This window comes from Trichomycterus rosablanca, chromosome 22 (genome assembly GCF_030014385.1).
Source record: "Trichomycterus rosablanca isolate fTriRos1 chromosome 22, fTriRos1.hap1, whole genome shotgun sequence".
Classification (NCBI taxonomy): Eukaryota; Metazoa; Chordata; class Actinopteri; order Siluriformes; family Trichomycteridae; genus Trichomycterus; species Trichomycterus rosablanca.
Genome location: NC_086009.1, coordinates 17,074,189 through 17,218,367, shown reverse-complemented (window position 1 = coordinate 17,218,367; position 144,179 = coordinate 17,074,189). Strand labels below are relative to the sequence as shown.

The 144,179-nt window shown below is 39.3% G+C and overlaps 5 protein-coding genes and 2 long non-coding RNA genes across 7 annotated transcripts; 5 read left to right on the top strand and 2 right to left on the bottom strand.

The window, feature by feature from the left end:
• Nucleotides 1-27,260: 27,260 nt before the first annotated feature.
• On the bottom strand, nucleotides 27,261-78,296 carry ntn1b (netrin 1b). Its single transcript, XM_063018584.1, has 6 exons — nucleotides 76,841-78,296; nucleotides 49,318-49,506; nucleotides 43,366-43,515; nucleotides 41,566-41,619; nucleotides 39,274-39,348; nucleotides 27,261-27,879 (listed from the first exon to the last, which is right to left on the bottom strand). The coding sequence occupies exons 1-6, from the start codon at nucleotides 77,856-77,858 to the stop codon at nucleotides 27,557-27,559; spliced, it is 1,809 nt and encodes a 602-aa protein (XP_062874654.1). The 5' UTR covers nucleotides 77,859-78,296; the 3' UTR covers nucleotides 27,261-27,556.
• Nucleotides 78,297-83,478: 5,182 nt separating this feature from the next.
• pik3r6b (phosphoinositide-3-kinase, regulatory subunit 6b) lies at nucleotides 83,479-95,990 on the top strand. Its single transcript, XM_062985060.1, has 19 exons — nucleotides 83,479-83,491; nucleotides 83,596-83,691; nucleotides 83,907-83,998; nucleotides 85,649-85,717; nucleotides 85,896-86,028; nucleotides 86,161-86,230; nucleotides 86,668-86,851; nucleotides 88,245-88,389; nucleotides 89,935-90,015; nucleotides 90,106-90,520; nucleotides 91,232-91,331; nucleotides 91,412-91,528; nucleotides 91,673-91,783; nucleotides 92,634-92,748; nucleotides 92,848-92,915; nucleotides 93,694-93,784; nucleotides 94,693-94,748; nucleotides 94,874-94,977; nucleotides 95,248-95,990. Exons 1-19 carry the CDS (start codon nucleotides 83,479-83,481, stop codon nucleotides 95,393-95,395), a joined length of 2,208 nt encoding a protein of 735 aa, XP_062841130.1. The 3' UTR covers nucleotides 95,396-95,990.
• Nucleotides 95,991-98,634: 2,644 nt separating this feature from the next.
• On the top strand, nucleotides 98,635-100,621 carry mfsd6l (major facilitator superfamily domain containing 6-like). Its single transcript, XM_062984819.1, has one exon. The coding sequence runs from the start codon at nucleotides 98,635-98,637 to the stop codon at nucleotides 100,384-100,386; it is 1,752 nt and encodes a 583-aa protein (XP_062840889.1). The 3' UTR covers nucleotides 100,387-100,621.
• Nucleotides 100,622-103,518: 2,897 nt separating this feature from the next.
• zgc:171844 (uncharacterized protein LOC100151763 homolog) lies at nucleotides 103,519-113,992 on the top strand. Its single transcript, XM_062985059.1, has 6 exons — nucleotides 103,519-103,579; nucleotides 111,184-111,307; nucleotides 111,760-111,833; nucleotides 112,678-112,792; nucleotides 113,391-113,461; nucleotides 113,830-113,992. The coding sequence occupies exons 1-6, from the start codon at nucleotides 103,519-103,521 to the stop codon at nucleotides 113,946-113,948; spliced, it is 564 nt and encodes a 187-aa protein (XP_062841129.1). The 3' UTR covers nucleotides 113,949-113,992.
• Nucleotides 113,993-119,069: 5,077 nt separating this feature from the next.
• On the bottom strand, nucleotides 119,070-119,995 carry LOC134300042 (uncharacterized). The gene is made up of 2 exons (XR_010007296.1): nucleotides 119,755-119,995; nucleotides 119,070-119,468 (listed from the first exon to the last, which is right to left on the bottom strand). It is a non-coding gene; the product is annotated as an uncharacterized LOC134300042 (long non-coding RNA).
• Nucleotides 119,996-125,753: 5,758 nt separating this feature from the next.
• On the top strand, nucleotides 125,754-138,175 carry tom1 (target of myb1 membrane trafficking protein). The gene is made up of 15 exons (XM_063018618.1): nucleotides 125,754-125,841; nucleotides 128,589-128,673; nucleotides 128,900-128,978; nucleotides 130,716-130,865; nucleotides 131,028-131,156; nucleotides 131,560-131,676; nucleotides 131,902-132,018; nucleotides 132,235-132,368; nucleotides 132,746-132,785; nucleotides 132,879-132,996; nucleotides 133,089-133,149; nucleotides 133,575-133,635; nucleotides 135,051-135,107; nucleotides 136,614-136,656; nucleotides 136,770-138,175. Exons 1-15 carry the CDS (start codon nucleotides 125,790-125,792, stop codon nucleotides 136,859-136,861), a joined length of 1,335 nt encoding a protein of 444 aa, XP_062874688.1. The 5' UTR covers nucleotides 125,754-125,789; the 3' UTR covers nucleotides 136,862-138,175.
• Nucleotides 138,176-140,342: 2,167 nt separating this feature from the next.
• On the top strand, nucleotides 140,343-141,355 carry LOC134335964 (uncharacterized). Its single transcript, XR_010015675.1, has 3 exons — nucleotides 140,343-140,371; nucleotides 140,502-140,598; nucleotides 141,084-141,355. It is a non-coding gene; the product is annotated as an uncharacterized LOC134335964 (long non-coding RNA).
• The last annotated feature ends 2,824 nt before the right edge of the window (nucleotides 141,356-144,179 follow it).

Genomic DNA, 144,179 nt, shown 5'->3' with positions numbered 1-144,179 from the left:
GTTACAAAATTGTCCATGAGTGTGTTTGACATTAAACTTGTGAACTGATGAATCTTGTGTAACCAGTAACTACCTGTTCTGTTATGAATGTAACCAAAGTGTGTAAAACATAACGTTAAAATCCTCATAAATAAATAAATAAATAAATAAATAAACATTCATAAAAAGTTAGGACAGAGAAAAAAAATCTTTGTTCTGCTGTCCTTTACATGATGCTTAGAAAACTCTAAGCGAGCTGTCATATGCATGTTACTCAACGGTGGAACAAGGTCAAGAGCTCAGAATACTTACTGAATTCACTGTATATGTAGTTGACAACCAACAGCATCACTATGGCCAGAATATTAGTACTTGGTATGAAGCATGGTAGATAGCACACCTGTCAGGAAGCACCTCACCTTCATGTATGTTTTGGGCTGACCTGTTGGTGTCAGTGTTTAAACAGAAATGGTATCATGTGTCTCCAATACTTCTGCTTAAGTTGATGCTTGAGGGCTTGTAGTCCGTTACAGTTGCATACAGAAACTACAGACCGATTATAACTATTCATAAACACCTGACTTTAAATAATTGTCAGTACAGCAGTTGAAAAATGTGTCCACTATTGGCCATTGCTACAGCCCATGTGATCCAAAGATTCTGAGAGACAGGTGCTTACAGATATACCGGCAGGATCTGTAGAGCAAAAAGAAGAAATGGCAGATTAAAGTTATCACACAGCTTCCAATTTCTACTTTTGATCACCTTGTTCTTATACAGTTCATTACATAAACAAAATGCTCATAACCGAGCATCATCATTTTCCTCTTATGAGGCAGTGGATCTGGTTGTTGTTTTAATTTCTGTGACTATTTAAGATCTGAAGAAAAATCCTAGAGCAAACAAAACACACATATTGCATATCACATCCAATCATAAAGAAAAACAAACAGAATAAAACACTGGCCCGAATGTACTGAGTGAGCAAACAATTAAACTTATCTGGAATCAACTAGCACACAGATGAAATGAGTAAGCAAGAGAAATCACACTCCCATTCGACCCTAGATGTAGCACATGGTTACTATCGTCGTTTTTTAAGGTCATCAAGTCCATAAATCCATAATTAGGCATCAACTTTATGTCAAGAAGCTATTTGAAAAGTGTATAAAAGGAAATTCTTTACAAAAAAACAAACAAACATAAATGCTCGGAGTTCATTAAATACAGGAGACAGGTGAGAAAACCTGAGACAACAGGTGAGAGAAAGATACTAACACGAAGGTGTGTTTATTGTAAAAAGAATAACAGTTAAATAAAAAAAAACCTATTCTCCACTGAGAAATACAGTAAATGATTTATTTACATGTTTTATACTAAACCTTTTATTAATGTTATAGTCTGTAGATGGTAAAATGATGAAAACACCCAAACAGTTTGTCAAGGCTTCTTTTATTCAGTCATGGTCAATAATTCTGGCAGGGAATTGTTGCAATTTCAAATGCTCTGGTATTCACATACACATTTCTTATATGGTGCATTTTCTGGAAAAAAGGGGGCGCAGGGGTGCCCATATTTTTGGCCATGACTGCACTTAATCAAGATAACATCACTTGTCACCTGTTTACCCGTGGAAAGTTCCAAAAAGGACATTTCTATTCCTACAATGTCTCTCCTATTACAACCTCAAATCAAAAAAAGTTGGGACAGTATGAAAAATGCAAATCAAATAAAAATGCAGTGTTCCTTACATTTACTTGGACTTTATTTGACATATTTGATTGCAGACAGTTTGAACCCAAGATATTTCATATTTTATCTGCTCAACTTCATTTCATTTATTAATAAACATCCACTCCTGCATTTCAGGCCTGCAACACATTCCAAAAAAAGTTGGGACGGAGGCAATTTAGGGCTAGTAATGAGGTGAACAAACTAAATAATTATGTGATTCCAAACAGCTGATGTCAACAGGTGATTGTAATCATGATTTGGTACAAAAGCAGCATCCAGGAAAGGCTGAGTCTCTGATGAGCAAAGATGATCAGAGGATCTCCAGTTTGTCAACAAATGTGTGAGAAAATTATTGAAATGTTTAAAAACAATGAAACTCAAAGAAAGATTGGAAGAGATTTGCATATTTCTCCCTCTACAGTGCAGAATATCATTAAACAATTCAAGAAATCGGGAGGAATTTCAGTGCGTAAAGGCCAAGGCTTCAGCTGATAATGAATTATTAATAATTAATAATCAGGCATCTGCACAGACATGTTTGGCTGTCTAAGGGGTAGGGATGGCAGAACCCAGGCTGTCCAGGGCACGAGCCGAGCTGCATGATTTTGATTGTGTGTTTGTAAAGCATTGATAAACACGAACAAAATGCTGAGATTTTTAAATACATGTTTAAAATTTCTTCCTAGGTGCGTGTTTGCATGTGCAAAACTGTTGATTAGGGAAAAACTGAAGTTTGAGGGGTTAGCCACAAAAATGTGTTTAAAAAACAGCTGCCATTTGCCAGTGTGAACAGAGAACAAAAATTTCCATGAAAGTCAGATCTGTCACAACGCTATCAATATGTTAAGCCAAATAGTTCAGACCACAAGCGTGAATGGTTAGCTCAGAGCTACAGCTTAGCCAAAGAATAACAAAAGACATTCTGAACACCATAAACGGAGCCTGATTAGCTTTGAGAACAAAGTTAAAAAAAAAAACTAAACAAAAACAAACCTCATCAACATCAAATCAGCATGATCCTGATCCAGTCAAGATAACCTTTAGCTGGGTGACCAGCATGGTCAGGCTGGTCTGAGTTAGTAAAAAGCGGTGCTTGGGTGGCACAGAGATCTATTACGATAGTCCTACCCTGCCAAGGCTGAAGTTCTCCTCCGCCAGAAAGGGTGGTGTGACAGGCAGAGGTCAATCTGTAGCTGGTCCAGTTAATGCTGGTAGCTGATCAGAAGAGCAAATGCTTGTAGATGGTAATGCATGTAGCCTAATTCTTGTTATGCCAGCTGCCAGAACACATGCCAAGCTACTCAAGCTAAATATTCTAGCAGTAATATGTAATTTACATAAAAGTAAAGCAATTAAATGATCAGAAAGAATTTTTCAGGGGTTTCTTAAAAATACAGTTCTAGTATGAACCTTAATTGTTTGTAACTTCTTGAAGAGTTGAGTCACGCTAACTGTTACGCATTTGCAGTTGTGAGATCCTGTTGCTCAGAACCAAATCTACAATGTATTAAATCTCAGAAGGGATTTAATTGGATTAGACTTCCTTCTTTATAATCCTAAACAGAAAAGACAGTGAGGTCAGAAAACGCTTTATCAAAGAGATTTGTAAGCAGACTGTTTTAACACAAAAGTTTTAAGCCAATACAAGAACCACATTTAATGCAGTGAAAAACACAATATAGGACAGAAAAATGTGTGGAAACACAAAACAATGTTTTTAAAATTAACACTGTATTATGATATACAGGTTATGAGATTTTTTTTATTAACATTATTGTTATACAGGCTGTACAGGTTATTAGGTTATTTTTTAATTAACATTGTAGTATGTTATACAGGTTATTAGGTTATTTTTTAATTAACATTGTATTATCACATACAGGTTACACAGGTTATTGTTGTTATACAGGTTATATGGTTACTTTTTTAATTATCACTATTGTTATACAGGTTATAAGGTTGTATTTAATTAACACTATTGGTATAGAAGTTATACAGTTTATTAACTGTATTGTTAACAGGTATACACTGTATTGTTATACAGGCTGTACAGGTTATTAGGTTATTTTTTAATTAACACTGTATTATGTTATACAGAATATTAGGTTATTTAAAATGAACATTACTGTTATACAGGTTATTAGGTTATACAACACCTATATCACCCATGTGATCAATTAATCAGCCAGTAATTAACTTATTACAGTAGTGTGTCATAGGAATTTTGAGATTTCAGTGATTCTAACTGTTTAAAACAAATAATCATTCAAATAAGGTTATGTAGGTTGTCTAAAATATATTCAGTGAGATAATTCATTTTGAGGTGTACAAAGGTCTGTCACAACTTAGTGGCATGGCCAGGGTGGCAACCATTTGCAGGACATCACAGTTCTATCTGCTCACTCACTCATTCTCTTAGACTGAGGACAATTTAGAAAAGCCAAACCATTTACTGCCATATTTTTAGAAGCTAAAGTTTTAGGAACCATGGGCATACATGGAAAGAACATGGGAAGGATGTATGTAAGTAAAGAAATGGGTGAGTGATGCTCTTTGTGTGACTTGTGCTCAGTATTTTTAGGAGTATAAAGTGACTTATAAAAATGATCAAGCTGTGGTCATGATTATACCTGCTGTGGTCACAGCTTTTTCTGACAGCTGATGTAGACGGATAGATCCAAGGCTCACATGACTGTCCTCTTGGCTCGCAAATGCCAGGCAGTGTTGTATGAAGCTCTGGGCAGCGTGAGCACAGATACATGTTATCCAGGCCACAATAAGGCAGCAACACCAACCAGAACAAACAGAAAGTGGCAGCACCAGAACAGAGCCACCACTTTTCTGTACCAGCAATGGGGCATACAGTCTGAATAAAAAAAACAACACACACACCGCTTAACACACATTTTGCACAAACACTAGGTCGACCTTTCAAAGTGAAATGAGGCAAATGCTAATGGGGGCAACCAGAGTAAGGTTATATAGAGGAAGTCACGGTACTTATGTTTCAACCCACAAGAATGTTTCTAATTGATATCAGCAAAAATTAGCACTGTAGTTTCAGTGTGTTTATCTTAAATGTTCTGCAAGTCCCTGCATTTCCCAGAAACACACACTTTATATGCCTGCTCATGATTCCACACATTTTTTGGGAACGAACATGCACACAGTCCATAAACGTATTTCTTCCATAGGCCGTTTTTACAACATGATTAGTTATGTTGAGTTACAATTCTATGTGCTGAACCTCTGGGAGGCAGAGCTGTGGATTTGTCGGGAATCTGATCACCGTTCCTTAATGAGTTGGGTGGTAGGAGGTCTGGAGAATAAGTTTAAGATTTGCTGACAGGAACATGGCACAGACTACAACACGCTTCGTTCTGAAATACGCTGCGTTTCTGTTCACAACTTGACCATGACTTGTCACACATGATTTTGGGTTATTCACTAGCTGGACGTGCACATGTTAGACAGGATTGTGAGGTTTAATATGGAAATGACAGAATGAAATGAGTGTGTTAGAATTAGCAACCGTTGTTTTTTCTTGCCACTATGGATGCTTGATTTGTCACTCATTGTTTCCACTGCTCCTGAGTCTAGTGATGGTGTGCTTTACACCTGGAATAGAGTATAGTAAATTCAGGCTCACATCCAGCTGCACATCCATGCAATGCTCACCCAATCCACAAAGCTTCTAGTTTACCCCTCTTCCCCAGAGGCTGCTTGGAAATCAGTAGTAAGCGCTACAACTGTTCTATGACGGGTGTCACCAGTCCCTACTCAGTGTTTTATAGTGTGATAAACTTTGTACAGATGTTATTCTGAGATAACTTCTATAACTTCTGTACGTGTTGAAAGCTGAGATGGAAAGGTTGGAAGTAGTGCAGGGAAAAGAACAGGCAGAACAGACAAGCTTCATGTAATAACTACACAATACCTCAGCTTTTGGCTGGAGCAGCACGCAGGCCTAGCTGTCAGCTCCAAGAGCATTGTGTCTCCCAGCGATCATACTCATTCCAGTTATATAATATACATTCTGGTTTCCTCACACTCCTTCTTTCGGGTAAGAAGGAAGGTGGGGGAGGGGGTGTATCTGCCATGCATCTCGAGCATGTAATCTGCTGCTGTTATTTTTACACCTAGGAGCTGCACACGTCTGTGAATCAGCAGACATTAGTCTCCGAAGCCTACTCTGGATTTGATCCTTCATCTGACTGGATTTACTGTCCATATGGATCGGGATTGGTGTGTTCACACATACTGGGAAGGTGATGGAAGAGGAGCAGATATGTGGATAAATAAATGGCCTGGCTCCACACAATCTGAGTGAACATACTGAGCACAATGGATTCAGTGGATTTTTCCATTAATTTTCCTCCCAATCTAGTCGTATCCAATTAACTGATTGGATTACGCTTCCTCTTTACTGATGTTGACCTCCAATCCCAACTGAGAAGAGTCGTGACTAACACACGCCCCCTTTGACATGTGTGCATCTTTTCACCTGCATGAGGCGAGTTCATATGTGGATCAGCACTGATCCCATTATCCCCTGTCTCTATGCAGGCGGCACCAAGTTATGAGGAATCAGCCTGCAAGATTTGAACTGACCAGTTTGAGACATCAGCTCTGGTGTGCCCTACCTCAGGTATTTGGTAGAACCAGGGATGCACAGCTGTGGTCAGATGCAGTCTGTTGAAGCAGCTGGCCCAGTATTAAAGTGATGTGTTGTGTCATTGAACTGTGCTGAGTTTTGACTCTCTGGGGGCAAATCTGTAACTTAAGCTATTGTGCATCAGATTATTATTTGCCCCTCCATCTTGATAACAACTGGCACTTTCAGAATGGCCTAATCACACTGTTACTGTTACATAACGTGACTGCATTGATCCCAACAAGTCCTGAACAAATCACACATTCTTATTCTCATTACATTTTCCAAAACGTTCAAACGTTTCCACACTCTTTTTGTTATAATGTGTCCTGCACAGCATCATGGTTCCTGATGTTCTGGGTTCCAGTCTTTATCCTGATCACTGTCAAAAAGCAGTTTTTGCATGTTTGCTTAATGTCTGCATGATTTTCCTGCAGGTTTTTTGGTTTTCTTCCACCTCCCAAAAGATAAATTGATTGCAGAAGATGAATTGGCTACACTAAATGAACCATAGGTATGAAAGAGAAAGTACATGCGAGCGCGAGTGTGTCACCTGGTGATGAATCGGCTCTCTGTTGAGGGTCTGTTCGTGCCCTGAGCAAAACGTTTCTGGGTGGCGTAGGTCCCAGCACAACCCTGACCAGAATGAAGCGGTTAGAAAAATAATAATAATAAAATAAATATTTGACAGTAAAAAAATATATAACATTTAAATTATATATATATTTATTTGTTAAAAAAATACAACCCTAACCAGAATGAAGCAGTTAAAAATAATAATAAATAAATAATAATAAAAAAGAGAAATATTTGACGGTAAAATATTTTTAATGCCAAATATTTATTTTTTATTATTATTTTTATATTATTTGTATATATAAAATACATTTATATACAGTATATACTTTAATATCAAATATTTATTTATTATTTTTTTTATAATTTGTTTACTTAAAATTTTTTTTTTAATGTTAAGAACAATACCTTATTTAATTATGTAAATTATCTACTTATTTTTATTAAGCTTTGGTTTATATCATGGTTATAGCAAATCTGTTTTAAATTTAATTTTGATAGTAGGGCACCCCATGTGATCCCCCCCCCCCCCCCCCTTCCCCAAAGCGGCTGCCTATATCACATACTGTATGCCAAGAACCAGGCCCCATACTGAGCTACACTGTGCTTTAGTATGTGAGAAATACATAATCAACTTTGCCACCTGTAGCCGGGTGATGAATGATGGAATTCTGGTCCATTAGCATAGAATTACAGTAACACTAAAGAGAATTAAAACAGAGTTTTACTCAGCTTACTGCTGCCACATCAGGCCAATGTTTAACTGAACAGGCAGTGCTACCATTACATTTGGGGGTACGAGGGTACCTGCACTTTTTCCTAAAGTAAATCAAAGTTTTCTGGAATGCTTTAGCCTAAATTTACTTGCATCACTTGCCAACCAAGAAGAGGAGACGCTGAAGTCAGGAATGCTGTCCGCTAGACCTAGCATTTATGTTTGTGTACATGCGTTTGTGTGAGAGATCACAGCAAATGTGATGAATGGCCGAGTTTGTAAACAGTCTGGCAGGAATTCTGCTCGTAAAAGAAAAGGCTAAAAGGAAAGACGGGTCCATTTATCATTACACTAGTCGCCTGAAAGAAAGGAGATGAACAGAGCCTGATACCCTCGTCACTCAACGGGTTGCTTGTGTTTCTGACCTGAACAATGCCTCAGGTTGGTGGCAGAACCCTGTTGAAACATCCTACGTGTCAGATTGTATGAGTGGATCGTTCCATGTCAAAAGGTCTGAAGAAATGAGGTTTCAACAGCACCTGACACAATGTGAACCACACTGATTTGTCATGAAAGACTCCCAAAACATCTGGCTCAAAAATGAACACAGTCCAAAATCTTATAGAAAGCACTTCCATAGTACAGTAACAAGCTCACGTTTAGGTATCCACATATTTTTGCTCATTAGTGTATTTGTAACATGACTTGAGGTATTCATTTACGACAAGCAGACATGAGCATAAGCATCCACTATTTGCTCTACACATATTTATTGTAAGACAGGAAGAGTGATTATATGTGCAGGTCAAACCCCAATTTCCCTCGTTGACTGAGGGTTTTATTGCAGGGGCATCGTACCCAAACATTTTCTTTGGCCTCAGATTTGAGATTCACCACAAACAAGCCATTGCTGCCAGGCTCAGTGTTTCCTCAGCTGGAGGATAACCTCTGCTACCTCACATTCCCCCCCTCGCTTCCCAGAACTCTTTCTGTCTGCCTGTGCTTACAACTCTTTCTATTTCTACTACGTTCCTCCTTTATCGTGATTTTTTCCTACAGAGTCGTTTCTGATGCGAAGCTTTACTCCTCTATTAACTCCTATCCTCCTGATATTTTTTGTTTTATTTATCTTTCAGGTCCTCTGATGTCTTTTCATTGCTTATCTTGGTGAAGTTCATGCTGAATTGCAAATTGAACTAGATATATTAATCAGCTAGTTTAATCAGAGTAATCAAGCGACCAAAGGAAGTGCGCTTAGCCGTGATCTTTGTTCTTTTATTAAAGCTGTGTTAGAACATCAGTGTTCTGTGTGGAAAGTCATTAAAAGCAACAAAACAAGCTTTCGCAAAACATAACATAACTGAAATGCTTTTATAGCCGAACAGCAAATGAAGTGAAAAATAGAAGGATCCAGACGAAACACGAGAGGAACATAGTAAGGCTGGGCAGGAACTGAGAGCTTCTGGCTTTTAGGTCTGGATAGTTTCACAAAAGCTTCGAATGTGTGCCAAAGACAAATCTACTCACACAGAAATATGGCCACACGATCAACTCATGGCTGTCTACGTCCTCTAGTAAAAGCATGGAAAATTTCTGAACTACGTATGCTTGCGAATGGCAGCTCGCCTTGAATTCTGGTTGGACTGGCTGCGTTTCAGAAGTAGGCTAAGCTCGGGGAAGGTTAAAGGTCAGGGGCGCTTAACCTTGACAAGTAGGCTAGAGCACATCTGTACTGCAGCTTCCACCATATACACTTCTTGCCAGCGGTCTGTCTTACTTTACAAGCATAAAGTCAGTCTTTATTAGTGGTGTATAGTAAGTAGAAATTATTTGTTTGATACTGTACAGTTGTATGTAAATGTTTGGGAAATGACTTTCTTATTTCATTTAGTTCTGGTTTCAGTGGGAATCACTGCTGAAGTGAAGGAATACCCTGGGCAGGGCTCCAATCCATCAAAGGCTTCAGCCATCCCACCCATCACGACTGCATTGAACAAGACAGAAAATCCTGAAGAAGGACGTCCTGTCATCAGTTCATGACCTCAATTCATGACCTATTTCGACCCTATTTATCCTTTTTTAGATTAAAATAATGACTGCAAGTTCTACGATACCATTACCTGACCCAAAAAGTGAAGGAATACCCTGAACAACCAATCATAGCCATTAAAATCAATAATAATAATGCGAGCTGTGAAGCGGTCGGTCCTTGTGCTTATTCTTGAATTTAGCAGCACCATCTGACCCTTGTAACAACTCGTGTCCTTTTGAAAGAAAACCGTGCTCCAGTGTGAATGCTTTTACCGTGAAACCTACAGCGATGAAGGGTTTACGGTAAATCCAGCACCTTGGCATTGCATCGCCTCCAACTTTCCCCCTCTAGTTTCCTGTTCTAACACCTCACCAAGTCCTTCTTCAAAGCCATCATTACTGCTCACTCGGTCATTCTTTCTCTCTCTCTCTCTCGACCTCTGTTATGACTAAGGGAGTGCTACGTGGCTAAGCGGGAAAGTAACAGCAATAGCGTCAAGGGCGACAGGCGGTGCGCCGCTTTGAAGTGCTTTCTAAAGATTGAGTAGGGGGATGCAGGGGGGAAAATGACTTGCCATAAAAAACGGCCGAGCCTTGAGTAAGAAACGAGCTATTCGTTCAAGTTCTGGTGCTGGTGTGGTTATAGGTCTCCGGGGAGACTCCAAGGACCCCAACAGACCCCTGAGAGGGAACAGATCAGCGAGATCAGGGCCCAACCTGGCTGGAGGTGGAACTAATGGGCCCACATGTGTGCAGACTTCTGAAGACCAGATGCAGGATAGTGAATGGTGCTGGATTTTTTTTTTTACACTGGTGCTTCCTTAGATAGACTGATCTCTCATTCAGGGAGCATCAGACATTACAGACTGTGTTATGTGGTACATATATAGTACTCGGTCTTTCTGCTCTCATTAACAAACTCCTTCACTGAAGCAATAAGGACGTTCCAGCCTAACGTTCATTTATGTAGCAGATGTGAGGTGAGCTATTTCAATAAATCCATTTCGGTCCAGAATTTATCTGTTCCATATGAAGTGCCCACACCTGTAGAAGTCACGTACAGACCCCGACATCTGGCTACACCGCATTACTGATGCTACTCTGACCCTACGAAACTAACATCTTATTCAGACGGCTTAATAACTGCCATGTTTTTCTGTAGTTATGCCAACATATGGATCCATAAATCGTAGAACGGATCGAGACGGGCTTTATGTAGAGAACGCTCAAATATAAAGTTCACATTCACGAATAAATCAACTCTAAACCAGTCAGATCAAAGAAATGTGTCATTTGTCTGTAACTATTGTGTGTAATAACAGTGACGTGGAGCGTTTTTGCCACCATGAAGGACGTTACTGTAATAACAACGTGTGCCTTTCCTTATTTTCATGTAAAAATAAGGATCACTTGATATCAGTGTTTTCACAATCAATCCAGATGTCGCAACCCTTGGTTGGCGCGAGCCAAAAAAAATGGGTTACACAGAAAAATAACAATGAATTTTAACAGGCACATAAACACAAAACGCCCCCTTGTGAAGGCTTTACATTCCACCTTGTAAACCGCAGTGGGACCAGATTGCCACCATTTTTATTAATTAAAAATATTTTATTTTGTGTTTAGTTTTGAAGCATTGTATTGCCTGGGTTTCCATGGACAAAATGTAAGTTGCTGGAATTGTTGATTAGAAAAACACTGATCTAGAGTATGAAAAGCCACACTGTGAAAAAAAGAGTACTTTCTTTTATATCCCCAGCAGCAGATTGGCTAAATTGGGAGAAAAGAGGGGTGAAATGCATATATAATTAAATTTGATGACTAATTCCCTTAATTGGCTACATTGGTTTCACATTATGACCCTACATCAGTTCACAACATCCAGTGTCCTCCTTAGGGCTGCTCACCCATGGGCTGCCCACTGGTGGCCAGCTCAACATGATTTCCTTTCCTGAATCACTACAACACAAAGCCAATCTATAACAGCGTCCAAATCATCCACCGATTTCACATGAAAGACCCGTCGTTTAAAAGTGATGCCAATTACTGTATATAAAAGTAAAGTATAAAAGTCCTGGGTCGATCTCGAGCAATGTAAATTTGCTTTTGGCTCTCATGCAGGACTCCACATGTGAACTACTTCTGTAATCACATTCTCATTCTTTCCATCAGTTCTGTTCCAGTCTGTCCTGCCTGTACTAATATTTTTTGGACTTGCTATTATTTTTTATTTATAGTTTTGCTTTTGTATTTTCTGGCTAAAGAAAACAGACTTTGTATTAACTCCATAAACAACTGCTTCAATTTAAAAAAGGTAAGATGGTAAATACTAGAGAGTAGATTCTGTAACTAGACTTGCTGTAACTACCAAATTTACGTACTTTTGTTTCCTCTTTATAGACGGGATTTATGAGGCTTTGGGAAGTGCAGACCACACCTTAAATTAATGACTTTGGTTTGAAAAGCAATTGCAAAAGATTAGATGGCGGAAAGACCTTCTAGAACTCTGGCTGGAGCTTTGGAACAGCTTCTGCTCTGTAATATAATGCCAGACACATTTTTCTAAGGATCCGAGAGAGTATATTTTCACACTCATATTCTGCAAACAGAAACGAGCCCTAAAAGAAACAGTGGAATTTGGGGTTCTAGCTCAGAAGTGGAGGTAATTTTTTTTTACCATTTTAAAGTGAATGCCAGGTTGGTTTTGAAGAAGCCACCTGTTGTTAGATGAAGCTAACAGTACTGAAATTTTAATACAGTTTTGCCTCATCTCAGACACCTTAGGTACTAAATTTAAAACTGGAACAAGTAGTATGAAAGAGGCCAGTAAAGACAATGAAGTTCAATTTTGCTTGTACCAGAAGTGTAAAATCCGGGAGAACCTTGAACATTTCTTGAGACACCATTGCGAGTACTGTCCGCAAGTTCCAAAAACACCGGGGTTTTTCTTTGTTGTCCTGATGAGATTGCTAAAACGTCTGGACCAAGGCTTGGGTTTCTTCCTGCAAACCTGCCTGGCAATAGAATGAAGCCCAGACCTTGGTCCAGATGCCTTAGCAATCTCATCAAGCCAACAAAGAAAAACCCCTGTGTTACTACAAAACGACTTGGCTGAGGCTGGACAACCAAGAACTTACTCCCCGAGACATGCTACTCTTGACCAAGAAGAATACAATCGGTCTACTATGGTCAAGCATTGAGGTGGGTCAATGATGATGCTTGATTGTAGAACTACTGAAAACTAGCAATCGTGACTGTTTGACTGGCATCATGGATTTACAGAAAAACAAAAGCATTATCAAGAGGAACGTAGCACCTTCTGTGGTAATAATTGAACTTTCCAGCAAGACAATGATCTCAAGCAGACTTCCAAGTCCTGGAATACCCTGGAAGTCCTAGAGTGGCCTTCTATGTCTCCAGATGTAAATCCCATAAAAAATATTTGGTGGGATTTAAAGAACGCAGCTGCAACACAAAAGCCATCAAACCTCAACAAGCTGGAGGGCATCGGTGGTACAGCTGGAGGAGTAAGTGCCACACAGCATGTTTTATAAGATCGTTGGTTCGAAACATGTGACTTATGTGGTTACCTCCAGGTACCCAAAAAACAGTGTGAACATAGCTTACTTCATTACTCCTCTTCACAGTCTTCAGTTTAAATCAGATTAAGCATCTGGGATTGCACACATTCAGGGCTGATAGTTAGTTTATAATCTGTGGTTGAAGCGTTTAGTGCTTAACATTAAAACACTTTGACTTTAAACAAGTAAAAATAGGAGAAAATGAGTAAAAGGAAAACCTTCACATAATGAATCAAGTAGCAGCTATAACTGACTTATAAATGGATCCTTGGAGATCTTTTGGTTGAGCAGGAGAAGAGAAGAAGTAAAATGTGTGTTTACTCAATGAAACATTTCCTGCTGGGAGCTTCCTGGAACGAGCCAGGAAGAAATATTCTCGATGGCACCTATGAAGTGGAACTGGAATATTCCAAGATTTTCAAGCCTGGCCTAGCCTGGTCCCATGGCGCAGGCATGGAGATGGTGACGCCATCATTTTCCCATCTGCCAGCATTCGTCAGGATCACTTCCTCCAGGTCACAACTGGATTAAAGTGGAAGAATCTTTTCACTCTCTTCCTCCTGAAGCTCTGGGGAACCACGGCTCGTTGGTGATTGATTTCTCACCGCTCCTCTGCTTCACCTTGTCAGTCCAGTCTCCACTTTCTCAGGGAAGAAAGACATGCACAGTTTCAGAAGCAAGCGTCTGATTCACCTCTAAGTTCTGGGTCGTTTGGATTAGGGTACAAGGGAGTGTGAGAGAGTGAGATAATGTGCACGCCTACACAGAAAGAGCCGATTCGTGAAATTGTAATTAATAGCATGAAGACACTCCTAAATGATTCCAGGGCCAGACAAGCTTTTGATGACTCGTATCCTGAAATACACATTTTCAATGGGAGTATCTTGTCCAAGACATAATGCAATTTATGCAGAATGAAATATATATACCAGTATAGTACCGTATATGTCAAAGGGTTTGCAAGGTAATTCCAAGCAGTTCAAAACACAAATCAATGTTTACACAAAGTGTATTTCTGACCATGCAGGCCAATACATTCCATATAACAGTCATATAAAGGTGAAACTGTCTAATGGAACATCTTAATTTACCCCAGTTCCAAAAAAGTCTGGACAAATACAAAAATAGAAACAGACCGTGGTGATATTTTACCTGTATCAAATGTAAGTAATTGGTATTTTTTGTATATTTATACTCATTCTTAATTTGATTGGCTAAACAAATTCCAAATAAGTTGCCACAGGGACACATTTACCATTTATAATTTTTAAAACAATGTTAATGTTTAATTCTAGTTCTAATGTTCTATTAGCTCTACTGTTGTATATAATTAATCCTAATGCTGAATAATGCGGCGCCCAATCCTTGGGCAATGATGTAAACTTTTGACAGATTACCATGACAGATTATGACTTTGGTACCTTTCACTAATAACAGTCTGGATGGTCATTTTCATCTTTGACACAAAGAATCCAAGGTCCATCTTTCTTCAAAACAAGCTGAAATATGGACTTTACTTTGGGGCAACTGTCAATCATGGACAAACACAATGCAAACGAATAAGGACTTGTCAGTGGTGGGGCTTGTACCAACAGCCTTCTGATCACTTGTCCAGTATCTTAACCAGTAAGCTACCACAGTAGTAGTAAAGCATGTGCCACTTTAATTAATAGTGCAGTATTCAATTACCGATTGAGGTAGTGGACTAATAATTGGAAGTTCACTGGGACCCTTGAGCAAGGCCATTAAATTGTGTCACAACTGTGAAGTTGCTTTGACTAAAGAATCTGCTAAATGTCTTAATAGTGCCTTGGTATTTAGGACTGAAAGCAAATGCATATTTTTGTACGCATGGATCTGGTATGTATGTTTCCGTCACACTTGTTGGATTGACAAGACAGGGCTGGCATTCCTTCATCAGCAATCTCTGCTAACCATTCACTGACAGCGCTGCTCAGCACCTAAACGTCTACGTGTTTACCCGAGCATGTCGCCGACCACAGCGAGACAAAACTAGGCCATCAACAACTAGAGACTACTATTAAACCTCTTACAGGGTTGCTTTTCTTTAACTCTCTCTCTCTCTCTGAGCGCTTGTGTTGCTGGTCCTTCTGTTCTTGTTCTTCCTTTTCAATGTAGTCATGCATAAAGGTAGTGTAATTATCGGCATGTAGATGGGCTGCATGTCAGCTCACCCGTCATGCAGTAAATGCAGAAGCTTCCTGCCAAGTTCAGAGATGGAATCCATACGGGTTGGAGGTCTGGGTTGGGTTAAACAATAAAATCACACTTACTGTGGTAGCCAGAGGGAATGGGAATCAACGTTGAAGAGCTTTCCATGGATGGTCTGTTTGGAAAACAGAAACCAGATGATTGAGCCATCAAGAAACGTTTGCTTAACGTTCTGTCAGCGGGCAGTGCTGATTAGAATTATGAATAATATCTGTTACACTGCATTAGTATGTCGGTGCAGAGAGATGGTTGCCGGAGCCTCGGGGAGATTTTAAGAATGCATAAAGATGTAGTGTGCCTACTTATTCCGGGAAGCTTTTCACATGCACGTTGTCCCTCGAGCACCTCTAATTACAGATGTTTTGATTGCATTAACTTTCCAAATCGTTTGTCATTTCCCAGACTGTGGGAAGTATCTCTGTTAGTCTGTAATGCTTTCTTGTGTGATTATATTTGAGTGTCAGTGACCCAAACTTTTAGATATTCAGGGAATATTCTGTTTTCCTGTTATTTGGCAAGATAATTATTTGGCCCCAACACATACTTTATAATGCATTTATACACTGATATGCACATGCTGGCTCAAAGCAATGTCCTAAGAAAATCAGTTTAATTCTGTATTTTGTCAACAGTACAAAGACTTTTAAAGTTATTTATTGTTTCAATTAATTCAACTTACTATGTTTGCATATATGCTTATTCTATATTCAATCTGCAACACAGTCCAAAAAAGTTGGGATGTGGGTCTGTTTTTCACTGTACTAAAGATGCTTCACAGTCTGGGGTCTTTGTTTTAGCAAACTGCACTTCATTATGCTACACACATGTTCAAGAGGAGACAGGATTTGACTGCAAGCGGGTGGTGGGTAGCACTTTCCTCAAACATTCAAGTACCACCTTGTCCTAAGAAAAATGAGCACCACACCTACACTTGACTTGTCTATTTGTGCTGTCAGCCATCCCTACTTCAGTAAGAAGGGTGAGTCTGTTTAACTTGACAGATTTAGTTCTTTCCATGTTCCAAAATAAATGTTAAATTCAGATAAACTGCGTTAGATAAATCGTCTCTTGTGGGTGTTTTTTTGGCGCGTCCTCTTTCTCAGTAGACCTGTCTTATCCATATGAAGGATGTATTTTCCTGTAATCGTGGTAGGTCTTAGACAAGTCTCAGAATCTACACTGGAAAAAACGTGTGCATGACATACACCATGCACTGACATTTATAAACACTCTAAAATGTACTGAATTAGATTGATTTTATAAATAATGTGCAAATGACATAGGTGTACACATTTTTATATTATTTCTTTTTTATTTTAGTGGATGCATGAACTTTCCAAGACCACTGGGAGGACCACCTGAGGCTACAATGGTTTAAAAACCAGTGGTCTAGACTACAACACTAAATTGCCCTAATTGTTGGTGCATTGCTGTGAAATTTAATTTACAATTTTAACTCTGGCTTGTGTTTACATTTGTGCATGGGTTAAATAGGCTATGATTGCTGATCATGGATTGCTAATCTTGTTTAAAGGCCCAACGGTGGCAACCTGGCAGTGGTGAGGCTTGAAAAGACAACCTTTTGATTACTAGTCCAGTACCTTAACCACTAAGCTACAACTGCCCTATAACTAATGCTTTTAACTTTACTTCACATCATTAACCATACAGGCATGGGTAGCTCAATGGTTAAGGTACTGGACTAGTAATCATAAGGTTGCCGGTACAAGCTTTACCTTCGCCAATTTTTCACCGTTGGGCCCCTGAGCAAGGCCCATAAAACTTAATTGGATGAATTGTATTCAGTGATATTAGTTAGTCGCTTTGGATAAAAGCATCTGCTTAATGCCGCAAATGTAAATGCAATAATTCAGTAGGTCGTCAAACCTTTCCACTAATGAGGTGTGTTCAGTTCAAAGTTTCTGACTTTTAATCCAGGGCCTCCTTAGCTTCTCCAACAATGATGCAATCCGGCTTTGCTTCCAAATCATCCACAAGTAAACACATGACTACCAAACGAGGCCACTCGCTTGGTCCCAGTCCTGTACCGTCAGAAGCAGAGGTGAAGAAAGCAGGACGAGAGCAAAGGATAAAGCGACCAAGTAATGTTGGAATGTGGGAATGAGCAAAGCCCCTTTTGGCAGAATCAGGTCTTGTTTGCTCAACAAACGCGGTCGTCCAGTGCACAGTTGCTGGGAGGGAAATGCCCACATTGTTAAGACGGGGGACCCTGGTTACAGGGGAGAGAAGGCCCCTCGGTAGGCAGGTTTGGAGAAACAACAGGATGAAGGTCGACTAATATTGTGGTTAATTCCTCTTCCTGGTCGCCATGACTCCCAGCAGGGGTTTATTTGAAGATCCCAGACGTCAAAGTCACCGAACACTGTGTTGGACTGATGGGCACTACAAGTCGGTGCCAATTTGCAAGGAAATTAATGTATTGTTTTGAAATGAGGCTGACAGACATCGCTAGAGAAAGGCCTCTCACCACACTGTTGTGTTTCTCACTACTGTTTTTATCTGGCCTTGGTTTTCTTTCACAATACTGGTAGGAAGAAAAACCCAGAGCATTTAAATGTTCGGTGTAAAATACAGATAGAAAAGGTTCCACAAAGCCACACTGAGGTGCAAACATAGCCGAATTCTTCAGCACATAAGTGGCTACCTAGGGTCCAAACATTGTAAGGGTATAATGATGCTGGATGATGGTGGTGAAGCGGGTAGTGTGGGTGCTGCACAGTTTCAGGGTCCTGCAAACTTGGGACTCTAGTCCTCTGGGATGAACTGGAATAGAGTCAACATCAGTGCTTAACATTACAAATGTCTATTACAAATGTCTATTTTGTCTGAATGGCTACAAATCTCTACATACACACTCCAAAATCTTGTAAAAAGCTTTCCCAGGAGAGTGTAGGCTGTTATAGCTGTAAAGAATGGGCACCTTGAAAATAATCCCTATGATTTTGGATTGGAATGTCAAATAACCTAATGGTCAGATGTCCACATATTTCAGCCCTATAGTATAGGGAGTGTTTCACAGATGCTACTTACTACAAGACATTCCAGAATGTTCTATATTCCTCTTAAATAAGATTATTCTCCTTTATTGTCTTTAAAATAAACTATATATTTTTCTCCCCCCCACCTACTGTTTAACACTGTGGAATTGTCTTTTCGAGTGGACTGCTGATTGCTAATGAGAAGACCAGTTCCATTCACACCCATAGAAATGAAGACAAATTAACAAATTCTCTTAGTCATTGTTTATTTTTAGCCTTGGAATATGAATAGTAGAGAAATGACCCACACATATGACCCACAAATCCCCTCCGGTGAAGTGGATTAACCCTTTATGGAGATGTTAATGAGAGCAAAAAAAAAAACCCACCCAAAAGCTCACTTTGCTTTTGTAGAGCTGATCAGTCTCGGCCACTCTTACACACATAAGAGACGTCTTTGTCACCCTGTCTTGAGAGCAAGAAATTAGTGCTAAAGGAGAGAAAGAAACTCGGGGAATGAAGGAAAAGATAAAAGAAACCAGGACGCTGAGATGATGAAGGTGTTAAATGGTGAGTATGCACCACTCCAAATCCTAGTGTGATTTGGACTCCATTAAATCAAGGGGCATTTATCTTTCAGAGAGGGAACTTCAGGAGGTTTGGGGTGCTGTAAGACTTGTGAGAGAAAAGAAAGAGTGTCTCACCAGGAAATGGGAAGGCTCTGAGGCCTGGAAGGAGGAGATCATCTAGATCAGGGTTTTCCAAAGCCAGAAAAATGAATCGCAGAGAAAAATAATTAATTTAATAAACTTGTACATGAATGCCCCTTATGGAGGCTTTATGTTACATCTTGTAAACCATAGTGGGACCAGATTATACAGAGCAGAGTAGAGAAAGTAGGATGCATTATTTGCGTTGCCTGGGTCGTTTGAAAAACCCTGATCTAGATGCATTCAAGCAAATTCCATACTAATAAATAAGGCCCTACCTATTTGGTCATTGGGCATTTTCCCAAACTGATTAGTGTTATATAATTACTTTTATACAAATTATGAAAGGTTGGGACTGAAACACCCAAACTTGACTGTAAAGATGACTGTCTACATACTTTTGGTCATACTATATGGCACTATATGTAATTTACAAAGGGAGCAAAAGAACCAGACTTACATTTCACCACTTTGCTCATGTGAAAATGTCAGACTGATCCTTTTGCTTTAGCCCTCGATGAGGGCCTTTTGACAAACACTCGGGTGAGAAAACAGCAAGCATGGCCGTTCTCATGAAAATCAGAAGCTCGAAGGCAAACAAAACAACATCCGAGATGGCAGGAGTTTGATTTACAGAGGGTTAATACTGCAGATGAGGGGCCCAAAAGCCAACTGAAAGGACCTTAATGCCCCATTGCAAAGAGAAAGAGAGACCATCACCCCTTCGAAATAAAACACATAAAACCTAACGCTGGCTCTCTTCTGTCTTAACAGAAAGAAAGTCATCAAATTAGCGTTGGATTCTCGGCTATGAGAAGTTAAATGAAGTCTCTCATGGAGTCACTTCCCACAAGGCACTGGGTGAGAAAGCCAGAGAGAAACCCTCAGGGTAAATTAACAGTCCTCTTGTGTAGCTGAGGAGGGGGAAAGAGCGGAGGAGATTTGAAAGGTTCTCAGTGAAGGACTCAAACAGAGTCGCCAAGGTTCTTCTCATCAGAATCTCATCTTGGCTGCAAGCTGCAGACGAGCCACAGAACTCATCACGGGTCCCCATGGTGGTGTGAAGCTCAAGTGGCGCTGTGCTTTGTTCTTTAGGTGATATACAGAGCTGAGAATGATCCAGTCTCTTCTCAAAGAGAACGACGCTTTGAAAAGCAAATTAGTAGATAGATTTAAGATAGCCATTGTTTAACATTACACAAATTCAGTTAACTGGATATGGCACAGTGTTATAGATACTATATGGCTAAAAGTGTGTGGACACACTTTGAGTCACACTCATTGCTAACAGGTGTATAAAATAAATTATATAAATAGATAATCTTTCATAGCAACAGCTTGGTGACAGCAGAATTGTGCCACTGTGCACAAAGCAAAGTCCATAAAGACATATATTAAAAGAACTCCAGTGACCGGCAAAGGGCACTGACCTCAACCCATAAATGCTTTATTTTGATTAATGGGTACAAATGATTACTGTTCCACACAAGAGTGGGAAAGAAACTAGGATCTTGTGATCAGATGTTCACTTACTTCAATTCAAGCAACTGAAAATTGAGGGCCTTGATCAGGAGTCCAACAGTGGTATCCTGGCCGTGTTGGGGTTTGGATCAAAGATCTTACAAGTGCTAGTCCAGTACTTTAATTATTAATCTTCCACTGCCCATTGTTTTTGTTTTGTGGAATATAGTGTATGTTGATTGTCTATTGTGTGTGGTTCTTGGGTGCTGCTGACTTGTACATAGTTCAAACTCTTACACACAGAAACAATCAAACAAATCTTATACACACACGGAAACTATATAAAAACAGGTGATTACAATTAATGTTTGAAGTGACTAAAGTACTTACAGCTATACAGAGTTCTGACGATGAACACCTTGATACAATAGTATTTAATGCTAAAATGATCAAATAATGGGTGTCTAAAAATGCAGGTGTAGCCATCACAAATACTGGAAGGTTTCAGAAGTCATAGCAGCATGTTGTAAACACAGACACGTGGTATCAGCAAGTTAAAGCTTGCTGATTATTTCAAGATAATAATAAATGCACACCAGTACAAAGCCAAGTTCCTACCACACTCTTCTCAATCATCACAAACATCACCGAACAGACTGGACAGAAAAGCTAAAGTTTCTTATCTGTTCATCAAAAACTGAAACATGTTTCTCTTGAAAAATGTACCAGCAGCCTATCGCTAAACTGTCTGGAACTTGTATGGAAGCATTCCAAGAAGGAAAAAAACTTGTAATATATTTTCAGCCTCTGAAAGAAGATGATAAGATAATTTACTGCCTAAATGTCAAGTTGGTGAATCACACTTTAATTAGATATGTCAGATTTAAACATTATTTAGAGGTGAAAACATGTTTGGTCTTTTATTTATTTTTTTTTTTTATTTTTTTTTTTTTTTACTAAAATCATGTTACCTTTTTAAATGTGTTAATTTAATTTAAAAAATAACTAACCAAATGTGCTTATACTCTTCTATATACTGCTATACTCATTTTTAAACTAAATCATTAAAAGCAGTAATAAAAATTAACGTTGTAATTACTTTTTAAGCATTGCAGGTTACTGTCCTGATTTTAAATGAGATGTAATATTGCAAGGATCTTTGTTACATTTTGTTAGTTAATTCATGCGTAAATTTTTACTTATTATAAATCCTTATTTTATTTTATAAGTTTTAAGTGAAAAATGTTAAAATTAGATTTTTAATAACACCAAAAACTCTGAGTTGTGGATTCAACGCTTACATATTTGGCAACCTCCTGGTTTTGGTAAACGTTATCCTTGTTTGACTAATTTTACTGTGTAAATAATATGCTTTCTCAACAAATAAACAATCGATACGTAATACAAAATGAACACGATAATAAAAAGCGAAAAATATTATAACAAATTAAGCAAATAATAGAAGTCCAAGAGTGAGATGAAGCAAAATACATACACAGGCTGTTTATTACTGCGCATGAGCAGAGCTGCAATTTCAAGATGCGAGTCAACAAACTCTTAAAAATAAATAAAATCACATCCTTAAAGAATGCAAAGTGCCTAAAGTACAACTCAGCATAAAATATTTGGTTAAATAATCCAAAACTCACTGTTTTTGGTTTTCACGGAGCTGACAGGTGGAGGGCTGTGTTTCAATCCACACACAATGTCCTTGTATACAGTGTGCTCGAAATTGTCTTCGGCTTTGTTCAAAAATTTGATTTAGCACACTTTTTGTATATCAGATAGTATTAGTAAAATTTTTTGGTAAGGGTTACTATATAATCTTGAACTTTGCCTGTGTGTTTCTGAGTACAATAAGTGAAACAGCATTTGTGAGGTCAGTCAGTGATGCTGGATGAGAAGGCCGCATCTTTATGGACCTTATTTTGAACCCAAGGGCACTATCATTAAAAAGGAAAAAACCTTTCCCAAATTTTTTACCACAAAGTTGAAAGCATATAATGCATTTTATCGAACTGACTTTATACACGTTAGCAATAACAGTAATTAGAAGGGGCGTCCAGATATATTTGCCACTTGGTTTATGAAACGTTGTACAAAAATGTATTTTTACAGTGAAAAATGTTTAATCTTTGTGTGTGTGTGTGTGTGTGTGTGTGTGTGTGTGTATTTATGTGTGTGAGTTCCAGCAGAACTCCACCTGTAGACGAGAGCAGTCCTTATCAGAGTTACAAATCCTCCTAAATGCAAAGCAAGCCTGGTAACTGATGCTCAAAGCTCTGAGACATGTAAGGGCTTCAACTTAATCCCAACAGTCAGATGTTGTTCCAAAAGTCTTGTGGCTCGCATAAAGATTTACCTGGTTTGATAACAGCACCTATTTTCCTACAGTTACAACGTTACACAATAACACCATTCAGAGCCACACAGCTCAGGTTCCAGAGGTGCTGGTCACTGAGATCTTAGCAATAACACTGGCATCCACAACCTGCCCGAATCAACATGAAGTGTCCACAGTTAAAAAGGCAGCATATATATAAGCACGGTGAGCAAAATTTGAAAAGAGCTGGGTTGGAGATTGTGTGAGATTATTTGTTATTTGTCCTCAGGGCTACTGTGTGTGTGTTGCTATCAGCTATGTGGCTGACCTTAACAGTGCTCTGATGTATCACTGACGGAGCTAAACCACATCTCTGCACAAAAACACTTAATACTCTATCCTGGATGCTCTCACGTTTTATAGAGTTGACTGGAGCCAAAGCAAATGATCCAGCAAAGTCATGGATCAGAAAGGCATGCTATAAAATTTATGGTTCACACAAATTCTTTGCCACGTCTTTAACACGTCTCTGACTTGGCACTTGTTGTAAAGTTTGACTTGGCCAAATTAATGAATCATTTAAATCATTTCTTTTTCTTTATTTCATAGAAATCAGTTGGGTGTTATTGTTTAAGATTAAAATGCAGATGTATTTAAGCAGAAATTCTCATAGACGCTAAAATCTTGTGAAAAGCTTTTCTAAATGAGTATAGGCAGTTATAGCTGCAAAATGAGAACAAAAATGTCCTAGGTATTGTCCTAGGTGGGAACTGATGCACCCTTGAATCAGGACAGATGTTTGTTGTCTACTAATGTTATATTCAGAAAACAAATGTTATTATGTATTATTTTACAAATGTCACTCATTTTCAGTTACTACTGGTTTATTAGTAGTTAACAATTTGCTAGTTGGCCTTTGCTTTTTTTTTTGCCAATTGTTCTTTTTATTTTCTTTGTGATTTACTACAGATCCCAAATTTCTGTGATATGTTTAGTTACACTTTTCAGTATGGCAAAATATGCTATAATTAAACAGATACATTCATTCATTCATTCATTTATTCAATTTATACAAATAAAGAACAAAGATTACTTAGGATTTTTTTAAATATTGGATTCTACTGGGTGTGTATTAGCAAGACAATAATCCAAAACACATCAATTAAATGAAACGCCAAGTGTGTTTGAGAAGCTTGTTAATGTTTATGAGAATGTGGTGTCCTACAGTACCCATCCCTTAGTGTGTGTAAAGTTTTACCTGCAACTGTATTAATCCTGGTTTTTATTCTGAGATCAATGACACTTCTTGATATTTACCTGTATACAAAAACTGGACACACTAAGTACACAATTTATGAAATTCAAAAAGTATGTTTGTCTGTGTTTATTGAAAATAATCTCACATTTCTTACTATCTGTACTTTCATTTGTTACAAACGGTTCTAAACACATCGTTCTCACAATAATCCAGACACAACAATAATAAAAACACAAACAAAAGGAAACAAAGGCATGTAAATTCAGGTATCATTAAATATATTCATTTTATGAGAACTGTTATATATTAGTACGCATTACAAGACAAAACACATCTTAATTGCAAAAAATACAACTAAATGCCATTTACAAGTGGACCATGAACATGGGCAGGGTCTTTATTCGAAACCTGTTCGGCAGAATGTTTCTCCATATAGCTGAAGAATTAGGCGAAAATGTCCATGAGCATCCAGGCTTGAAGTGTTTCTAAACGTAACATTGTTGTATTTCTGTTCATCCATTAGTGACTGTTTTAACAGACCAAAGTTAAGGTTCAGTTCAGAGCAGGAAGAGTTCGGACTGTATGAAAACATATGCAATTGTGTGTAGTAGAGAAAGAAACCATGAATCCAAAGAGCTCAGATACTGTACAAATTCTCTTCTATTTGATTTTTTTTATTAAACTCAACAAACCAAACATTTTGTTATGTTTTTCGTTCTAAAACTCTGGTTAATAACACAAATATAGATAAAGTTATACATACATAACTATACAACTATACAAATAACATCAGTACAATACCTTCCACAAAGTACCAAGAAATAACACGTCTGTTCATTATAACACAAGGCTGCAGCCTCCTCTTTTACCTGATTCATAGGTAATAAAAACATGTGGAATGACATGATTTGGGGTGAAACATGTAGATTGGGGAATACCAAATAACTGCCATGGCCATTTAAAAAATGGATCACCCGTCTCCTCTTTAAATGGCCTGTTACATGTATTAACTGTAATATTTGAATAAACAAGTTTGAACATGTTGATGGAGTTTAAACAGTCAAAAGTAGGTATGTGCAATCAAGGATCTTAAAGTGTTAAATGGTATGTGGCCTTCTTACACACAAACTGGTAATCATAGGCCATGTAAAAAAAATAAAGAGAATAAATCGAGTAGTGGTTCATATTCATCTTATAAAGTCCTGTATTGTTAGGTAGATAACACATAATTTAAGCCAATACATATGGTTGTTGGTCGGGCTCTTAAAACTGCAAAATGTAACTTTTGTGTTAAAAAATGAAAAAACCTAATCACTGAATTACTGTATTACATAGTGGAGAAAACAAACAAACAAACAAACAAAAAGAGGTTTTGTGCGCTTCTGAATCACGTGAAAAGCCAAAAGTGATAGCTTAGAATAAAATGTAATGCTAACATTTTATACTTTTTTCATCTTGTCATCTTGGAGTATAAATGTTTCTGTAACATCATAGCTTTCCATTTTATCTGCAATGCTACTACTACCACTACAAATACTAATATTACTACTAATATTAATAATCACAGTAAATTATAATGTGCAACCCTTTTAGTTACAAGGGCAGATTTCCTTTTATATCTGCAAGAATGAGCAACAAGGCTGCATGTATGTATGTAATGTATTTATACATTTTTGTTATGTAGAGTTAATGGTGAAAAAAGGCCAGGAACAGTAGTCTCTTGCTCAGAGGTTTAGACATAATTTAAGAACAACCAAAAACAGGTCTACCATAAGTTAGAAGCTGCTGGAATACAAGTGTTACTGGTTGCAGTCAAGCAAGCTTTACATTATCATTGAGAATAGTAGCCTAAAAACCCCTTAAGTGCGGTCTTTCCCACCCAGCAGACTGGAGGCCAGTTTTGTCTGCTACAGGCACTAGCCAATTGTGCCTGCTAGAGGGCGCCCAGCCGACCGGTAGCAGAGCCGAAAGTTCCGGTACTCATGCAGTCCCATACTGGTCACTCACAAGGTTATAAAACTTTTGCCCTTATCTGTAATGTAGTGAACTGTACTGTTTATTAAGGCTGTACTGTAACAAAGCTATCCTGTACAGCAGTGGTCCCCAACCACCGGGCCAAGGACCGGTACCAGTCATTTATTACCGGGCTGCACAAAAAGAATAAATAATTAATTTCTTCTGTTTTATTGACAATTACACTCTGAAAGATGTTTTATTTGGGAAAAACTGGACTCACATCCTCACATCAAACATCTGTCTGTTCCTCTTGCAGTCACGTGACACCAAAAAATTAAGCCCACAAGGTGGGAGAGCCTCGTTGCAGCGAAAAAAGCTCAGGGTTCACTGATTTTTCATTATTGGTAAGTAGTAATGTTATGCACTTTGTATTTTTTTATGCTCGTTGTATACATTTATATTAAATCCTCCCGCCACTGTTGGTTTGTGAAGTTATATTCTATATGAAACGGGTCCGTGGTGCAAAATAGGTTGGGGATCGCTGCTGCACAGGGTCTGGCTTTGAAGAACATGTCCACAAAGTTTTAATTTGTAGACTGGAGCTTATTAGCTGACTGTTAGTTGACTCTGAACTTTCAATCAAGTTAATAATCAATAAAAAATGTAGACTAGGCTAAACTGATGTGGCCTTCATGAACAGACTTGATGCTAACCTTAGACCGAGCATGTGTTACTGTACTTTGCAGATATGTGCACCAATCAGCAGTGGTTCATGTTGATTTTGAAAAGTCCTCTAAGGATACACAATATTACTATCCATGGTACATTTAAATACCTCCAAATCCTCAACAACAATGAGGCATTGTCCACGACGGTTTCCTCCAGAGTCGTTTTACTTGAGAGTGGGTTTTTTTAGAGCTTGTTAGTTCACTCTGTTAGTTCATTCTTCGTACTTATTTTGACAGGATCGCTCTTGCCATCATTTAACCGGTAAACACATGCAGCTCGAATAAAAAGAGCACCCTCTACTACACATACTATGAGCTGGCCAATAAAAAAGAGAATCTCGACCTGAAACGTGAGACAATAACTAGCTGGCTACAAAAAAAAAAAAAGTAATGGACACTTTACATACTGTTTACGTGACATCAGGTGCAAACTCTGCAAAATCCACAAGTTAAAAAAGATCTGAAAGAAAATGAGGACAGACAGCTGAAGACTGTGAAACTGGAATTCCTTCACGACCAGTTCCTACCGAAGGCTAGCGATATCAGTCTGCTTAGCAGCGCTCGTTTCTCCGTCTCCTTCCTCTTCTGCTCCTCTTCCGCCTCTGTAGCGCCGGATGGTCTAGCACTTGCCCCTCTTGTCACGCTGTTGGAACTTGCGCAGACGCCGAGCCCACAGGTCCTTCCAGGGAACCAGCAGGCTGGCCTTGTCGGCCACGACGCCGCTCTGGCCGCGCGAGTCCTCGTCGTTCGAACCCAGCAACAGGTACTTCTTGCCCGGCTTGATCTTGGGACACTTGCAGGCCACGTCCTTGGCGCGCACCCACAGCAGCTGGTCGCCGCGGCGGATGCGGTGTCCGCCTTGCTTGTACACCGAGATGATGTTAATGGTGAACTTCCACCACTCGCCTGCCTTGTCACCCTTCAACACGTGTACCTGAACCGCTGGAGAAAGACACAGATAAGAAGAGTCACATTTTTGTCTGTTTAATTCATATTAGTATAAAATAATAACAGTTGGGAAATCACTATATAATGACTTTTATTTATACCCCCCCCCCCCCCAATTTTCCTCCCAATCTAGTCGTATCCAATTACCTGATTGCATTACGCTTTCTCTCTACTGATGTTGATCTCCACTCTGACTGAGAAGAGACGTGATTAACACACGCCCCCTCCGACACGTGTGCAGTACCGACTGCATCTTTTCACCTGCATAAGGTGAGTTCATATGTGAATCAGCTTTGTGTATATAGAGTCATGCACTGATCCCTATTATCCCCTGTCTCTGTGCAGGTGCCATCAATCTGCCAGCAGAAGTTGTAATTGCATCAACTATAAGGAGTCCGAGGCGGCACCCCCCTTGAACAACAGCCAATCGTTGTTGGCAGAGCTGAGTTTCAAATCGACGAGTTCGAAATGTCAGCTCTGGTGTGCTAGCGTGTTTTATCACTGTGCCACCTGAGCATTATGATTTTTTTTCAATTAAAGTAAATTAATACAAATTCTTCATCCTAATAAGGGCCACGGTGGTTCCAACACGGCCTAGAAACACCGAGTGCGGGGCAGAAATGTGCCAGATGTGGTGCTAATTCATGGCAGAGTACCACACACTACACTCACAACACACATTTACTCAGTCAGTCCCTCAGGTCCCAAAATCATCTAATAAAAACAATTGTTTGAGTAGTACAAAAATACACTGCAGTTACCAAGTATGACATCAGGGACCAGGGTTCTTTTTGCCAAGGTTAAAAGGAAACCCAAACCTGTCACCTTATGTTGTAATCCAAGGAGGTTCTGGAACTGTCTAGGGTCAAGAAAGTCAACTGTGTTTCAATATCAGCACCTCAAAGCTAGAGTTTGATGACCAGAGGTATGTTCGAGGGAGAAAAAGTAAGACATTTATACCCAATACTGTACCTACTGTTAAGCACACTGGTGGTAATTTTATGCTATGGTGCTGTTTTACTCCCAGTGGAGCTGCTGCTTTGCAGAAAGTGGACGGAATAACAAAGAAGAACGATTACCTTAAAATTCAACCCTCAGCCAGAAGGTTGGATCTTGGATCCAGTTTGGTGTTTGACCAGGACAATGACCCAAACACATCAAAACAGCTGTATAATGGCTGCAATGTCTAAAACCCTGACGCCAACCCTATTGAAAATCTGTGGACTGTACTGAAAAATCAAGTCCGTGCCAGAAAACCATCAGATTTGATGGAACACCACAATTTCTGCCAAGTAGAGTGGTCAAAAATCCAAGGTAACAAAACCATGGGACATAAAACCAAATATTAAACGTGCTGTTTACATAATTCTGACAGCAGATTTATTTTAATATTTAAATAAATCCTCAATAAAAATTGTTGCAGAAATTGTTAAGTCTTAATGTTGATGTATGTTAAGTGCATGTACATGTTAACTGTATGTTAGCATTTAATTAATCATGCACTAATGATGGATCAGAGCTTAATGATCCTGTAATTTTTAGCCCTTGGTAAAACAACTATTTTTTTAAATCAATTCTTCATTGTTTCCCCCTTTTTACCCAAAATCCAATGGTCAGTTGGAGCCTATCTCTCTTGTTGCTGTTGCCATTTCCACCCCCGGTGGAGGATGGCTGAGCCTGCCAGGCCCTGCCCCGAGCACTTCTTTTCACCTGTCTCACAAAGTGCAGTATTGTGTGTGCCCTCCCAGCGATAAGGAATCCTGTTTCAGCCATTTTCCCTCCCCTTACAGACACAAAGCCAATTTCGTGTCTGTGCAGGCACCCGGGCAGCTGGTAGCACAGCAGAGATTGTTTTACTGCTGTGCCACCAACACTATTATCAGAAGTGACTTACAGTACTGTGACAGTATATTATCTAAACAATTAAGAATTAAGGGTCTTGCTCGAGGGCCCAACAGTGGCAACTTGACAGTAGTGGAGCTTGAACCAGCGACAACTGGGCTTGAATGTGATTTTAAACAGTCAATACATCCTTCTCATTTGAATAACTATTTGGCTGTTTTTTTCTTAAAGAGGTTAAACAAATCAATAGAAACCTAATTTTTTTGTACCAGACTAGGCTAAATACAGGTCTTTGCAGCTAGCTTTAAAAAAGGACCAAGTAATCAGAGTGCATTACATCTGTGCAATGTAATGTAATCCACATAAACACTTAACAAACACAAAGTAAAAGCAGAGATGATTTTATAATAACACATTTTATTATAACTCATCGCATAGTCTTTCAGTTTTTAAAAACCTCAAATGATTTTCCCCCCTGATTTGCGAGTTGCTTTTTCGGAACCTCTCCCCGCCTTCTTTCTTCGCACCCTGACCCATGACCCTCCCTTATTTTCCTGAGCCGCATGCTCCGTATTGCAGCAACAGTTGCCATAGCACTTACAGCCGGAGACAATGTGTGCCCGCGGAGAGCGTGCTGACGCCCCTCCTTCCCACCGGGACCTGCTGCAGCGCCGCACTACAGTGGACAAACTGCTGGAAAAGTATAGAAATGAAAATGTGGGGACATAAAATATCTGCTACGGGTTTATTTTATATTTATTTGCTGGCGATGATAAAATATACAGAAATTTCAAAACTATAAGATGTAAGGTCGGGAACCACAAGAATTGAGGTTTTACTTTAACTGTCCTGGAGACCTCAAGGTAACACTAGTTTCAGACCATGGCAGTAAGTGTATATCTTACATACTTGTAGAGGTCAAGCATTCAGACCTGTACTGTTCTTTTGGTGTATGCCATACATCAGGGTTTTCAATGCGACCCACAATTTGTCCATGATTTTTATCATGGCAGCACAAACGACACATCAAAACGAAACATAAAACAAAAATATAATTAATTACTAAAAATACTTTTCAGTCTTTGAGCAAGGCCCTTAACTTTCTGTGCTCCAGGAGTGCCGTACAATGGCTGACCCTGCACTCTGACCCCAGCTTCCAAACAAGCTGGAATATGAGAAGAAAGAATTTCGTTGTACTGTACACGTGTTTATGTATATATAACAAATAAAGGCTTTCTATTCTACTTTAAAGTCTTTAATGTCTTTTACTCTTCCCATCTTAATCCAAAATCAAGACATGGCATGATCAGCATCTTTATACATGCTTTGTTTTTTTCTTTTTAATTTCACCCCTTCTGTATGCAGCCAGCTGTCTGAAAGGGCCGCCATAATATTTTCCACAGGTCCCATAGATATGTAAAATACAAAGTGGGTAAACACACACACACACACACACACACACACACACACACACACACACACACTTTCCAGCCACTGTATAAACGTGTGGTGGTAAGAAAATAAAAAAAAGGGTCAGGATGTAAAAAAATATTTTAATATTGCAGATTTCTGTGTGAAAGAAGTGTTGCCTGACGGCGTGGAGCTCGCCAGCATCACATCATTCCTCACACACTTTGAGTTTGTGAGCTAATCTGTGCTCATGATGAAGTGGTTATGTGGGAAATGGTTCAGAGAAGCCCACAGGGCTCAGAAGGGGCCACGCTAAGAGTCCTTATTTAAAAATTAGAGAAAATTGAGTTAAAATTGATAGCATGTTTTCGTGTGTGAAAGATACAGATACGTTAGGTTGCCAGGGCTGACCGTGACCCACCTGTTAAGCAAAGGTGAGCCGTGTTTAAGGAAATACACCATCAGTGGTATTATGTAAAAGTGACAGGGGAAGTGCTCTATTTCAATTCTCTTTTCTCCCTCTCTTACACTCTTTATTTACGGGGGCACGGATCGGCCCTTTAGCGCGGCGGAATGTCCCGGCTCGGCAGCGGGGGGCCTGCTGTGAGCAAATTGCACCCAATTTGAGAGAAGAAAAGAGAAGTGTCAGTGTGAGGAGGGCGCACTCCCACGGGCTCGCCATTCATCCCCGCTGCCTCTCTGGGCTCGAACCCACTTTTTTTTTGGTTAAAGACACAGAAAGATAAAAAAAAAAAAAACACAGCAGAGTGCGGAGGGGTTCGGGGAGGGCGCTTCTTTAGTGGAGGCCACTATTTATCTTCCCAGCCGCAGAAGAATTGTGGAAGTGTTCCGACCTCATCGGCTCGCCCAGCCCGCGGTCTCCCAGCGCCCGCTTCAAGAGTGGTGTGAGAATCCAAACCGGGAGTCTCGTTTTCGTTTTGTCTGGTTGCTTTTGCACCGCAGGATGCATTCATGAGCCAATTATGAGCTCAAAAAGGGAGCAGCATTTAGAATCTGTAATTAGTATCCAAAAAATTATGTGTGTACCTTATGTATACGAACACCCGTTCTGTTTTGACCAATATTTTGGCTGCTAATGATTTCTGCAACTGTTCTTTCTCTGTGACTGAATGTTCGGACCATGTATTTGGTCAGGTGTTTAATCCAAAAACCAAAAATTATTATTTAGAAGTTGCTGGAACACAAATGGCAATGTTTACTGCCAAGTGAGCTTTACATTGCCACAGGCTCGGGGTCTTACAAACTGAATATGACGTAGTTTAACTGCTTTGGATTTATTTTTGTATAGATAGATAGACAGACAGATTGATATATAGACAGACAGACAGACAGATGAAATTACAGACAGACAGATAGATAATTAAATTACAGATAGATAGACATACAGATTGACAGACAGATTGACAGACAGATAGAAAGATAGATAGATAGACAGACAAATAGACAGACAGACAGATACACAGACAGATAAAATTACAGATAGATAGACAGACAGGTAGATAGGTAGAAAAAATTACAGATAGACAGACAGATAGACAGACAGACAGGCAGATTGATATACAGACAGACAGACAAATAAAATTACAGATAGATAAATATATAGGCAGATAAATATACAGACAGACATATAGATAGAGAGATAGATGAACAGACAGACAGGCAGACTGATATACAGACAGACCGATAAAATGGAGATAAAGATGGATAGATAGACAGACAGATAGACAGACAGATAGATAAACAGACAGATAGATAGATAGATAGATAGATAGATAGATAGATAGATAGATAGATAGATAGATAGATAGATAGATAGATACAGTGTATCACAAAAGTGAGTACACCCCTCACATTTCTGCAAATATTTCATTATATCTTTTCATGGGACAACACTATAGAAATAAAACTTGGATATAACTTAGAGTAGTCAGTGTACAGCTTGTATAGCAGTGTAGATTTACTGTCTTCTGAAAATAACTTAACACACAGCCATTAATGTCTAAATAGCTGGCAACATAAGTGAGTACACCCCACAGTGAACATGTCCAAATTGTGCCCAAAGTGTCAATATTTTGTGTGGCCACCATTATTATCCAGCACTGCCTTAACCCTCCTGGGCATGGAATTCACCAGAGCTGCACAGGTTGCTACTGGAATCCTCTTCCACTCCTCCATGATGACGGAGCTGGTGGATGTTAGACACCTTGAACTCCTCCACCTTCCACTTGAGGATGCGCCACAGGTGCTCAATTGGGTTTAGTCCATCACCTTTACCTTCAGCTTCCTCAGCAAGGCAGTTGTCATCTTGGAGGTTGTGTTTGGGGTCGTTATCCTGATGGAAAACTGCCATGAGGCCCAGTTTTCGAAGGGAGGGGATCATGCTCTGTTTCAGAATGTCACAGTACATGTTGGAATTCATGTTTCCCTCAATGAACTGCAGCTCCCCAGTGCCAGCAACACTCATGCAGCCCAAGACCATGATGCTACCACCACCATGCTTGACTGTAGGCAAGATACAGTTGTCTTGGTACTTCTCACCAGGGCGCCGCCACACATGCTGGACACCATCTGAGCCAAACAAGTTCATCTTGGTCTCGTCAGACCACAGGGCATTCCAATAATCCATGTTCTTGGACTGCTTGTTTTCAGCAAACTGTTTGCGGGCTTTCTTGTGCGTCAGCTTCCTTCTGGGATGACGACCATGCAGACCGAGTTGATGCAGTGTGCGGCGTATGGTCTGAGCACTGACAGGCTGACCTCCCACGTCTTCAACCTCTGCAGCAATGCTGGCAGCACTCATGTGTCTATTTTTTAAAGCCAACCTCTGGATATGACGCCGAACACGTGGACTCAACTTCTTTGGTCGACCCTGGCGAAGCCTGTTCCGAGTGGAACCTGTCCTGGAAAACCGCTGTATGACCTTGGCCACCATGCTGTAGCTCAGTTTCAGGGTGTTAGCAATCTTCTTATAGCCCAGGCCATCTTTGTGGAGAGCAACAATTCTATTTCTCACATCCTCAGAGAGTTCTTTGCCATGAGGTGCCATGTTGAATATCCAGTGGCCAGTATGAGAGAATTGTACCCAAAACACCAAATTTAACAGCCCTGCTCCCCATTTACACCTGGGACCTTGACACATGACACCAGGGAGGGACAACGACACATTTGTGCACAATTTAGACATGTTCACTGTGGGGTGTACTCACTTATGTTGCCAGCTATTTAGACATTAATGGCTGTGTGTTGAGTTATTTTCAGAAGACAGTAAATCTACACTGCTATACAAGCTGTACACTGACTACTCTAAGTTATATCCAAGTTTCATGTCTATAGTGTCGTCCCATGAAAAGATATAATGAAATATTTGCAGAAATGTGAGGGGTGTACTCACTTTTGTGATACACTGTAGATAGATAGATAGACAGACACACATACAGACAGATAAATTTACAGAGACATATAGATAGCCAGATGTAAAGCTCACTTGGCAGTAAACATTGCCATTTGTGTTCCAGCAACGTCTAAATAATTTAAGGAAGTGTTTTTTTATGCTTATGAATTTAACATCTGACCAAATACATGGTCTACACATTCAGACACAGAAACAGAACGGTTGCAGAAATCACTATAATCCTGAAGGATGCCAAGAAAGACACGTCTCTTACGAGTGTATGTAAACTTTTGACTGGCGCTGTATAATAGCATGTGAAGAAGAGGCGTGAGGGACCCCCCTGGGTCTGGCAGTTCCTCTCACTAAATGCCGGTGTGTGTTTTTGGGCAGTGTGCTGTGCCATGACCCGCTGGCTCTACACAAGTCAGACTAATCTAATTAGTGCGCCTGATTAGCAGCGTGAAGCTCCCGTGTACGCCCCCCGCCGGGCCACCCTACGCCCAGACGCTTAATGCCAAACTGACAAGTGTGTGTGGCACAGTTCAGGGCCCACATGCACGCTGACACGCACACATGGCGCTTTGATTTATTGTGCTTCTCTCCCGGTCCTCGACTCGGGGTGGCGGGTAAGAATGCAGCTCTTTATGTTTGCTGTCTCCGTAGAGACAGACGACAAAGAGGATGAGCGGCGGATATTTCTTTCTATCTGTGTCTCATTGTGAGCGGAGGGCAGATTTAGCACCTGATGTCGGCCGACGACGGAACTCTGAGGCAGAGACGGCTCTGTTTAAACTAGGACCGGGACACCCAGAGCGCAAACAGGCGCAGGGTGATTCGGGGTATGCAAACACACGGGCGCACAAAGGGGTGTGAGAGAAAATCTGAGGCTGAGATTTAATCGTACAGAGCTGAGAAAAGACATCAAAGACATCAAAGAAAAACATTTTAATAATTTTACATCCATTCAGAAAGAAAAGGAAAGAATTTGTCCGGTTAAAGGTGCTTTATATGGCCAAAAATATGTGGACACCCTATCATGAGCTGGTGAGCATGCCATTCTAAAAGCATGGGCATTTACTGTGGTATGTTGAAACTCAACGTCAGTTGGTTCTGGGAGTGGCGTCGAGTTTTAAAGACGTTGAGTTTCAAGGTCTTTTTTCCATAAGGATGTATGGGAAACCTGTTAATGCGTTTCATGGTCCCGTGGAACTGCATATACGAGGGATCTTCAAAAAGTTTCCACACTATTATATTTTGGTTGGAGACGTTGAGGGTGGGAGGAGTCGTAACTGGTCGTGACTGAGAGACGCTTATAGTCCGGATTTGGTGCCATCTTATTTCTACCTTTTTGGATGCTCAAAGAAGCTTTAAGGGGAGGAAGATTTTCATGTGATGATGATGTGAAAAATGCTGGGAAAAAGCATCAGAAGATGATTATGTAGAAAAGTGATGTCATTTATTTTTGAAATTCTTAATAAATAGAGTTAAAAAAGTGTGGAAACTTTTTGAAGAACATTTGTAACATCAGTGTTCTAATTCATCCCAGAGAAGTTAATTGGGGTTGAACTCAGGGCTCTCTGCAGGTCACTGGGGTTCCATAACACCAAACTCATCAAAGCATGTCTTTACGAACCTATAGGGCATGTGGGAAACCTAAATACTGTTGGAAGCATATCACTGGTTTTATGTATTTTTTTACATACCTGTTATCATTGATGTAGCTATTTATTTATTTATTTATTAGGATTTTAACGTCATGTTTTACACACTTTGGTTACATTCATGACAGGACAGGTAGATTCATCAGTCCAAGTTTCATTTCAAACACAGTCATGGGCAATTTTGTATCCTTAATTCTTTGGAAACTGGAGCTCCCAGAGGAAACCCACACAGACACGGGGAGAGCATGCAAACTCCACCCGGGCTGCTCCATCTGGGAATCGATCGTGTCAGTGTTACCCAGTGTGCCGCCCTTGATGTGGCTAAAACCACAGGCAATACTTTAGGCTATATAGGGTACAGGTTCATTATCAGTATTCAAAATGAATTCTGGATTTATTTTTGAATGTGTTTATATTTAATGTATTATAAAGTAAAATGATTCTGAATTCATTTATATTCATTATTCAGCCACAAGTCCTTTTTTATTAGAATTCTGCCGAAACCCAGTTTATAAAGCCCTGAATGACAAATATCTGTGAACCCATTCAACAAGAATTCTGTCAGATTGTTTCAGACGGATCACTTTTTTTTCTGTCGCCTCATGGATGAGGAAACCAAAAGATCTGTTTCCACGCTCATTTGGCCGCATTTAAAAGCGCTCTGGACTGTTTGTCCTCACCGGCTTTGATTGATGGATTGTGAAGCTTTGTGGGTGGCTGACAGCCCTGTATAGGGACCAGCACGGCTCATTGGCTGCATGTGATGCATCTCAAAAGTCACCCAGCTGGCCAGAACGCATGCCGTGGACATGGAATAAACCACTGATGCTGCTTAAGGTCTTGTTTCTTTGTGTTGGGTCTGAAACAGCTTCTGGGGGAATGCCAGGACTTTTATTCATGCGTGCTAATTGCTGATGGTAGAGGGATGATAATAAGTGGGATGTTAATGAGAGCAATAGGAAAGAATAGGATCTTTTAGTGTTAGTGCAGAGCTTTGATCTGTTTCGAATAACGCAGCGAGGAAATTAATAACAGCCGTCCGTCCATCCGAAGCCTCCCTCTGGAAGACTGGCATGGCATCATGGACACTTATCAGATGATGGATTGGTACGTTGACTCTGGCCAGAACTTGACTCTGAGCTTTTATTGCCTACTGTGAGAAACTTTCATGCACACTCACAGAAGAATCTGTAACCAGAGCCATACTGAGATACGAATCATAGTGAAGACGCCACACTGCTCTACTTATTCTTATGTTTGGTCTTTGTTTACATGCATCTTACTGTACAACAAAGTCTATATTTGTTTGTTTTTGTTTTTATTAGGATTTTAATAGTCATGGTCACTTTGGTTACATTCATGACAGAAACGGTAGTTGCACAAGGTTCATCAGTTCACAAGTTTATATCAAACACTGTCATGGACAATTTTGTATCTCCAATTCACCTCACTTGCATGTTTTTGGACTGTGGGAGAAAACCGGAGCACCCGGAGGAAACCCACGTGGACAAGGGGAGAACATGCAAACTCCACACAGAAAGGACCCGGACCGCCCCACCTGGGGATCGAACCCAGGACCTTCTTGCTGTGAGGCGACAGTGCTACTCACCGAGCCACCGTGCCGCCCACAAAGTCTATATAACAGAGGTCCTACAGCCATAAAGTTAGGAATAACCCAAACTGTACCTCATACAGAGGGAAAAAGTTCATCTGAATGGTCAGACATAATTGAAGAACCAATAAAAATATGTGAATGTGTCACTGTCCACAGACAAACAAGCCTTACACTAGCCTAAGTGCAAGAAAAAAAGTGCTCTGCTCCAAAGTTGTCATCTCAAAACTCAACTTAAGTTTGTTGCTGGTCAAATAAACAAAAAAGAGCTTTCTAAACGAAGGTTAGATAAAATAAATATTGAGATATGTCACTTTAACAGACATGAGTATGTACAATGAAGAAAATGTGGCACATTTAGACCCAACAACACTGTACCTACTGTACTGTACCTGCAGTATTATATGTGTTGTATTATTTTCTGGCAGCAAAACTGGGGCATTGTAGAAAGCAGATAAAATAATAAGAAGGATTACCTAAAATTTGTTGTTTCAGCCACGCATTGAGCCCAAATACCTTAAAGCTGCTTTCAGAATGGCTAAATTATTCTAAAGTCCAATCTTCAGTACTATAACGAATATGTCGAGTGCATTGAAATATATTTTATACATTTATAGTGTATATAAACATATTCATGTCCAAAGATAATGTAAATTCGTTTCTGCAGTCCTGGTTTTACAGACAAGGCTCACACAATAATATAACAACCCTTTATAGCGCTTATCAATTCATATACACGCATTTGTACTCGTAAGTCTGGGATTCCAACAGGATCCAGCTGTCCCCTTTGTCCTCTACAGACTGTCAGACGGTCCGAGCACGTCCAAAAGAAGAGCCGTGCTGGGCCGTACGCTTTGATGCTATAACTTAAACTCAAAGCCAATGAATAAACCATGAGACAAGAGGAGGAATAACTGACTGAATTAGATTAATATGCCTTGGGGAGGGGGGGGGGGGGCTGTTTTACCCGCCTGTTATCACTGATAGCTAGCTGATTAGCTGAACGACGTTTTCTGGAACAAACCTACATTTTTATATTAGGATTTTCTAAGAATTTAATCTAATTAATGATGGAATGATACGACTCATTAAGTCTCAGTTTCAATTTATTTGTACTGATTTTAAAAGGGTTTTTTGTCTTATGACTGTCTTTGTCTTATTGTGGTGCTCAGGCACCGCCAATTGTGCTATTGGCCTGACCAGGCGTCCAAACAGGCACAATTGACGGTGCCTGAGGAAGGAGGCTCAACAGGGTTTCATTGCCGCTGTACAGTTGTGACCTCTGCAGTCTGGTTAAGATGTCTGCACTCGCGATGGCTCTCTGTATAAGTGAATTGCACACAAATCAGATGCCAATGCAAGCAGCAGACGATGCTATCGACCTGACCGGGCATCCAAACATTCCCAATGGGGGAATTTTTCACCCTAATCCCAATACAAACAATACTCACCAAAATCTTTCTTGCAGTACTTCTTCATAGTGACCTTCATTTTGCCCTTTGAGGCCTTGCAGTGTGAATCACAGTCTGAGGAATCAAATAGAAAGAAACAACAAAACAACAAATTAAATCTTAATAGAGCTTAATAATGAACAGAAATCAAATTCTACTGTTTTAATACATCAGTCACCAAATAAGGAGGGTTAAATAAAAGACTGACATAAACAGATGCACATAAGGTCACACCAAGGGGCCAAATTTTATTATCCATCAAGACTCTCCAGAACTTTGCTCGGTTCCAGACAACCATTAGCCATGTCAGTGCTGTGGGCTACAGAGGTCATTTAACCTGAATGGTGGGCCACTGAGAGGGCTGGGAAACACTGCGAGAGTTCCCTCCAGGGCCCTTAATTGAATTTGAATCAGGCGAATTAAATGACGCCATGCGGCATGCACTCGGTCTGGTGGTTTGAGTAGAATGTTCTGTTAGGTGCTCTGATGAATATGTTGTGTATTTAAGACATCCTGTCAAAAGCAGCTTGTCGATGGGCGTTGCATCATTAAGCCGCTGCGAGACGTCAGAGGGACGAAACCATTTTCATGCTCTGCCTGGCTTAAAATGATTTCGTCCCACTGACGTCTCGCCCCCGACTGACACAAATTGGAAGCAGAAAGTCTCCCGGTGTGGCTACCTCACATCGACAGAATAACCCGGAGGTTTTACGTTTTCGGCGGGGGGTCGTGCGAGGTGCGGCGAATACTGGTGGAAATGGGAGAAAGGAGACCTTTGAGTTTTCTCCTGAATATGGACAAACTTCATTATTTTCTCCGGGCCTGTGTTTAGCCCTCCCTTTTCACGGCCCTTTCTGTTCGGTGTGAATGGGGTTGCCTGGGTAATGGCGGAGCAGGAAAAAAAAGCCACTTGGAAAAGAAGTTTGAAGGCTAGCGAGAGGGGGTTGGGGCTGGAGGAGCAGTCAAGAAGCAAGATGTTGGTTCTTAGAGAGGAACATGGAAAAAGTGAGTCAGTACGGTGTATACGGTATATACAAATGCACAAATCGAAAAGTACATTTGATTTGATGAGTCCACGTCGCTTCATTTCCATAGAATTGTACTGCAGAGAATCGAAAAAGGCTTTTGTGCACCAGCAAGCCTCGTCCGCCCCATCCTGCCCTTCTTTGATACACCCAGCCTGCCATTAAACGGGCAACACAAAGCCCAGTGCCGGCCATCACACCCACAGTCCTCATTAACACCCGTCCCCTGCTGCTAGACCAACTTTGTCTTTGTTAAGACCCTCAAATGAAGCCATGCTTCAGTCCGCTGCTCCACCAGGGGACCACACGGGAGGTTTCTACACCCCGTACTGCTGCTGCCATACCAGCCGAATGATCTAAGATCCACTGGAGACCATCCCCGGCACTCTAGGAATCCAGGATTTTAGTTTTAGTCCTGTTTAGTCCATAATTGCATAATCGCTGATCCTTTAATGCATCGCACTACTGAACAGCTCAGAAATAGGATTAGAGATTCAATCCCTGATCATTTTAAATATGAACAGAATTACTTTTCCAAGAGCTGGTTGAACGTCTGAACGCTGCGGGTGCATTTATGTGCGCAAACTGATCACATTTTGTCATTCTGAAGATGATTTAATGCATGAAAGCAGGGTTGGGCGGTATGATGGTCATCGATTCCTCATACCGTATGGATTTTTCAAATACTGCCACCGCCTGTGTGCAGTCAGGCCAACTGGAGCTATTCAAATGGCATCAGTGTGTGCCATGTGATGGACTGGTGACCTGTCTGGGGTGTTTCCTGCCTTTTGCCCAATGTATCAGACCCACCGTGACCCTGACCGGGATAAAGTCAGTAAATGTGTCTTTTATGTGAATACATTCTAAATAAGGTAGCTGAATTTTTTGCTTGAAATAGCAATTAAGTTCAATTTAAGTTTACTTTATTTGTTTTAGCACTTTTGATTTGTGATTTTATTCCAAATGTAGCAGAAATCTAATCTGAGGAACATTTATTCTGCTCCACCCAACTCTGTATAGTAAGAAAATTGCCATAATTTTTCCAGACAGGGGAACAGAGAGTATAAAAAATGACAGAGCTGATGTATTCAGACGGGACTAAAATTACAGAGATATTTTCCAGTTATAATTACATGACCCCACCTTCTTACATAGTACTAATCCCATCTGAATAATGCTTTAATATTTTTGGATGAAGTAATTCGTCCTCTACGGCAAAACCTAATCATTTAGTCAGGTCTAGTTTGAAAACTTGTAGTGCACGTACCTGTTGGCTCTTCTGGACTGCTGTCTGTCGTGGTGGGGGAGGCGACTGGAATCTCTGTTAGCAGAAAAACGAAGATAATCAGCAACAAGAGAAGTTTAAGGCTACATCTCACATTTTCCTATTATTTTTCTGCCCATACAAAAAGCAATAAATAACTGGTACCATTTCTGGTACAGTAATTAGCTAATTTGTCCTCCACTGCTGGGGGATCCATGATTGCAGTCGAGGTGGGTATATTGCTGCTCACGCCTCCCACGACCTGCGCGCAGCCCTTAGTGGAAACCTTTTTCACCTATGCATACTACACAGGCGCCTCTCTATCTGCTTATCAGGGTCCTTACACAGCATTTAAAGACCCCACCCACATAGTCCGTTCATCCCGCCCTAGCAGAAGCGTGTCTGCTGCAGGCACTGCCAATTATGCCCGCTAGATGGCGCCCAGCCGACCGTTTGGAATGAAGGAGTTCAGAATCTCGGCTCTGGTGTGCTAGCGGAATATGCCGCTGCGCCGCCTGGGCACCATTCCTTTATGTATTTTGTTTCTTTGATGTATTGCGCAATCGTATCAGCTGATTTATTTAAAGTGTTTTAGCTTTAATTTACTTGCTTCTAGTCTTCTAGGGCTTGCTGAGCTATTTTGACAGAATGTAGTACCATCACGGTGTTCACAAGAGCCTCTGTGTTAACATTTTTGCACTGTTTTAAAATCAGGAAAAGACTTTTTAACAAGACAGACGTGCAGTCCATTGATCTGTAGCTTTTGTGGTGCTTCATGGTGTGAAATGCTGAAAAAACTCCTAAAAAGACCTAAAACAAAGGTGAAATCTAGACTAGAAAAGCCGAACCCCATGTATTTTTGGTGAGAAATCCCAAAACGCATTTTTTAAGTCTGAAAAAGTGGACATGTCCTCAAAAAAGAGGATGTATGGTCACTCTAGTTTAATAGAAACGTTTCTTGCTCGCAGCACATTACGTTCAGCTCATTGTTCATTATTGTAAGATATGCACCACAAGGGACTCAAGTTGGCAAAACGTTTAATAGCACAAAACGTTATTATTAATATATTAAAAATAAAACACATTATCTCAGAGAAAGTATAAGAAAGCAGATCTTTGCAGCTCCAGCACTGGGGCTTGCTTCCGAGCGTTTACGGTAGATTTGTTACTTTTCCAGTACATGGAAGGAAAACGTAGTTCCACTGAGTTTACTCCAAGTTTCATTTCGCTTTAGTGGAGCCTCGCCAAACATATCAGAACTGTTCCATATCCAAGATAGCTTTGTATACACATCACATCAGTCCCTGTTGACAATAACTTACATTATATGGCTCAGAATGGTAAAGCGTAGTGCTAACACCACATTGTGTCGTCCAGCCAGCAGTTATCTTATCGAGCGATGCCAGCCGGGGAGGAACGAACACAAGAGCTTCTATTACCACAGCGACAGAATCTGCTGCCCTGTTGCCAATAAACATATCACCAATCACAGAGGGTCGTTACATTCACGACCTGACGGGTAATCAGCGAAGCTCCGACAGGCCGGTCTGTACGGACTGTTTGCTTTAGTGAAGGTCAAATAGCGAGACGTCCATCCAAGGAAATAATGGATCTGGGGACGTGGGCGGAAATGAAAAGAACTGGGGTCATAAATTCATTTATTGTAAGCATGTATGTTAACAATATTTAGGGTCTTTTTTTGGCCACATGACTGTAAAAATGCCAAGTTAAAGTTTGGGATTTATAACTTTTTGTTGGTGTTGTTAATGTATAAAAGTGTGAGAGAAAGAGGGGGGGTCTTACTGATGCAGGGGGCGATGGGTGAGCGGCTCTGTTGGTAACCTTTAGCACAGCGGTTGCAGGTGATTCCAGTCACGCCGTCTTTGCACGGACACTGACCTGTGGTCTGGTTACAGGTTTTGCCTGCAGCACCGACTGGATGGCAGTCACATGCTGGAATGAGAAAAGAAGAGTTTACATTTATTAGAGTGACGTACAGAGGTGCTTCCACAGCAAACATTTCTTTACTCTAGTTTAAATAGACAACAGTCCAAGGATACTAATCTGCTGAAATGAGTAAAGACATTATTGATGAAGGTCTTTCATCGTCTTTTGAAGACAGTGAGAGACTCAGATGTAGGAACGGACAGGGGAAGTTCGTTCCACCACTTTGGAGCTGGTACAGAAAAGAGACTGGATACCCGTTACCTCTAGTTCTTGTCAAAGATCAAAACTAGTGGCTCAAAGGTTACGTGGTACAGATAGACTAGAACTGGTCCATTTTTGTCTTTGTAGGCAAGCATCATTGTTTTAACCCTGTCCTTATGAAAGTATTTAATGAAGGCTAATATGATACACAGGATCTTCAAAAAGTTTCCACACTTTTACATTTTGGTTGGTGAGGGTGGAGGAGTAGTAATCGGTCATGTCTGAGAGACTGAGAGAGAGCTTATAGTCCGGATTTAGCGCCATCCGGTTTCAACCGTTTTTGACGCTCAAAGACGCTTTAAGTGGAAGAAGATTTTCATGTGATGATTATGTAGAAAAGTGATGTCATTTGTTATTGAAATTCTTAATAAATAGAGTTTAAAAAGTACAGAAACTTTTTGAAGAACCCTCATATATAAGTGAATCCATTTAGAAGGTAAATTCAGGTGTGAATTCCTTCAGTATTCTGTTCTTACTCTGTACACGTTTGCACACAGATGGTGTGTCTGTTAAAACCCTTTGTGCTCTACTGGGGGGTTCTGATCTGCCATGTAGGCGGCTTGCGGCCCTCTCTGATAGAGTTTCCAAAGTAAATGCTTTTGGCAAGCACAGTCGCTGCAAATAAAGCCCTGAACAACATTCTCCATTAATGGGGCAGAGCGGCGGACATCAAAGCCGCTCTGCTTAAGCCGTTAGTCAGAAGGATGGGACATTAAAAGTGAGAATTTCATGCTCGTGCTGCCAAGCGTTTACCATAAAGCTTTATGTTTGAAGTTTCAGCCCAGGTCTCTTCATCAGGCCAGCAAAAAAAGTAATTTGAAAACAGCTGGATGGGGACCAGTCTAAACGAAACCAGTCAAACTGTTAGTGGGTACTGGGAGACGTTTGTAAAAATTAAAAAGGAATCAGTTACAAAATTACACGAGTGAATGTTCAGACGCTATTCGGGTTAGTAATCAAATGTTAAAGGGCTTATTCTGGGAAAACGAAAAAAATAAATATCACACTTTCTGTGCTAATTTAAACAAATCTGTTAAATAAAATTAATGTGCGACCATGACATCATAAAATAGACATTGTTTTTATTTTACTTTTACCCTTTCCAGCATGAAAATAAATTCTGTTTCTCAGACTAACTCTGCCATGAAAATCCTTTCTGAGTGAAAGCAGAACCACATTAAGTAATACAGGACAATCACAAATTAACTGGAATGGGAAACAATGGGATATGAACTATATATAAACCACATGAGAGCGGCTGGTTAAACTTCAATTATCCTACAGAGGAAAAATGAATGTTTTTAAAAACAACAGAACATAATCGAGGTGTAATGATACACAAACGTAGACATCCTGCAATTATAATATAATATAAAACATCATTCTTTTGAAAATGTCCTACACCCGTCTAAAGTTCCCCATAAGTTACTGTGAAGTCCATAGCATAGACTTTATTTTTACATTAGATTTTACATTAATCAAACCATTTAGTCACATGTGTACTTATAAGTGATGGTTCAAACACCTCACTAAAGAGTTATCTAGACTCCCACCAGCGTTCCCGCCATTATCAGATTATCAGCAGTGGCAGTTGTAGCATAGTGGTTAAGGTACTGAACTAGTAAGTAAAATGTTGCTGGTTTAAACCCCACCACTGCCAGGTTGCCACTGTTGGGCTCTGAATTGGGCCCTTAACTCTGAATTGCTTAAACTATATACTGTAAATCGCTTTGGATAAAAGCATCTGTTAAATGCCGAAAATGTCAATGGGAGGGGAAGGTTTAAAGCAGGTTACAAAGGCAAATGTAAACCTGGTAACTGGACTACTGCCAAAATACAATGTATTAGACCAGTGGTTCTAAACCAGGGGGCCACAGTGAGCTTAGAGGGGGGTCCAGTTGCTTTTAATTGAGAGTACAAAAGGAGTCATGTGATAGGATGGGAGATTTCTTGCGAAGTGCCAAGGTTAACAGACGGTGACTATGAAATAGAACGCCTTTATTTGTCATATATACATATACAGGTCTACAGTACAACTAAATCCTTTCTTTGCATATCACAGCTTGTTTGGAAGCTGGGGTCAGAGCACAGGGTCAGCCATTGTTCAAAGGCCCAACAGTGGCTGCATAGCAAAGTTGGGATTCGAACTCAACATTTTAACTGATAGCCCAAAGCTCTTCTTACTAGGCTACCACTGTCCCATTCTAAGGTTCTAATTCAGTTGTTGATGCAGATCCCGCTGAAGTAGACCAAGGTGAGTAAGCTCCCACCACCAGTTCATCAGAAGTAATCCCACACATTGAATTACCATCTATCTATCTATCTATCTATCTATCTATCTATCTATCTATCTATCTATCTATCTATCTATCTATCTATCTATCTATCTATCTATCTATCTATCTATCTATCTATCTATCTATCTATTATCTATCCATCCATCCATCCATCCATCCATCCATCGAGCGAGCACAACTGAACCAGTCCAAATATTTTTAAACCAGGACATTACTAGTAAAGATGTATTTCCATGACTTTGGAGTGTAAAACAGATTTAAAAGACAAGAATGGTCACAGGTTCAAAAAAAGAAGACGAAAGTAGAAACAAAACGGTGTCGATGTGGCAGGTGACATGCTGTTTACACTGCACTTGACGAGAAATTAAGTTGTTAATCCGGGAAATAAAACACAAGGCATTTCACACTGCCATTTATAGTTCTGACTATATTGCATGTAATTAAGGTCTGATTTTCTTCACAGCATTGCTCGCAGCACGACCTGTTCCCCATCCAAAACAAGCAGGGTGAGATGGTTGGCTGACTTGAACAAAAAATAAACTAATGGTCTGATCGATGTCAGGAGTGGAGAGTTCATCACCTGAGGAGAGCGCGGCGATCGAGCTGTTTATCTTTTTATCTCCTCGGTTTACGACTAAACAACTATAATGTCTTAGCATGATATTACTTGCTTGATATTGGTGGCTACATGTTAATCTCATTAAGTGAGGAAAAAAAAGGTTGAAGCTACTCTGGCCGTATCCTTTCCTTTCAACCCGGTGAGAATCCCAAATTTAGCCTGAGCAAATGTTTGGGCTGGCAGGAGCGAGTCAGCGCTGCTGAAAACCGCTTGGAACCTCCTTGTGAATCAGCGGCATTCCTCTGGTGAGAATATGAAGTGATGACAGTGAGGCACGGTGCCGTGTTAGCCGTCAATTTAGCCTTGGCTCGGGGTTCGGACATCCCTGCGAAAATTAAGCCACCCTAACGATTGTGATTGGGTAAGCGAGCGTCATGAAAATTACTCTAAAGTATGTTGACGCTTTCAGTCAGTCCAAGGTCAATTAGTTATGGTAAGCTGGGACTGAAGCTGCCGTCCCTGTGGTGGTTCTGTATGTGTGAGGGGTGTTAACATGAGGGCACGGTTGGGCTGGAAATGAGGAATCCAGTTCAGGGCCAAGAGGAATGCAAACATGTCGGTGGTTAGAAACCACACTGCGGTTCATTCAGGAACCCTTCAGCAGCTGTGTGAACTGTAAAATATGTGAAGACTGCAAAAGGGCAACTGGTAAATAAGTTTGACATGATTTCATACATTTAAAGTCCTGCAAAAGATACATTCACATTTTTCTTTTTGTGGCTCAAGTTTACCTGATTAAAAAGACCTTAAAATGCATCTTTGGGTGCTTGTGACTCACTTTTAATTTCACATACCGGCCGTTAAGCGACAAGTCAATAGCAACAAATCAGGGCTTTATTTTGTCGGGAGGCTCGCTTTGTTCTCGCCTTTTTCTCTGTGTTTTTCACCAGCGCTGCTCCAGTAGCCACCAGCAGTGCTTCAGACTCAGAATGATAGATACTCTGAGTCCCCACTATACGATCATGGCAAACTGGTCAGAGCTTGGCACTGCAAAACATTAAAATTGGGGGCTATATGTGTTTGGAGGTTGGCTTTTGAAAATAATTCACCACAATTACTACAAAAAATTCACTGATGTTCTCATTATGTCTTTTTGATTTTATTTACAGGCGTTTTTTGGACATCTTTTATTCTGAATTTCAATTTTAGCTCTTTTTCTTCCCTCTTCTGTTCATAGCCGCTGGCATGCAGTTCATAATCATCACACTTCTCCAAGTTAAACAAATACAATCCAATAAAAAGAATCGAAAGCTTAGTTTTTAATGATGGCAGCTATATCGACCCTTCTCAGTTTTAATGATGGAAATGTACACTCATTCATGTTACCCTAAATGAGGTTCTACAAGGGAGTGGCTACAATCAAAAGCTGTAAGAACACAAGAGGAGAAAATCTGAAAGCTAAAGTTCATCCGCCAACAGTGATGTACATGTAGAGCCCCTGAACTAACATCAAAATATTTTGGAAGGCCTTTAACATCTTGGGTGGTTGAGTCTGCATGTGGTTTTGGACATGTCAGTTTGGGGGTGATGTAAATAAATAATAAACATGATTTTAAGCCACATCACATCTGACAGGCAATTCATTAGTGTATGACGAGAACTCCCCGTGGTTACTATGTTATTATATGCTACGCTAATGCTAGCATTCTTGGAAATGTAATAAATTCTGAGACCGTTTTTATCCAACTCAATGACTGAAGTAGTTCTTTCATAAATTCAGTGTGGAGTCTCTGAAAATCTGCTATTCAATATGTATAAACTTTATTAAATTATTAATTTGGTCGTATGAATCGTTTTGGTATGTTATTAAACTTTGTGACATGGCCTTCTAATTCAGTGTTAGCTATTATACTATAGCTTAGTATAACAACAGGGCCCAACAGTGGCAACCTGGCAGTGGTGGGGCTTGAACCAGCAGCCTTTTGATTACTAGTATCACTAGGCTACTAGTTCAGTACCCTAACCATTAGGCTACTAGTCCAGTACCTTAACCACTAGGTCACTAGTCCAGTACCTTAATCCAGTACCTTAACCACTAGGTTACTAATCCAGTACCTTAACCACTAGGCTACTAATCCAGTACCTTAACCACTAGGCTACTAGTCCAGTAACTCAAACACTAGGCTACTTGTCCAGTACCTTAACCACTAGGCTACTAGTCCAGTACCTTAACCACTAGGCTACTAGTCCAGTACCTTAACCACTAGGCTATTAGTCCTTAACCACTAGGCTACAACTGCCCTTTGGAAGGATAGCTAGTATAACTGCATTTAAAAGAGTGCATAAAAGAGTGCATGGAACAGTGGTCTCTTTGCAAAAGTTGGAAAGAAAACCCAATCCCGTTTTTAATGCTTTGAGGACATTTGCCATGAATGAAAAGCTGCTGGAACACAAAACTACCCACAATCAAGCAAAAGTCACATAAATTTGGGCTTGAAGGCTGCCAAACAAAAATAAAAGTTTCTACGTTAAACTTCTACGCTAAAAAACTGAGGAACAGTTGTAGAAAGCATTGAAATTGCAAGACTGTAATAACATTAATGTCTATTCCAAATGACAAATAAACCTGATGTGAGTGTACAGATCTTCAGACTGTTTGGCTGGTATACATGCTGAATGGCCTCAGCTTACCTTTGCAGGCGCGTCTGTGTGTGATGGCCTTGGTCATGTCTCTGTAATAACCCTCTTTGCAGTAGTGACAGTGACGGCCGGCTGTGTTGTGTCTGCAGTTGAGACAGACTCCTCCACTCCTGCGGCCCGACAGCTTATACAGCTCCATGTTGAAACGGCAGCGGCGGGCGTGTAGGTTACAGTGGCAAGCTGAATGGGAATGAAAAAAATACAAAGTGTTGAGGATTATTGTATTATTTTAATATTAAGAACACAAACTGTACAGGAATCCAAGTACACGTTAAAACGACAAAATTCGCCCAACCTGATTGCTTATTTTTTTTCCACATTAATGCACATGTTGACATTTACATAATTATGTTCGGAAAATCAACACACCGTGCTCACTAATGTGGTGATTTTTAAATGTGAGAGCAGCTAATTATAGAGCAAAATTTTCCTCATATGAATTTTTCATCTCTCAGTTACACCTTTAGTTTGTAATGTTCTTTGGTCGGAGTGAATAATTACAGAAGAACTGACCTGCAAAAACAGCACAGCTGAGAACCAATCCATAATTCCTGCTAACTTCCCACATAAATCACTCAGCTCAACACAACAGCAGAGAAAACAGAGAAAAGTGTCTCTAATCGATTTCTAAAACAGTCCCAGCAGAGTCATACCTGCACCCTCACCTGAACACAGCAACATGTTTCAGGGTAGGGCTGCCACTAGTGGTGGGTGGATTGATCCAAATATCAATATTATCGACACCAACGTTGGTATTGGAATCAGATCGATACTAGTGTGATGGGATCGATACTTTAGTTTTACTTTTTCTCCTCTACATTCAGCACGTTTCTCCCATTTCATCAGAAAGTAAAGATCATGTCTGTACACACACCGCTCCTCTTACATCTTACATGCACACCTCAGACCTTACTCCTCCTGCTCTGCTGTGTTTTGTTGTGCAGTGGCGATTTCTCTAAGACTGCAAGGGAAGCTCAGCTTCCCCTAAAATGTCAAAAATTAAATGGTCAAATATGTACAGTTGTGTTAACATTTCATTGACTACAAATGCGTTAGAACACGTTCATCTCGAAGATGAGTTCGTTCAGAATCAGCTACCTATCACAAATCAACGACTCGAACTTCTCATACATTCCCGGAGTGTCAATGCATTTGTCCGCAGAAGCTGAGCGTCTATTCACTTCAACGGGACTGCATGGAACGGTTTTTTTCATTGCTTCGAAACTCGCCGGTCATTGGATAAAAAGTATTAATGTCTTTCAAACCCAGAGAGTGTCCTGTCTAATCTGATTCGCTATCACTATCACTAGTAGTATACCTTGTCATTCCTGATTTATGACTGTAGAACATTGCATGCAGAGTTTAATTGCTTGAGTTCAAATTAATAATCCCAAGATTACTTGGCAAAATCCCCAAATCCCAAGTCGATCCCCCAAATCCCAAGATCTTGGGAAAAATCCCAAGGAGTGGCAACACTGTCTCTAATCAATTTGGTCTCTAAAAGCATTTTTCTATCTGTTATCTAGCATTGTCAGACATATCTGAAATTCACATCAGTTAGTTCTGTAGTGCGCACTACCCAGACACTAAGAAGTAGCGAATCACAAAGTGCACATTATTTCTCCAGCATAAAACGATCAATATGTGCTATTAGAATCATAGCATGCATGTGCACTAAGGAAGTGAAAGTGTGGAGGAGAAAATCCTCATCACACCTCGTTCTCTTGTAACCTCCGCTAGTAAAGCCTTGGCTTTTAGGTCTCTGTGTTAACATAGAAGTGATATCCAAAAAAAGCTACATGCCACAAACACACACACTACAGCCCACATAATACACACACTGCTCTGCTCCAATACACACCTGCTTCAGCCAGCAAGTTGCGGTTAGTCATCACATAGGGGTAATTACACACGTATTAAACATAGGCCCGCACACACACATGCGCACACAAAGGAAGGAGAAATAAGACAGCTGGCAAGCTTTTTTTTCCAGACACACCTCAAGCACTTTTAGCACTCAACACATTCACAGTGTTCCAAACCCTGACTGTGATTCGCTCTCTCTCTATCTCAGTGGTTCCTAAAGTGGGTGCCAGGATGTCTCCTACAGGGCCGCTATAAGGGTCCCATGCCTCACCTACGGTACCTGCAACACCATTGTGACATTACTGAAAATTCATCGTAATTATTTATATTATTAAATTAATTTCCGATAATTCAAAGTGAGGATAAATAAACACAAGCTCTATAGGAAACAAAAAAAAATATGACATGTTCTGCTATTTGTATTTCACTGTTTGTATTTGTTTGCTTAAATTAACATTAAAAAAAAGAAAATATAATAAATGCAAATTTGCCATAACTTTATTTTAAGTAGCCATAAACGTATTATTATTATTAATGATTGTTATTGTTGTTATTAATGATAATTATTATTGTTATTATTCATGAATAAATTATTGTTGTATTTAAGAATTAATGTTAATTTTAATGAATAATAATAATTATAATTGTTATAATAATTATTATTGTTATTATTATCAATGAATTATTATTATTATTATTATTATTATTACTATTATTATTATTATTATTGTGCCCTGTGATGAACTGGAGACCTGTCCAGGGTGCGCTTCTACCTTTCACCCAGTGAATTTCACCCACTGCGACCCTGACCAGAAAAAAGCAGTGTGTAAAAGAGACAATTAATAAATATTATTATTATTATTTAACAGGCTTCTCTTAATTGAATTGTTAACTATACATTACAAGATTTACAGCTATACAGTTTTAATATTATTTTAATCACTTTATGACTATGGTTCTTCTACACAATATAGCCAAAGTTTGGTGAACACCCCTTCTAATTATTACTCTTACTTTCTGTTCAGGTTAGATCAGTGCCTAGACCATACAAACTCTTTATATAATTTAGTTTATACACCCATCCATTAATAACAGGTGTATGAACTAAATAATATAAACTACATTATATGATTTGTGGAATATAATTTAGAAAAAGCCTATGGCTGTGCTCCTGTGCGATAAGACCTTTTATTAATAGACTTGTAATTATGCTCCTTAAGTTTGAAGCATTCGTGGCTGGCAAAAAAAACTACAACATAAAACACAACATAAAAAATCTTCAAACAGAACAAAAGTTAAGAAGAATTTTGGTTACAGCAGCACAATCAGGCTGATTATGGCTCAGCAGACAGCAGACTTTAATCAAACCTTAATTAATGAAGAGTCTCTGTTCTCTGCTTTGATGTCACAAAACCTCTAGCATCACCTGCCAAGTTTTAATCGCAGCTAATTTACTGCATGTGCTGAAATAAATAAAGCAGTGATTATTAGGCATTATCACAGTCACTCCAAACCTCTGTTAATGAGGCTGAGCAAAGTCTCCCACACTACATCACACTGCAGGGATGCTCACTGTCAGCCTAATTTGTTCCTGATAGCTGCTGCTCTGATAAGCCGTATTTAGACCCACAAGACAAGAACGTCTCGTTCAGAGTCTGTCCAGAACTGTCTGCTGTAATTCAGCTGGAGGAGTCACAGAACTCATTATGACTCGAGAGGCAGCGGATGTTTTCAGTAAAAATCCAGGTCAGAAAGCTTCGACTGCTATGTCATGTTACTACATGTTACTATAAATAGTTGTAATATTAACAATAATAATAATAGTAATAATAATAATAATAAGAATAGACAGATAGATGGATTAATGGGTGGATGGACAGACAGACAGACAGACAGATAGATGGATAGAAGGATGGATGGACAGACAGACAGACAAATAAAATGATGGATGGATGGATAGATGGATAGATGGACAGATGGGTGAATGGATGGATGGATGGAAGGATTGATGTATAGATAGATTGGGACCAGCATTGAAAGTGCACTGACATGCGCAAATGGCTAGGCTGTTCAGCAAACACCCCCCACCCCACTGCCCCAAGCCTTAGTCTAGACTCATATTTAGTCTAGACTCATATACACTCTTCTTAGACTTGTCTTGAACAAGACAAAGTTTGTCTGTACTGCATTCCTTTTTGTAATTGTCTTTGGGCAAAAGTGTGCCAGATAAGTACATGCAAACGTAAATATTTATATATAATATTATATCCTGGGTTAGTCTGTACATACAGGTGTTCGTTGGTTCATTACCAGACGAGTTTTTCTCCGAAGTCTGGGCGAAGAAAAGCATTCCTACGAAATGTCTGTTTATCCCAGAACAATTAACCTCTCACTGTCTGAAGTCTGTAATTACAGTTGTACCATTATGGTCGTGTGGTGAGTGCCAAGTTAAATAAAACGCTCGTCTTTCTGACAGACGATGATGTGAGAGACTGACATTTCAGGACTCCCTGTATTAACATGCATGTCTGAAACGTTCTCATTAGTCCTGAAGCAAACTTTCACTCTGTTGCAACTGATCTGCAATTTTTAAATATGTTGTGTTGTTATTATTTTTTGTGCTGTTAGTGCCACATATCATCCACTGCATTTAAAGTTTAGATCAAGCAGGGGTTGGGGTTTAGGTAAGGCTGCTCCATGTCTGGTTTAGGTGATGGGTGAGATCTTGTCTGGCCCTGTCTGGAGTTCTTCTCCTATTATTCTTAACAGAATGAAATAATCCAAATAATATCCAAAGTACAAACCTACCGTTACTGGTCATTAGATCAATATTTTTGTCTTACTGTAAAAAGTTGGAACTATCCCGAGAACAAAATTGCTAAAATAATATAATCAAATAATATTGCTGCAGTCAAAAAACACAAGATCTGCTGCAAAGAAGTACAACAATGCCAAATAAAATAAAATTCAGGGAGATATTTTTCCAAGATTGGAAAGGAATAAAGTTGGACACAAAATGAGATTAATAATAAAATCATGTATAATGTACATATAAACTAATTAACTGTTAGGATTGGAAAAAAAGAAAGAAAAAGCTTTGCTAGACTTCAGTGAAAACATGTTGAAGCCCACACAGCACACGCGTAACTCATGAGTACTGTGTGGGTGCTACATCAAGAATAGTCACTGAAATTCCTAGTTCAGGAACTATAAGCTCCATCCATCCATCCATCCATCACATCCGTCCGTCCGTCCGTCCATCCATCCATCATGTTTGATCCCATCCATCCATCCATCCATCCAACCATCCATCCTGTTTGATCCCATCCATCCGTCCGTCCATCCTGTTTAATCCCATCCATCCATCCATCCATCCTGTTAATCCCATCCATCCATCCATCCTGTTTGATCCCATCCATCCGTCCATCCATCCATCCATCCAACCATCCATCCTGTTTGATCCCATCCATCCATCCGTCCATCCTATTTAATCCCATCCATCCATCCATCCATCCTGTTTAATCCCATCCATCCATCCATCCTGTTTGATCCCATCCATCCATCCATCCTGTTTGATCCCATACATCCATCCGTCCATCCATCCAACCATCCATCCTGTTTGATCCCATCCATCCATCCATCCGTCCATCCTGTTTAATCCCATCCATCCATCCTGTTTAATCCTATCCATCCATCCATCCTGTTTAATCCCATCCATCCATCCATCCTGTTTGATCCCATCCATCCATCCGTCCATCCATCCAACCATCCATCCTGTTTGATCCCATCCATCCGTCCATCCATCCTGTTTAATCCCATCCATCCATCCATCCATCCTGTTTAATCCCATCCATCCATCCATCCTGTTTGATCCCATCCATCCATCCGTCCATCCATCCATCTATCCATCCATCCTGTTTGATCCCATCCATCCATCCGTCCATCCTGTTTAATCCCATCCATCCATCCATCCATCCTGTTTAATCCCATCCATCCATCCATCCTGTTTGCTCCCATCCAATCCCATCCATTAATCCCGTTCTATCCATCCATCCCATTCCGTTTGATCCCAACCCACCCCATCCCATCTGATCCATTCATCCCAGTTAACCACCTGATTCTGATTAAAGCCATACTAGTTCCAGAGGCTAGCCCAGAAACACCATGGGCTAAATATATAAAGGTTACAGGGTCGAATCTGGCACATTATGCCACCACTGCTAAACTGTTTAATCTATTTAAGCTCATTATGCAAATTGAATATGATTGAACCATTTTCCTATATACAATGTGGTCAAAGAAGTACGGCCTGTTGATGACAAAAAGTTTTCCTACATGTATATTTTTAGCTGGTATCATCAGGGTTGCCAGATATGAGTAACCTAAGCTTCCTAAGTTCCTAAATATATATTTTTTAATCCCATATTATTACAACTGAATCTTGATTTCTACTATGACATGAAAATGATCGGATCAGAAATATACCCAGAATATAAATCAATCCATTGACCCGACCTGCCTTATGTGAACAGTTCAGGTTGATGGTGAGGGTGTACTGGTGTAGTTTTTTTTTAAAAAATACATCGACAAGCCAAATACAAATTAAGCCTTGTGTTAATGCCACAGATCAACTGAGTATTGCTTTTTAATAATGTACATGACTTTACAGTCACAATTTAACACCATTTAATGATTCCATGTCACCAAATATGAATCCAAAAAAAGTTAGTGTAGTGTATATCTAAATGAAACTACCAAAATCATCATTCACCAATCTTACTTTTAACACATAAGCAAAACTTGCAGGAAAACCCTGAAGTCCTGAACTCAATCCTCTGTTTCAGCTTGCTGTGAAAAGACGCCAGAGGCAACGAGGGATAAGACCAAAGCTGCACGTTCTGTTTAGCATAGCTAGCACAAGGTATTACTTCTACAGCCTCTGGGCATGTGCTGAGGTCCTATTGCTTTCAAAGGTTCAATAATCGATCCTCGATCTGACTCGAAGCTTCTTTTAATACCTGTCTAACACCCAGAGGAGTGGGTTTTGTGCTGGAAAATAGGATTAGAGATTAAAAGATAAGGAAAGCTAATGAGTTTGCAAGGAAGCAGATTGAATCGGTTGTTTAGACAACAAGAAGATAAAGAGGTGTGTTTTTGCTGCGTGAAAGGACAGCCGGTCTTTTGATTTGGCCGGGATGAGAGTTCTTACCATGTTACTCCAGAATCTTACCTCAGCATGTGTGCAGCCAACCGGGTTTGAATTAAAATAACTTTCTTTAAAGCGGCATCTTTTTGGCATGCCTGGAGGTTCGTTCCTAGCCTGGCCGAGTGCGTCGTGATGTAATGGGGGGAAAAGGGGGCATTCCATTTTACGAGGACGGCTCTGTGATCTCTTGCCGGCACCAATTAGCTGAGCAATCAGACCTCCCTGCTTTTCTGTGAGTAACTGCTCGTAAACGCCACAGTTGCCTAGAGAAAGTGAGATGCAACGTCCCAACAAATACGATTCCACAGAAACCAGACCCAGGTTCATTCACCTAGAAGAGAAGGACAGATTTTTTTTTTTGCTTTTTCATACAGAAATAGTTGTTAAAGTGTCATTCCTGGACGTGTGCGGGCAAGCGTAGCTCCTTATCCCTTTGCTTACTTTCTGCACGTGGTCTGGGCAGATTATCCCGTGATCACAGTCGTGTATTCAATTCCTGACGTTTCATTGGTTACATAAACAAAATTAATCTTTCAAAATCTGGCCTCGGGAGAGTAACACGATACATCAACAGGTGTTAATCACTGTTGTGTTTGTCTCTTCCAAGCTCACCTATTATTAAAGTGGACTTATTACTGCAAGTTCTGTTGCTGTGTCTTCTTAACTTGTTTAGACTTTTCTTCAAAATGACTGGGAATCCATCCAACATAAAATTAAAATAAAAAATGCTTAAAATGAGTCTGTGATTGTAAGTGGTGTGCCTGTTGAAAAACATCATTATTTAATTTACATAAGTAATACATTTAATACCATGACTATTAGCTAGATTTGTGTGCTATGCTGTTTTTGAGCCGAAATGGCCAGTAAATTGGCTGGTTCATTTTAGTTTCATTTTCTTTTTAAATTTTTTATTTACTTGGTTTTGCCCTTGTTCTTATATCAAACTATTTTTTTAAAATCTGTTTTCCATGAGTGACAAGCAAAAATATATAAATCCCTGTAGTAATACTAGCAGCCAATGTAAAAAGACCTCTAAAAACGTCCAGCTTGTAAGACTGCGGAGTGGCACAACAGAAAATCAGTTGCCCTGTTTTCCAGACAACTCAATTCAAATTCCCATTTATTTTTGGAATTTTGAAAGACCGTAACTGGTCCCACTATTTGTGTGTGACAGACGCCATTCCTGTCCAATCTCAGACAGCTGTGAGTTTATCCGTCATAAGAGGGTCCTTCACACCATCCTCTGGGAATGCCAATCTGCCAAGTGACCAATTCATAGAGAGGTGATTATACACAATTATTTTTTAGGAATGTGTCAGTACTGAGTGCTGGTATTGGGTGCTGATCTTAACAGTAATATGAACATGTTTAATGTTGATTGATGTAACCCAGATTATTCACAATGTCTAAGATTATGACAGCATCATACCTGTGATGTTATGTATGAGATGTCTGTAGACAGTTGGAGTCAGGAAAAGTATTAATATAAGGATTGCTATGAACTGTTTCTCGGAGCTTTGAGATCAGTATTGGTACAATTTGGATCCATTTTTATTTATATGCACTTATACAGTTGTTTATTTTTGTCTACATAAAGAGCCCTTACAAATTAAGTGTGCACATACAAAGTGATGACACGGTCAGGTTAAGCAGCCTGGTAGAGTTGTAGTAGGGGTTCCTGACATTCTGTCCAAACATAGCACACACATAACACAAATCTAGGGTATATATAAAACTAGCAGAGTTCCAGATATTCCCTGCTACCTTTCTATTCAGTTCTTTAGTAAGGTGTGACGGACCTTTCAAATACCTGAACACATCATCAAGTTCGTAATGTTGAATACAGCATTGATAGGACAAATACACCATTTCAAATCTTGGGCACTTGGTGCTGCAAAAGTTGGCATGAATGGATATAATTCATCTTCAGTCATAACTCATGTGTGGACCTAAATAAGAGAGGGGTGTGGGGTCGAAATGTCAGCCCTACAGTTTTCCTTTCCTCGCGTGCATTCCTGCTGTTCTCTGGCCTGCTGTAAATCAGTCTCGTGACAGGCGGTTCTGCAGATGTGTGGCCCAGTGTGTCAGCTTCCTTTATTTTTTTACTCTGAGATTGCATTGCCAGGATCAGGGCTGTGGTCTCAGATGATCCGTGATGAGGAATCTCCCTTCGTTTCGCCTACGCCGTAACTGGTGCGTTATAGAGTCGGACCGAGGGCTGGCGGACTTGCTGCTGGATGGACGGCTGACTCTACTCCGCTGCAGGTGTTATCTATTCATGACACCTTTAGCCTAAATTCTCTCCTGCTTGGGGAGATTTACGACCCTTAAGAGCGGTAGGAAGCCTCATTGATGTTGGTTTATTGGAACGTGACCTCAGCAGCTGGGAAGACTTCTTTGCTCAGGTTTACTAGGCGTGAAGTTGATTAGGGTGAGTGCAGAAGTTGATTTGGTGTGGAGGGCTGTATGTGCTTCAGTTACACACTGGAATGAAGTATGATATAATCTTCCCTGTACTGGGAGCTACTGGGAATTCGGAGGTTAAATGGTGCCATTTGCTTATATTGGCCAGTTGTCCAGTACTAATTCAATTAAAAATCACTTTAGACCTGTCAGGGCTGAAAGAAAATAACTCCAGGGTGGCAGAATTAAAAGTGCTGACTTAGGACATTCAGTTTGCCCCTAATTTAGACTTTAATTATGTAACAAAGTTACTTGAAAGGCAGCTCAAACCTCAAGCGTTACCACTGCTCCATGTGTGAAAGCAATCAGCTTCTAGAGTTGTCAAACATGTTCAAGGTGTTACAGCAAAATACTCTTTATAAAAGAGTCAAGTTATAGAATCCCTTACTAAAAATTAAGCTAAATATCACTCCCCAATGAACAGCACAACTTTGGTGATCTTGATAATACTGTGAGGCATATGTGTGTCATAAATCCAGCAAAGCACACAAGCCACTAAAATATGATGGAGCTAGCACGATGTTATAAAGATCTTATGATTCTGAGGTCTGATCAATCTGTCAGAAAGCTTAAACAGAGAGACACACTGCTAAAGCACTGCTAAAGAAAAACTGATGTCCATAAGCGGCCCAGTCAGAGTCCTGATCTAAGCGCTTAACCATTTTCCCTGGCTCAAGGTGTTTTTTCTGAGGCCCAGCGTGGAGGAGCAGCCGTGGGCCGAGTTCCAGCGTCCCCCCGCTGATCTGCCACACGCTCCGGCTGCAGTCTGGCCCTCGGCGGATGGGGGGTGCACAGGAAGCGTCCGAGCTGTAAATTACTAGCTCCGGGTGACCGTCCATTCTCAGCGTGGTGTGTTTATTGTACCTTTTTGCCAAGCTTGTCACAGGAATGTCATAAATAAGTGAACAAAAACGTTCCGTTTGATATGAATCTCCTCTTCGACGGAGGGAGGGAGGGGGTACGCTTTCTTTAAGCTTTTTAAGGTTTTTATGGAAAGTAGATGAAAGTGTGGAGAGTAAATAATTAAAAAAATTTGAGAAAAATTATATAAAGAAATACGAGCACTACAGTATAAGTCCCTGTAAGTGTTTTTTTGTGTTTGTCTTTTATTTCTTGCCACATCCCTTCCACAACATTCACAAACAACCTTGTAGCTAGGAAGCTTTCAACAACTGGGCAGAAAAGGAACAGGGTGAGTACTTCCTGCCTCAGGCCAAATGTGTGTTGTGCCTGGAAAGAGGCTTAAGCCAACCACTTCCTCAGCCAATGAGCACACAATGATCTGACTTTTGACACCACCGTAACAGGTTTCCACTTTCTACTGATTTCAACAAGATTGTGCAGCATCAACTTAACATTCTTCAGAATTAGCACATGGTGTACGTGTGCATTTTGGGTAAACGTCCATTAAAAATGAGCAGTGCCAGCCTGGTATCGAATAGCACCATAAATAAACCCACCTGTTTTTAATTTAAGCACCAGGTGCATTTAAAAAGTGCTTAATGCCGGGTGTCGTGGTCATTTATTTCACACAAGCATTTGTGATTGACCTGTTAAGTTTATGATGTTGATTTATTGTGTGGTTCTCATAGAAAAGCAGGTCGTCCCTGGACTTGTGGTTTTATTAATTGTTTTTCTTACGGTTCAGGCTCAGACGCTAAGGTCACACCAGGGAGAGTCTTAAATTTGTGAACCAGTTCTGATTTTCAATGGCATATCATTTTAAAGAAACTAAAAATGCTACAACGATGCCTGAAACGCCGGCGTGATTCATTGTAACTAGTCGACGAGTTACTCTGTTTCCCAGCTGCTTATTTAAAGTCAGTAGAGTATCTGTGCACAGCTATCCTGAGGAAATAAAACTCAACGTCTTAACAAAACAGCCACAGATCAGGGATTTGGTTGTTAGTCATCGAGTCCTATAGTGCAGACAGACATTTCAGGACTCAAACCCCTTCGGTGCCATTGGTCGTGGAATGGGTCGTACTGGATAGCTTATTACCTTTCAGCATGGTGCTGTCATGACTCTACAATAAATCACATTCCTGCATTGTTAGTTCTGCTCCAGTTGACTACGAGTTCAGTTATTTTTTGGTGGAATAATCTAGGAGCAACGTAAGCTCGACCACTATGCAGCAGGCCACACAGGTTCAGAAAACAAAGCAGTTTAGTGCTACACAAAGCATCATCGTCTTTGGTTACAAACTGCCTGTATACAATTTTATGGATTGGGTGTACTGACCACTAATGTCACCTCACGGACCGTGAAATAATCCGTTCAAGTGCCTCACGTTTACTGGTTAATTTGCACTATGAGGCGGCCCTAGCAATCCTAAGGCAATTCAGTTAGCAATCGGTTAGTTACAGATATTGAAGTAAAGCAGCTAAAAACAGGTTTGGACTAAGTTTGGACAACTCCAAACCAATTGTGTGGATGCAGAGAAGGGTGTGTCAAACATGGATGAGAATTTTCAACTTTGCTGGATGTTCTAGGTTTACATTCGACTATTAAGGTAGAGCTGTGCTGTATATTGTAGCTTTCATTTATTCTATCATTAAATTTATGAGTATAATTTAATGACTGCTGTAAAAAAAGCAGTTGATAATTGATAAAATTTCAGAAAACTGTTGGCAATTTACAGTCCACCACTGCATTAAGAAGTGTAAACTGAAACTCAAAATGTTCTCTGGGTCAGAGCTCATCTCTGATAGTCCAAACAACTGTTCACTTTCAAGTAATATAAAGAGAAAAATAACAATTGCCATAAGTTGCCATGACACACGACTTTCTGTCCTCTCTATGAGTGTGTAATCTTTAAGATTCAACTGTAGATGTACGTTTGGCAATGTAGACAGCAGTATTTAATAATATCTCAACATGAAAATTGTATTGAAAACCCCAGTAGCCCAGTTTCAAACAGATACACAAACACCATAAACATCCTTGCAGTGCCCACCACACAGCCTTTAGAAAACAAATGAATCCCCTGATCCTGCCACACTTACTACAGCACACACAGAGTGTAATATTTAAAGGTCTGCAGGGGACGAGGCAGAGGACGAGGCTGATCTCTCATGAAGCTTTTCTCAAGCTGTCCTGATGTTCTTTATTTCCAGTTAAATTACAGCAAGTGACTCAATGGTGAAGAAACACAGCAAAGGGTTTAAACAGGAGGACAGAATGGGTGAAAATTATAGTTTGGCTGAGAGGAAGAATCAAGCCAGGAGAGAAAGATAAATTGTTGTGGTGGTCATAGGCATTGATTTAGGGGGAGACAGGGGTTCATGAGTGCAAACTGCTTGCTTTAATTAGTTGTGCTTAACACATTTTTGAAATGAGCTTTTTAGTGGTTTATGTAGATAATTTTATAGTTCCATTTAATTAAAAGTGTGTTTTTTAAATGATGTATAAGTTGGGCCTTTAAGTGAAAACATTATAATTTAGAGATGTTGGTTTCCTGGTGCACTCTGGCAACCTCTACCACAGAAGCGCTGCAGGCTACATTCTTCTGTCGCTGGTGCCAGCACCTCAAAAGAGATGAATCCCCATTCATCCACCCCTCCCTCATTAATGACCAATTGAGTCTGTTGAGTACATGGCGAGGCTGGTGGGGTAGCATAATTCAACTGCTGGAAGACCCCAGAATCCGGGTTTAATATCCAAATTAAATGGCTGCAACAGTAAACAAGTTTGCAAATCAATGCTTTTTGTGTTTATTTGCATTTTACTCACTGTCCCAACTTTTTTTTAAATAGTTTGACAGTTAGACACAATTTTATAACTATTAAAACTCTAGGCAGTTTTTGCACATCTGCATAATGTTTGAATTGTTTACATATTTGTATTTACTTTATTTTCCATTATGATATTTGCCCTTTTTATACAATAATATCAAAGTCTGTTGTGTACTGCAGAAAAAATACAAGGCTTTTTGACGATGAAGCCCAAGTATAATACACAAGTTTCTGTTTTGTTTTATTATTCAGTGTGTTTTTACAAAGAACATTTTTTTTCAACCACAGATGCCAATTTAATGTGTAATTTTATGTGAAACAGCTGCACAGCAGTCAGAATGTGTCCAGTTCTTACAGGATAACATGCAAAGTAGCCACTACTGGTTTGGGAAAAAATGTCCCAGGATCAGTATCACTCAAACATAATCGTTATAAAATAAATGTGATTTTATTACCAAATTAAACCAACACAAACTTTTATTTACTTAGTAAAATCAAAATAGCTGAACGACTTTAGTTGAACATTTTAACACCCCTGTACAAACAGATTTCAATACTGGAACAACCTCAGACTGAATGTTTCCATTTAAAAGGAAAATTCCGATACGGGACAGGATTTACATTTGATGATGCATGGACAAGTCACAGTCTCTTAAATCTTCTCTGCTCCACAGCCAGTAAAGCTGTCAGTAAACAGAGATGTGTAGGAACACCCAGGGGACCAACAACGTGGCTGCTGAAAGGCTTCCGATTTAAGCGATATTTGTAACACTTCAAACATGCAGTACTACATTTACAAATCTGTGTTTGGAAAAGTTGAGACATTGTGTAAAATGAAATGAAAACAAAAATCTGTGATTTGTTAATGTTAAATCTTTTTTTTTTTACTGTCAAAGGTACAGGGAAATGCCTTTGGTTTTGGCTAACCAACTCGATTGTATTGTGTGAATATAAACAAACTTTGAATCTGATGCCTGCAACACGCTCATAAAAGTTGGAACAGGAGCAAAATATGAGTTAAAGGTTTATAGACTATTTAAAAATCAGTTTCTAAATGATTGTGTGGGGGCATCAAATTCTATTTGTTATTATGTGTTTTACAAAGCACAATTTTATCGGTCAGTGAAAACAATGGAAATGTTTTCTTTGTATATTTGTTAATTTAAGGAATTATGCTTGGGGTAAACAGGATCATTCCAGTCTGTAAAGGAAACCCCCCCCCCCCCCCCCCTTTGTTATTTTAAGTTATTTATCTTATGATTTTAGGATAACAAACGTTTTCTTAACATTACAACGTATGTTATCCTAACTTATTCTTGAAGTGGATGCCAGTCCACCCTGAGGTACCTTGGGTTCCATCCACACATTTGGTTTCACTTTAATATGGGACCAAGACAAGAACAAACTGTGTTGTGTCTAACAGAGCTAAACATTTTCAAATGATTTATCGGTTGTAACTGGGGCTCAGAGTTAGAAAGCTTTACTGAAAGAGTGGCCAATTTTACTGCCAGCTAACTTGAGAAACTGAGATTTCTGTATGGTTTAAAAAGTGCCAAATATGTTAACCAGTTATATAACTGCATAGCACCGCTGTAAGCTATTTCCTACCAACCTCATACCTCTTCAGAATGATCTTTATTCATGCCTATCTACATACTTATTTTATTTTCACTATTATTTATTGTCACTAATTCATCAGGGTCACAGTGACTCATCATAGACAGGGTGCCAAATCATTGCAGGGCAACACACACACAAATATATTTACTCACTCACTCACTCACTCACTCACTCACTCACTCACTCACTCACACACACACACACACACACACAGTTAGAGACACATTTAAAAGTAAGCCATCACCTTTTGCATGTTTTTGTGAGTTGCAAGAAAACCCACCTGAACATATAAAGAACCAGAAGTGAGGATCCATCCGAGGGCCTTACTTCATGAGCATCATCACCAACATCATCATTAACAACATCATCACGATCAATATTATCTTTATCATTTTCAGCATGCTCAACATGCTTGTAAAACATGTAGATTTTGTGGTATGAGTTAGTGAAATTTTACTTTAGGACTAGGACTTTATTATTATGTATTACAAATAAAAGGGATAGCCATAGCCTAGTGGGTTGAGCTTTGGGCTTTCAATTGAAAGTTTGAGACTTTGAATCCCAGTTCAAAGTGCCATGCAGCCACTGTTTGGTTCTTGAGCAAGGCCCTTAACCCTCTCAGCTCCAGGGGTGCCGTGCAAGCTGGGATATGCGAAGAAAGAATCTGTGTTTATGCATATATGACAAATAAAGTCGTTCTGTTCTATTATATGTTCAAATAAAAGTTAAGATCTTAAAGTTCTTAAGATCTTAAGAAGCTTTAAGATCTTTTTCCGAACTGGCTTTCTATTTGTGTAGCCTATAAATGCATTTTACGTGCAATTTTAGCCTGTTGAAAGCTGCATCGGATATTTAGTTAGACACATTTTATTTCTGCCTTTAGCAGGCCACCTAAACTGGTTTTATTTTATAGGACATTCTGTGTCAAATTAATATAAAATAATAATAATAATGGGGGTTTTAAGAAAAAACCCTTTGTTATATTGGATAACAAATAAGAGTTAAGATCGTAAGTAAAAGAAAAGTCAAGATCTTGACAAAACACCTTTTGTTATCTTGGAATCACAAGCTAGATCAGCCTAAATCTTAAGAAAACAACTTTTGTTACCCTGAGATTACTAGACAAATAAGATGCTCGCTCTTACAAAAGATTAAGATTATAAGAAACTAGAAGGATTATAAAAACCAACAGAAAGCATGTCGCTCCTATTAATCAGTAGGAAAGTGGCTTTTGACAGAATGGATCCTACTTAAGTTTAGTTTATCAATTTTATTTAGTTACCTATATACTGACTGTGCAATGTGGAATGTTATCAGTCATGCGATACATACTTATTCTGTAGGACTATTAACGTGGTACGGAGTTGAGTGGGTTTTATAAAGTAAGTTAGCCGTGAAGTTAGGAAAATTCCAATACGGGACAGGATTTACATTTGATGATGCATGGACAAGTCACAGTCTCTTAAATCTTCTCTGCTTCACAGTCAGTAAAGCTGTCAGTAAACACCCAGCGGACTCGTCCAGATCTCCCAGCATTTGTAACACTTCAAATGTGTAGTAGTAATTTAGTACATATTTTAAATCTTGGTGCACAAACACAAAGCCATAGTAGTTTTTCCAGTGTTTATTAGTCTATCAGACCCAGTGTTGGGCAGCTTGTTGGTCCAGCACAGAGCCCAGAACTCAACCCTACTAAACACACCTAGAGACAAATTTCAACAAACCTTTGTCATGTTTTGTAAGTTACAAGAAAACCAAAGGACAGAGTAAACCCAGAGAAACAAAGAGAGAACATTTCAAAATCCTCACAGACAGTAACCAGAAGTGAGAATCCATTGGACCCATTTTTCTGTAAAGCAACAACAACGATGATGATGATTATTATCATGACCAACATTAGCACTAGGTAAAAAAGACATATTTTGATATGTTTAGTGTGGACGGACTTCACTGTCCTGCAAAAGCCCAGAACACGTTTGGGGTGAATTCAAACATTTATTGCAGGTCAGGTCTTTTTGTCCAACATCATTGTCTGGCCTCACAAATGAGCACAGATTTCCATAGACACACACATTAAAAGCCATGATTTTGGGATGGGGTGTCCAACAAGCTCATTCAGGTGTTCACTTTTATGGACACATGTATGGTACATTGTATGTATGTCTACTCTAGGGTGGCACGACGGCTTGATGGGTAGCACTGTCGCCTCACAGCAAGAAGTTCCTGGGTTCGATTCCCAGGTGGAGTGATTCGGGTCCTTTCTGTGTGGAGTTTGCATGTTCTCATTATGTCTGTGTGGGTTTCCTCTGGGAGCTCCGGTTTCTACCCACAGTCCAAAGACGTGCAAGTGAGGTGAACTGGAGATACAAAATTGTCCATGACTGTGTCTGACATTAAAGACTTGAGCTAATGAATCTTGTGTTACCAGTAACTGTCATGAATAGAACCAAAGTGTATATAAATAGCATATATACTGTATCTTTTTACACGTGTGTGTTAATTTTGTCAGTGGTGGTTGGACCAGCAGGAGACCCAGTAAACCGTCCACAATCTTAAGCCACGTGATGAAGTGTGGATTTCATATGTGTGCTATTGTGCATGTAGGTGTGATTACGCATCCTCGTGCATGAAGTATGTTGACTTCGCCTTTTATCATTTCTCAATCTTCTTTCCACACTGACTGCACACACAGACACACAAACCCACATGCTCACGGGGTGGTCCCGCCACCAGTCCAACCACTATCACTAATAAACACCCACAGTGGAGCATCACTAGATACATAAATGTTTGAGTGTAGATACATTTCTTTCACTTCACGTCTTACTTGGATAATCGTGGACCACAAACCACAAATCCCCCCTTTTACTGTCCATTGTTGATGTTGTGGTTGTCATGGAAGCTTACCCTAAACGGCTCGGTTAGTTCCACTTATAAAGCTAAAAGTCTGAAATATACAGTTGCAAGAAAAATAAATTTTTAAATTTGTCAATAATTCAGAAACAGTTTACAAACTTTTTTGGAGCTGTACACAATCAATGATGTTCTAAACTCAAAACTCAATAGAGAAAATAATAAAGTTCATATAACAAAAAGAGGTAAAGTGCTGCTGCTGTCTGTAAGTCTGTAAGGGATTGTGCATTTCAGAACGCATACTTCAACTCTTTCTCATTCAAAATTAGCCAAGAACAATTTCATCCAAGATTGAGATAGACTGACCACATGGACACAAATTCCCATGGACACTTTAAAATTTTGTAAAAAGCCTTGATTAAAAAAGCAGCAATGCCAATAGTTTTGCAATAACATGCCATTGTCTGTTTTTACCACCACTTTATTCTAGTCAGGGTGGCAGTGGGTCTAATTCAATGGGCGAAAGGCAGGAAAAACCCCGGACAGGTCGCCAGTCCATCACAAAGCACACACACACACATACTTTGGACCTGTGGGAGAAAACCGGAGCACCTGGAGGAAACATGGACACAGGGAGACCGTGTAACCCGTGTAACAGGAATCAAACCCAGGCTTTTCATGCTGTGAGGCAACTGTGCCACCATGCTGCCTGTCATAAAGTAATTACAATACCATTATAAAAGGTTAACTACCACTGATATTCCTCTGCTAACAGGTTAGGTGAAAAATGTGGTCTATTTTTACACAGCTTTTAAATCAAGCAGTTACATTTATGGCATTAATAAGACGCTTTTTATCTAGAGTGACTAAGAGGACTGTGACAGTATACTGTCCAAGCAATTGAGGGTTAAGGGCCTTGCTTAAGGGCCCAACAGTGGCAACATGGTAGTGGTGGGGGCTTGAACCAGCGACCTTTCGATTACTAGTCCAGTACCTTAACCACTAGGCCACAACTGTCTTTATATTTCTATGCATAAAGCTCAAAACACAAACTGGCTATTAAATAAAAGCCCATTATTTCCATAGGTGAGAGGAATGTGTTTAAAGTGAAGTAGCTGAATATAGTTCTTAATTAGTGCAGCGATGTCAGTCACAAAAAGAAACAAACGCATGGATTCCAAAACACACTCAGTAGCTGATCACGACTGATAATATGTAGCCCGGCAACTTTCAAACATTAATGTTAAAGAAAAAAGCAACAAAAAGAGCAAGTCTGTGTTAAATTATATGCTCTGCAAAACAAAATAGCACAAGCATGCAACTCTTTGCCCAGAGGACTTTCGGTTCAAACTGGGTTTAGATTTGGAAATCCCAAATGCAAGTGTTTTTGCATTTTTCCCCTCATATCATATATCCTCTCTTTAGAGTTCTGAAAAGCCACAAATACATCGAGCTTGAGGAGGGTAAACAGGCCCTTACAGGTTAATTAATGTCCAGCCGTGCATAACGATGGCAGCATAGGGTCTTTCTTTTGTAGAACCTTTTAGTGTAGTATGCTCAAGCTTGGACAGCTTTTACAAATTACATAGATTGTTGACTTTTTAAATGAGAAATGGTGAACAGAACCTATAGAATGAACTAGAATTGTCATCAAGGGTGCTAACACTTACCAATTACACATATAGGGAAACGCTATAAAAATTTCACTGTCTAAGATGTCATAAAGAATAGCAGTTAAGGGAAATTTTAAAAGGCAGAGGAAGATTTAAATAAACAAGAAAACTTTTAGACAGAACTGCTTGTAAGATGGCCAAAAAATCTAAGCAAACCCCACTTATGACAGCAAAGGACCTGCAGGAAGGTTTTCTGACACAGATTCTTCTAAACAAATCCTTATCTGTGACTTTATCACAAACGTCAATGACTGAAATATAAAGCATAGATATTTTGGAAAAGAATGCCATGGATTGATGAAGCAGAAATGGAAAGTTTGACCACATTAACCAAATGTGTGTATCGAACAAAAATAAACAGCACTGGATGAAAATAACACGTTGCTTACTCTAAAGCATAGGGGTAAATCAGTTATTACAGTGGTACTTTATAACTCGACGTCCCTCTAAACTCGGCACACTTTGTGGAGAAATTTGTACCCTTAAACTCAACGTTTGTTGTTCAGCTTTTTTTCTACGTGTCTGTGTTTAGCTGTATTTCCTCAGCGTTTCACTTTTAAACTCAGGGTGCTGAGAAATTATGAGAATCAGCTTTTCCGAGTCTAAAATGCTTATTGTAAAAAAAAAGCTTGATGTGAGGTTTTGTCACTTTTCTTGTGAATGCGCCGGTACTGAACGGAATACGGTATTCCAAGATCAAGCATATCCACCATTAAGAAAACAATAACTAAGTAAAGGTAAAGTGCAGGTTTTATTGTATTTAACTGTTTTTTAATTATATTTTATTGTTTTCTAAATTGTATTTTTGTTATTTTTAGTTTATAAGTGTCAAAAACAACCCCATTATTTTACATTAGCCTAAAATATATGCAGTTCCACAGGACCACGGAACACATTACCAGATTTCCCATACATCCTTATGGGAAAAAATACCTTGAACCAATTGATGTCGAGTCTCAGGGTACCACTGTATTTTCCCAAACAGTTTGCTACAGAGGTTGTTTAGTTCAGTTTACAGTATGTCATTTGGTTAGTGGTGCCCAAACTTTTGCAAACAACTGTGTATTGTGTAGATGTCAGCTTGTGGTGTTAACTGTCTCAGCCATTTAAACTCCCAATACTCAAAGGACTGAGCACATGTTTTCTTCCTGGCCTGCTCGTACACTAATGTTCAGTGATTCAATGAGCGGGCAGCGCTGGCAGCAAACTCCCAACAGGGTATTAGTCAGTTTCTAAGTTTCCGTACAGCCAAGAAATGCCAAATTGGTGTCAGAATTTGCTCCTTAAAAGCGGACCGGCTCGCCACCTGCTTCCGATTACCAACTCAAAGTGTTGGTCTCCGTCTCACTCTCGCGCTCGGTCGTTCCTCCTCTCTCTCTTTCTGTCTCCGTCGCTCATGTTTGTTTTCATTTTTGTGCTTTTTTTCCCGCTCGTGCGAGGCCTATTTTCTTTTCATGTCAAGACAGTGTGTGAGGATGACAGAGAGGCATTTTTATGTCCATTTGCTAAATTTCATTTCCTGTTTTGCATGCTGCTGAAAGATTTTTGAACCATGTTGTGTTTCGCTCTTAGAAAATGGATTTCAGTTAGCACTTCAATGTACTTTTGGTTTTGTCCCTCTGGGAGACTTGATGATGGTTCTCCAAAGAAGGCCACAAATAAAGATTTTTAATAAGAACCATCTAAATCCTTGAAATGGAATTGGTTTCATTTTATTCAACGAGCCCTTGAGGAATCTTTTTTAAAAATGGACTGACAATTATTGAAAATGTGTGTGATGCTGCTCTAACACATGGTGTTGACATTTGGGTGAGAACAAGGCCAAAATAATGCTAAAGGGTTTTTCCCTTTTAGAGAAACCATAAAGTTTTAAAGACAACCACTTTAAAGCCTTTTTGATGTCCAAAAAACTCTCTTAATCACCAAATATCCTTTATTTTAATTTATTTTATAGCTCTGCCATGCGGCCACTGTTGGACCCATGAGCAAGGCTCCAGAGGCACCATACAATGCTCTGCACTCTGACCCCAGCTTCAACACAAGCTGTGATTTGTGAAAAAAGAATTTTTACTTGCACGAGGTGAGTTCATATAAAGACCCGTATCGTCACACACCGATTTCCATTATACTCTCTGTGCTGGCAAAATTGTTTAGCCAGCAAAGGTCAGAACTGCAGCAGTTATGAGGGATCCACACCAACATTCCTGCCCGCATAAGAGCCAATCATTGTACGTAGAGTTGCTCGACTGATGATGTTTTAACAATCTGTAAAACATGGTGACTAAAGGGGCGCCCAGGTGGTGCAGTGGGATATTCCGCTAGCACACCAGCACTGAGATTCTGAGCTCCCCGGTTTGAATCTCGGCTTTGCTACCAGTTAGCTGGGTGCCATCTATCAGGCACAATTAGCATTGTCTGCAGCAGACAAAACTGGCCATCAAGCCTGCTGGGTGGGAAAGTCCGGACTAATAAAGTGGTCGGGGTCTTTAAACTCTGTGCAAGGACCCTGGTTAGCAGCCCTAGGTGCCTGTGCAAAACCTGTGCAAATCCTGTGCGAATAAATGTTTAAGGTTCCCTATAGAAGCCAACAGATAAGACTTAAAGTAAAAACCCTTTTAAACCCTTTAAGCTTTTATTGAGAAGCAAATAACCATTAACTAGTTCTACCAAGAATTGAAGAGCCACTGACAAACCCTGTGCTGCCGTTCTGTGAAAATTAGGATGACTTCTTCCAGACATGGTGTTATTTCTATTTCTTTAATAAAGCAAGTGCCTATATCTATACATACTACACAGATAAATACACATGTACAGTGCTGCACTGTACAGCGTTTACCGCCTGCCGGTGGGATGCAGCTCCATTTGAGGGGTTTTATTTCCACGTGGTTCTGATGTCATTCTTTTATGGAATTCTTTCAACTGCCTCGTGGTCCTCATCCAACATCAGCAAAGAGAAACACACAGATGCTCAGCAGACCTAACATGGCAGGCCAGATTTATTATGACCCAACCCCATCCAAATCTCAGCAAACACGGTTCAGAACGAAGTCCAGTTTGCACAGAGAGAAAAGTCTAAAAATGGTTAAGACTCAGTCCTTCTGGTGTCGCCGTCTACTATCTGAGTATTTGTTTGCATTTGTTTATCGGTCATGAAACAAAAACCTGCTGCTATTGTGCAGGATTATACCAGTCTGAAAGCAGAACATAGCTGAGGATTAATGCCAACCAAAAGTTTACAATTGTGAAAACATTTCAGGACCACCGTGTCTGGTGTCTATTTTTAGAGCTTTACGCTGCACTCTATGCTGGTTTGACTGGGAGAAATGCCAAAACTAATCCAGTTTCAAAAAATTTGGGACAGTACAAAATAAGGGAATAAAACAGGGGCTTGTTGTTTGTCAAGGTCTAACATAATGTTGTCTTTCAACAACATTCTATAATCGTTTAAGAACTGAGGACACTATTTTTGGAATATGTTGCAAGTGTTAAGTGTCCAAAAGGTTGGTAAGGTAGGTTTAACATTAAATATTTCTTCTTTGTGTTTTTATTTTATGTACTTTTTATATCCCCACTTTTTGGGTTTTGAGAGAAGCATATGTTGTGGTTTGCCAAGAACATAATGTGTAAATTGAATATTTAAGCTGGTGTGTTACTATCATATTTTTTATTTATTTATTAGGGTTTTAATGTCATGTTTTACACACTTTGGTTACATTAATGACAGGACAGGTATTTACTGGTTCATCAGTTCAAGTCTTTAATGTCAAACACAGTCATGGACAATTTTGTATCTCCAATTCACCTCACTTGCATGTTGTTGGACTGTGGGGGGAAATTGGAGCTCCCGGAAAAAACCCATGCAGACACAGGAACAACATGCAAACTCCACACAGAAAGGACCCAGACCGCCCAACCTGGGGATCGAACCCAGGAACTTCTTGCTGTGAGGTCACAGTGCTACCCACCGTGCCGCCCTCACTATTGTATATAATATGGAATGTGGTCTAATTTAATCTAAAACCAGGACCAAAAAGCTTAGTACATCAAGCCCTGTGGGGCACATTGATAAGGAAAAAACTTGCCTGCTGGCCTGGCTACCTCAAATCAACAAGCAAAAACACAGACAGGTTGTGCCTGGCACAGTATGTAATGGCAAGCAGTTGATCATTTCAGTCCAGCACTGACGTTATGATGGTATGATGCAGAGAGTATGCGATGTACCAAATTACCTGTTTCTGGCCAAACTACAAAGATCTACAGCAGGAGACTGGTGGGATGTGCCTGCTGGATTCACTCTAGTGTGTGATTGACTCTCTTTTATACTGGCTGACAGAACAGATTTAAAACAGGTATGTTTCATCACTGACGTCCATAAGGACATGGTTATGTTAACAGCAGTGATGGTCAGTAACATTGCTACACATCCCAGAACCATTAATTACACATCCCAGTAATAATATCTAAACATCCCAGTAATATTAATTACACATCCCAGTAATGTGAACTACACATCCTAGTAATAATAACTAAACATCCCAGTAATATTAACTACACATCCTAGTAATAATAACTAAACATCCCAGTAATATTAACTACACATCCCAGTAATATTAACTACACCAGTGTAAATTTCCTTCAGTATGTTGCGTGCAAAACCCTGGCTGGAATGTTGTATTGGTCACCATGCAGCTTTCAAAATAAAGGTGCCCTCATATGCCAGTTCATGGGAATGCTACTTTGTAATCCTCTCCACTCATACAGGCGGCTCTTCTGTTTAGACTTACTGGCAAGTTTCCTTCCGCTGTCCCGTCCCGTTGTCTTTTATACCTGATCACTGGACTGTGGCAGCAGCCTTCTGTCTTCCACATATACTACAAGGCCAAAATTATGTGGGCAACCCTCATAATTATAACCCTTCCTCTTTTTCCAGATAAGATCAGTACCTTGACCGTACAAACACTACTTTGACCTTATGGGTGCACATTTTCACAAACACATAAAAAATCTTGTATAGCTAAAAATGGGCTTCTGTACAAAGCAACCATCTAACAACTGGAAAATTGAAAGTCTACCAAAGTTCTGGACTACTGACCAGAACCCTAAGGGTACAAGCTCCAGTACCACCAATCAGCCACTGTTGGGTTAGTGAACAAGGCTCTTAACCTTCAGTTGCTTGAAGGCAATCTAAAGCAATTTAAATACTCCACAAAAGTCAAAAAGCAAAAAAGACCACCCTAAACCTACCTGAAGGCATTTGTTAAATTCTGCTCTGTCATGATGCCATTCAAACTACAGGCATGGCTCAACTTGAACTACCCCCAGAACTCGAGGAATGCAGGCATCAAGGGTCTTTTCTAAGCTGGCACATAGGTGGTGAAATGGATTTTCCTGAATACCCAAACAGCGGAAGTGTTTTGCTGTCTTGATGAAGACTGAAGTCTCAGCTCTTCACCACATGAGCCCTGACTTTTCACTATACATAGTGATTATATTTCATATATTTTTATATTAAATATGATATAAATGTCAATGCTAGAACCCAACCATACTGTCTAATGTAAATACTGTCTGTCTAAACAATTTCCAGACATTTCTCACCACTGCACATAACAGAACCGTTCCTAAATAACACTGAATATATATTTATACGTGTAGATTTGATCAGAAGAGATTTCTTTCCTTACACACATTCAAAGTGCAAATGTCTCTTTAAGAGACGCTGCATTTTTCTTCAGTCTAATTTATTTGGCTCAAAGTAGCAAAAATGTCAGCATAGCTGATCTAATCTCTGCTTCGATCTGATAAAGACACCTGCCTTAAAATAACACGACACGCATGAGTTCCCGTCAAAACGTGTGGTGTGAAGGTTTTAGTCCTAAAGAATTCACAGCCAAAACTTACACACTGCTGCTGTTGACAAGGTCTGATAAAAGAACCTTCGCTGTCACCATCACTGAAGTGCTATAAGAGGGTCTTATAATAGTAGGGTAATGAAAATATCAAAGGTATAGACTGATCTCTTTCAGTCTGGTAATAACAGACACATTAAATGCAGATCTATACACTAAAATATTATACTAAGTTTAACAGAATGGTAGGAGATTTTTTAGGAATGTTCCTGTATTTGGTTGCACTGATCCGTCCCTCAGTTCCTACCCGTCTCCCTGTTCATACAGCCGAAAAGCACTTAGCCGAAAAGGTACTTAGGTGCCTTCCTAAACTGTGTCCAGTCAATTCAAATTACAACAAGTGTGCCAAAGTAATGTATCTGAATAGTTTTGTTAATAAGAGAATTCAATTTTTTATTCTTAAGTAGTTTTTAGATTTAGGCGGTTTTCCTTTCATCATTATGGCTATTTAAAATGAAATCCACAACACAATCAAGTGTGCAAAATGTTAAGGAGTTCAATACTTTCTGAATCCACTATATATAAGGACATGGCATGATTTGTGGAATAAGTTTGTGGAATTAAAAAGAACCTGCTTTGGAACATCTGGATACTTGTTTTCTTCCATAGAACTAAAATTAAAAGGCATCACTGATTAATTTCATGCTTATAAAGAACAAAAGGTTTTATAAGAGGTTTTTGTGATGGAAAGTGGATATCTTAAGTGCCCTGATAATCTGTTGCACAAAGAAATGGTGTGGCTGCAGTTTTCATACCAAGTATGAAAGGAGCTACACTTGACTTGACTAATTACCTGTATCCGGTGAGACTCCTGGCTGGTTGTTATGTAAACCTGCAGCCACACCAGCTCTTTTTGGAAAAGATAGAGTGCCAAGTGAGCTATTTCCTTCATTTGTGGTAAATGGGCCATTACGCTAATTTCACGCCCTAATGAATTATTGACAGTGTTTAGTTTATTAACTTTGTATGATCGTTAATACATACTAGCAACATTGTACAATACATTTTATGTTATCTTAAAACATAAAAGTGATTACATTTTCTACCTTTTTAACCTGTTTTTGTACATTTTTCATGCACATTAAAGGCACAGAGGATTTGATGGTTATACTCACCTGTTTAGATTGAATTAACAGCTGTCACTGGTGTTTTTCTTACATTTAATGTCAGCAACTGAATCTGTTATCTCAGTTTTTATTTTACCCTATAACACTTGTATCCAATTAAAAAAACAAATTTTTAGTGAAACGTATTTAGGTTTGTTCTTGTTAGAAATGTTAACAGGTAATACTGAAGAACATGATAAAATATTTAATGTAAAGAATCAGTCCATTTAATTTCACTTTAAATGTACTATAAAAACCAAGCTATTATTTATTTATATAATTTTACCTGTTTTTATGTTTTGCTGGCTTTGCGCCTTTAATATTGGTTAAAACAATGTCAAATAAACTTGTAACCTACGTTTGGGGTTATGTTTTAAATATTGTATTTAATTTAATCTCCAGTAATTAAGTACATTTCCTCAAATGAGGCATTTTCATCTTAATTTGCTGTCAGAAATATGGCTTTTTATATACCTTTATATCCTATATTAAATCATTTGTAATTACATTAGCAGAAATGTGATTTACAAATATGATTATAGAAATAATTATAATAATTGTTCTGTATAAAAGGACAGAAAAAATTGGACTAATAACAGTGTGTCGGATTAGACAGGAAAATTCAACTCACATGAATCAATGTGGTGGAATAAACTAGGATATGTTTAAATTATCAGTCTGTCCACTGACTGGAAATATAGTTAAGTTACTTAATACAGACAGGGTGATGTTTTTTGTTAATCATGATTTCAATCTTTATTTAAATACCTGTGTGTCTGTTATAGGCTTTACTACACAGGTAATGATCCACATAACAGTTTATTTATTCATTTTAGTAATTATAAAAATTAAATTAAAATATTCACTTTTAACTTTAGGTCTGTGGTGTTTACTTTTGTGCGTTTTTGCGCATACTAGAAGTGGCTGAAACAATCAAATATAAACCAGATTTTTACCCATTGATCATGTGTTATCTTAAAATTTAACCAGCGGAATCCAAACTTGTGCACAGGACTGTGTACCATCATAACCCACACACTCACACTTTGCAATGAATAAACCAAAGCTAGTTGTTGGACTCACCGACGCACTCGTTGGCCTCTCGGGCGGTGGCGCGCTGCCACGGTCGGTCGTAGTGGAACGGCTTGCACCTGTCGCACTCGGGTCCCGCCGTGTTGTGCTTGCACTCGCACACCAGGTTGCCGTCGCGGTCGCGCACGCACTTGGACGCGTGCCCGTTACACTTGCAGCGGCCTCCCACCTGCAGGTCGGACACGGCGTAGAAGTAAGAGTCGCGGGCCAGCTCCGAGTCGTCCTCGTTCTCATCGCCGAAAGTGTGCAGGCGGCTGAACGTCACCTTGATGTCGGTGGCCGTGACCCAGTCCTGCAGGACGGGCGAGTTATCAAAGTCGTGCGCAGACGGCCGTCCGTCCAGCGTGCTGAATGCGATGAGCCCGCCTGCCAGCGGCTGCATGTCGGTGTGCGAGTCGGTGCAGATCGCCTCCTGCTCGTTCTGCTTGGTGATAGCCGCGCGACTCGGTCGGTTGAACATCTTCTTGCACTGCGTGGAGTAGAACTGGAACGGCACCCAGGTCTTACCGTAGTCCATGGACTTATAGATGACCATGGATTCGGGCCGCGGGGAGCAGAACTGCAGGCTCACGTAGGTCACTTCAAACTTTTTACCCAGGGACAAAGTGAGCGTCACGTTCTGCGGATGCTGCACGTAGTTCTCGGACTGCCAGCACGTCAGGTTGTGCGGGTTGTTCAGGTCGGTCAGGTAGGCCGCCGGGTGCGCCTTTTTGGGGTCGGACGCGTCGCAGGAGTGACAGTCCCGCGACCTCTCGTCTCCCTTCTCGGTCACTACGCAGTAGCGCGCGGCCGGACTGCCGCACGTGCTGGACGCGCGCACGTCTTTCCCGAACGCGGCGTTCACGAAATCAGGGATGCAGCGGCGCGGGTTGCCGTTCTCGTCGTAGCACGGGTCAGGAGGAGAAGACTGCGCGGCGAACATGCTCATCCCGTACCCGCCGCCTCTGGATCCTTCTACCATCACGCACAGCGCTACCAGAGTGCTCCAAGCCACAAACACTCTCAGCATGGTCCCTTCTGAGTGCGCTTTGCTCCAAGAAGTGCGGAGAATGTGCTATAACGTGCGCGCGTCCAAACTTCGTGCCAGAAAGCGCGCAAACATGCATCCACCACTGACCTGGCGCAAGTTTTTTGGACACGGTTTCCCCAAAAACACGTGGATTTACGCCAGAATAAGAATTACACTCCGTAAAACACTAATAAGAAATCTTCAGAACGCAGCCTGGGAGGAACACCAAACTATGACCAAGAGCTTCAAGAAATGACAGGGTTCTCTTTTCTTTCTTTCTCTTCACTCACTTTTGTTGAAACCTCGCACCCTTTGCCCTTAAACCTATAGAAATAAGTCGGTGAAAAAGAAAACCTGCTATTACTTTCCCTAAAGCTTCCTCTCTCTCACTCTCCCCTCACTCATTCCCACTGAGTCTCAGTCTCTGAGTTCTGAGGGTGTGCGTCCTCTCTCAGCTCGCTTGTGTGAATAGAGACCATCCATCCAGTCATTCAGCTAAGTTGGAGCTCACAGAATAGGCTACACGCCAAAGGGGACATCCGCTGGCAGGTGATTTGTAACAGTCCCACAGCCCAGCCCAATCATATCACTAATCCCCATCCACTTTTACAAATTGAGATTCACTGAGGAGCCTTTAGTGCTGTGGGGTAGGCGATCTAGCCCTATATAGACTTTATGGCCAAAAGTATGTGGACACCTTTGAGCTCTTTGGACCATTTAATTTATTCCAAAACCATAACCATTACCTTGAGAAAAGTTGAGACAATTTAGTTAAAAGCAAGAAAAGGCACTAATGTTTCACAAAAATGTCTGGTTTGCAATCAGCGTTCCAGTTCATTCCAAAGGTGTTGAGTGGAATTAAGGTCAGGGCTCTCTGCAGGTCACTGGGTCCCTCCCCACCAAACTACTGTACATTAAAGGTCAAAGATTAACATATACTTGCAAGGGACAAGTATGACATGCAATCATGGACTTTTGAGGACTAAAAATATAAAAATAATAATAAATAAATACCTATTTGCCAAAGTCAAGTGAGCTTTACATTGCTATTCAATCTTAAATCAACACATTAAAACTTTACTGAAGGTTGTTTCTAATGCTTATAGTGATGTAAAGTGTACTTGGCTGTGGACAGCGTACGCCCACATTAGACCACTGTGTCACCCGAGCACCACATTTATTGTTGTTGAAAATAAACTGAATTAAATTTTGGCCAGTCAGAACTAACATGGTCTATTTAAGTCAGTCCTGGTCAGTGTTTGATTTAAGCTGACAAAAAAACAAGACCCTGTGATTAGTTCAGCCAAACATGATAGCATAATAGAGGTTATTTTATTAGAGGACCATATGATGATAATTTGAATTTCATGGAGATTTGTAACCCCTGTTGCTCCTGTCTAGGTGTGAGTTAATCTGAATGAGTGAGTGAATGTGTGGTCCTGTGTATTTGAAAGAGACCGTATCCAGGGTGTATTTTTGGCTCATGTCAACTGTTTCTGAGATTGGCTCAAAATCTAGTATAATCATAACCAAGATAAAGTAGATCCTGAAAGTGTATAAACCTATAAATTCATGTTTTTTCAGTATTTCACAAACTTCACTATGTAATCATGTACTGTATACGTATATGAACAATTGACTATGATCTTTTTGTTGACTTCATTTAAGAATATGAAGTTGCCTCCTCTTTGCAACATCCAGTCCACCAGTCCTCTGTGAAGACTTTCCAAAAGATTTTAGAGTGTGTCAGTGGGAATTTGTGCACAGTCAGTCTCGAAAGCATGTGTTAGGTCAGTACCAAAAACATCCCAACATTGTGGTTGATATCAGGGCTCTGTGAAGGCCACTGTAGCTTCACACCAGACTAAACAAACCATGTCTTATGGGGTCTCGCTTTAAGCTCAGACTGAGTCACACAGTTGTGTTGGAGCAGGAGTTATAAGGTTTTAATACACCTCTTGAATTAGGGGGGGATCTCATATACTTTCGGCCATTCTATTACTATTACTATTATAACCCACATTTTGAGAAAGCTTCGAAAAACAAAATACTCAAAACAGTTTACACATTTTGTTAATGACACAACAATATATTTCTAGTTAATAAACAAAGTTCGAGCTAAATAAATGACAGCAATACCTACTGCGCCAAATGTCTCGACTAGCTGCTATACGCAGTATAATGTTTCTGCAGAACTGAATGGAAATGCGACAGCGACATCTTGTGGTAAGAGTTGAAAATGTTTGTGAGAACACAACTGCTTTTTCAGTAGTTGCAGACAGGGCCGAGAAAATAGGTGAAATAAAGAATTTTTGTGTGCAATACCAAACAAGCCTTTTATAAACTATAAAATACACCATAAGACACTTTAAGGTTGTTTGAAAAATTGTTGCATACGAGAGCAGTCGTTCTGATCGCCGTCTGTTTGTAGTAACAACAAAATTTGGCATTTTAGGCTCAAACTTCTTCGATTTTGATTAGTGTAGGTCCTTAGCAAATTTGTACTCGATATATAATAAAAGTGCAAACGTATTCATGCAAAACACCTGTCTCATAAATCATAGATAATATCCAAAACTTGCGTTACCGACTGCATACGGTGCATCATCTGGGGCTGTGTCTCATTTCGCACTCTGTTTACTATACAGCCCAGCTAACAGGGAACGTTACGTGAAAGTTTACATACTACAACTCTTATACTGACACTTTTACCCTTTATTACATAATAAAAAACAGATTTTTATTCATAACTTCATAGCATTTAAAGTATTCAGCATATTAATAACTTCAATAGCTTTTATAATATTCATCAAATTGCTCTAAAACAAGTTGTATTTTATCAAGTGTAACCCACATTACATACTACAACTCTTACACTGACACGTTTACCCTTTATTACATAATAAAAAACAGATTTTTATTCATAACTTCAATAGCATTTAAAGTATTCAGCATATTAATAACTTCAATAGCTTTTAAAATTTTCATCAAATTGTTCTAAAAATAGTTGTATTTTATCAAGTGTAACCCACATTACATACTACAACTAATATTCTGACATTTTTATCCTTTATTACATAATAATAAAATATTTCTATTCATGACTTCAATAGCATTTAAAGTATTCAGAATATTAATAACTTCAATAGATTTTAAAATATGCATCAAATTGCTTTAAAACAAGTTGTATTTAATCAAGTGTTAACCACATTACATACTACAATTCTTATACTGACACTTTTACCCTATTACATAATAAAAAACAGAGTTTTATTCATAACTTCAATAGCATTTAAAGTATTCAGAATATTAATAACTTCAATAGCTTTTAAAATATTCATCAAATTGCTCTAAAAGAAGTTGTATTTTATCAAGTGTATAGCTTAACCTTTTAATTAAAGCTTTGTGTTAGGCAATTTAATAATAATAGGGGTTTTAATTTAGAAAGAAGGAAAGTCTATAAGTAGTGACAGCAGCACAGTAACCATGCCTTTCACGCTTTAGTTTCACACCAGCAACTTGCTTTTTGTGTCACTTTGCAAAGTGAATGTGGTCAGGCTGAGACTAAAAATGCTAACAATTGTCGGTATGGTTGTCTAATTTAGTTAGTAATTTAGCATTTTAGTTAAACAAAAATAGTGAGTGGTTCTGATGTGCAAGAAAACCAACCCAGTCATGTTGAAACATATAAATGTAAATGCTAAATGTAAGTAGATACTTTATTTAAGTGGATGAGAGAGGTCAAGACAGGTCCATGTGGTGATTTGTGTCTAAAATTACATTAAGCACAAACCTAATATTTTGCTAATTAAACAGCTGTGGGCAAAATAAAAGGTACACAGTCATCTCCTTTCCTCAGCTATACTTGTGAGCTACTTTAGCCCTGAAGCTCCAGAATAAATTAAAAGAACATCAGACATCAAAAGAAAGCTATTTTGGCTAAATTTTGGGTGAGTGTCAAATTGTTTACATATCTGCATAATTGCTTCAAATGCACTCGGGTGGCGTAGTGGTCTATTACAGGATTGGATACTGCTGAAGCCCTGTGATGAACTGGCTTCCAGTCCAGGGTGTTTCTACCTTGTGCCCAGTGTTTCCTGGTGGAAAACTGCTGCAACTTTGACCAGGATGAAGTGGTGTTGAAATTAAAATTAAAATAAAATATTGCATCAGCCGTAAAACTATCTACTGTTTGAAGGTGTGTAAACTCTAAAAGTAGGTGGAAGTGCTACTTCCCACTTTTTCATTGAGAGCAGTGTTTAATCTTTTTACCGAAACTACAGGTTTCTGTTCTCCTACTGGCACGTAAGCAGTGTGTGTTATTGTTAGACTCACAAAGTAACATCACCTATAACTAGATAGGTGGTAGAGGTTGTGAGGACGGAAGAGGTTGTGAGGGCAGAGGTTCCCCTTTTCACTGATCTAAGATCACTTTTGTTGTGTGCTCTGTAAAATGTATTGTAAAGCTTTATGCTGGCCACATGAGGAGTATGTGGAGTAACTAAATGGTAACTTTAAATAGTGCTTAGGAGACACTTGTCCCTCAGAGCAGTTAAGGTTCTCAGCAGTAGCACTTGGTGCTGATTAACGTTTTTTTGATACTTAGTCATCTTTATTTTGTGCTTTCACTATCTGGTCTTGTAGATACAGTATAAAGGTGCTAGTAATCAAAGTTTGTTTACTAGCTGTGTATAAATCACCTGATGTTTGCAGAACATCACATAGTGTTTCCTTTATTTTGTCCATGACTTTGTTAGACCAGTCTATAAGCAGTAGCTACATTTCAGTGTGAGCTTAAAATACGTCAAGCCGTATCACGGAACACCCACACATTTAGTAGACAGGAAACCAATTCTGTGCATGTCAAGATGAGAATAGGAAGTTGAGATGCACTTATTTGTATTTGTATGTTGGTGTCTATGGCCTGTGACTGTCAGTGCCTGTCTGCCCTCCCCCTTCCTCCCACTAACATATTTAGAAATACTCTTGCATGCACACAGAATATGTTATACAATGAGGAAGAGAAACTGTGCTCACTGATACTGAACTCTATGTGAGGTTCTGCTTAATGCCAGGTGTATCTGAGATAGGCATTTGAAGCCAGGGATTATACATTGCTGCTTCATCTAGGGTAAGTGGCACTTCTCTACTTACTTTGTAAATAGTCTGAGCTTGTTTTGGGTTAACACAACTGTGGTCCTTTCATAACTATGTCACTGATCTCAGCATACCAGTCATCCAAATCATATTTTGTATGGTCAAAAGTTTGGTGTACAAAACATGATTCCATGGAACCAATTTACCTTTTTTTCAGTGGTTTACTAGCCTGCTGTTACCAATCAAGCATGGTTTAAATTCCATAGTCCATCTGACATTATATCCAACACAGCACCTTGGGATGTGGTATATGAACAATGATAGTTTTTAAACCTTTTTTGTCTGTCTGTCTGTATTATACTCAAATGTCTAATAGCACCTTAAACCTTCATACATTTATGAGAACAAATACAACTTACACTGGACTAAAACCTTTTTTTTTACAGTTTGGAAGGTCCATAATCCCTCATCTGACTCATGTTCTTGATGTTATGTGAAGCAATATTTAAGTACCAGATCTCTGATGGAGAAAAACGGTACTCATCATTCCTTCTTGTATATACTGATGTAATAAAATCTATTTTGTTTTATATGGTAAATATATCAAATACTAAAAAGACTTTCTAAACTGGCTTTGCAGCAGGTGATGTGTCATCAGCTGTCGAATCTAGTCTTTATCAATGTGTTCATGCCATGCTCAGAGAACTGGACACTCACTCTCAAGCCAGCGGTAAAGGTACTACCATGTCTGTTACTTGGACATCTTTCCTTTGTACTTCTTTGGTCATCACAGATTCTTCTTGTTATTGTATTTTACATAATGTCACAACATTTCTGGAAATGGGGTTCGTAGTAAAATAACCCTCAGACTTAATTTCTAGTCATGTTAGCATTAGATACCATTATAATCACTAAAAGCCTCAAATCAAGAACAGATTTTTTTTTGTGAAGGGATGCTGAGATGGACCCTGCATAAAAAGGTGGAGAATAATCCCGCTACCTGCATCTCTCTGTTAAGAGTCCTGGTGAAAGAGCTCGAGAAGGTTAGTCCAAAGATTGTCATTTAAAAAAACCTGAACTAAAAAAATCCTGTGTAAGTGTATATAAACTAAGGGCATAAAATATTTATCCTTAAGATCACAAAACCAGAAAGGTTAGCTTCTGTACTTCTGTACTCTCAGTCTTTTGGGTGTAATACAAAGCAACCTTTTAGTCGGTGGTGGTTTATTTTTATTAATGAAAAGGAAGGCTGACAAATGGGTCACAGTCTGTAACTACATACCAATTCTGCACAAAGTGCACTTGTATAGTAGGTGTACCGGATGTGGTCACAGCTAAGTTTATATAGCCGAGGTGTAGTTTATATACACCTGTATTAGACCTGAATAGATTTTTATTACACAGAGCATGATTGTTAATTTGGTTGTGCAGAAGTTCAAAAATATCTTTTTGTTTTGTGGCATGGCCTCCTCATTCCTTTGTAGTGATAATAATCGAGTACAGCTTGTGACTTCTCTGTGGCTGGATTTAAATGATAAAGGCTAAAAGGCTATTTTTACTTTATTGGACTGAGCCACAAGCATTACAATAGGAAAGTCTATGAAGCACTATTTAGTTTTTTGGACACAATGACCAGAAGTATGTACAGAGGCATTAAAACTTTCTTACAAACATGGTAATGCCATCATTATGCTTTGTAGCTGTTTTAAGAAAGGGGACAGAATAAACGAGGATAAATACTTCTAAAATTATTAAATGAAATTGGACACAATAAATGGCTACATAACTAATTTTACATTTTTGAATGACCTTCCTACATTTAAATAATTTTTTTAATTGCTCATGCCAGTAACTGATTTCATTGACATTTGTCAATTCTGCCAGGTCGTATTCAAATGTCCAACCATCCAATCAGTTCAGAGTTGTAACCAGAAGCTGCAGATGGCTATCAAAAAGGGAGCTAAAGGACACGTTTCACTGTTTGCATTTTTTGTCCCAGCATAATATGTCATATTTAAATAAATAAAAAATCAACAAATATGGATTTAAATTGGTTTGGTTTTATGTACACAGACATGTTGCAATTATTCAGTCATAGAAAAACAGATGCATAATTCATATACATCATAAGTGTATGTGCAAAGTGGCAGCTGAGTGTATGTACACATAACTAGGGCCCTGCTAAATTCACGTGGAAAAGTGCTTAATTTCATGGACCTCGTTTTTCAAAAATCAAAGATTTCATGGATTTTTAAAGAGAAGTGCCACATCATATGGCAGTCATTAAATTACACGTATAAATTAAATGATAGAATAAATGGAAGCTACAATACACAGCACAGCCTACAATAATGGCTGAATGTAAACCTAGAACATCCAGTGACGGTGCAAGGCTTTATGTTCTGTCTTAAATACAAAAATTCTCTGCGTCCACAGAATTGGTTGGGAGTTTTCCAAACTTGGTCTTGTTTTTCTTGGCAATTTTGACTAAGCGATTGCTAACTGAATTGCTGTAGGATAGCTAGGTCCACCTCATAGTGTGAATTTACCAGTTAACGTGAGGCACTTAACCGCTACGTAAATTAAAAATGTATAATGTTACAAGGCTCATTTCACGGGCCATGGCGCAATTTTCACGTCCGTGAATTATGTAGGGCTTTAGTCATAATATTTAAGCTTTTCTTTTTCTCCAGGCAGAGAGAACTGATGGCAAAATTCGCATCATCCCTTTGCTGCACACACTAGTCTACACAGTCATGCAGGTCTGTTTTTTTTCTCATGACTTACTGCTTATCAAAAATAAATGTACTAAAATAAAAAGATTGACTTTATCTGCCCATCATAAGTCAAACTTTACGATGGTCACGACTCATGACTTAACAGGAAATGTGTTTTGTGGCCTTATCAGGGATTTTTTTTATTACTATTATTTTTTGGCAGTCCGTGTACATTCCGGATGACCTGTGTGAGAGGGTCTATGTCTGTCTGAAGCGGATGCTTACACTACCTGAGCCCTACTGCACTGTGGGCCTCCACTATGCTAAACACATAAAAATAGAACAGAACATACCAGGTAAGTCATTTTAAGAATTCCTTTTTGTCAGTGGTTTGAAGTTCAGCAACATTTCCAGTAAATGGAAATCTGGTTTCCATAAATGATAAATGTAGTTCCTGATTATATTTGTTGTTTGATTCCTCGTTTCAGGCATTTTGTATCAAAGGCGAGTGATCGCAGAGCACAGCCTAAAGAATGAACACTATCCCCTTCATGAGAGGTAACAGTCGCTGATTTGATTTCTCTTCACGTTCATGTAGTAAAGTGGCATAAAGTTAGCGACAACAAAGCCCACCCATTTTAAGGGAATAATACTACCACCACCATGCTTTACAGTGGGTACAGGCCTAGAGGGCCCTGATGGTTCCCATCCGCACTGTACCCACTGTAAAGCATGGTGGTGGTAGTACTATTCTCTGGAACTGGACATTTAAAAAGGTGAATTTAGCAAATCATTTATTTATAGACGTAGGTATAATGTCAATATCCAACCTCACTCAATGTACAGTTGCAATAATGCCCCATAATCTGTTAGAATATGAGCGTCTACTATTATAGCAGCAAACTGGGACACACTGAAATGACATGTTTAGCTATAATGGATATTATGGATTATGATGAACGCAACTTTTCCCTTTTTATTATTGTGTCATGCAGGGTGTTTGTGTTTGTGGACCCAGCTGTGTTTCCTGAGACTCTGCTGGATGCCGTAAAGGCTGACGTGGAGTGTGGCGCTTTGGACTGGGACACACTGAGCTACCAGCGCCGGGTCCTTCTTCATACACTACAGGCTGCGGTGGGGAAACAGTGCCATGGGACACAACTTGCACAAGCCCTAGAGGTCTGTACGGGCGTTTGTTTATGGGTGTTTTGTTTCAAGCAGACGATTAATGTGGCTTGGTTATGATGAAGACAGAAAGAAAGATGTGAAATGTTCCTGGAAGACATCTGGGCTGGTGGTGGGGTTGTACTTGTGGGATTTAGTTCAGTATGTCTGATGTATAGGGCTTAATTTTATATTACTTTTCATTATATTACATTTGCGGCATTTAGCAGATGCTTTTATCCAAAGCGACTTACACTTATCACTGATTACAGTTCAAGCAGTTGAGGTTTAAGGGCCTTGCTCAAGGGCCCAACAGTGGTTTGAGCTGGCAAGCTTATGATTACTAGGCTCTTACCTTAACCGCTGAGCTACCACAGCCCTTATAGATATGCTACATATCCTAAAGGATGTGGACATCTGACAATGAACTCGTTGGACATTCTATTTCCACATCATGGACATTAATACGGAGTTGCCCCACTTGTTTGGAAAGGCTGTGGGAATTTATTGCCAATTTAATCAAAAAAGTTTGGACAAGAGGTCCTGGCTTGCAATCGTTGTTGTAATTTATCCCAAATTTATTCAGTGGGGTTGAGATCAGGACTCTTATACAAGCTACAGAAGTTTCTACACACCAGACTCATCAGATTATTTCTTTATGGACCTAACTGTGATCACAGAGAATAAGCCATGCTGGAAAAGTAAAAAGAGGGTGTAAATATACTCATTGGGCAACCCAAGAATTACTGCCAGTTGATAATAACATAACATGTAACATGTTTTTACATCTTCATTTTGTTTGAGACTTAATAATTAGAACTCGTTTCTTTTTTCTAATAAACTTTATTGTTTTATTGTTGGGTCAAAACTACAAGGGATCTTCAAAAGGTTTCCACACTTTTTTATTTTTGTTAGAAACAGTGATGGCGGGAGGAGTAGTAATTGGTCGTGTCTGAGAGACTGAGAGAGCTTATAGTCCGGATTTAGCACCATCTAAATTTCCAGCTTCTTGGATGCTCAAAGAAGCTTTAAAGGGAAGAAGATTTTCATGTGATGATGTGAAAGCAGCACTGCATCAGTGGCTACGCGCTCAACCAAAAACATGTTTTGCTGATGGCATTATACAGCGTCGTGGGAATAACGACGCTGGGAAAAAATCATCGTAAGATGAGTGTGTAGAAAAGTGATGTCATTTGTTTTTGAAATTCATAATAAATAGAGTTTTAAAAGTGCTGAAACTTTTTGAGGAACCCTCGTATTTACACGCAGCATGTAAGTGTTGGTGGTGTAGAAAGTTCTACCTTTTATTTAACTTGACATGACCTTTTAATTAATTGCTATTCTATAGCTTGCAACTTACTATTGAAATGTATGACTGGAATGATATATTTGGTGGTTCTTGTTATAGGAATTAGGCGAGGATGTACAAAACTACTTCCAGGACATTGTGGCCATCGTAGAAGGACAAATATTGGATGGAAGTTTAGACTTTGAACAGTACACCGAAGCAATGCAGAAAATCTATCAGGAAATTATTGCATCTGCTAGCACAGGTAAAAACAAAACACTTCTGTATGGCATTTTACTGTCTGTGGGTCTTTTCCCAAAGCAAAAGACACATTTATTACTTTATATTAGAGGCTATCAGTGAAAAGTTTAGGGGTTCAAACCTGTAGGCTCTAAACCTTTTTGGCTCCAGGGTTGTCATGTTATGTCATCAATCATAAAAACACATTGGCACAATAGTGGCAAAGTTAGTTGACATGGTTGAGTAAAAGAGGACAACACTTTTATGCAGTATGTCTCGGTTATGCTGTTCAGTTTGCTTTTAATTTCCATATATTGTGGCTTATATTTCATTCACATTAGCACATTACGTTAGCTTAGATTGTTATATTAATTTAAGACATTATAGGTGAGGACAACTGAGGAAATGGGTGTGCAATTTTTGAATTTTTTGTTATGTACCTAATCAAGTCTACCAAGTCCAGTATTATTTTTTGTCATTGAAATCCATCAGTGTATTTTGTGTTATTATCTGTTTCCTTACGTTTTACTAGTCTTTTCTGTATTGCGGTACAAGTATTGGATCATGTTACATTTGTATTGACAGTACTACTGACCAGAGGGTTAGATCTAAAGGATCTAAGTCTCTTTAAGGATTTAAGTCTCTGGAGGCAAAATGTGTCTGGATTTGAAGCCAGGCTTTGGCTCATCGTCTGTAGCCAGATAGACCTAATGGTCAAACTATGTACAATCAACTATGGCACCAAAAGGCATCCTTCTCTATAGACTTACATTAAGAATAAGCATCATCTTGTGCATATTTGTTTATTTAAAAAATAATCAGCAATGTTTTTAGTGGGCAGAAGTTTCATTTCAGGTCACTTTAATTAACTTGATATGTGTGACTGGGGTGTTTGGCTTAACCATGTTGGTTTAACCATATTTCCTGTGCTTTAGTGAGAGGTTAACTTTAACTCCTATCTGCAGTTCATTATGTTCATCATCATACCTCCATGTGTAAGCGTATTGAAATATTCGAAATATATTCAAAAAGCAGTAGTCTTACCACTAAATAGTGGAATTACTTTCAGATGGTAAAAATTAAACATGCAATACCTTATTGTAACTGCTGAATATTTCTCTAAGCTTGGGAAAATAAGTGAGAGATTAAAAACATTAGTGCTTTAAAAGTGCTGTGAATAGAAATGTCATTAATTGTGTCTGTGTGAATGTCATTACTTAAAAAACGAACTCATTCTGCTTTTCCTTCAAGGTGTTAATGTGGCCATGGCACACACACTCTGACAGTACAACTGCCAACATAAGCCACCTGTTTTACTAAATCTTAAGTGTGTAGATAAGTAAACATTCAAATACTTTTTCACAAGAGATAGTAGGGCCGAAAAGTTGTGCTTGCACCTGGATCCAGGTCTCTGAATACTGGTATTGTCTCAAAAATGGAAACTCAAAACCAGCATTCCATTGGATCCTATTTGGACTAGTTCTTGTTTTTCAATGTGAAGTGAAACGTGGTTCGTGTTTCTGCACTTTAGGTTGTTTCTACTTACCACATTTTCTCTGTTCCATGCAAGGAAGTCCTGCCAATTTTACCGGAGCGCCACTGCCCAGTCCTGAGATCAGATTTAATGTCTGGACAAAGGAAGATGACATATGTAAGCTGGCTTTCATTCATCAACCATTTTGGATAGTACGCCAGTTGTCATTCCTAATATAACACTTTTATATTACACGTTTCTAAACAGGGAATGCAATGATTAACTTCACTCTAATGGTGAGCTCTACAGAACAGAACTCTACATTTTTAAATGAGGACGAGGTGGCAAAACGTGCTTCAGTCATCTCCACTATATCAAGAGACAGTGGCTTTGAAGGAGATTTACCTTTAAATGAGTTCTCTTATTTGTTGCTGGAGCCTCCTGCTGGCCCAGAGGCTCAAGATCAGCAAAAAACTGGACAGTTTTCCAGGAGGCCGTGTGTGAGGTGGCCTAAAGCTGGGAACAGATTGACTTTAATGATGGAGGCCATGAAAGAAAGTGGAGGAACAGGAGGATGTGGAGGCTCTTTGCCAAAAGAAGGGAAGAACTTCACTGCCCGCATTGTTGTCATGGGGGATGACAGAACGCTGGGTAGACTCTGCAAAGCCTTTTACAGTATACGGTAAGACAGTTTGTCATTATCGATTCTCTGAAAAGTAATTATTATGATGCTGCAGTATTGTACCTTCAGTTCAGTTCTTGTTCAAATGCTAAATTTCTCATTTTCTCATTTGTGGTTAATGCAGTCACTTTCTCAGCCTGTGATTTGCTACATTAATACTTATACTGATTTGGACTTAATGAGTAAATTGTACATGACTAATACTAAGCATTATTCTCTGGATTTAAAGTTAAATCGGTTCAGTGTTTGCAATGTGCAAGTCAGTAATAATCTAAATATCTATTGAACTATGCTATGTCTGGTTCACAGTGTTGATACTGCTGACTTATTTTCTGTCTGGCCTTTAAAAACTAAATGTCAACACTTAGAATTACAGCATTACAGCAGATAAAGACAAGGACTGTTTTCTAATAATTAAAAAAGCACATCATGGATTTCTACAGCATAAGGTAACACTCCTGATCTGTGATCCACTTTTTGAGATCCATATAGAGCTTTGTAGACTTTCCTATTGTAAAGCATGTAAATCAGTTTAATAACTGCTAATGGGTAATTAGGCAGCTTTACTACAATAGGGAAATTACTTTATAGAACTTTCCACCAACAAATTAATTTAATTCACTTGAAAGCAAGACTTAAATGTAACTGTATCTTAAGGGAAGAATTTTGTTCCATTCTAGTGTTTTATCTTTTTTTTTTAAACGTGTGCAGAAAAAAAGAGGTACGACATTTATTTCTAACCAAGAGGGTTAACTTGGAAACATACTACATTCCTGTCACGAGCCAGTCCGGTACCACTTCTCCAGACCAGGTAAACATTCACAGCATTGTTAGATAAAATCAGATCTAAACATAACAATGGGATATTATTAAAGACCCTGCGCATTCCAGGACCTGGAACCAACAGCAGATATGCTTACCATGGCTGCATTTTTGGGACGTTTGGATCCATGGTATGACTGCAACATTAACAGCCTGGGATCAATGATCCTGAAACTAGCAGAAACGGTATCTACTCACTCTCATGCATAACGTTCATTTGTGATTCTTTATTATTGTTGCCATTGTAATTTCATTAACAATTGAAGCCTTGTGACCCTTGAAGACTCATGGACTGAAACACCTTTATGCACTATGTTCTCTGGCTTTTAGCACTCCGGTGTTGGGGGATCTTCAGAGCCCAACTCCTTTCTTTTGGACATCATCTCATACTACACCCGCACAGCTCAGCAGCCTGTTCACATCCCGATATACTCTGTAAAGGTCAGACGATAAATCCACTCTCTTTTATCCAAGAGTGCTACATGATCTACCAATTGATCAATCAATCAATAGACAGACAGATGGACAGATGGACAGACAGATAGATAGATAGATAGATAGATAGATAGATAGATAGATAGATAGATAGATAGATAGATAGATAGACAGACAGACAGACAGACAGGTAGGTAGGTAGGTAGGTAGGTAGGTAGGTAGGTAGGTAGGTAGGTAGGTAGGTAGGTAGGTATGTAGATAGATAGATAGACAGACAGGCAGGAAGGCAGGCAGGCAGGCAGGTAGGTAAGTAGGTAAGTATATAGATAGACAGACAGACAGGTAGGTAGGTTGGTAGGTAGGTAGATAGGTATGTAGATAGATAGATAGATAGATAGATAAACAGGTAGGTAGATTGGTATGTAGGTATGTAGATAGATACACAGGTGGGTAGGTAGGTATGTAGATAGATAGACAGACAGGCAGGAAGGCAGGCAGGCAGGCAGGTAGGTAAGTAGGTAAGTATATAGATAGACAGACAGACAGGTAGGTAGGTAGGTTGGTAGATAGGTATGTAGATAGATAGATAAACAGGTAGGTAGGTTGGTAGATAGGTATGTAGATAGACAGACAGACAGGTTGGTTGGTATGTGGATGGACGGACGGACAGAAAGACAGACAGGTAGTTAGATGGACAGGTAGGTATGTATATACAGTAGATAGATAGATTAGATGGGTGGTCCTAATGTTTTGGCTCATATTTGGCTCGAATAGTATGCCTGCATAGAAGGGAAGCATAGTGGTTGATTTTTTCACCTCCTGTGTTTGCTATGTTGGACCCTGTTTTTGTATGTAGATTTTTTTTTCTGCCTTGGAATCTAAACCTGTGGAGGAGATGTTTGTGTGCCAGCTGGACATGAACTTCCTTGGGTTAAGGCCTCTCAGAGCTACATTTAAAGACACAATCAAAGGTAGGTGTTCAATTATTTTATATTTCTGTTTAAAAGACAGTATAGATGGTTTGTCTTGTTAAAATAATCCTGTCGTTAACCAATAGATTTTATTTGAAGGTTCTGTGCGGTACAAGAGAAGCACACAGGAACATACTGGTGTAGTTGTGGCTGTGAATTCTAAAAAGGTACAAATCTTTTCAAAAAGCATTCAGGTTATCAAAAAAAATCTACATCCTTCTAATTTCTTATGATTATTGTTTGGAACTATTCAGTTATTGAGTCAGCATAGCGTTGTTGACATTTATACACTGCACCTCAGCACTTGGCAACCCCGCTCTGTAACTTGACTTGGTCTGAGTTGTTGTGGTTCCAACACTTCCACTTTTTAATACCACTGACTTGCAGCGGTGGCATCCTATAATTACCATACTTTAATTTAGTGAGCTCTTTAGAACTACCCATTCTGTCACAGGTTTGACTTTACCCATTACAGATGACACAAAACAGTGGTCTCCTGCTAAGGATGTATTCCTGCACCACCAAGAAAACTGACACGAATTGGAAGCAAATGGATCATGGCTTTACATGCTGATCCTGCTTTTACTTTGTACATAAACTCAGCAACAAGCTTCAGTGAGACTGTAAGGTTCAGATTTTGGAGGAGGGGCTTTTGTCCTGGGCAGCAGCCTCAAAGTCATGTTGATGTAAAGCTTGCTTGGCTGTAGACAGTGTCATTGCTTGGCTGTCTACAGCCAAGCAAGCTTTACATCAACATGACTTTGAGGCTGCTGCCCAGGACAAAAGCCCCTCCTCCAAAATCTGAACCTTACAGTCTCACTGAAGCTTGTTGCTGAGTTTATGTACAAAGTAAAAGCAGGATCAGCATGTAAAGCCATGATAATCGACTATGGACAGTTTCACTCATATTTCTGACTTTAGCTACATCTCTGCTACACTTCGCAGGCCTCTATAAGCTCTCGAGGGGAGGACAGGGACATGTGTCTGATGACGTGTGGAGTGTTAATTCGTGCTGACCCTGCCAGTGGAACCAAAAGTAAGCTGTAAAACCAAAACATCAATACTATTGTTTTAATATAATGTGAATCAATGTGGCGTTTTCAGGTTTATTATTTATTTAACGTCATGTTTTACACACTTTGGTTACATTCATGACAGGACAGGTAGTTACTGGTTACATAAGATTGATCAGTTCAAGTCTTTAATGTCAAACACAGTCATGGACAATTTTTTATCTTCAATTCACCTCACTACATGTCTTTGGACTGTGGGAGGAAACCAGAGCCCTCGGAGGAAACCCACACAGACACGGGAAGAACATGCAAACTCCACACTGAAAGGACCCGGACCGCTCCATCTGGGAATCAGACCAAAACCTTCTTACTGTGAGGCGACAGTGCTACCCACCGAGCCACAACCTCTTCAGGTTTAGCATTTCGTATTAAGAACCTGATGCTTGCAGTCATGATGTAGGTAGTGTGATTTTACATCACTGATGTAACTTTTGGGTAACTTTGCTTGGCACGGTGGCTCGGTGGGTAGCACTGTAGCAAGAAGGTCCTAGGTTCGATTCCCAGGTGGAGTCCTTTTTTTGTGTCTGTGTGGGTTTTCTTCGGGAGCCCCGGTTTCCTCCCACAGTCTAACTGGAGATACTAAATCCCCCCTAGGTATTTGTATGTGTGTATGCCCTGTGATAAACTAGTGACCCATCTTTCCTACCTTTCACCCGGTGAAGTGTACCCACCATGCCCCTGAATCAGATAAAGAGTTGGTAAAACTGACAATGAATGAATAAAACAAAAAAAATTGCATAATTTCTTTGTATAGTATTATAAAAACTGAATTTTTAGTTTGATAAATATAAAACAGCAGGGGCGATCAGAAAAAGCCATTACTCATTCACAGCACTGTAGATTAATTTAACCTGGTGTTTTACCCACACAGATCTTGAAAGCCTCAGCGTTGATTTCCGTGAACCAAATCCTTCCAGATTCTCTGTGGTAAGAACAGTTCATTAATAGCATGTTTACATTTATTCTACAATATTTAACAAACTGTAACCAGATGTATGACGTCTGTGTTCTAGTATTTCTGCTATAGTACTATGGTATGTGTTTTCCTGTAGTCTCCACTTAGGGTGACCAGTATTTCCATTAGAATCTTGGAGGAGAGGACATGTACACTATGTTTAGACAAAGACTCCAGCAGGACCTTTACTAATGTTCAGAGGTAAATATCAACAAACGTTGGACAAAGTCATGAGAACATTTATATCTATTGCAGAGATTATTTTTATTAACTCTTATTTCAAGGGATTAAAACTGCAATTACTGCAAAAACTACTGCAATATAGTACTGTAAATAAATCCATATTTTACAAAGTGTTAGCTCCATATTAATACTTTTGTAAAAAAATATCTTCCAGATCACAAATATATGACATTTGTTTAGGTCAAAAAAGAAAAAAATTCTTAACCCAATTTTGTATTTGTCTTGCAGTATAGAGGTGTCTCGATGTATGGACCCTGGATATTGTCTTCAAAAGAAACCAGGGCAGAGTCAGGAGGTGGACGATGCAGGACTGAGCAAATATTTGAGCAAAACCTTTACTTTGCCCATTAACACATTTTGTGGAGCTGTACAATGACATTACTGACCACCAAGTCTTATTCAGGAGGACACTCTTGTTTAAATTACATCTAATACCTCGTACATAAGTATATGTGTGTATGGCATCCAGTAGTGACGGTGGTACATCAGGTTGTGCTGGTAACCCATGGCATTGGGTTCTCATCCTACTTTGGCCAGCAATATTTTTTTCTTTCTTTTTTGTTGCATTGTGCCACAATGTTTGGATATATCCACTTTCCAGAAGCACTTTGGAGACTTTGTCGTTTTTACAGAAAGCCATCTGACATTAAACCCAGTTTAAGGTTTTACATTTTTGCCACCTCACCACAACTCTTGCCCCTTAGTATAACAAAATGCCCTGCCTACATATGTTTTATTGTGAAATTTAATTTTAATGTAATTTACTGTAAAAAAAAAGGATATTCTAGAAAATAATAGCAAAAAAGTATTTTTATTTATTTTATTTAAAGTAATAATCTACAATTGCTAGTTAGTGGGGGCGGTTGGGACATTATGTAAAATGCAATAAAAAGATGTCTCCAAATGATGACCACTGCCATAGTTTTTTGTTTGTTTTAAATTAATAATACATTCATTAACTATTGCTTTTGTATTTTAGCTCTGCTACTGGCAGGCCGGGCGCCTTTATGGCAGACGATTGGCTCATCTGCGGTGCGATTGCCAGAAGGGAGTCCACATAAATGTTGCATTTGTGGTGAAATGTTATCGTGTAACTGGATACGACTGGATTAGGTGGAAAATTGAGGGGAAGTGTATTAAAAACTGCATGAGAATTAACTGCCAGTGCTGTCAGTCAATACTGTGTATTGTTTTGAAGCTTGGTGCTCAGTGGACAGTCAAAAAAAGTTTGCCATTAATGTTAATATATTTATTTATTTATTAGTATTTTAACGTCATGTTTAACACACTTCGGTTACATACATCACAGAAACAGTAGTTACTCGTTACACAAGATTCATCAGTTTACAAGTTTAATGTCAAACACAGTCATTGACTATTTTGTATCTTCAATTAACCTCACTTGCATGTCTTTGGACTGTGGGAGGAAACCGGAGCTCCCGGAGGAAACCCACGCAGACACAGGGAGAACTTGCAAACTCCACACAGAAAGGACCCGGACCACTCCACCTGGGGATTGATCCCATGACCTTCTTGCTGTGAGGCGACAGTGCTACCCACAATAAGATCTTCCTGCTTTGGTGGGGTGTACGCAACCTTTCTTAACGTGAAAACACATGAAAAGTAAGTCGGAATTTCAAGAAAACAACGTTTATCTTAAGATCTGTAAAAGTAGAACTTTCTGGATTTGGAATTTGGTCCTTCCTGTGTGTAAATCTTACAAGATTATATATAAAAAGAAACAACACGACTGGTAAACGATGATACGCAGGGGAATGTTTTTGTAGTTGAGGTGTAATTTGTATTTGTGTAGACAGAGGGCGCCATTCAGCTAAAACGCCTGATAGGTAAACAGCATTGCCACATACTGTACATGTACTTCACATTACCAACCGGTGTCTGTTCTCTCTAACCTAACAAGGAAAGCAGCTGTGCATTTTCATACTGTTATAATTATAAGTATTTTTTCTGAACAAGATGAACTTCTAGACGTGTTCTTCTAGAGGACGAGCTTAAAAGGTAAGAGCTTTTGTTTGCTAGTATGACGTGTACACAAAGTGGAACAGGTGTACTGGTTACAGGTAACGCGTATAAAGATCTTATTTCTGGTGCTTTTAAAGTTATTTATTGAGTTTCACATTTTGATACGCTGTAAACTTTATATATTTATGTTGAATTATTTCACAAAAGCACATGCAATCCTCGATTTACCTCTTTTACATTTATATTAAACACTTAAACACATGCTGGGTAGAACAGGATCTTCCATCCGGTATTTAAATACAGCTACAGTTAAACACTTCCTCCTACTGATCACTAACTGGTTCATTCCAGATGTTCTAAATTTACTTAGAATTTCAATTTACCTGCAACATGTACACCATATGACCAAGAGTCCAAAAGTATGTGGACACCGCCCCTTAGTGATCGACTGTGTCAAGTCAGTTATGCAAAACAACATTTGCTTCTAACTAGGTGGTAACATTTTGGGAAAGACCCTTCCCTGTTCCAGTTTTGCTGAAAAAATTTGCCCCTTTGAACAAGACATTGTTTGATGAGGTTGATATGGAGGAACTCAAATGACCTGAGAGTCCTGACCTTATTCTCACTGAACAGCTTTTAAATGCATTGGAACCTCGTGTCTAACATCAGAGCCTGACCTCACAATTGCTCCTTTGATTCAGTGGTCACAGAAGGACACTCTTATTAAAATCACTTTGATCTTTGTCATAGGTGTATGTGTGTATGGCATCCAGTAGTGATAGTGGTACATCAGGTAGCGCTGGTAACACACAGCTAGACTCATGGCATTGGGTTCCCATCCTACTTCAGCCAGTAATCCAATTTTTCTTTTTTTTTGTTGCATTTGTTCCTATTACATTGCCACAGTGTTTGGATATATCCACTTTCCATATGCACTTTGGAGACTTTAATTGTGCTATGTGCCAGGACATCAACACAAAAGAAGATGATGCTTTGAAATGCATTGGGACTTTGATTATGAGACAAAACTTCTTGTCTAACATCAGGACCTGACCTCACAGTTGTTCTTTTGATTCAGTGGTCACAGATTCTTACAGACACATTAAATGGGAAGCCTTCCCGGAAAATTAGAGGCTGTTATGCCTTCAAATCGGTGTGAAACTCTATATTAAAGCTCGTGTTTTTGGAATAGACTGTCCAACTAGCTCATGGTCAGGTAATCACATACGTCCTGCCGTATAGGTCACTGCTGCCTAGATAGTCCAGTTGTTTTCCAGTTATCACGGTTCAATTTTTAGGACTAAACGGCGAGATCTCATTTCTTTGCCCAAAAACATAAGTTGATGTTTAAAAGATGGTGGTTAAAAATACATATAACAGATTAGATTTTTATATTGATGGTCTGTAGAGATATTCAATGTGAGTTAACTTTTTAGAATACATGAAGCAATGATCACAACCCAATGTGTCACCTTTTGCTATACGTTCTTGAACTTATGAACTTGGATTTAGAAATCTATTTAATGAGCTCTTTTGTTTACCAGTGGTTATATTCTGCATTAGTAGTGATATTTCACGTCTTCTTTATTTACAGAGCCTTTATGACTGATTGGGTTGACAGAGGAAGCAGTCATGAAGAAGAACAAGCAGTGGGATATCAGAGGGGCTGTGGGCCTTGCAGCCTTCTTCCATTTTCTGCATTCTTTTGCCTCAGGATGCCTTATGCCCTTCCTCACGCTCTACTTCAGGCACCTCGGACTCAGTGCATTCATGACGGGCATCATCATGGCTGCCAAGCACATAGTTGCTCTGGTGTGGAGGCCTATCTCTAGTATCCTGGCCAGGCGCCATAACAAACGGCGGACAGTCATAACAGGGTCTATTATCTGTTCAACAGCAGTTGCTTTAACTCTTTTGCTCCTCCCTCCCATGGATATAAACATGGAAAGTGAAGGCTGTAATATCAGTCAGCAGAACAGCAGCCATACGGCACTTGTATTCGACCACACTACTGTGGAATCCTGGACAGTCGAGCAAAATTTGACTACTCCTACTCCTGTTGTGTATTCAACAGAACATAACATTACTTCTACACTAGATGGAAATGATACTAATCCTAGACATACAATGCCAGCCAGTGTATCAGCATCCACCAAAATCCAAGATATAAATGCAACTCAAAAGTTTGAAACAGATTCAAATAAAACTAGCAACCAAACAGACCAAAAAGAACCTTTAGAAGTAAAAACTGCTCAGACCCCCTCTTCAAAACGGAGAAGTCGATCCTTAAATCAACAAGATCAAAAGCAAAAGGAAACGTATGTGACTTCCTTCGAGTTCCTTGGAAGTTTGAAAGTCATGGACGTGCAGCATCAGATGTTTTTCCTGGTACTGATTGTAGTAAGTCTATGGGAGATTACTGCTGTTCCTCTGTTGTGGACTGCCGATGATGGGCTACACGAGTACCTTGATTTTGTGGATTCTACTGACCGCCATGGACTAGTTAAACCCTGGAGATTGTTAGGCACTGCTGGCGGTATGGGAGGCAGTGGTATTCTAGTAACCATTCTTTACTGTCTTGTCGGGCCTGTTTTGCATTTTTACACCTATGCTGTGCTAATGGTTCTAACAGTCCCTGTTGCTGTGTTGTTACCACTTTACCGGCACAAACGTGAACGTGTTCCCAAAGCCAGCTTAAAGGCACTGCAACTGGTCAAAGCTGACTCGCGGGCACTGTTTTATTCCATAACTGCTCTTTTAACTGGCATGGCAGGCTCAGTCATATTTGACTTCCTCTTGTGGCAGATGCAGGATCTTGGTGCCACGGAGCTACAAATGGGAATCACTTTGGCACTAACACCTTTATGCCAGGCGGCTTTTTCTCCACTGAATATAAAATTTACACGTTTAGTAAAAACCCACGATAGGCTACTGCTGCTTGGAGTTCTTGGTCTGTCTCTACAGTGCCTTTACTATTCCTTCTTGTGGACTCCATGGGTTGCACTTCCTGCTCAGCTGCTGGCTGGACTTAGCACTGGTGTCCTCTGGTGGTCATTAGAAGCACAGTGCATGGACATAGCTTCTCCAGGAACAGAGGTGGCAGTCCAGCGTGTTTTTGAAGCCCTGTATCTGGATCTTGGGGCTGCATTAGGCAGTGTGGCGGGAGGGTTTGTGGTGCAGACGTTTGGGGTTAGGGTGCTCTTCCAGGGTACAGCAGTCATGCTCGCACTGTGGTGCACCGCTTTGGCTGTTTTGCAGTGGAGGATCCCACGTCAGCGCAGGGTTAACTACTCGCGCCTGCTGGCGGCGGACAGCAGTGACATGAGTGAGTCAGAGTCGGAGCAGGAGACTGACTGGTTGGAGAAAGCCATGGAGGAACAATAACTGGAAAAAACTGGATGAATTAAGATTGCTAAACAATCTTTCACGAGTATATTATGCCAGAAATCCAGATGCCTAATCATTAACTGTAAAATGTATTGATCTTATAATGTGAAAGAGTTCAAGCAAGCCAGTAAGTTGAAATCAAACACTCTGATTGGTTCTTAATTGCTAGAAGAACAATACAGAAGCATGTTACTATATGTTATTTTGTGTTACTCTGCATATATTTGATGTCTTGGCTGAATGTTGCATTTGTATGAATAAAATAAGACCTCACTGTTGCTTATTTACTAATGGTTTATGCTGAGGGTCAAAATTAAATTTGTCATTTAATGTTTATTAACTGCTATATCTCGGCCAGGCTCGAGGCAGGGCCGGTTTCATCGGGCAACGCTGGGCGCAAGGCAGGAATACTCTGGATCACTGAGCTTCGACCATCCCACACCTCAGACAAAGCCAATCATACAAGCTACACAGCACCTACCAGCCAACTAGCTAAACGATCTAAAGTACCTGGTGGTCATCCTCTATAATCATTACACTGTTGGTTGTGATAAATTTAGATGAAATGTCAAACAGGTTTTTAGCAGCTGCTTATCAGTACACACTAAAGCCATTGGCATAGATTTCCCCCCTAATTTCCATCCTTTATTTCATGTTATCTGATATAAAGCATTTTACTTACCAATAATATTGATGCACTATTTTGGAGGTCTGATAACAGGAAATGTTGAATCAATATTACGACTGCAGATACTTTGCATCAGGTTTGGATTAGACTGGCAGTGCCATTTTTGATAAGAGAGCTATAAACGGGCATGAACTCTGATAATGAATGCTCTCTGGAGACTGATATGACATTGGCAAACATTATTTTAACACATTGTTTGCCGTGTATTTAGTCGTCTTAAGTTGTTGTTTTACTTCTTTTCACTGACTGACTACTTATTTACGTTTATACTAAGGTAAGGTATCCAACCACCAACACAGTCCACTGATGGCACATACGTCCAGATACTATTGTTTTCATACAATGTCTTGTTTTAAGAGGTTAGACAGATTTGGCACATAGATACATGTAAGTCTGAAGTAAACAAAGTATTTTGGTAAAGGCTATGAGCAGAACATCATCCACTGCTTGAGTGTTCTTGGGGTGGTGCTGCTAGCCCTGGGATCCTGGGTTCAAATTTCCAAGCTAACAGCTGATTAGACGTATACAGATCTGATTGTCAAAAAGGTTTTTTTTTCATGTTTTTGCTTTCGTATGTGTGTTCATCCACATTGTTCTGAACAACAGAACTCGACCAGTGGACACACCTCTGGAATTGTCGCATCCAATGAAGTCCGAAAAACTTAATTGTACTTAATGCTCCAAAAGTAGCATAAATCTACTGCCATCCAGTGGCGAAACAGTGTAAATTCAGTATAGTGATGCTACCAGCTCATACACAATATGGCTTAAAGTATTTGGACACCTGCCCAATAGCTTACTGGACGTCCCATTTTAAAAACAAATGGTATTAAAATAGAGTGAGCTCTTTGTGATCTTTTCAGCTATAACAGCCACTTTTCTAAGAGGGTTTTTCACAAGACCTTGAAGAATGCCAGATTTAATGCAAGAACATCTAAAAAGATTGTGAATTTATGCCAGGTCAAACTAACCAGCAGTGAGTCTTATAATACAATTCTTGATGAGATTGGAGAATAGACAGTAACACGTCTGAGTGCTCTGTTTATTACCTAATATCTGATGCCCAGGTTCCTATAGGACCGCCACTGTGGACTTTCCTGTTTAGTTTACACTACATATTTTCAATGGTACTAGGGTCTAAAGATCGGGATTGAGGCGTTAGCTGACAATCAAATGTTTAAGGGTTCAAATTTTGGCACTGCCAAGTAGCCACTGCAGCAAGTAGTCCATGAGTAAGGCCCTATGGTATGAATATGCAAAGAAAAGAATGTAATAGTCTTGTCTTGTCTGTGAAGAGTTTTGTATGTTTACCTTGTATTTGTGTGTATCTGTGTGAACTAGCTGCTTTAAATTGCTTGTGTAAGTCAATACGTTTGTTTGTTTATTAGGATTTTAACGTCATGTTTCACACTATGGTTACATTCATGACAGGAACGGTAGCTACTCATTACACAAGGTTCATCGGTTCACAAGGTTATATCGAACACAGTCCTGAACAATTTAATGTCTCCAATTCACCTCACTTGCATGTCTTCGGGACTGTGGGAGGAAACCGGAGCTCCCGGAGGAAACCCACGCAGACACGGGGAGAACATGCAAACTCCACACAGAAGGGACCCGGAACACCCCACCTGGGGTTCGAACCCAGGACCTTCTTGCTGTGAGGCGACAGTGCTACCCACCGAGCCATCGTGCCGCCAGTCAATAAGTAAAAGTAGAAGTTTGTGTTGCTACATGATAAACTGTGTAATTCTGGTCATTGGGAACTGTAAGTGTGGGCGGCACGGTGGCTCGGCGGGTAGCACTCTCACAGCAAGAAGGTCCTGGGTTCGATCCCCCGGTGGAGGGTCCTTTCTGTGTGGAGTTTGCATGTTCTCCCTGTGTCTGTGTGGGTTTTCTCCGGGCGCTCCGGTTTCTCCCACAGTCCAAAGACATGCGAGTGAGGTGAATTGGAGATACAAAAATGTCCATGAGTGTGTTTGACCTTAAACTTATGAACTGGTGAATCTTGTGTCACCAGTAACGACCTGTTCTGTCATGAATGTAACCAAAGTGTATAAAACATGACATTAAAGTCCTAATAAATACATATTGCAAGTGTATCTCCCATAAACATAGACTGGGAATTGGGTCAACTCAGTCAGGTTTGGATACACTCTCTCCCAACTCACAAGGTGGCAGTTGGGGCTGTTCGAGTCCCATCTCTCTCTCTCTCTCTCTCTCTCTCTCTCACGCGCTTTCTCTCGTTGTCTCGAGCGCTTGCATCCTCGCGCACACTCACGTTCAGTTAATCGTGTGGTGATACAGAAGCGCACGCTTCCTCCTCCTCAGCGCTGTAACTGTTATAAATACACACTGCTCTTAAAAACCGCTTCTATTCCACTAAACACATTTTATTAAGTTTCAAGTTCGAGATCTGGAGTTTTAGCAGCTGTTGAAGAATGGAGAAGCAGTACGGCTCTCTGGAGCGAGCCGAGCCGGGCGAGGTCGTCACGAGAACAGGTAGGCACGAGAGGTGCGCGTGGTCAGTCGTATGAGCATAAAATGCTATCAGTAAACAAGTCAAGTTTTACTTTTTACTCATTAATACAGTGAGGAGAATTTTGAATTCCAATAATTTGGAATATAATGTACTTCATGTGTATAAACTCACGATTTTATTTATAAGCATAAACAAAAATATGTTTAAAAGTATTCAGACACCAAAAATTCTTCTTATTTTTGCAATATTGAGGTTTCATTTAACAAGGGTGCATTTTATTTTTAAATCTTCATAACTCCTCAATAGTATTTATACTAAAAAACTAGACCATGCAAGCATTTCACATGCTTTTTAAAAAATAAATTAGTCTTTTCTAGGCCTTTTATTCAGTGTTTTGTCTTAGAATGGTCATGTTTATTTTATTGACCAATGTGATAATAATATCTCAATGTACATGTCTCAGCTTATGTTTTCTTGGATTAAGTATGATGCCCTAGAAGTGTTTTCAGGAAAAGCAAGCCCCATATCATGATGCTTCATGATCACCTCCATACTGCATTTTAATTATGGTGTTCTTGATCAAATGCATAAGCTAAGAGGAGTAGTTTATTACATTTACATTTTCGGCATTTAGCAGACGCTTTTATCCAAAGCGACTTACAATTATGACTGAACACAATTTTTGAGGAAGTGAGGGTTAAGGGCCTTGCTCAGGGGCCCAACAGTGGCAACTTGGTGGTGGTGAGGCTTGAACCAGCAACCTTTTGATTATTAGTCCAGTACCTTAACCACTGAGCTATCACTGATATCACATATCTGTGCAACTGCTGCCACTGTGGTTTTCAATTTATGCAACTGTTTTAAAACAACTGCTGGCATCTTTTCTTATTAATAGTGTTTTGTAGCACCTGTTTAAATGATTTGTGGCTCCACATGAACATTAAACTTATGGATTATTGGACTAATTGTAGTGACAGGGATGATTCCTGCATCGTCTGATAAAGAATGTGGTGATTTCCCATCCAACCTTTCCTCCTTTATAAATGGCCTGTTGAGCACCCGGCTGGGTGGTCTATCATAATAAAGCATTACAATCACATTTCGACAAACATCACAAAGACCTATACCTATACACAAACACACTTAAATGAACATAAATATAAATTATAAAACTCGATGACACTATATCCCTCTTACATCTCTTGTGGCTGGTTAACGAGACATTGTGGAGCACAAAGCAGCGCTCTGATGGGCTCCACACCACAGGAGATGTGTGCTTTTGCTGTAAATGACATCCAAATCAATGAGGCTGCAACGTAACTTCATACTCCTCATGCAAGACTAACAAGAACGAGCAGGACATGTATGCTGAGAAAAGAAATAAGTGCTCATAATAAAATAAAACCGTTTTGTCTGATCAGAGCACATTATTCTCAAAATATCTCTGATTTGTTTAGTGTGGGTGTTGGAATGCAGATGATTGATGATTGAGTATTGTTATTTTATTTATTTGCATTTAACCTATCCTGCAACTCTTTTTGAGTGATTACTGAATTTTCATTGTCCCTCCTCATTATTAGTCAAAGTCTATTTAAGTGTTTGATATTTTTCCCCTTTAGAGAAATCCTACCCATGAAGCTCCTTCGCCTTTATCAACATTGCTAATTATTGCACAAAATCTTCAAAGCCAGTTGCAATATGTACTGTAATAAAACCAGAGGCAGACACTTTTCAGAAGAAAATAAGCAACAATACTGTTGTTTTTGCTGCTGACAGCTGCAGTGAGAGGAAACAAAAATGATTGTTTTGCTTATTTAATTATTTTTAGTGCAGATACCAACTTCAAATATGCACACAACTGACTTTATATGTATTGTATTGTATATGTTTATTAACTTGTATATATATTATTAACTATAATCAAGAAAGTATGTTAAAGTAATGGAGTTTTAGGCAGATCCATTTAGCTTGTAATTTAAATCCAATTGCAAACATTTAAAAATACTTTCAGCAAATTTTATTTGCTTATGCTGTTTTTCGGTTCAAAGCTTTTCTCATGCTCATGACAGTATTAGCTGCATAAAATTCCTAATCCGTTATTACCATTATTATTTGAGCAGCATGTGCTGGAATACAGTGTATACAACCAGCATTAATAACATTTAATTATTTGGAAAATAATCGTCTTGCATCTTTAAACGGGAAAAACTTGACTCGTGTATTGTGGAATATACACTTATTATCAGTAATGCATTAAATTAAAAAGGTACATTGGCTGGGTTGCGGTGGAGTTGTGAATAATTTTGTGTTTAATAAAGCATATTTAATATAGAAGTATGTGGTTTGGGACACTGTATTTGCTGCCAACGTGTTCATACACGGATGGGTTGCTGAGATCAACTGCCCAGGAGAAGAATAGAGGTTTTGGGCACCTCTGGTTCAGAAAGTGACTTTTCAAGTTGTTTTATCTCTGCTCATTCCATTTTCTACAAATCCTTGGAGCATTAAACTTTAGTTTTATTGTTGTCATGCTGATTCATTATTATTAATAAATCCACTGAAGTAGCTAAAGATGAAGCAGCTGGATAACAGGTTAGGAACTGGAGTTTAGCGTTAAGGAACTGATGTATCGTTCTTTGAAGAATGTCACTTAGCCTTGTCATGGCTTTGTAACATGTGCTGGTTTGCTTAAGTCCAGAGTTCCTGCTTTGTGTGTGTGTGTGTGTGTGTGTGTGTGTGTTTGATGTGAATGCTGCTGTGATGAACAGCCCGCTGTGCCTGTGTCTCTCAGGTACTATGACTCAGACTCGACTGACAATGTGTGTGTGTGTGTGTGTGTGCTCTCAGCTCTTTTCTGTGTTCAGGTATTCCAGATCATCGTATTAAATTAATTAGAGGATAATGATATTTAACCAGACTCTGGAGTAAATGTCAGGAAAAGGATGTACTGTAACCAAGGGAACTGCTTCTAAGTGTATAATGCAGATGCAATAAGCAAAAGCAAATAATTAAAGGAAGCAAGGAACAAACTATACTAAAATATACTACAATCAAAACCTTTTAAAATAATAATAATATAAATAATTATAATAAGAACCATAAGTGCTCGAATTCCCAGCTGTCTACTCTATTCTGGTTGGCCATCTACATACAGACGTGGTAGGCTGTGTCTTTTAGGGTGGGGGGGGCAGCATGGATTGGCATCCTGTCTGGAATGTATTGCTCCATTGACCCTGTGAATTTCAGGAGGCTGGACCCACCACAACCCTGACCAGAATACAGGAGTGGTAAAACATAAAAAAATTAAATGAAAGGAAAAATAATATTAATTTATTAATTCATCATCATTTTGCGATGGAACTCAGTGTGCAAGGCTGGAATACACACTTGACCGGGTGGCATTTAATTGCAAAGCAGCACACACACACACACACACACACACACACACACACACACACACACACACACAACCTTTCATTTATTTACACTTAGTCAGTTCAGCTCAGCCAACTTACCTGTTGCCCTTTAAATTGCAGAAACCCCATAATGCCATGCAGCAACTTATTAAAAGTATTGACTCATAATTGAGGTATGAGGTGCAAAAGATCTGTACATGAATCGATATAGGCTGGTAATTTCCAAGGTAAACTTTATTTGGCCAAACAGTCTGAATATTAATGCTGAATAAAATAATGTAATAATTCCAGACTAATATTGAAGCCCCCTGCTGTGGATTCTTTTAAATGTTTTTTTTTCTTCCGAAGCTAAGCAATTAAAAAACAAAGCATGGTGTGGTACTGTCAGATGACTCATGACTTATAGCTTTAATGAGAAAAATAAAGCAGGAGCCGGGTTCAGAGAACACCAGAGAATAAGATTGAAAAGTAAAAAATGCAGAACGTTGCTGTTTCTTAGGTGATCTTATTGCTGTATATGAAACCTGAAACAAAAATGTTACTCACTATTATGTTCACGTTCTAACGGATTGTTAAGGATTGGTCATCAGATTCAGATTATAGAACTCACCTGCCTGCAGATCCTTCGTTCAGAGCTATCAGGGTTTTGTTATGTAGTCCTTTCAAGGCATTGAACTTTTGAATCTGCCTTAGGCTATTTAACTTATACATTCATAAAGCTTTTCGTGTTTTGCCACTAACAGTTAGCATGAATTAGAAGTGTGCACATGTCATAAGATTGTTATTTCACAATGTCATGTACACTTATAAGTGAGGCCCTGTACCTTAATTCACGGCTGTGAAAATTGTGTCACGAACCGTGAAATGAGCCGCTTCCTGTGTAATATTAAATTTGCTGTGAAATTCAAAAATGAAGATTATGTGTTATATGTTATGTATTTAACATTTTTCATTCGCGTAGCACATGAAGTATGAGGTGCAATGTGCAATATAAGGCGGTCCTAGCAATCATACTTATTGTGTTATTATGTGTGTACTTATTAAGTGTAGTTTGTCCTTGTATGGATTCCATAATCAATAGAAAAGTGTGCTTCTCTACACACGTGATCATCTCTGTGTAATCTGTCCTGCCCCTCAAAAGAACAAGCCAGTAAAGTATTCTGCTCCCGATAATTTAAGTTTCTTTCTTTCTTTATAACCTCAGCAAACAATATAGACGCTTGGTTACATTAAACAAGATGCCCAAGATGTCAAAGTCTAAGGCAGCTAAAAACATGACTCCGGTAACAACCAATTATGTGGACACAGAAGGGGTGTGTGCTAAAACATGGACAAGAATTTTCGGCTTTCAGCTGTTAAGGAAGGCTGTTCTGTGTATACGGTTGCTCGGTGGGTAGCACTATCGCCTCACAGCAAGAAGGTCCTGGGTTCGATCCCCAGGTGGCGCGGTCCGGGTCTTTTCTGTGCGGAGTTTGCATGTTCTGTGTGGGTTTCCTCCCACAGTCCAAAAACATGCAGTCAGGTTAATTGGAGACACTGAATTGCCCTATAGGTGAATGTGTGTGTGTGTGTGTGTGTGTGTCTGCCCTGTGATGGACTGGTGCCCGGTCCAGGGTGTTACTGTGTGCCTTGCACCCATTGAAAAGCTGGGATAGGCTCCAGCACCCCCCGTGACCCTGATTGGAAAAGCAGTTAAGAAATGAATGAATGAATGTTTTGTGTATTGTAGTTTAATTTATTTTATCATTCAATTGATCAGAATTTAATGACTGCCGTGAAATGTGGCACCTTTGTTTAAAAATCTGTGAAATCTTTGATTTTTGAAAAACGAGGTCTGTGAAATTAAGCACAATTTCCCGTGAATGTATTAGAGCCCTAGCTATGAGCCAAAATATTAGGACTACTTGGCTAATTTCTTCTAATGCTCACATGCACAGTGTAGGGGCTTTTGATGGTCGGCACGGTCACTTTGACTGGCCTGCGACCACAGCCCCATACACAGAGAGATCTGATGCACTCTGTGCTGTGACACACCATTTCAGTCACAGTAGCCACAGTTGATTTGTACCAGACACCAGAGCTTTCCTGTCCTCTGCATCAATGAGTCTGGGCCACCCAGCAACCTGTTAACATCGGCACTAGTTAGCAATCAATAAAGATCCCTCACTGAGAGGTGCAATGAAAGACTTCAATGCCTGAGCCTCGAAAAGTACGAACCTGCTTTAATGAACTACGGATTAGTTAACTACTATGGATTTAATGAACTACTCATTAGCACTTGTACACATGCGCACACACACACACACACACACACACACAGTTTTGTGTCAGGGTTCACTATAAGCCCCAGTGTGGCATGTCATTTAGTCTCATACCTCCGTGTTTAATTATTGCATGATTAATCAAATCATAGAACCAGTTCTAACTTCCTGCTAGTTTCCGTGGCGATGGATTAAGAAGAAATGCTAGTCTATTGGTGAGGTGTCACAGGTCTGCACCAATCGACGTGAAGCAGTGACTGCAATGCCTGGTACACTGACTCATAGTGCTTTTTTGTAGAAGGTCTGGACTTTCTGAGGGCATCTGTTGTGAATATACAAATGAGCTTGTTGGACAATTTATTCCAAAAGCAGGGGCATTCATGCAATTACAACAACTTCCAATCTCTGGAAAGTCATTCCTTGATTTCATGATTTCAAAGTGTACATGTGGGAATTTGTTACCATTTAGCCAAAAATAAACATTTTGAGGTCAGGTGCTGATGTTGGACATGGCCTGGCTTGCAATTAACATTCCAAGAGTTTCCCCAGACCAAACCTGTCTTCAAAGACGTTGCTTTGGGCACAGGGAGACAGTAATGCTGGGCAAAGAAATGAGCACACACAAATATAGAGGCATGCAATTAGTTTTATGTAATTATATTATATACCTGCTAGCTATTGCAGTTGGTGTGGCTGAATCTCTTAAATTCACTCATAATGAGAAGTATTCATGCTATTTATCATAACGTGCAGTTCAGTTATGATTCTTCCAGTTCAGGTAGTGCCATGGCTGGATTACTGACCGGGCCAGTGGGGCCAGCGCCCAGGGGCCCTCGAGGTTAGGGGGCCCTGAGGGGGGGCCCCGGGGGCCCTAGCCATGCTTGTGGGGCCCCTAGACTTCTACAGAAGTCGTTCACCATGGGCCCTTGATCCTCTAGGGACCTAGAAATTGCCAGGCAAGCCACCGTACTTGCTGACTCCACAAGAGGAGGGGGGGGTGCCGATCGAGTGTTGGGGGGCGTGGCGCGAGGAGGGACGCAGAGTTGAAGTGCCTTTTCAATACATTGTAGACTGGGGCAACCCAATATTTTGAACACTTTTAAAGGGTGCCGTGACTGAGCAAAGGTTGAGAAACTCTGGTTTAATGTATTAATCTATTTATGTTTTTGGAGGGGGCCCTGGGCAACTCTTTGCCCAGGGGCCCAGACTATCCTTAATCCGTCCTTGGGTAGTGCACAGAAATGTATTTGATCCATAATATACAGATAATTCAGTCAAGTCTGTGATAAAGTCCGTAGTGAGTTCTGGACATTTTTGGTGTAAACATGCCAGGTTCCCATCTTATCTAGCATGAGCAGCATTGTCGGCACAGCAGTCCCGACTTGAAGGCTTCAACCTCAGGCAGGTAAACAGTTTTGCAGAGAACAGCATGAGACTCCAAAACCCCTAATTATTACAGCATAATTAAAAGGGAGAGCTAGCAGTCGTGAGGGCTTTCCCCACCGTCAACAAACCTGAGTGATCGGACAAGAGAGGCAGCAACAGCAACCCAACATCCCTGATTACCACAAGTTTCTATGACCTGGATCCCCCAAGCTCTGCGCCTTTGTCTATAGTCAGAGTGGTCAGTTCCGACCCTAGGAGTCAGAAATCAGGCACAGCCAGAAGGCAAAACGTAGCGACCAAGAAGCACTTCACCTCTTTAATTGAATATGTTTCATTATCATGCTTAATTTATAATAAATGATTATAATCCAGATAAGTCAAAGCTGATAGCATGTTACCCAAGTGTAAGAACAACAAATACAGAAGAATGTAAAGAAACAGTTTATAACAGAAATCATGTCTGTTAGGTTTTTATTGTAATTATGTACATACTAAGCTTTCTGAATGGCTTTGGACTCTGTGACTTTGCTCGTTTTCTTTTTTTGTTTGTTTTATTTACAGATGAGGATGACATCGTTTCCATGGCAGACTCCACCGTCACTGTGGATGACATTGAGGGAGAGCTCTTTAAAATCGAAAGGATTCGAGATGTGCTGGTGCGGAGAGAATCTGAGCTGAGATACATGTGAGTCATTTTCATTCTGACTTTGATGATAATTGATGATAATAAAACTACAGTATGTGCTAAAACTATGTGTGTGTGTGCGTGTGTGTGTGTGTTTACTTATTCCCATACCTACTTATTCCTCAAATAACAAACTAAAGAACAGGCTCACAATGAGTCATCAGAAAGAGGCCACAATGGATCAAAGTTATTTTAGCAAATAATCCTTGTTCAGGTCATCTCACAGGATAATCTACAAAACTCATAATGTCTCTTATCTACACCACCAGTTTTCCTTGTTTGTCTTAGATCTAATGATTCTAGACTGTGAGCACAGGCTCAGTAACAAAAAGCTTAGTGGTTATTCCTGCCATTTTCATATGACAACAGAAAATAAACAAAACTATCTGGGATTTGTTCCTAACATAATAATAATAAGTACTAGTGGTTGTTCGTCTCTTCATTATTTTCAGGATGGATGACATTCAGCTATGTAACGAAATCACCAGACTTAAAAAAGAACTGCAGAAATTGGTGTCAGTACCAGGTAGGCAACTTACAAACAGTATCAAATGCATTGTGATGAGTTATTTTATGAGATGTGATAACATTTCTTTAATTAAACACATTTAAACCTCTGTAGAGCATTATAAGTTGGATTTTAAGCTAGTGAATTATTCTGTATGTGTTAATATGTTGCTAAGATTTTATAACAGGGGTTTTCAACCACTGTGCTGTTTTCGAGCCACTGTGCTGCCGGACAGTGAACAGAAACACAAATTACAACCCCAATTCCAAAAAAGTTGGATGCTGTGTAAAATAAAAATACATGTAAATAAAAACAGAATTTAATAATTTGCAAATCTTATAGACCCATATTTTATTCACAGTAGAGTATAGAACACCATTCAGATGTTGAAATGAAAATTCTAAACTCATTTAGAACTTGATTGCAGCAACGCTCAAAAAAGTTGGGACGGGCAACAAAAGGCTGGAAAAGTCAGTGGTACTAAAAAACAACTGGAGAAGCAATAAGCAACTAAGTCACATGACTGGGAATAAAAAAGAGCATTTTAGAGAGTCTCTCAAAAGATGATGCAAAGATGCGTAACTGTGGTTGTACACACTATGCATTAATGTATGTAGTGTTGGCTGTACCTCAAGGTGTCTCAGCCTGCAAAAGGCTAATGAGAATCTCAGACAGAAATACGTTGTTTAAACCTTTTGCATGAAGAACGTTCCAGTCTCACAGGGGTCAGACTTTATAAAAGAACCAGATTGCAACTCTTATATTTTAATTGTTCTATAGATACAACTAATTAAGGGCACTAAACACATTTATGTAGGATGGAATATGGCATGATTTAACCAATTCTGTGTTTTTCTTTAAGACAAAGACAAGTCTAATGAGGACAGACAGCGAGAGGAGGAACTATTACAACAGATCCATAAGCTGGTGGAGACTCGGGACTTTCTGGTTGATGATGTAGAGTTTGAGAGGCTGAGGTTAGTGCTTCCGAAACAGTCATGATTATTATGGTTGAAATAATGATCTGACTCTATAGCATGATGCCAGACTTGTAATGCATAAATGTAATGGGTAAACATACCTGGAGCACAAATGAGCCGTTTCCTACTGACCCTCATTTTTTAAAATTGTGGTTGTTCATGTAAATCATGGTTTTTGCATGGATGTTACAGACCTACTCAGCTGCCACTGTGGTGGTACAGTGGAGGTAATAAAGTACTGGTGCACAGAGCAGAATGAAAAAGAATTCTTCTATATCTGGTCTGACTGTGTGAACTGTATTAAAAAGGTCCTGGCCGTGCCAAAATTGACCGAATCAAAACAGCTAATTAAAGTGAAAGGCACTAAGGAATAAATCTACACACATAAGTTGTGTTGCATGAATATTTTTTTTTGCAAGCAGATTTTGTAAAGAAGGGTTTTGGATCAAACTATATGTGTTTAGAGCATTCAGACATAGATAACTGGGTAGAAATTGTTAAAATCAAACAACTGTCATGACAAACGTGTCCCATTCATGTGTATTTAAGCTTTGCTCCTTGTGTGTTTTATTTACGTGTTTCTGTCTCCGAACAGAGAGAAAGAGGAGGACAAAGAGATGGCGGAATTCTTACAGACAAAATTTCCCATAAGCACCACCAAAAAAAGTAAGAATACTGTATATATAGCTATAAAAAGCTGAATTACACAAACTGTCCTGTTTGCATACGGCAAAAAGTTAAAAGGTTGATGTAAAATGCTAAAAAATATTTATTTAAAAGAAGAAATGCAAGTTTTTACACAAAATGATAATTTGTTAATAAATTGAGTTATTTTACACTATTACGCTGGTGTCAGAATATGGAAACAAAGACACTTTTCTATTTTTATGGTTGGCTATTTATTCTGTTTCTGGACACTTTCTGGACAACTGGCCTTGTGAAAAAAGTTTAAATCTTAACTATATTAACTTTAAGCTTATACTAACCATTAGGTCGTGCTTCATATGTACCTGATCTCTTTCTTTATCTTTAAGGTTCCATTAAGAAGAGGAGAATGACCTCTAGGGCGCAGCAGACTTCCTCTCCAAAAGTGTCCAAGACTGGCCTCACCCTGCTTAAAGAATGCTGTGGTTTTACTTGTTCCATCATGTAAATAGAGAAAGAAATATATTTACTGAGTATAGAAGTAAAAAATGAAGTTGGTTAAAATTAATCAAGTATAAACAACAGTACAGATGGAAGCTGTAGGTCTGTGGTGACTAGTTGTTTGGGCAGGCAGTCCTATATATATAAATATTATACCAGCTGATACAAGTTGTTTATTACATTGTAATCATGCAGTGATTTGTGAGTCCTGCTTTTAAGCATTGTACGAGGCCAAAGCAGAGATTATGTAAGAAGACACAAGCTAATCAGAAATTATCCAAGAGGTTTACTGTTATTTTTATTCATACCAGATCAGAAGTTTGGGACTTTATAATTTACTGCCATTTTTATGATCCTATTTATACTGAATACACTCAGTCCTGTTTACATTTCAGCCTGTGACCCGTCTCTCGTTAGACCTGTCTCTGGCCAAATTTTAGTGCTGTTAGTGTTATTTTTGCAATAAGCATCCAGGCCACACACAACTTTTACACATCGGTATATAAATGTTAGTCCCAACATTACATAACACCACGTTATTTATATCTAATTTATATTAACACAAAATGAAAGTTGCATTTATGTACCTGTGTTTTTACCTATTAGTGAAAATAGTCTTCAAGTATTAACAGTGTGGAAAAGCATTACAACAGTTACCATCTGTATGATAGTTTGTATGCCAGTGCTAAAACAACCATGCTGTCTTTGTGATGACCTGATACCTGGTAAATGTGACTGCAATCACGTAATAGCTTCATTTTAGCTCAGATGTAAGTGTAAACACATTCTTGTGTCTGTTAGCCAGAATAAGAAGGATAAGTGAGAAAAAAGAGATTACATTACCGTGTAGCTGAGTAGAATCAAAGTAACAGAAAAGCCAACAGAATGTAAATATGCACTTAAAAGGGAATTTAATATCTTACTGCCAGGCTTTTTCTCTCCCTGTGTTATTGTGTATTATTTAAGTTCAGCTTGTGTAGCTTTTTCTGTCTGAATGCAAATGTGAAGCTTTACTATTTAAAAAACTGAAGTTTATGCAAAGATGTTAAAAAACTCTAGATTATTTAGTGTATATTTAGAAATGTGCTGAATTGTTTATTATGAGCTTTTGCTTTGCCACTGCCTGTTGAGTTTTACTTGTAGTTAAAAGAAAAAGTTTGTGAATCCTTATAAATGACAATTTATTAACTGTTGTCTTATCTTCAACAGTCTTAAGCATGTTCAGCTTAAAGTAATATAAATAAGCAACTATATTTGTCATGTTTTTGAACACATCAATTATTTTTTTTCTCCTGAGACCCCACAAAAAAGAAGATAATGAACATATTTAGAAAAAAACTACTTATTTATTTTTCTATTTTTTTTATATAAAATATATTATGTATGTAAGAGTATATATAATATATAGAGTATTAATATATGTATTAATGTCAGTGTTAATGTGCCTATATTAATCAAAACAGAATAAAGACAAGATATTTCATGCTTTCATTTATTAATTTGATGTTGAAAACATTTAGTTACAAATGACCATTTAGTTTCAAAGCCTAGGATTCTAACCACTAGCCTTAGCACAAACAAGCCATAGCCTAGTGGTTAAGGTACTGGACTAGTAATCAGATGATTGCTAGTTCAAGTCCGACAACTGCAAGGTTGCTGCTGTGGGGCCCCTGAGCAAGGCCCTTAACCCCTAATTGCTCAGACCATATACTGTAACTGTAATGTCCTTTTGGATCAAGGCGTCTGCTAAATGCCGTAAATGTAAACTGAGCTACAATGCTACTCTGTATTATTCTGCTGCTCAAGTCGGCACCCTGTAGGTGTCACTGTTGCAGCAGCAATAATGTTATATTCCCTTTGTTATAACCTTACCTGTGTTAGACCAGGGGATTTCAACCTTTTTTGGACATGCGCCCCCTTCCGTGTGCCGACCTTGAACCAGTGAGACTAATCAAATATGCCTCCTGTGGGTGAAAAAGGAATAGGCTCTATGCACGCAAGCTCTGTGACGCGTTTCCGTTTAGCGTTAGTCGGGCAGTCTAGCTTCCGGTTTGTTATAAACACCGGCAAATTTCTAATCACAACGTGTCGTATAGCGGCGAATATACGAGTTTGAGTTCTAAAATTAGTAAGAAGGTTTTGTGTTTTCAAAAACAAGATCGGGGTGGATCGGTACATTCTCAGGGTTCATGTTGAACGCTGCATCCGACGGGTTAAAAAGAATAAGTTGTTTGACACAGTGATCGCTATCAGAGCATAAATCAGCTGTTTACTGTATCGTGAGATTGGACCACTTGTCAAGGGATGGAGCTAAACATTCGTTTTTGACTGTAATTTTTTAAAGAACGTGCACATTTAAATATTGTAAATATATATATTATAGTTTATACTCTGTTTTTAAACAAAAGCATAAAAAGCCAACAAAAGCCTCTTCATTATGTAAACATACCTCTTATGTCTACACTCTTTGATTATTTTATTAGTTCTACAATTACAAACTGTAGTTAATTTGTTTCTTTCTATACTGTTAGCCTCCTTTCTGTTCTTGATGACCAGGACCCCCACAGAGCAGGTATTATTTAGGTGGTGGATGATTCTCAGCACTGCAGTGACAATGACATGCTGGTGGTGTGTTAGTGTGTGTTGTGCTGGTATGAGTGGATCAGACACAGCAGTGCTGCTGGAGTTTTTAAACACCGTGTCCACTCACTGTCCACTCTATTAAACACTCCTACCTTGTTGGTCCACCTTGTAGGCATAAAGTCAGAGACGATCACTCATCTATTGCTGCTGTTTCAATTGGTCATCTTCTAGACCATCAGTGGTCACAGGACGCTGCCCATGAGGCACTGTTGGCTGGATGTTATTGGTTGGTGGACGATTCTCAGTCCAGCAGTGACAGTGAGGTGTTTAAAAACTGCAGCAGCGCTGCTGTGTCTGATCCACTCATACCAGCACAACACACACTAACACACCAGCACCATGTCCGTGTCACTGCAGTGCTGAGAATCATCCACCACCTAAATAATACCTGCTCTGTGGGGGTCCTGGGAGAGTCATTGAAGAACAGCATGAAAGGGGGCTAACAAAGCATGTAGAGAAACAGATGGACTACAGTCAGTAATTGTAGAACTACAAAGTGCTTCTATATTGAGTGTGTAAAACAGTTTTTGCTGTTTCTTACGTTTTGTGAATCTGGCAGTTGTTTAACATTCATTTCACAATGAATAGACCACTTGAATGGCGTTAAAAAGACTTGAAATAAAATCTTTTTACATTTAACTTCAAATGGACGTTTTTTTTTTTCTCTTTTGTAACATGATACAAGGTTTTGAACTGAACAGCATATACAGTGCCTTGCAAAAGTATTCAGCCCCCTTGAACTTTTCAACCTTTTGCCACATTTCAGGCTTCAAACATAACGATATGAAATTGTAATTTTTTGTGAAGAATCAACAACAAGTGGGACACAATCGTGAAGTGGAACGAAATTTATTGGATATTTTAAACTTTTTTTAGAAATAAAAAACTGAAAAGTGGGGCGTGCAATATTATTCAGCCCCCTTGCGTTAATACTTTGTAGCGCCACCTTTTGCTGCGATTACAGCTGCAAGTCGCTTGGGGTATGTCTCTATCAGTTTTGCACATCGAGAGACAGAAATTTTTGCCCATTCTTCCTTGCAAAACAGCTCGAGCTCAGTGAGGTTGGATGGAGAGCGTTTGTGAACAGCAGTTTTCAGCTCTTTCCACAGATTCTCGATGGGATTCAGGTCTGGACTTTGACTTGGCCATTCTAACACCTGGATACGTTTATTTGTGAACCATTCCATTGTAGATTTTGCTTTATGTTTTGGTTCATTGTCTTGTTGGAAGATAAATCTCCGTCCCAGTCTCAGGTCTTTTGCAGACTGCAACAGGTTTTCTTCCAGAATGGTCCTGTATTTGGCTCCATCCATCTTCCCATCAATTTTAACCATCTTCCCTGTCCCTGCTGAAGAAAAGCAGGCCCAAACCATGATGCTGCCACCACCATGTTTGACAGTGGGGATGGTGTGTTCAGGGTGATGAGCTGTGTTGCTTTTACGCCAAACATAACGTTTTGCATTGTGGCCAAAAAGTTCGATTTTGGTTTCATCTGACCAGAGCACCTTCTTCCACATGTTTGGTGTGTCTCCCAGGTGACTTTTTATAGATATCTTTGAGAAATGGCTTTCTTCTTGCCACTCTTCCATAAAGGCCAGATTTGTGCAGTGTACGACTGATTGTGTCCTATGGACAGAGTCTCCCACCTCAGCTGTAGATCTCTGCAGTTCATTCAGAGTGATCATGGGCCTCTTGGCTGCATCCCTGATCAGTCTTCTCCTCGTTTGAGCTGAAAGTTTAGGGGGACGGCCGGGTCTTGGTAGATTTGCAGTGGTCTGATACTCCTTCCATTTCAATATGATCGCTTGCACAGTGCTCCTTGAGATGTTTAAAGCTTGGGAAATCTTTTTGTATCCAAATCCGGCTTTAAACTTCTCCACAACAGTATCTCGGACCTGCCTGGTGTGTTCCTTGGTCTTCATGATGCTCTCTGCGCTTTAAACAGAACTCGGAGACTGTCACAGAGCAGGTGCATTTATACGGAGACTTGATTACACACAGGTGGATTCTATTTATCACCATCAGTCATTTAGGTCAACATTGGATCATTCAGAGATCCTCACTGAACTTCTGGAGTGAGTTTGCTGCACTGAAAGTAAAGGGGCTGAATAATATTGCACGCCCCACTTTTTAGTTTTTTATTTCTAAAAAAAGTTTAAAATATCCAATAAATTTCGTTCCACTTCACGATTGTGTCGCACTTGTTGTTGATTCTTCACAAAAAATTACAATTTCATATCGTTATGTTTGAAGCCTGAAATGTGGCAAAAGGTTGAAAAGTTCAAGGGGGCTGAATACTTTTGCAAGGCACTGTATATTTGATACCCCATTGCTGCCAGCTTGACACTGATAAATTCTGTAATGACTTTAATTCTTGATAACCTGCTGTAATAAACATAAGAATAAAAAAATCAAAGTTCCTCCTCGCATTTACAACAAATATGTTTTTGGAGAAAGACATGTTAATACTGTAACATCAAATTAATCAATTGACAGGAAATTTATTATGGTCTGACATATAACATTTGATAATGAATAAAAGATAACTCATTCATATATTGGTGAACAAAACTTTTTACACTTAATCAAAAGATTGAGGGTAAATTGCTAATATATCCAGTCAGATATGTTTAGTTTGTTTTATGTTGTATTAGGATTTTAACATCATGTTTTACACTTTGGTTACATTCATGACAGAAATGGTAGTTACTCATTACACAAAATTCATCAGTTCAAGTTTTAATATCAAACAATTTTGTATCTCCAATTCACCTCACTTGCACGTCTATGGACTGTGGGAGGAAACAGGAGCTGCCGGAGGAAACCCACGCAGATACAGGGAGAACATGCAAACCTCACACAGAAAGAACCCGGACCACTCCACCTGGGAATTGAACACACATACATATATATATTTATTGTTGTTTGAACATCATTAATACATGGGATTTGACACTATCTTAAAGCTTGCCTAACCTGGCACTGTGCAAGCAGAATATGCATAAAAATGAAATTGTAATGGTATGCTTCAAAGCTAACTAAAACATGAATCTTAATACTGGTCTGTCAAGCTAGATGTAGTGTTTGTCTAGTCTAGCAAAACAACCACTAACCAGTTTACAACTACCCTACTTGCATGGTTCTAAGGAAATGTTTGCTAACGTACTTACCTTCATATTTGTCAATGTCGCTGGAGTTGTACATTTAAAATCCTTTTTCCCGCTTGTTAGAAGAAGCAGTACAAACCATGCGTCGGTCGGTCTAAATCGTTCACTGTCAGACGAGGTTAATCTTGAAGACAACAAGTGTAAAAGAGAGCCATGCCTAACGTTATCTGCTTGTTGACGACCGGCAAATGAATACCGGAAGTTGATCTGCCAGTATACGAGAACCCGGAAGACAGTCGTGCATAGAGCCTATTACTTTAGTTTTAGAAGTAAAAAAAATCTCATAATGTGACGCCCCCTGGACAGGTTGCCACACAGGTTGAAAACCCTTGCTTTAGACGCAGCCGCTGGTGTCTTCTGAGCGACAGGCTTTTGGTACTGATGAGACCTGAACCCCAGATATGAAACTTAGTGATGATGGGCTAATGTAATGTACTGAACTGCCACCTGAGCAGAAACAAATACTTTTTATAACACTGTAGCTGAACTCCCTGGATAAAGCTTGTTACCAGCTTACTCAGTCTGTTTAAGGTGTTTTCCATTAAACATATTACTAGTCTGGACAAATTTCCAACCTGTTGTTCCACACATCTCTCAGTGCTTTGCTCTGAGACACTGCACTGCGTAGTAGGATGACTCATAGCAGGAGTGGGGGTTCATGGTTGCGGATGGAGGAAGGTCTGCAATGCCTTAGACATCAGTTGTATCTGTTTTTATGTTCATCTCACTAATTAACTGCTTTATCCTGATCAAACAAAAAGAATGAGGACACCAATGTACACTATATACACACATAAGTAGTGAGTTCTGGTGTTTCAGTCACACTACTGATAAAATTATTGAAATAAAATAAATGATATGCTTCTTTATAGCAATCGTTTGGGAAAGGCTCTTTATTGATTCGTATGACTATGACCCTGTGCACAGAGTCTGTGCACCCTACTGAACGCTTTTGGGATGGTCTGATTGCAGGCCATGCCATCCCGCACAACATCAGTACCTGACCTCACAAGTGTTACTTACACTTAATTGGAACAAATACCTACAGACACACTCCAAAATTAGTGGTGGCTGATGTTAGATGTTTAATTTGAATAATTAGGCCTCATTAGGCAAGTGAACACTGCAGCTCTAATCAGGATGAATAAATAAATGAATTATTATTTTGTCTAAGGTTTAATGATCAAATACAGCTATTGTAAATATACCTCAAGTTAATGCATGTAAATTAATGTCATTTATACAGAGCCAGCTATTTCATTTTTCAGAGGTCGTCAAGGTTACAATTATTTGCATGAGTCACAGCTGAAGACCTTTTTACATTTAATTTGTGATGCACACTGAATAAAATCAATAAACTATGTTAACAAAGACATTATGACATTTTGCATTTAGAATCCTCACCCACACAAAACGCTTGACCATATCACTCCGGCCCTCTGGACTTCACTTTTCACTGTTAGTAAAATGCAAATACAAATATGAAGCAGGGATTCGTAAACTATTTTTCCTCTTTTGCACCCAATTTAGTCATGGCTAATTGGAACTCTCTCTCTCGCTCTCATCGCAGCCTCTACTCCCACAGTCCAGACAAGGGGGGCCGAGGCTGTCATGTTCGCAGCTGATCTTTTCTCTTCAGTATCGCATATGGAGAGCCATGGGATCATTAAAACCCTAAAAAATGTGGCTATTGGGCCTCCCCAGCTGAGCAAAGTCACCCAGATTCTTCTGCAGGTGCAAGAAACACCAGAATGGCCTGTGCCCACCCTGCCTTCTGACAAAGCAAAGAAGGGTACAGCAATATGGGTGACTTGAAGAAGAAGTGCATCATGGTGGCAAGGGACAGTATCACAAAGTGGCAGGAACAATCACTGACATAAAATTGGTGTTGTACAACAACTCCCACTATGTGTCTTTCCCTCTCCTCTTTGTCATACAGGGTACCACTACTGATTCTGAAGCTGGGCCTGGGCAGGTCTGTGGGCGCTGCAAGGACAAGGTACATGAATAGGAGGAGTGCCCCCAAATGGAATTAGCCCTCCCCTGATCTGAAGATGAGATACAGGTAACTGGTTAGTATCCAAAGGTGAAAAAACACAGAGGTAGCAAAGAAGCAGTAATTAGCACTATAGGTGTCCTTCTAACTTCCCTCCTCTGCCCAAACCACATCCAATATGCTACAAAGAAATAGGCAAAATATGTAACCTCCTGGGAGATACAACAAAACAAGAAAAGTGTTGAAATGTGTCGCTAGGGAGAATCTGACAGCAGGGGAATTTTAACTGCCAATCACAAAAGCTTACAGAGAGAAAAGAAGCATGGTTCAAGCACACGCACAAGGACTGCCTGACATGTGTGCCGCTTTTCAGCATTGTTTCCTAGCAACACGTCATACAAAAATGACTTGTGATGTAAAGCTCATAGTCACAAAAATTCTGCCGTTAAGTGGAGCCCATGTTCCAGTTGGTACTCTCGTATAGGTGCACTGGGGCTCAATGGACTGGAATGACTAAGCGTTTCAAACCTCCACAGGTCACAGCATCTGAACAAACATTGTTATTTTTGACAGGTTGTTCTGGTTTATTTCACAATGTTCTATTAGGCTACTATTGAGATGAAAAGATGCCAAAAACTGGAGTAAGAAAACTGAAAAGAAACAAGTGCAGGAAAGTGGAAGAACTGGTTGTGGTTACTATAGGAAGTCCTCAGTGTATGAAAACTGAGCTTTGTGAGGCTCCACAAAACAAACCATAATGCTAATACATTCTACACTTTGAGAATGTTACCCCTTGGCAGAAATGCACCAGTTTAGTACAAACATTGTTAGGGGCATGTTGGCACAGCTGGTAGAGTGGGGTTCGATGCTTCTGGTCAGTTCTGTAGGTATTCCTCAGGTACTACAGGCTTTTCCCTCTTCCAGAACCATGCAGAAGCCGGACTGGCTTCTCTAAATTGCCCCTATATGTAAGTTAATAAGGAAATGTCACCCTACAACTGATTGGTACCCAGTCCTGCTCAGGATGAATTGGCATTATGCAATTTAACTCTGGTTGCAATATTCTTCCTGTGCACTTCTTACAAAAGGATTCTGAACTAGGCTGTATCTGACTATTGTTTACCTGTTGGTGGATTATAATGTTCCATGTGTATAGACATTGTTTTAGTATGTAGGATAATAGAACAGTTCACACCCATGTACAGTGTGTCACAAAAGTGAGTACACCCCTCACATTTCTGCAAATATTTTATTATATCTTTTCATGGGACAACACTATAGACATGAAACTTGGATATAACTTAGAGTAGTCAGTGTACAGCTTGTATAGCAGTGTAGATTTACTGTCTTCTGAAAATAACTCAACACACAGCCATTAATGTCTAAATAGCTGGCAACATAAGTGAGTACACCCCACAGTGAACATGTCCAAATTGTGCCCAAATGTGTCGTTGTCCCTCCCTGGTGTCATGTGTCAAGGTCCCAGGTGTAAATGGGGAGCAGGGCTGTTAAATTTGGTGTTTTGGGTACAATTCTCTCATACTGGCCACTGGATTTTCAACATGGCACCTCATGGCAAAGAACTCTCTGAGGATGTGAGAAATAGAATTGTTGCTCTCCACAAAGATGGCCTGGGCTATAAGAAGATTGCTAACACCCTGAAACTGAGCTACAGCATGGTGGCCAAGGTCATACAGCGGTTTTCCAGGACAGGTTCCACTCGGAACAGGCTTCGCCAGGGTCGACCGAAGAAGTTGAGTCCACGTGTTCGGCGTCATATCCAGAGGTTGGCTTTAAAAAATAGACACATGAGTGCTGCCAGCATTGCTGCAGAGGTTGAAGACGTGGGAGGTCAGCCTGTCAGTGCTCAGACCATACGCCGCACACTGCATCAACTCGGTCTGCATGGTCGTCATCCCAGAAGGAAGCTGACGCACAAGAAAGCCAGCAAACAGTTTGCTGAAAACAAGCAGTCCAAGAACATGGATTACTGGAATGCCCTGTGGTCTGACGAGACCAAGATAAACTTGTTTGGCTCAGATGGTGTCCAGCATGTGTGGCGGCGCCCTGGTGAGAAGTACCAAGACAACTGTATCTTGCCTACAGTCAAGCATGGTGGTGGTAGCATCATGGTCTTGGGCTGCATGAGTGCTGCAGGCACTGGGGAGCTGCAGTTCATTGAGGGAAACATGAATTCCAACATGTACTGTGACATTCTGAAACAGAGCATGATCCCCTCCCTTCGAAAACTGGGCCTCATGGCAGTTTTCCAACAGGATAACGACCCCAAACACAACCTCCAAGATGACAACTGCCTTGCTGAGGAAGCTGAAGGTAAAGGTGATGGACTAAACCCAATTGAGCACCTGTGGCGCATCCTCAAGTGGAAGGTGGAGGAGTTCAAGGTGTCTAACATCCACCAGCTCCATGATGTCATCATGGAGGAGTGGAAGAGGATTCCAGTAGCAACCTGTGCAGCTCTGGTGAATTCCATGCCCAGGAGGGTTAAGGCAGTGCTGGATAATAATGGTGGTCACACAAAATATTGACACTTTGGGCACAATTTGGACATGTTCACTGTGGGGTGTACTCACTTATGTTGCCAGCTATTTAGACATTAATGGCTGTGTGTTGAGTTATTTTCAGAAGACAGTAAATCTACACTGCTATACAAGTTGTACACTGACTACTCTAAGTTATATCCAAGTTTCATGTCTATAGTGTTGTCCCATGAAAAGATATAATAAAATATTTGCAGAAATGTGAGGGGTGTACTCACTTTTGTGATACACTGTATGTGTATAAGTGAAAGTGCAACAACAAGACACTATTAAGTTTCTTTTGGTTGGGATACCTGTAAAATGGTAAGGGGGTTTATAATTTTTTTTATGATGGCATGAATTGGAAAGTGGTTATACATCTTTAATGAGTACAATTGTCTATTGCAATAGTTGTCATTTAGTTGTATTGAGCTGTTGTAAGAGTTGCTTTTAAGACAACTATGTTAAAACAAATGTTTATTGTAATATGATCTAAAATATGTTTACATAGTGTAACTGCTTTGGGTTTATATATTTAAAGCTTTAAAAAAAGCATTCAATTTTGTTAGGTCATTACTAGTATGAATACACACTGTGCATACAGAATGGTTACACTGGCAGTCTAGTATAGACTTCACATTGGATTAGGTTTGTAGAACGATATGGTTATGCTGGTAACAAAATAGAAAACTGTTTACTCTGTAACCAGGTTATCCAAAGTCATGTACTATGCTACCAGCATAACCCAATGTGTACTGTTAACATAGTACAGTATATACATCTCTTCACAATTGTAGACAGACAGACAGACAGACAGACAGACAGACAGATACTTTATTAATCCCAAAGGAAATTAAGGTAATTGTGCATATGCTCATTGTATTACACCGGCTGCATAGTATGAATTTTTGGTTATGTTGGTAACAGCTTGGATCTGTTTATACTGTTAAAGTAATGTGAAAGCACATGTTAACCTATGCAATAAATGTATTTTAGCGTTGACTGTTAAAAAGCAGAAATGTACTATTTTAAAGTTGTTGTTTAGGTTAAAAAAGTTTAAAATGTGTTTACAGGTTGTTCAGTTAAACACAACAACAAATATACAACCATATACAGCCCAGTTATTTAAAAGATGAGAGCAGTGGTAGCTCAGTGGTTCAGATACTAGACTAGTAAACATAAGGTTGCTTGTTCAAGCCTCACCACTGTCACTGTTGGGCCCCTGAGCAAGGTCCCTAACCTTCAATTGCTCGAACTGTATTTACTCACAATCGTAAGTCGCTTTGGATAAGTCGCATCTGCTAAATGCTGAAGATGTGAAATGTAAAAGCTGCGGCTGCATTAACACGCTGAGTGAGGAGTCTCCTTTAAAAGATGACGTCACTTGGTCGAGTTTCCAGTCGGTCGGGTGCTGAAGTGTCTGAATGTTTTCGTTCCTCGGAAACACACAAGTGTTTGTTTTTCAAAGTTGGATGGTGAACTGACCTGTATTGACCGCCCAGATGGACTTTTTCATAGGAAACCCTTTCTCTACGCGTGTAGGACAGCTTGTAGGTGAGTGCACCTGACCCAACAATCTTTCAACCTTTTGCATTCGACATTTATACCTGTATACACATTGTAAAATGTAACAGCAGTGTTTTAAGTTATGCAGATGTAGTCGCAAAATAAAAAACCCCCCACAAAAAACACTGTTTTGTGAGATATATTGTATTACACCTGTTCCAAAATACGTCGTATACTGATGTGGTCTGACAAGTGTTTGAATAATTCCAGACTGATGCGACTTCTGTCCAATCAGAATGAGAAGGCGGGTTCAAAGCATGGAAATCTGCGTTTTGATTGGTGCTTTCTGACAGGCTTTGTTGTAGTGAACTTGTGTATTGGGACTATAACCATTAGGCTTGTTTTATCAAACGAATTTGGCATCAGCATGTCAGAATTAAAACTTTACTTTTAATGGCTTGTTAACTGGTACATTTCAGTACCCAATACTTTTGGCATACTCAGTTGGCATCAAAAGTTTCAATACACTTGTAAGGGACATGCATTATATGGCAGTCCTGAGACTTCAATATATTTGTCAATCTTTTTGGTGAAAATATAGGCCTACATACTGGTAACTTCTGTGTGGCCATATAATTAGGGTTAGTTAGACTGTACCCCTTAAAAAGTACAGAAAACAGTAGTCTCATATGGTATGAATATGTAATTCCAGAACCACATGAGTGTAATACAATGAGACTGTCAACAGTCAAGCCAGCTTCATATCACCATGATTCAGAGGCTGCTGTGCGAGAAGCCCGGCATTTCAACGATTATGTGAAGTTTGTTGCTAATTAAACAAAAAACAGAAGCATTATTTCTAAAAATTTTGCATCAGTTCATCATAGAGGAACCTGAGCTCAGAGAATTCAGCTTTGTTTTTGGATGTTCGTATTTGGCTTCCGTTTTGTGCACTGGAATCTTAACTATGTTTACTCTTGAGGGTTTTCTAAAGTATTCTCAAACCCATTCAAACAGCATTAGTATCAGAGACCTGTCAGCTTTTTAATACAGTGCTATCTGAAGAATCAACCATCACAGACATTCAGTATTGTTTTCAGCCAGCGCTCTTTGCACACAGATACAGAAAGTAGTAAATCTTGACATGCTTGCTCATTAATAACTGAGCCTTTTGTAATGCTCTATTTTAAAATACTAAATTATGATAGCATTAACTGCTGTGTAAATTGTTACCTGTGGAAGGTTCCAAAACAGGTTTTTAAACGTTCTACAATCTTATCACATGAAATACCCGTCCTTGGGACCTTTCCAACTAAAAGACTGCAAAACACAAGAGAAGTATGCATTTTATATTCTGTCCCAACTTTTTCCTTTTTTCAGTTGGTTTTGTACATGCCTTATAGTTAACTAAATTCCTTTGGATCGATTACTGGCATTGCAAAAGGAACACACTCACACATTACAAGAAATGATTGAGAAAGAGCAGGATAAAAACTACCTAATCAAGTTTTCCAAACCTCACCTACATTCCAGTGCCATCCCCTCCCTGTTAGCTTAAAGCTTAGATTACTTGAATAAACCTGTGTGCCAAGGCAGTGTGACAGGACAGCAAGCGCTGTAGTGTGCCAGTTCTCATGAACAAAGAACAAGAGAGCGTGATCATGACCTAAAATGCCTGGTTCTGTGGGAGAAAATGAGTGGGTTAGGTTCAATCTTTTGTCTGAGTGTTGCTTGTTCACATCTCTGGTCTCTGGCCTAAACCATTACAGACCAAACCAGTGGAATTAGATGAGTAATATATGTGACCTTACTGAGGTCAAACTTTTGCAACAAAGTTGCCTCTGTATTGTGTACAGCAATATGAACATGTTGTAATGAATACCGACTAAAAGATTGGACATTTTGTAAAATGCTATAAAAATAAGGATCTTTGATATGTTCATTAGTGGTGCAAATTTTGCCTGTTTCTTTTAACGAAATGCCATTAGTCAATGGTCATTTTGAATAAATGAAAATAATAGATGTTTTTGTATACAGAAATATTGAAAAACTCATTCATCTAATTCATGACAGACATGTTTTGTGATTCAGCTACTCCTAATTTAATGGCCAGTTACCATTAGATCAGGCATTTTATTTAGTGGAGACCATTGACAATTCCAAATTAGAACCTATAAACACAAGGATAGTTTAAGTATTATTTTATGACGACAAGTACCTGATGCCAAGTCAAGTTACAACAGGGTGCAAAGCACAAATACACCAGGTAAACGCAGGACAAGATACCAATCCATCACACTTGCCCAAAATTCTGCTCTATGCACCTTTGAGCGTGTTGACAGCTGAGTAGATAGAGATGCAAATTCTTCCAAATTCTTTTAACCGATAACCAACAGTCATTATTTGATAGACAGCCATTGACCAACAAGTTTTGTGCTTTATTGAAGAACAGTGTAGCATAGCAGTAAAGCAGAGGAGTAACAAACACACAATGGATTCAGTAAGTGTGTCCAAACATTTGACTGCTAGTGTAAATATTGAAGACACTGCAAGACACTGTATGACCAAGAGTATTGTGGGAAACCCTTAAAAATACTGTAGGTGCATATAGGTGTGTACAATCTGCAATAGGGTTAGTCAAATCAAAATCTAGAGTGAGAAAAGGAAGACTTGGTTGGTTCATCAATCCCTTTGTTTGATGAACCAAGCCTTCCTTTTTCACATTTGGCTATGCAGTGTAGATTTCAGTGTTATTAGTGTAATATGCAGTATAAATGTGTTCATGTCTGTGTTAGATCAAGCTACAAGATCAAGTCTGCCGTCCTCTGATTGGAACCTCAACATGGACATCTGCGACATAATCAACAACTCAGAAGAAGGGTATGGGTCCCATCACTAAATCACTGGTTATAATGCCACACAACACTTAACCTTGTTCAGGTTTTACACTAGATTTTAACCAGTACACATTACAGAGCATTAAATGTTTTTAAAGCACTATTATTGTATTGTCTAATTCTTATAGCATGTTAGTTTGTCTAACAGCTTTTATGTGTAGCCAAGGGGACAAACCTCAGAACCATTAACATTGCGGCTCTGTTTACAGCCCTAAAGATGCAGTCAGAGCAATAAAGAAGAAAATTGTGGGAAATAGGAATTTCAAAGAGGTCATGCTCACATTGACGGTAAGTAGCTTATATGTACATGCGTGCATGCGGTACATACACTATATGGCCGAAGGACTTTGTTCAACCTTCCATTCTAAAATCAGGGACATAAGATATGATGTTGCGATCAGGTTGTGATTGTTGTGAACACAAGATACAGAAGGGAAACCCTGCGGGAGGAGTGTACATATGTGGGGCATAACATAGTTCTAACAGAATACATCGGCACACACAAGCTTTACAGTATTTGTGACTTATCATCCTCGCCAAACCATAATACCAAGATTTAATATATATTTGACTTCCAACTCTCTTTGCAGAACAGCCTCTCTTTTGCAGGCTGTGTAGCAAAACCCACTCCTTAACCCAGATTCATTTATTTTTCCCACTTGCTTTTACACTGCGTATCAGTGCACAGTCAACCCTGATCGCTCATTTCTTGTTGGCATTTTTTTGTGCATTTTTGGACATGTGTCATTAATCCCTTTTGTCAGTTCTTGTGTGTGTTTTCATGACAAAACGTAGTTTGGAAGACCAGAGAGACTCGTCTGAGATTCCTCCTGGTGATATATTGTGTAGTGTGTGATCCCACAACATTTTTAAAAGACTCCCGATTACAAGAGACCCAGTTGTGTAGTGTGAACTGTACAGCAATCTAAACACCTTGAAAGTGGTGTAGTGTGAACTTAGCATTACCTGCAGTGTAAGGCTTTGCCAGTAAACTAATTAGGGAGAATAATTAGCTGCACGCGTGTATATATCTTTAGGCCACTGGCTTTAAAGAATGTACATATATGTATTGTAATGGCCTAAAATGAATGTCGGTCTAATGATTGTAGCTCATACCTTGTGACTAACCTTGAAACTATGACACTGTTGCAAGTGTACACCTGGATACCTGGATACTTGTATTTGGCAACTTGTTTGTTTACTTCTGAAACTCAATGACTGTTTGTTATTATACATACCTAGTATTCCCATACTTGCTTATTATTAATATTATGTATATATTACAATCTATACAGACCTAATACCATATACACCGAGTAGGCATAACATTATGACCACTGACAGGTGAAGTGAATAACACTGATTATCTCTTCATCACGGCACCTGGTAGTGGGTGGGATATATTAAGCAGCAAGTGAACATTTTATCCTCAAATTTGATGTGTTAGAAGCAGGAACAATAGGCAAGCGTGAGGATTTGAGCAAGTTTGACAAGGGCCAAATTGTGATGGCTAGACGACTGGGTCAGAGCATCTCCAAAACTGCAGCTCCTGTGGGGTGTTCCCGGTCTGCAGTGGTCGGTCTCTATCAAAAGTGGTCTAAGGAAGGAACAGTGGTAAACCGGCGACAGGGTCATGGGCGGCCAAGACTCATTGATGAACGTGGGGAGCGAATGCTGGCCCGTGTGGTCCGATTCAACAGACGAGCTAGCTGAAATTGCTGAAGAAGTTAATGCTGGTTCTGATAGAAAGGTGTCAGAATACAGAGTGCATTACAGTTGCAGGGCTGTTTTGGCAGCAAAAGGGGGACCAACACAATATGAGGAAGGTGGTCATAATGTTATGCCTGATCATATGTAAATGTGTATGCTAATAGCTATAGTTAAATTCATTATACTAATCATAGATATCAAGGTTTACTGATGTTCTTTGAGTAACTACCATTCCTGTCATGAATGTAACCAAAGAATACTAACATTCTCTTACTGCGTTTTACTTACTATATTATTTCTCCTTGTGTATCTCAGGTTCTGGAGACATGTGTAAAGAACTGTGGCCACAAACTTCATGTCCTTGTATCAACCAGAGAATTTGTGGACACTGTTTTGGTTCGAACATATTTACCTAAAAATGAACCTCCTTTTGTTATTCAGGAGAAAGTTCTCCGTATTATACAGGTAATAAGAACTATTATCAGAAGTGTCAATGTGGTTTGATAAAGTGTTTTTGTAAGTGTTTGAATGTTTGGTGTTGTAGTTTTGTATTGTGTGTAGAATATGTTACACTAGACACCGGGTGTGTTCTTACTTCTTATTTCCTCTTTCCTTTTCTTGCTCCAGGCATGGGCTGATGCATTCCGTAGTTTTCCGGATTTAACAGGCGTAGTTTATGTGTATGAAGATCTCAGGAAAAGGGGAGTGAACTTTCCAAAGGCTGATGTGAATAGTTTAGTGCACAATCCTGGAAGGGTAAGTGTTGTTGTTAAAAAAGGAAACCTTTTTTCGAAGGAAGAAAAGGAGCAATCACAAACCTTTTTTACACCTGCATTTTAACCCAAATGCTTACCTCTGATTTATTTGTTATACATTGTGTAATTTAAAATGTCGGGTGAATTAATGCAGCATTATCAAGTTGGCACTCGTAAAAAATCATAGAAACAAAATGACTTTCTGTTATACTGGGGTAAATATACAGTATGGTGACAAAAAGGTCAAATTCTTTGAGTTTTATTTGGACAGTTCACCAAAATAATAAATTCTTTATTACCATTGTATTAATTTTTTTCTTTGTGGAGGTTACTCAGTCCAAATTTGAGCTGTTACACTATGGTGCATGTTTCCCTAAAAAGTCACTACATTTTTATCCCACTAGCGTCTTTCTGGATTAATATATGGACCACCTCTTTCTTCCACCGTCCAAACTCAGTCCCCCCAGCAGACATCACCCTTGCAGACAACAGAGGGTCCCATTACTTTATCCTCTGACCAGGTATACACACTCACTCAGACCATGGCATTCAGGGATGTAGCTGTAGCATATTTTTCTTAACATTAACAGATACTAAAGTGACTTTATGTCCCATTGCTTTGTTTAAAACAGCCTTGCTGGCAAACTAAACCTTTATTATTATTAATCTGCAGACACACAAAGGTACTTTGTGTGGCAGATGTCATGTCATGTATTGCTATTTAATTGATGTTGTTCTTGCTGAAGGAGGAGAAGTTGAGGACTGATCTAGAACATGTTTACAATAACCTGAGAGTGATGTTGGACGTGATAAATCAGGCAAATCCTAAAAGGGTTCAGCAATCAGACACAGAACTTCTGAAGGTGAGAGAACATAAACACACCCTATTACACATCTTAGAAGAACACACTTGCTTAAGAATACACATAAATATGTGCCTATGCAAACATATAAACATTTATGTTTTTATGACATGTTGAGTGCCTTGGTTCATACTTATAACAGCAATACTGTCAGATTAACTATCTCACACTGTAGATACAAATTAAGCTGGCTGCTCTTCCTTTCTTTGTCAGTAGCAGTTGTACACGACATCTAAGAAGATGCAGGAGCGAATAGTGAACCTCGTTCCCAGACTCGCTGACGAGAAGCAGATTAAGAAAATGTTGGATGCCAATGATGACATTAATGCAGCTTTCACAAAGTATCACAGGTCAGAAGCAGAATTTAGCTTTATTTAATTTGACAGTCATGGCTAACATTGCATACATTATATGGCCAAAAGCGAGAGCTGAGAACATCAAGTGCAATACAAAGATGCATTATGTAATAGAGTATTCATATTTACATTTACATGTCCTATAAGTGCAATACAAATGTGAAATATGATGTATATTATTCATATTTACATGTCCTGTATGTGCAATACAAAGGTGCAATATGTAAAGAGAAGGCTTGCTTCACAGTTGATGTTCCAATTTATCCCAGAGGTGTTCAGTAGGGGTGAGGTCAGGACTCTGTGCAAGTTACTCACTTAAGTCCTCCTCACCAAACTCATCAAACCATGTCTCACTGATTTTCTGTTTGCAGTTTTGAGACACTGTGTAACAGACAGAGCACTGAACAGGTGGTAAGTACAATTATTTTTATACATCTCAATTCCACCTTATCAGCATTTGAGCTTGTTTATTGATATTAATGTGCTCAACTGTAATTCATATAGTGGCCAACTGATGATCTTATTGACCTCAACCCTGCCCCTCCACTGTTAAACCAACCCCAGCAAGCAGCACCCACCAGCCAAATTGTTAGAAGTCTGTCCAGTCAAATGGCCTGTCTAAGTAAGTAATAATATTTTGTTACAGTTACGTACAGATATTAAACCCCATGATGTAAAACAGTTTGTTATACGTTTATTTATAATGTTCTGCAGGCACAAACGTAGACAACAGTTCTCAAAGAAAAAAGCAGCCTACAGAAGTACTTCAGGAGAGGTGGGCTTTTTATTGACCTTTTTTGCTTAGTGTGATACATAAATATATATATAGATTTATATATACAGTAGATACATCAACATTCTCTACACAAAACCACTGCTGTCTATTTTTATATGCTTTTTACTTCTTTGAAATTGATTTTGTAGGCATTCTGTTATATGCTTTATGTATCTAGCATAGAAAATTATATTTTTTTAATCTGGTAACCTGGTGACTGTTCTGCAGTTCTGAAGTCTATTTTAAGCTATTTTAAGCTATTTATTCTTCTTAAATTGTTTTTCTCAGGGTTATTCTGCATTTAATGGTAAAATGTTTTAGTTCATGTGGACTTTTATTTAAAAGGCAAAGCTACAAAATCACTGTATAAATAAAACAATATCAAAGACATAATATGTAAAACTAAATCTGTATGTCCACCTCAGGAACAGTCTGGAACCTTCAGTATTGAATGAATTTGCTGCCGCTAGTGCTCATACTGGATTGGTGAGTTCATGTGCATCGTGTATTTCTGAAATCTTACATACACATTGTGTTAACTCTCAATCATTCAGTCATAAAAGCTGTTTATGAAGTTATAAAATCTTGTTTTTAATACAAGCAGGTAACACACTGCTGTACAAATAATGCTGGTAGTATAACATTATGCAGATACTTTTCAGCAAAAGAGTAATAGCAGTCTGGTCAGGATGTATGAGGATATAAATGCAGTTCAATATAGACCTAAATCTTAAACTTCAGCCGTGGGTCTTTACATTTTAATACTTAATGAGACTGGAGAGCAATAAAGAATGTTCTACCACTTGTGTTTTTTTTTTCAGTTCCAGTTTGTGAAGGGAATTTTGCTATTACTGAGAATTTGTTTCTTACTAAGAAAATTGGCTGAACTTACCAGATAAAATCTTTTAAATGCCTTTTTAAACACACTGCATAGTCTTTGGTATAGCATTACATAACTGTCTGTAGTATGTGTGCATGATCATTAAAGAAACCTCTCTGTTTATGTAAAGGATGACTCCATTCCTCTCGGCTCCTCTCCACAGTTTTATTGGATGGTGGAAAAGGGAATGGTGGGTCTGATTAGCATTAAGGATGTCTTTGTGGTGGCTAAGCTTTTCATGCTTTCTGCTAAAAGGGTAATATCCATGCAATGTCTGTTCAGTAGTGCCATTATTCTGTTTCATTAAGGTGGAGCTGTACTGCTGTACAAATAATGTGCTGTGAGTGTATGCTGAGGTGCAGGTGGCTTTATAAATCAGCAATGCATTTGCATCGCCATTTGCTTAGTAATTAGCATGATTGCTATTTTCTGCTTTTTATTGGGGGTGTCTCTCTTGCAGGTTTTTTAATTGACAGCCTATTTGCAACAAGCAATCTGCTGTGTAATCTGATGCAAATTTTGCCAAATTCTTTAACCAACAACTGGAAGTCATTAGTGGATGATTAACCAGTAACTGACAAGCGACGAGACTGAGATTCATGTCACCCTGGTTATAGGCAGCATTGTTTACAGGCAGCTTAATAACTTTATTTATAATTTAAACTTATAACTTATAATGGTTTTCTTTTTTGAGTTCAATGTTTTTAATGCATCATACTCCCCCCTGTTCAACTTTTGGCATTATGCTGTTGCAAAATGCAGCATAAAACATGCTGTGCTAAACTGATCTTGGTAGTTAAAGCCAGTTGATTTTTGCATGCACCAATCAACCAGTGACTTTTCATATCTTTGTCAGTTATTGGTTAATGACTTAGTCTTTTACATCCCTAACTACAATGCTACAGACAACTTTGCACAAGGGTTTCCTCCCTTATAGACTTGTATCGTAAGCTTAGGGCTAAATGGTTCTCCATTTAACACCAACATTATTAAACTGATCTCACTTTCTTTCCTCTTTCAGATTCCAGTCAATCAAAATGACGTGATGAACAACATTGAGCAATGGCTTGATGAAGATGTGAGTGTTGAATTTTTATTTATTACATACACATTTGGGCCAAAATCAAACTTTCTTTTAATTGTACAAACAACAAATAATTGGTCAGGAAATAAGCAGGAACTAAAAAAATACACTCCACAGACCTGTGGCACCATCTTCAAACTAACACGTCTATTTTTATTAAAAGATTAGGGCAATTTTGGGTTTGGCCCAGTGGAGTGGCTAGAAGCAGTGACCTGATCAGTACATTTACCACTGAGCTTGCACTTCCCTTAAACACTGATGTTACATAATGATTTATGTGTATTTCTGTTTGAAGCAGGATTTTATGAACTTTAATGAATAAAAAGACAAAAGAACAATGTTTGAGCAAACAGTGGTGCACAATTCATTATTGTTCTCAGTAATCGTCTTAGATTAGTTCTTTATTGTTGTGTGTGCATGCACCATGTTTGAAGAATTTATAACACTCTGGATTTGTCAGCAGCTGACATTTCATGACAACAATCTATGACCTGTTTGACAAGTTCTGAGACTAAAGAAAATCATTGGGTGTCCAAACTTCAGCACAGAAACATTTTTTTACATTTCTACATACAGTATAAATCTGGTTTCCTTCCACCTCCCAAAACAAAAAGCAGTGATTACATTTTCTTTAACCTAATTTAACTGTAAACAGTACATGCCTGCAACACATTTTTAAAAGGTTAGGACAGACGCATGTATACTGCTGTGTTACATCACCTTTCTTTTAATCAGCACTTAAAATAGTTTTGAGTCTGAAGGCACCAGTTGATCCTGTGTTGAAAGCAGTTTTTTTCCACACATCAGTCGTTATGCAAGTATTAAGCTGTGCAGCTTTACTTGGACTCTGTTGTGCACCACACGTCAGTGTAAATCAGGTCTGGACTGCAGGCACGGATTATACAGCCATGCTGTTGAAAAGGCTTTGTGTCATGTTCGAATAAAAAAGACATGCAATGGGCACCAGTACATTCCCATACCGGCTTTTCACATTTTCATTTCCATAAACAATCTGACTTCACACTTCCACTGTGCACCTGATCCACATATGAACTCGCACCGTGCAGGTGAAAAGAAGCAGTCGGCTACTGCATACGTGTCGGAGGGGGTGTGTGTTAGTCAGGGCTCTCCTCAGTCAGCAGTGGAGATCAACATCAGTAGAGAGGAAGCATAATGCAATTGGGTAATTGGATATGACTAGATTGGGAGGAAAATTGCTATCTTGAGCCTTCAGCCTTGCCGTTTAAATACAGACATTTCTTTAAATCCCATTAATCTTTTGATTATCTTCTGTACTGTAGAGGGTTAAATACCTGAAATCCCTTTTAATCACTGTTTGTGGAACACTTCTCTTGGCATGTCTGTACTCATTCTTACCTATAAAAGACTAGACCTTAAATTGCCCAGGTATACATTTTAGAATAAAAACCTGTGTTCACTGCTTTAAGTATTTTTAAAGAGTCAAAACATCAGATTAACATAATTTTGCTTGTTTCCCAGCTACAAGAAGATGACCAGGAAGACGACGATGAGACCAATGAAGGTACCAGTCCAGTCTGTTTTCCTTTACATTTCTCCCAACATGCACCAACCATAAATCAACAGACTGTACATCAGCTGTATTAGATATTCACTCACTTTTTGTCTTCTTTACAGCATTTGATAAGTTTTTGCTACAGAGAGTAAGAGCTGCTGAACGTCTTCCATCTGTGAAAGAATCATCCAGTGACCATATGCCCTCACAGTAAAAGATCTTTGAGCATGATCACCTAAATCTGACAGCAATTAGCTGTAGCACTTAATAGTTTGGTTTGTATTGTAAATAGGTATTTTATCTTTGGGTTTTTAAAAAGGGGGATTTATCTTTGTTTGTATGGTGTAAGTTTGCCAGGAAAAATGATTTAAATATTGCAAAAAATGCAATGTTATAAACGTCATTATTGTCCTGTTGGTAATAGGTGTTAAAAATATTTGTATTTTTTTTAACTATGGGATTATTTATGTTACACACACACACACACACACACACACACACACACACACACACACACACACAGTGGACCTGTGTACAAGTCTTGGTTCTTACTTCAGCTCTGTACAATTATATTCCAAACTTAGGCGTCACATGGGCAGCAGCTGATGTTTAATCCTCCTAACTGGTGTGTCTGTTCCATCAAAACTAGCATCGTTCCACCATGGGTTTCCATTATCTATGACAAAGAGATTAGTTTTTATGAAGTATATATTCTGAAGCAGTTGGGTTTGCTACACATTTTCCAAGATCATCTGAGGTATCACCTGGGGGAACTTCAAGCTCTATCATTGATACTTGCATCAGTTCGAGAACCACTGTTTTAGACTTAATTCTACTGTCGTTTTCATAGAGGATAGGTGCCTTAATACTCATTTTAAACACTGCACTGATATTGATTTTTGCTGTATTGGAATGTTCCCTGTTTTGTACAACAAACAGTTTTATAAAACGTTGTTTATTAGAACTGGCAGCTTGTCCATGACAGAAAGCAGAAATCATCAGCCCAATGTTCTGTTTTAATGCATTTCCAAGCCAGCTGAGATATAATCTGAAATGCAGGATTGGTATATAATCAGATTTAACATCAACACATTGTTATTGTGTGTAAAGTTAAATAAAATTATATAACTGACACAAATGAGTTATTATGGAAATATAGAACTTATTACATAATGTAATACCACAGAATCAGGTATGTACCTAGAAAAAAAATTGATTGGCTTTAGAATCGCCATGTCGTAACATATATTACTTCCTATCAACCAGTAAATGTGCCAGACATTCCCATGTACTGTATGTCATGAATAAAGCAGATTACTTTTACTGTCAATTTTATTCCTGTTTTTTGTAAGATTAAGTGGGTCAAAAGTTAAACTGTAATAGCTTCAGTTGAACGGTATTGCTCAAGTTGTCTATTGTATTATCAAAGACAAGGTTGACAGGCATTCTGTTATAAAAATATCATCACAAGTCTGTTTTCCAGTTTCCAACATGAAATTTTGTTTTGCTGCCCAAAAGCAGAATAAAAAGGAGTGTGGCTTTGTATTACTCTTGTGTTTTTTTTATTCAGCTTGATTGCTGCTGAAAGGTGGTGCATTCCTAATGCAAAAATCTCTACAGTGTCACCTGGGGTGTCTATAAAACTACCTGTATACATGTAATGTATTAATGCTGTAACATTTAAATTTTAATTGATAGGCCTGCACAGATCCCAACGGCTCAAATCAAAGCATGAATGCATCCCAAATGAACAACACTGTGTTCATTATTACATTCATACTTTCACCAAGTTCTGTTATATTGGAAATACTTTCATCACATATGGTATTTTTTGGTATGTTGATAATCCTTGGTAGATGATTGATAGAGGAAAAATGGGAAAAAAACACCTATTGGCAATTTAAAGGAGCCAAAATTCACCCTTTCACCTTTTGGAAGATAGGTATCCATAGGTATATATATATATATATATATGTGTATAGCTGCTGTGTTCATTAGTGAACTCAAATACTTTTGTCTTAGTTTGTATACACATTACTTTTGAGGTAATAAAAAAGAAAAAATATAGTGGCTACATCTCAGATGCAACTAGCATTTGAGATGTGTTTATTTGTGAGTTTAGTGGCTACTAGGGGTGGGCAGATATTATCAATACCAATGTTGGTACTAGAATCGGATCGATACTAGTGTGATGGGATCGATACTTTAGTTTTACTTTTTCTCCGCAACATTCAGCACGTTTCTCCCGTATAATCAGAAAGTAAAGATCATGTGTGTACCGCTCCTCTCACATCTTACATGCTCACCTCGTTCCTCCCCTCCTGCTCTGCTGTGTTTTGTTGTGGTACCGCCACGCTGTTATGTTGTTAAAATCCTAACAGACATCAGTATGTTGGTAGGCATTGGAAGATTGTAAGTTTTTGAATACTTTGCTTTGCAGATACAGAATGAATACATGAAAACGTGTTGGACTTTATTTGAGCTCCTGTACAGACGCTGTTGTGGTGCAGCCACATTATTTAATGTTTATTTACTCTTCTTTATATAGTAAATCTCCCAGAAAGAGGAGCTAATCCAAGTTAGCAACTGGACAAGTTACCTCAGCAAAGATCCACATGATGGCGCAGAAACACCACAAAACAATCAGAAAACTCTTCATTTGGTCAAATTTGTGCAATAAATTATTTTATTTAAATGTAAATAAGCAATATTATACTACGCATTAAAATGAATAATGTGTCGGTTTAGTGACTCAATAGTGCATTACTAGATGCTCATTGGTCTCTGTCAGTCACGTGTGTTTGTTTAGCGAGGTGACGTCACCGACCGTATGTATCGTTTTTGTTAGCGGTTTAGTGAAAGTAGCAGCAGCCACAATTAGTCTTACTTTACTTTTTTATTCTTTTGAAGCAGTAAAAGCTGGAGAATCAGAAGCGAAATGAGAGGAAACCATACCGAGACAAACTCAGCTAGGATGCCAGGGATCGTTGTTTGGATAAATGATCATCTGTTAGCAGCGTTGATAAACTAAGTTGTTTGCTAGCGGGTGGAACAGCGACCATGTTGCGCTTGTACCAGTAAATGTTTGAATCGTTCATGCTGCTTATTTTGCACAAAGAATGTTTAGTTTTTGTCTGTGTCTGTTTACAAGTACAAATAAAGTACATATATTTGAAATTTTACATCACTGTACTTGATTACTGTCCTGATTTGCACTCACTCTTAAAAACAATGATTCTTTAGTCGAGACAGTGGTTCATTTGTGTACTTAAAGGCTTCTGTGTATTATCAAATGTAGGAATAATTATCATCAGAAAAACAAATAATGCAAACCACACTTAATGTTAGTCCACGATTATGTTTTGTGTCCTTGATGCCACTCAAAGCTAGCAGAAGCATAGATCATATCATACATCTCCCTGCTGAAACTTTCTCTTGGATATAATTAATATTTTTTCGTTCTTCTTTTATTTCTGACAGAATATTGTAACTTTTTTTTGAATACTTTTCTTTGCACATACAGAAATATGGGCAATTTTATAGAAATTATAGTGTAAATTATACATAGGTTAAGTACAAACGCACCTTACGCACTTTGCTCATCTTACGCAAATTCACGAAACTTCCCGAGTACGTAGGTGAGTTTCGTGAATCCGAACACAAGTGAGGCTCTCATTCCGTTTGCGCATGCGTAGTGAGGCTCTTGTTCCACGTTTGTGTTTTGGTAAATAAGTGCTCTTTTCTTTTGACTTTGTGCTTATAAATGTAAACAGAACAGCAGCTTTTTTGTTTTTTAATAAATAAGGACACATATATTCAGTCACTGTAAAAATGTTTCATATTTATTCACCCAGCAAACACAACTACGAGTTAGCCGCTTGGTGGTGATAGATATGATGGTAACGTTGTGAGAAAGCAAAGCACAACAGAAGCAAGAAATCTGACAAAAATGTATGTATTACAATAATAATATGATATAGTTTTAATTAGAGTGCTTATAGAAACAGAAAACACTGCAGTTAGCTTAGCAGCTAACACTAGCGACAAAGCTAACATGTACCGTGTTGTTTACCTTGGGTATTAACTCACAGCTGTAATGTCTTTCATATAGTCAGTATACTGCACACAATGCACAAGTCTTTATCTTTCATAATAATAATAATAGTTATGGTGTTTGAGTTATTTGGGTTTTAGTCAGTATCTCCGCTGTGAACTAGTTGGCTAGGTATTGACACCTTCACACGGCTCTTCCAACCTTATTACTAGGGATGGGCGGATCGATCCAAATATCGATACTTCAGTTTTACTTTTTCTCCGCTACATTCGGCACGTTTCTCCTGTTTCATAAGAAAGTAGAAACCATGTTTGTACAGACTCCGCTCCTCTCACATCCTACATGCTCACTTCACTCCTGCTGCTCTGCTGTGTGTTGTTAGGCTTGTTCGAGATGAACTGCGCCTCGCCTTGGTGGTCAGCGAGAGCTGCCGGTTGCAGTTGGGGGAGGAGGTTAAAAGAAAGCCGTCAAGTCGGACAGTCGCCACCTGCAACCCACGTGAGCTGTGGCGGATCTTGCGGCGTTTGCGTTCTTCGTGGCTGATGAAGTGAATGCAGTAGAAATCGCTCTGCTTTTGCGTGAAATCGAACTAAACATTCTTGATCATTGAGCAGGTTAAACCCAGCGTTTGTTTTACAAATCCATAGTGGTGAATATAGATGACCATAAAGTGTCAAACTAAGTTTCTGTAAAATCTGTAAATAAATATAGTTTTACTCATCATTCATTTATCTTGTAGATTGGTGAAAAAGAAAAGTTCTAACAAACATGTTATCAAACACATATTTATGTTATTGAATAGATTTAAATATTTGTCTACAACAATTTAAATGAATAGACCTAAACTAAGTAGTCTGTTTTTCAAGACATTGTGAAACATTTCACATGAAAATGTGTGAATACATAATTCCAAATATACGGTTTGTTCAAGGTAGAATCAGTGAATATGATAAACAATGTACGTAAAAGTGTTCTAGAAATAATTAGATGGAAATTATAAAGTGCACTCAATCAGACCTTAATCATTATGGTTGTGTATATGGTAAATAGACTGCAATTATATTGTGTCAAAGTGGCTTAAAGTCCAAACTGTCTAATTATATTGTCTACGTAAGGACTTAATCACATTTACCCTTCTTTAGGCTTGTTCCAAAAATACAACATTTTGTAGAGGATGTTGTCCCCCTCTATAGTCTCTCAGAATTTAGAGGTCATTTCAGACTCTCCAAAAGACAAGTGGAGGTACAATATGATAACCTTCTTTTCTCTCACTTACTATGTAGGATCTTATAAACACCATTGGCCCTGTCTATATGAATCCACAGCAGACAAAATTGCCACTGACAAAGAGTGTCCTAGCCTGTCTATGGACACTGTCGAACCAGGAGTCATATAGGGGTATTTCAGACAGATTCAATATCACAAAATCCACTCTTGCCAAACATCTCCATGAGTTTTGTACTCTGGTAAATACGCACATGGCACACCACATTTCCTGGCCTTTAGGACAAACCCTGCACAATTCTTTGTTAGGCTTTCAAGCAGCTGGATTTCCAAACACTATCTGTGCAGTAGATGGATGCCACATTCATATTCAGAAGCCACACTGTGACAACCCCCTGGCATATTTTAACAGGAAACAGTTCTATTCTATCATTCTCACTGGATTTTGTGAGTCACCGGCAGTTCACCCACATCAGCGTGGGTCATCCTGGTAGCTGTCATGATGCCAGAGCCTTTCGCCTCACAGAGGTTGCTTGTCTTTTAGAAGAAGATCCCCTGTCCCTGGTCCCACAAGGGATGTATATAATTGGGGATTCAGCCTACCCTCTATTGCCCCAACTGATGAGGCCTTACAGAGACAATGGGCACTTGACACTAGGCAGAAGCGCTTTAATAGAAAACTAAACACTGGCCGTGTGGTCATTGAGCATGCCTTCGGCAAAGTTTAGGAGACTCCGATGCCTGCACATGAGGAATGTCCAGTCCATCAGCTCAGCAGTGTTGCATTCTACACAGTGTTTGCTTGGAGCCAGGAGACCATGGCGATGATGTGCAGGATGAAGAGGATGATGAACAGCATTCACTACAACCTCACAACCAAGATGTAATTTATTATAGAGACATAATAAAAAAAAATGTTTTTGTGTCATCTTTAACTTCATGCCTTTTGGAGATAATTGTATCTTCAACTTGCTTAACTGTTCACAGTAACAGTAATTTTGACCGGGGTGCCCAAATGTTCGCATGCCACTGTATTTTCTAGATGCATTGTTAAACAGTATACTTCAGTATGCTCACCGATGTGCCCAGTATGAGTCACTAATGAATAATGTGGTTAATCTGTACATTGTACAATTGTGTAGAAGTTTGTGCTTCTTCGAGCACTGACAAATCAGTTATTTAGGCATTATGATGAATAATGGCTGTGGTTTATTGAAGATGAATCTCTTAACACAATCATCTTCTGAACAACACATTGTTTTGTTCTTCCAGAACAGCTTATCTTCTGGCCTTGGTTCTTGTAAAGAAACATGACACCATGCACATCCATTTATTTATGTAGCATATTTTAAAATGTTTACAAAGTTTACAGAGAAGAATGAAAAATATATCGAAGTGTAATAGTGATAGTGGTATTAAAACAGTTAAGATATAAAATATTAAAGCAATTTAGATTGCTTTATATTAATAAAATTAGAAGACAAGAACCATCAGAAGTTCTAGAAAAACATCAAGATAAAAAGATATGTTACATTAAAGAATATCAGGTAGCTTACTTGAGTGTTTTCATGATATGGAATGATAATTATGACATATGTTGCAATTAGTACGAAAATAAACTGTCATGCTACTAGAAAGCATGATAGTATTTCGCACATATCAGGTCTTTAAGACAAATAAACTGAGATTTACATTTTAGAATGAAACGAAACAACCGCCAGAGGATTCAGCGGCGCTTCTAGCCAATGAGGATTAAGCTCTGTCGTCATCAAGCCGTCTCTCAGGCAGCGCAGCCCGTGGAGAGCAACTGCAGCGACTGGCTCCGCCGCCTGCAGCCGCCGCGCTCTCGCGAGATTATAACGAGTCTGTCACCGAGACGCGCCGGTGGCGCCGACGCAAGTCGGCCAAAAACAACTAACCGGCATGCACCGTACCGAGCCAGGCGGCGATCGGTCTGCGCAGCGCCGGGTTAAGTCGAACAAGCCTGTTGTCTTACCGTCACGTGACTAAGCGGTGACAGCCCGAACACATGGAGCAGTGAGAGAGAAAGAAGAGCTGTGTGGGGATAATTTCATAGAAGTGCAATAAAAGGGATGAATCATGTTTTGTTATTGTATATTTGATTCTAAACAAAAAGCTCAGACTTAGTTCGTTATAGTAATAAACGCCCTTCTCATTAATCATGACCAGTGAAGGTGTTACTCTAATCTGACCGCATTTTTCAGTAACGAGTAATCTAACGCGTTACTATTTC

Excerpts from the sequence above, each read along its gene's own strand:
- ntn1b (XM_063018584.1), bottom strand. The coding sequence starts at position 77,858 with ATGCTGAGAGTGTTTGTGGCTTGGAGCACTCTGGTAGCGCTGTGCGTG. Across the intron at positions 41,620-43,365 it reads ACCCATCGCCCCCTGCATCA|AGATTCCAGTCGCCTCCCCC; the intron begins GTAAGACCCCCC and ends TTCTGCTAACAG. Across the intron at positions 27,880-39,273 it reads GTACTGCAAGAAAGATTTTG|CGGTTCAGGTACACGTGTTG; the intron begins GTGAGTATTGTT and ends GTCTTTCTCCAG.
- pik3r6b (XM_062985060.1), top strand. Across the intron at positions 83,692-83,906 it reads CTCTCAAGCCAGCGGTAAAG|GGATGCTGAGATGGACCCTG; the intron begins GTACTACCATGT and ends TTTTTTGTGAAG. Across the intron at positions 83,999-85,648 it reads TGGTGAAAGAGCTCGAGAAG|GCAGAGAGAACTGATGGCAA; the intron begins GTTAGTCCAAAG and ends CTTTTTCTCCAG.
- mfsd6l (XM_062984819.1), top strand. The coding sequence starts at position 98,635 with ATGAAGAAGAACAAGCAGTGGGATATCAGAGGGGCTGTGGGCCTTGCA.
- zgc:171844 (XM_062985059.1), top strand. The coding sequence starts at position 103,519 with ATGGAGAAGCAGTACGGCTCTCTGGAGCGAGCCGAGCCGGGCGAGGTC. Across the intron at positions 112,793-113,390 it reads GTAGAGTTTGAGAGGCTGAG|AGAGAAAGAGGAGGACAAAG; the intron begins GTTAGTGCTTCC and ends GTCTCCGAACAG. Across the intron at positions 113,462-113,829 it reads CATAAGCACCACCAAAAAAA|GTTCCATTAAGAAGAGGAGA; the intron begins GTAAGAATACTG and ends TTTATCTTTAAG.
- tom1 (XM_063018618.1), top strand. The coding sequence starts at position 125,790 with ATGGACTTTTTCATAGGAAACCCTTTCTCTACGCGTGTAGGACAGCTT. Across the intron at positions 128,674-128,899 it reads ATCAACAACTCAGAAGAAGG|CCCTAAAGATGCAGTCAGAG; the intron begins GTATGGGTCCCA and ends CTCTGTTTACAG. Across the intron at positions 133,150-133,574 it reads ACAGAAGTACTTCAGGAGAG|GAACAGTCTGGAACCTTCAG; the intron begins GTGGGCTTTTTA and ends TGTCCACCTCAG.